Source organism: Guyanagaster necrorhizus (assembly GCF_019112545.1).
Source record: "Guyanagaster necrorhizus MCA 3950 unplaced genomic scaffold BT62scaffold_28, whole genome shotgun sequence".
NCBI lineage: Eukaryota > Fungi > Basidiomycota > Agaricomycetes > Agaricales > Physalacriaceae > Guyanagaster > Guyanagaster necrorhizus.
The window spans coordinates 15,377-150,640 of NW_025064907.1; the positions used below are offsets into that span (position 1 = coordinate 15,377).

Genomic DNA, 135,264 nt, shown 5'->3' on the forward strand with positions numbered 1-135,264 from the left:
TGATTTATCGCAAAATTCCTCTGACGAAGCCAAGGAAAAGGCCTCTAAGGTATTTTCTTCTGTTTTTTTCAATGATACATTCCATGAGCCTGTGTGCTATAGATCATAGTCGAGTATAGCAACGAGCAAGGTAACAATGAAGTCGGCTCGCTTTTGCTGAATGTCATCGATTATACTAAGGATACCACTATGACAATAGATGCAGAGGTGAGATATTTGGTTCTTTCCGTGTGAGACAGCAGATTTATTAGTGCATATCTAGGGAGATAAATGGACCTTGATCATGGACTCCATTGCATTGAAATGTGACAAAGCCTATGGTCAGATCAGGGACTATCAGTTCTCACTCAAGGGCCTTCAAAGTGGGCACATATTGATTGGTTGCAGAGTAACATCGTTTGCTGGGGAACCGTGAGCAGTCAGAGGGAAATGGCCAGAGCTACTAAAGTACAAATACAAGGGTATGATGTTGAACAACGAGCTGTGATGCAATAGGAAGTCTGAGATTCAGCATATAGTTGGCAACAAGAAATATACACTCACTGCTGGGATCAATTTTGGGAAGCAATCGTTGGATGATTCAGAGAAGACCTAGTAAAACATGAGAAAGATCATACATTGGAAACAGCACCTGTAGTTTGGTCTTGTATTATGTTCAAAATCTTCTGTGTACTGCAAGGTGAGGTCTCCTCGAATCAGAGTATCAGAATATAATTGACGGCAAGAAATCCGCATACATTATTACTGGTCCACTTGCAACGAAGGTGGACCAGTATTCGGCGTTTCCAGTGGAGAGCTGCGGAGAAGTCTGTGTCGCGTCATCATCGGTATTGTTTGGAGATTAGCATACTATGGTTCCTTGACATATAGCTCCCGTGTTCATTACTGCCCTCGCTCCTTGATCAGTATATTAAGGAAGGGATGCCTTTTGGATTTTTTACCAAATGAGGTGGGGCCCGTTGGGGAGCCACTGCATAGCCGTATACCAATATGCAGATAATACTCACGATTTGACGAGAAGAGGATAGTTGTGGCATCTGATTATGTCGCCCGCGCTCGACACCCTATGCGTCGTCTCTGTTCGCCCAATTATTTGAATATTCTGTCACTGTCTTTGGTACGCAGGACATTAATATGAAGGTTATTATATGAGATCAAGATCCAAAAAATCGATTCTTCATCTTTTGTCCACCGGGAGGTGTAGGAATGCATCGAGCTAATTGTACAGAGCACAAGATCGTAATATCAATCCAATAGTCGTGACTGCCTTTGGAACGGTCCGAAGAGGGTAAATCTCTCCCCGTTCCGAGAATTCTTCTTCATATGAGGTACCAATACGAAATGTTTCCACAAGAAACAAAAGACAAGTGTTCCGGCTCATATATCTCCCATGACCTGGGTGTATTCAGTCCTGAACGCGATGCTTAATCCCTCCGCTGTGATACGTCCAATGCGGAAAGACCTGCCACTGTGTTCGGTCCGTCACTATTTCGTCCATCTACTGAAAGGAGCCGGCATACGTTGGGAGCGATGGCGTGGTCCGGTTCCTCTGAGATCACGTGTGGCATTGCCGCTTGTTCGTAGCTACAACCAAGACTATCACTAGCCATTCCCGATTCCCTCTCTTGGACCTAGGGATACGGTTCCAGCACGCTTTCCGAATTTGTTGTTATAAACATCGATCTCCGCCATAGCTTTTGATGTGTTGAATCCACAATTCATTTTAGTAGATGGGGAGGAAAGCCCTTACCAGCCTTTTTGTCCCTAGTTCACCCCTTGAATCATACTCCAAAATCAGTGTACATTCTACGTCGTCGAACAGAGGAGTGAGCACCCACATCCGTATTCAAGGCCACTGCGAAGAGAGTACGCGTTTGCCTGACGCTCGCTGCCGCATTTTTGTGTCCATCTGAGCATGCTTGTGGCAGACGGCCATGCGATGAGGAGTTAGTACGATCCCAAGACTAGCGTATCAGGTGATTGGACCAGTGCAAAGAAAGACATTGACGCGAGATGTGCTGTCTCAGAACTGATTTTGAAAGCCCCTGATGGACAGTAAATAGATAGCGTCGCGTCGCTGCTATGGCCCTAGAGCTTGTAAAAATCTGAACATACCTTCGAGTGCGCCCTAAATACAACTACGGCGTCAAAACAATGGTGAGAGATTCCAGAAACCAAAACACAAACCAAGGATCCATGTCCCCGACGGCCATCATGGCGCGCTTTTCGAATTTGTTGTTATAAACATCGACGTCCGCCATCGCTTCATTGGTGTCCTAGCACAGAACTCATTTCGTCGTGCTTATTTGGCCGCTACATTTCCTGACGATAGTGTCTGAGTCTCAGGATTGCGGGCTGTAGTTTCAGATATGAAAGGGGCAGCTTCACTGCCTGGGAAACATGCATCCACTCCCTGACTGAGTGGATCTGTTCAAGTTCCTTGTTTTATCGCTGAAGATGCAGGGTACAGACACTGGCCGATTTCTAAGCTGAGACAGGTGCAGTGTCAAGCACCCCTTGGAGCAAACCAAAGTATGTCATGCTACTATATAAAGATGAGCAGATGCCGAGGACCAAGAATCCAAACTTTCCCAGTGCATTTTCTTCTGTTAGTTGACACTTTGAGCATACCAATATATTGTCTTTCTTTCAATCGATCATACAAGTATGGCTTCCGGCATTTTTATGTCAGCATCTTAACTCTTTCAAGTTATGATACCCTTGTTCTGCCTTTTGTGTCTTTGCTTCGACTTCCAGTGATCAGAGTGACTTTTTGATCTAGCCCAAACAAGAATTCACAACCCTGTTTGACTGCGGAAAGCATGGTCGACAAAAATGTCTCGTTCAGATCTCTCTTTAAGGTTTAAGGTACCATCAGTAATGTAAATTTGCAATATTTTGGACTATATAAGGCCAGTCCCAACAATGTTGTCTTTCAATTCGCTCTCTCCATCAAGACCGTCTACATCTTCTCGTCGCACAATGGTTCCATCGAACGGAAGTACTCGAAATGAAAACAACACAACCCTACGAACAAAACAGCCATTCATGTTTGACTTTGTGGCTTATCGAGACGAGTGGCTCCAATCCCCGAGCTCGAAGTGAGTGATCCATGTTGTATTACTAGTCTTCACATGGCCCCCACCTACTCCCTCCCAGATTACTCATCGGGGGACACTCTATCCTCACGATGAAACAACGTTTATCCTTCCGCTATATCATCCGCGATACATTTGCTCTTGTCACGACCAGCTTCTTCAACTATATGCCAGGAAGGCCGGAAATCGACAGCAATACTGGGCGACGACTGCTCGGGGTCGACGAATGGGTGGACACTATTACTATGCGGCCAAAGTCTGTACGCTGCTTGGGGTGTAACGACCGCATACTGTTTACTCGTAAAGATTTTGATGTTAGGATGTGGCAGACACATCGGGATTCCTGCAAGGGCATTGATGATATGATGAAGAAAGCCATTGTGAAGGAACTCATCATGCTGGCCAATGATGCGGAGTTCTGAGCTCTTCGATACTCGCACCGTCTTTGAGAATTAGCTAGGGTAAAAGTGTTTGCATAGGTGTAAGTCTGTACATTCACTGCATGTCAATAAGAATGAAAAGGATTAAACATACCTAACATGGTGTTCTACCTCGTAAGGTTGATAACTTTTCATGGAAGGGAAACATACTTCAGCCATCACTCACACCAAGTCACTATTACATCTCAAACTTGTGATTATATCACATTACGGCCTTGGAGTCATGGAAACCGCTAGTACTAGCAAGACTGATCCTCCATCCTGTGCAACAGAAAAGAAAGTACAAGTTCATCATCAGTGACTGCTGACTGGAGTTAAATTTGCCAGAACACTGGGAACATGTCGCTGGTTTGGTCTGGTGTGCAGTTGTAAAAGCAGATCATTCCAGAAACCAAGACACAGGAAATGTTGCCAGGCTATCTTTTGGAGATATTCTGAATTTGGAACCAATGGCATGGTGCAAGAAGACTGACTTGATAAACTAAGGAGCTGAAGTAGTGCCTTTCCAGAGAGATGAAAGATTGGCCTAGCCATGATTACAGTGCACAGTATAGTACTTACATCTGTCAAATTTAATATGATGTTCCATAGAGCTATAGAGCAAAGTTTAGATTTGAAATGCCCCAAAACACTAACTCTGCATGGCTCAAATTCTTCATGTTTTTGTGACTCTCATCCTGATGTCCACCAAAGTCACCAATGGCAAATGGGCACCTTGTTTATGATATCAAAATCATGAATATTACAGCTGACTCACCACTCCATTAATGAGAACTGCTCTGGTCTCAGAGGGAGACAATTTTTTTTTAACTTCAACTTTCCTCTTGGTGTTCCTGTGATGAAGATGATGTGGCCATATCCACTCTTAGTTGTTATGCCAAGCTCATATCATGTACCCTATACCGAACTGTGCCTCCACCTGGATTAATCTGCACTGGGGAACCTTTTCCAAAAACACTTATGTCAAGATTGGTATGATATGCCACTTCTATCCAGAGCATCTCAACAGAAACATCATTTGGCCATATATGATCCAAGAGGCTCAGGCCTGTGAGATACTGATGAAGCATCCTCAGTAGAATGCAGCACAGTATTGTGGATATATCAAGAAGGATGGGTTAATTGAGCCACTGCATATAAGAATAAAGGGTAGGAAGATTCCACCATGTCTCCATCATATTGATGAATATTTTCATATCAAACATGATACTTCCACCAAGGTGAGGTGTCTGGAGACAAAGAAGAAGAATTGCTGTTCCATCAATGTTTAGGGTCAACTTGGTGAGGGCTTCATAGAGAGAAATATCAATATAAGTGAACCACATTCAAAGTGAAGGTGTCAGTTTCTTCATATGACATGCTGTCCACTGTCAGAGAAACAAGGGCAGAGAGTGTAAGTTTGGAGAGAATCTGTTTCAGAGTTGTTGGCCACTCATTGCATAGACAAGCCACATGTGACACAAGATTTAATGACTGCAAATGTGTGCATGTCAGAGGATAAGCTCTATTGCTATCATCTTCCAGTTTCATAGTGTTATGTTCACAAAGTAGAGAGCAACTCTCTAGCTGAGCATGAGATGATGAAGCGATATCAGACCTATATTGAAATGACCTGTGTTACTATGGTGGCTTTCATAGGTATTAATCTGGTGCCATGGAAGAATGAAATAACTGACCAGTTCATCAATGTCAATGACTCCCAGGGCTTGAAGCATTGGCACTGAAGGAGACAAGTGGATTGTCTCATTAAGCTTTTCTATGAAAGGCAAAGATAGTCATAAGCATTTCATTCAGCAGAATGTCTTTGAATGCAGGAAAATGTGGAGTTCTTTGATGGAGAGAGAAATATCAAATAGGATTTTAGCCAGCCACTGAGAAGGAACCTTCATGGCATAGTATTTGTTACTACTAGCAGTGGAGACAAATAATGGCCAATTTTCCAACTGAATAAACTGTTCTCCAAGACATTCCACATAGAGAGAGGACTGCTGTTTGCAGGGTCTGTGGAAGAAATATTCATGTATGACTGGAGTTCAGGAAAAGACATCATAACCATCTTCCACTACCTTGACATGGCTTCAATTGTCCACATAAGATTATGAATAGGGTGAAAATCCCATCTGGTGTCACAGGCCTTATTCACATGCATTACTTATGAGATTCTTATAGCTAGCACATCAGTCATATTGAATGCTGTTATGATAGCAAAATATATTTTCTATCCTCAGTTGTCTTTGGATAAATCAATAACACAGACTTGATCAAATTTGATGTTATATAAAAGGTGTGTATGCTGAATTGTCACTCTTCCATGTTTAGTATGTGTTCAGTGCTATATGTAACACTCAATCCCTCTGCCATGTACTTGTCCAATGCAGAAGAGCTGTTATATCATTTACTTCATTATTTGCATCTATTATGATGAGGTGACATAGATTGACTTCCTTCAAGCACTGGATGCAATAATGACCTTGACAAGAAGCAAGATGCCATTGTATGCCCACTATTTCAATGAATGCCTCCATATCAAATGCAATACTTCTGCTGAGGTGAAGTGTCTGCAGATGAGAAACAAGAATTGTTGTTCTGTCAAGCTTCAGGTTCAACTCAGCAAAGACTTTGTGAAGCAGAATGTTGACATGAGTGAGCCATATGTCTACCAAAATAGGTGCCACACAAAGAATATCAAGTAAATCCTCCTCTGAAATGAAGCCATGATCAAAATAGAGGACAGTGATAGGGCATTGAGATATGACAATGAGATCTCAGATAGTGATGAATGTCCCAGATTCTTCATGAGATAGACAGTCTACTTCCAACAAAATGAGTGCAAGCAATATGAGTTGAGTGAGGATCTACTTAAGCACCATGTCAGAGCTGCTTTCTGAGTCAAGTATATGTGAGAAAATCTTCATTGACTGTAAATTTGTGCACATGAGAGGAAAGACTTTGTTATTGAATGCACCCTTAGTAGAAGGTTCTTCAATATGCAAAGTGCATTCTTCTAGCTGTGTAAGTTTCCTGAGAACCTTCAGTTGAGCATATGTGGTGGAGCACATGCCATCTTCAATCATATAGTTATGGTTGCTTCTGTACCTGACAATCTGGTGCTAAGGAAGAATGACAAAATGGCTGGATTCACTGACACCAATGATCTCTACATCTCAGAGCTTTGAGGATGTTTGCAATAAGCATAGTTTTCCATATGCATTAGTGAAGGCATTATTATCAAGGGAACAGAACAAAAATCTTTCCAATGACAGCAATGGTAATTGTAGCTGGGAAAGTTCAATGAATGTTTGTAAACAGAGAGATAAATAGAGCTCTTGGATATCATGAGACACAGTGTATAGAATTCTGGCAAGTTGTTCCGGAAATCCAGAAGGATTGTTGACATTTATATGTGTTATAGAGACCAATAATGGGCAATTTCATGAATGCCTGAATTGTTCACCCAGACACTGTGTGTACAATGGAATGTGTCCATCATCTAGGATGATGTCAACATATGTCCACAGCTCAGGATATGACAATGCCACCACCCTCCAGTCCTTGGAAACACATTCTATGGACCACAAAGGGTTATCAGTGGGATAAGAGGTCCACATAGGGTCATTAGTGTTACAAGAGGTCCACAGATAACTGTTGTCAGGATGTGTGTGATGAATGGGGAATTCAATGGTATGATGGAATATTTGAAGCAGAATTTCTGCTGGAAGGCATCATATAGAGCTGAGAACATGTTTTCTGTGATCTATAGCAGCCAAAAGTCACTCTTTCTCTCTACCCAAGATCCTAGCTTTCTCTTTGACAGATTTTTGCATCTTTGCTAGCATTTGGTCCAACTTTGCTTTCTCAGTGACCACACTCTGAACCTGCTGCTTGTATGATAATATGGCCAATTTTAGTTCATCTGCTTTGGTTGGTGACAGTTTGTTGTTGCAGTACATCAACTGGTCCAGATATTGGAGATCAATAATTTCTGTAGAGAAGTCATAGGATGGCAGCTTATGATTGGGGCAGGAGCAGCCAGAGCAAGGTTTTCAGCTCCACTGATTTTACTGTGACATTGTCAAAGATTTGAAGTCTGCCACCACCAATGAGACATGAGTTTTAGAGGAGTGAAAGTACTCTCACCCAGGTAGAGTAATTTATAGAGGTAGATAATTCTTGGGCATGGGCAGTTGTGGGAGCAGTTTGAAGGTTGAATGTCACCTTTTGTCAAGCAGTGGTTGGATGCAGGTGGCAAGGTGTTTTGGAGTTTGGCAAAGTTCCTGATCAACATGCATGTGGACTGAACTTTTTGTTTTAGAACCGGTTTCTTGTGATTTTGTGGCAATTATAGGTCTTACAAGTTTGAAATATCCTCCTCAGGTCTAATGACCTGTACTTAGCTTGTTGTTTGAAATGACACACATGGCGGGTTGATTGACACGTTTGTGTCACAGTCAGCGAGGTAACGCACATGTGAATTCCATTTCAAATTAACATCCCCGGACCCCCGAATATCCGAATTTTGGCATTCTGGATCCGTACCCCGATTATGAAACCGGGACCCGTACATGTTCTCAGACTGTAGGAGCGGGCAACAGCTGAATTTCTCTGTTTATGTGTCTAGAACTGCTCCACCTTTTTCACATTGCTCGTCTGACCAACGACCTTGGCGCCGCTCTCATGGATAAGGCGTCGGCCACTGTAGAAGGCAACGTGCGGAAATGTTGTTGATTTACCGAGGCCTCCAATGGGTATGTCTGAGCTGGAATGGGTTAGTTTCATCTATGAGACAAAGTGCTAGCTGCATTGTTTTTGCTCCACCAAGTACTGATGTCGCGCTGCAGCACTGTCAAAAATACGTCCGTTTTCCAGATTTCAGCCTTCATGTGCGAATCGACAATGCATGCACCAAGGTTCAGTATGTTTTCTTGATATAGGTTTCAATATGTGCGCATATACCGTGACCTTTACAGCCTGAAAGAGGTCCGAGATATTGACTTTCCCGTACACAGTAAGAGGTCACGATTTCTCGCTCGATCGTTTCCATGATACCTCTGGAATATGCTAGAAAGTGTTGATCTGCTCCTTATCCAAGTATGCTGACGGTATTCCAGAATTACAGGGGGGAGAAAGAGCTGGGACGAATGTACTTCCTGCCGACATGGGCTATGAATACAAACTTATCGGATTTCTGCGTTGCTTCGAGATACCATGTCCACCGCCAACTGGCAGAGTTTGTGATAGGACCGAATCCGACCTCGTCCGTTGATGACAAACTAGTTCACCTGTGACTGGTGTCGACTATTTTCTTTCCAGAACCTGTCATCTCGCCATTCAAAAGCTGGTTTCTCTTGCGTACCCTGATACCATCGCCCATCAATCCCTGATGATCTCACCTCACGGAGACGCCATACCGCCGGATCCCAAGAGACGCCTCAACTCGAAATCGTACACGGTGCGCGGTGTGTGGAATGGTGTGACCCGCTCCATAGGGTTCAATCCCGATACGGCGTCCATAGCACAGCTGGATATACCACCATTGCTTCTTGAGTGCCAGCAATGACCCAGAAACCATAGCGCAGACGGAATTCACCCAAGTGTGGCGTACGGTTGGAGAGATGTGACATGTGTTCATTTCTCATTCATTTTCAAGACAATTTATCGATTGCGTTCTATGTCAGGCACTTTCATGAGAAACATAGACCTGGACCGACGTCCAATGTAAATCCAGCTGTTGTCAATGATGGCTGCCTGGTTGGGTCCGACAACAGTATTAAGTGCCTCAAGGCGGTGCTATTCGATCAGGTATTCTTGAGTGTTCACTGTTCACTGCTGTGACCTTCCCTGCGAAGACTACACGAGGTCGTCTGATGGCTTAGTGAAGCACACTATCGACACGTAAGTTATTTCATGCATCGTCCTCGTTGTTCTTGATCTTTCCCATACTTTTTCAGGCGTAATATTCAGGCGCCGCAGATGGCTATCGATTGGTACGAGGAGTTCGCATGGAGTAAGGAATCGATGCACGGCCGTTTGAAAGTGGACATCTGTATTGCTTGAGAATGGTGTTTCTTCCTGAGTTTCTATTTGCATATATGACTGTGGACTGAATCGCATTGACTGTAGGACGTACGCACTGTATCGAACATGTTGTAGAATGGCATATATCAACAGCCGAGAAGGCACTGTAATTGTATTATTTGTAAACCTTGTGCTCACGGCTCGAGGCGTGTTGCTGTATCCCAGGTACGTACAGCCACAAATGTACTTCTCGGATCTAATGGATGCTTCCAGGAAGTTCGGACTGAGTCATTCCCGTTTTCGGCGGCTCCAAGCTCCCTCCAAGCGAGACTCGAATTGAGTACTGGAGATCCTAAAGTTGACGTTGGTGTCCGACGCGTATAGGACGATTATAACATTCACCGCTGTTTTGTGAACAGCATAAAAAAACTTTTTCGCCAACCACCATAGCCTCATGGTTCCGATGACAGCCCATTTGATCCGTCTCTCCTTCGCCATATAGGAGGAGGCTGTACAGGTGTCACAATAAAAATTCCAAGGGAAGCAGGTTCCGTCACTCCCACATGTACGTTCCTTTCATCTCTCAGCCCCCGCGAAAAATATACCGTCGCAAGGGCGGCGGTAAAAATAGCAGCAGTAGGGGAACTAGGAAGACCAGCACTAGTTCAAGTGGGAGCCGCTCCTCCGGTGCGCCACGATTACTTGTCATTCATCACTGCGCCTCACGAGATATTCAGGTTCGACGCGTACTCAGTCTATAAGTACCAGTGGGACCTCAAAGCAGGCTACTTCGTATGGAAAGGGCGGCGGTGCTGTGTCCACTATTCCTTCTGGGCAGCTCTTTGCTGGACGCACGCAAGGCGGAGGGACCAGGGACCAGGTGGTTGGCACGAGGTACGTCCAAATTCATCCTCAGAAGACACGCGTCGGTTAATGGTCCTCGGTAGAACCTACGGGAGCGGATATCCAGGTATCACAAGCCGCGGTGTCGCTGGGCTGGGGTTCCCATTCTACTACTGGCCAATAGCGTGGGGCGGTATTGGGCTGGGGTCGGCTGCGTACTTACACGACAGCGAGGTGTGATACTTTTTTCCGTCCGTTCCGTGGTCTTTGACTCACCACCATTAAAAGTACGGACGTCCGGATAACTCGAGTCGGCCAGGAGGAGCCATGACCTACGCCACATTCCCTGCAAGTTCGGGGAACGCTACGTTCCATGTTGTGGCTGACAACGATACCGTGGCCTCACTTATTACGGACGTCAACAGCAATTGCTCTTCGGTGATCAATACTACTTCTACATCCAGCACGCCAATAACGTTCAATGACTCGGATGCCAGTACGCCCAAGCCGGAGCAGTCTGTGCAGTATTATCGTGCAAGCACTGTGGCTTTGACGGTAGACGGGTACAACAATACCGGAGCACTAGAGAATGATACCGCGGATACGCCAATACCTTCTTGGGTAGATACCAACACGCTGAATTGCCTAAATTTGACGATCGAAGCCGCTGTTCCTCTTGTGGATGGCGCGGGCCGACAATGGGTCGCGCCGAATGTAGGCTTCGTGACCCTATTATGGATTGTGTATCACCTCTGTTCGTTTTTCTGATGACTCGGCTGACTTTTGATGCCGCTTTTTGTTGTATTTCTTCAAGCGATGATACCCATACATGATGTGCTGTGATATTTGCATTGTATTATATCTACAGTTTTGATTCCTGTATCTCTATGCCTTGCTTCAGATGTATCTCTTTTTCCATTACAATATACCTGTGTTTTTCTTTGGGGCAGTGATGAGCCTCCAGGCTCTGTACACCCTGAATTTATGTATTTCCTATAACCAGACCTCAGTGGTATTTTCTGTTCTACAACAAGTCTAATATTGTCTCAACTATAACTGGACCTACATTCCTACAGTCATTTTATGTAGTGAATGTCACATCATTCTACACCTCTAGGCACTATATTCATTGATCCTTCTAGATTCAGTCATCATAATTACTGAGCACAGACACCAATCAAAGAATATAACATATAACCTTCAGTATATGTCACTCATGTCATAATTGGGTACTCTCTAATTAATCAATGTTATTGGACTCAAAAGACCATTTTACTAAGGCTGTTGAATGCCAAGTCATATCTAAAACTGATACTCTCCTGGCCACTTGCTTCAGGATGAAATATTTCCACACTCTGTAGTCTCACAGCAGTTTTCTTGTGATGTTCAGTGTTGAAGTCTATGACTTAACTACTCTTGAACTGATTATATTGTCTTGCTGCTATGAAAAATGAATAATAATTATCATATATTTCAAGAATTTTACTAAGCTAAAGTTATACAGTCTTACTAAGATATTATTTACAGACTTAGGTGTAAAAACTGAATACCAAGATACAGTAAAGACAGACAATCCTTGTGTATGTTTTCTGGCCAATTCCAAGTATTAACAGATCTAGCACAAGAATAAAAGAACTAATTCCATGCCAGTTTTCTCATTCTACATGCCATTAAAGTTATACATTCTCTTAGAGTATATGTCACTGGATCCTCACTTTTCAGCTCATTTTATCAACCACCTGTGTTATCTTTTTCAACACCCACTGTTCTTAAACCATTTATTATCAACTCCAACTGTGTTTTCATCCTATTGTGCTTCCTAGGTTTCCAAACTGAAAGTCAAAAGTTTAGTATCATTTTTATCTCATTTAACTCACTAGTTTCAGTCCCAGCATGGACTATTTTACTGACATTTGTGTATCTCCAGATATTCCTCCAATAGTTTCTACAGTTCAGATTATACAACCATTACTGGAGTATCTTTCTGCAAGCTATCTCCAGTTTTCTCCATATCTATAGAAGGCTTTAGTAACAGAATGATACTGATTGCCTTCCCATCTTGATGGTTTAGATCTCTTCCACCTCTTCAAGTCCAGATTGTAGTATTTCACCAAGAGTATTAGGTTGCAGATCAAAAAGTCACAGTGTATAAGTTGCATTAAAGATACTGTCAATGTTACGATTTTTCCTATTTTCTTTCTATTTTCTTTCTTTTTCCTCGGAAATGACCCCTATCTTTGCTTAGTCAGGGCGCTTAGGCCAGCGCTTAGGGCCGTGGGAACGCTTAGCTCAGCAACCCAGTCGGTCACTCTCCTATCGCATTGCTGTGTGCTGTGAAGGGAGAGACAATGCTCCTTTTGTTCCACCTTGCACTGCCCAGATAACAAGCATAACAGCAAGACAACAGCTTTTGTGGAGAGCCTGGCAACAGCAGGGGAAACAGCTCTACAGCAGACAATATCTTTTGTAAACAGATATTAATAGCCAGATAACAGAACAGTATTTAAGTAGCTTAGTTCTCACTGTAATACCTCAGTCTCGAACTAAAGTTTATTCTCTACCATTCTATCTCGAGCAACTTGCAATTGCCTTGACTACACAACTCTGTTAACACATCAGTGAACTCAGTCAGACATACCTGAAGTGCGAGGTACCGAACTGTTTATCACGTGTTAATAGTCATGTGAAGCTTGGGCCTAACAGTCAACTGTACAAAAGTACACCATAAGTCCACTGACATCACTAACATCTGATTTTTTTTATTAAAACCAGACTCTTATGAGTTTCTGTGTTTATTATTGCTATTGAAGTACAGGTTTATCATTTCTGAAGCCCACTGCAAGAGAGATATTTTTATCTCAGATGTCTTCATTACATTTATACTATAAATATTACTCTTTAATTCATTCTTTGTATCAGTATCCTACTTGCTGTAGATATGAATTTTTCATAATTTCATCTAAATTTGAGAGAACTGAATCCTACATTCTAGTACAAGGCTGAGGTCTTTAAAACACTGTGTTATGATGACAGTTACAAGCTTCCAATATGCACTTATCTGGACCACCATCTGAAGCATCAGCTTCTACTTCAAGAAACCACACTTCACATGCACTCTCAACAGAATCTTTTATTCCCAGAGAATTTACAGAATCCTCTATCTCATGTGCTTGAGTTAGATGTCTCAACTAGGCATTCTTTCACATTTTCTAACCTAGAAGATAAAGATGAACAGCTTGGCTCTGGAGAACTTTTGAGTACTGTTTATAGAACCACTCCAGGTTTACTGTTTTCATCACAACATAATTCTTTTGGAGAATATCTGCTCGAATACATCTCTTTTCAGCTACACCTCGGCTTTTCTTAACGGTACTTCATTTACCGAGTATTAGACTCTGGACCTTCCATTCATAGTCTTCAAAGACTCGGGCGAAATGAACCCCAGCAAAAAGGCCACTCTCACGTGGAATCCCATTTATGGAGCGCTAACAAGTGGGTCATGGGTAAATGAATGAATAGCCATATGTCTCCGATGTATTACTAACGGCTAGGAAATTATGAAGATGCCACCATTGAAAGGAGACATTTAATAAGCTCAATGGGAGGATACCTCGGAGGATGCCTATAGGCAGGAACCAAGGGCAACAGAGAGTGAACAACGGCATACAGTGTCTGGGTTATAATTTCTGGATGGCGATGCTAGATTTAGTTAGAATCTGAAGGCAAAAAACGAAATCAATGATCTCATTTAGAGCCAACGACCACTGCCGAGAACTTAATAAAGTCGAAAACACCTCTTGTAATCCAGTTTCAACAAGAGATGAAAAGAGCTGGCACAGATACAGTGAGAACGAGATACAGATCCGCAGTTCGATGGGCGCCTGATAGCAAATTTGGATCGATGAAATGAATTTCCCAGTCTCACCGGGACGTCGAGCGCCAGCAGGAAAAAAGAGAACACATGGTGGAGAACCTCGGTCAGCACGAAAAGGGGCAATGTACAATTGCGGCGTGACCCGAGTACGTGGCTGAACGGGTCCAGGTCCAGGTGGAAAGAGGAAGAAACCTCCTATCACGTGGCTTGACACCGCGTCGCGCTGGCTCTTTTTAGTAGCTCCGACGCGGCAACGGTCCGAGTTGCCTGATGATTGACCGCGCATGGGATTTGCGAGTGCCGAACGCTGGTCACGCTCAACATTGCAGTATTATCTACCTACCAACTGGTGCAAGAAATTGGATTGTGAGTATATATCCCAACTATACCTCTCCCGGGAGCGTAACAAGAAGCCTCATCTTCTCGTTCCACTTACCGTCCTCCACCCATTTGATAGACTTATCTTCACATAGAGCAAATACCTCATTATTCGCTCTTGCGGGTTTATCCGCGCGCTCAACGGCTACCCTCTCATCATCAACGCGTCTAATCCATGCTTTGGCAATCTCCGCTTGAGAAGGTTCCAGTGACGGGAGGCGAAGATGCCACAGATACGTGTCCGTACCATGTGTAACGTATCCTTCCAAAAGATAATCAGTACACACAAAATAATCAACTACATGAAATCACACACCGTTCGTCCTATTCTGCTCTGGCGTCCATCGAATCTCGTATCTCAGCACAGGGAAGTCTGCATCGTGCAAATCCCTCGCGAGTATCCTCACCGGCAAGTGCACCTGATAATCAGAAGTCATCCTTCCAAACATCCTCGCGCACTCCTCTGGGGTGGCATCATCTCCCAGTATCTCGTACTGGCCCATAATCTTCTCCGCGATATCGTCCTGGTAATACCTCTCCAGATTGGGAACGATGTCTGCTGGTTTCTCGATGACGGACGAGGTGGAGTAGAAGTACCACTCGTCTGTTAGGTCTCCGAGGATAACACTACGGACGCCTTTGTCCTTGAGCGCCTTGGCGAAGGCTCCTGAGCGCTGCCATGTCATCGTATCGGTTGTTGAGGTTAGCCAGTCGTCGTCCACACATCCGCGGAAGGTGCTATTGTTTGGCCCGGCTGCTTTGCTTTCGATGGTGCGACATATTGTTTCGGCAGGAACTGCGCGAAGGTCGTCGAGGATGGTAGATGAGGTGGGGTCAAGGTGTAGGGCACGGCAGAAGGCTTGGAATTGAGGGCGCATTTCTGCTCGCGTCTTTGGGGTCAGACTGTCAGAACGATGAGATTGTTATTGCAGTTCATATAGGCGTGATTCTTACACCATGGCATTTGACATTAGATGAGCAGATTGGAATGGGGACTGGGCGCCCTCGGGAAGATGGGAAACGTGATGTAGATTCTGATGAACGGCATGGGCGCCTTTAAATCGGTCTGTTAGACCAATGAGCTCCTTTAATAATCAATGCCGTACCTCCCGATAATCCGACGAGCTGGACGTCTTCCGGGTTTCCTGTCCGCGAGTGAGTGATGAGGTTATTATGCGAGCTCAGCTACTCGTACCTCCAAAAACGCTGATATTGTCCCTCACCCACTCTAGCGCGACCCACTGGTCTTTGAAACCAAAATTTCCCTTCACCAAGGGCTCATCACACGCCAGGAATCCAAAGGCGGAGAGGCGGTAACCGACGTTTACCCACACCTCCGAACGGTCTGCAGCCACGAATTGGTTTTGATACGTTATACGATGTGGAGAACTGTATTGCAGGAACCTTTCTTGCCAACTGAGAGGATCAGCTGAATATTGTAGATGAGGCTCTTACCCTCCATGCAAGTATACCTTGACTGGGAATCCTTTCTGAGACGGGAAAGACGACGGAACGAAGATGTTCACGAAGAGACTAGAGATTATTCACTCATCTCATGGAAGGGGTCGAAAAGAACAATGGGACACACGGATTCTCGGAGGGTTTTCCGTAGCCCACTTGATCGACATGGTAACTCCCGGCGGCCGCTTGGCCGTCTCTTCTTGGCTGAAATGCCCCTGTAGAAGTGTCACGTCCGTATCAATGAAGACGTGTATACACTAGCTGCTCACAGGTATCCTCCGTGATGTACTCCTTCTTCTCGTACTTGTAGTCCAATGGAAGTGGTTCCGGATCCATGAATCGTCCAGGTGGTAGCGCATAGGGCACCTCTGAAAGTTCATACACGATAAACTGTACGCCATCGTGAGATGAACGTTGATTCTCACCTAAGAACGTGGCTGTCCCATTCTTCGCTCGACCACCGGTCACACTACCGTATTTGGTGTCTACAACGACACGTTCGGGATTGGCAGCAAGCTCATCGTGTATGTGGGGGACCGATGCCATGAAGGAAAGTGTTCGACGAGGCCACGGACCGATGAATATATATCGATATTCGGGGCACGCTCCCCGGAAATAGATCGGATTTTGGAAAGATAGCTTGATAGGTTATTCAAACGCGATTTCTAGCACTGATTGCTATTTACTGGACCCTGGCGTATATTTCTGTCACTACCATCAGGGTGGAAGAAGGCAGGGATTAGCTTTCCTGAAAACAAAGGTTGGCGGGAACATTGACAAAGCTATTATTCACTCACGTATTCTATGTTTGCCTCGGGCAACTATAGCAGCATGACTCTCGTGATAAGCATGGTATCCGGACCTGGATCTTCTGGGGATAAGATACGAATTCGAAAAAATAGGCAGGCAGTTCCGCGAAGTCGGCAACTGAATGTAGCATCGAGAATTTATTGAACAGGTAATTATGCGAGATCAAGAGTGTAGCCCATCACTGCTGCTAGCTACTTTCTGGACCAAACGCGTCGGGAACCTGGTCACTGGTCAGGTTGAGGTCGGCGATGTCGGTCCGACCGTCCCTCGCGTCACATCGGTAACGTCGTATCACGGTCACAAAAATCCTTTCCTCCTGCTCCCCATTGTCGTCGTTCACGACGGCGGTCGTGCTTGGGATGCTCCACTTTCCTTCTACACGCATGAACGGTGGGACCAATGCCACCAACAGGCGTTTGGATGGCTTGAACGCAACGCAGCAAAAATCCTCTTCGGATCCGTTATTTCTTGCTATCGAGGAAGAACTACATGATACTCGACGCGTGCATGCAGACGGGCAGGAGGACGATTTGCGCCTGGCGCTGAGTATGGTTATTACCCGGGTTACTGAACTGGTGAGTACTCTGGATGTTGACGATGCGCCCAATACTGATCTACAGTAATCTCAGTCAACACTCCTTAGCGAAGCCTACAAGACCCAGGCAGACCTCGAGGTCCAGCTAAACGTCACCAAATCAAATCTGAAGCTCGTCATTGCCAACAACGAGATGCTCGAGGAGGCATTGAAGCAAGGTCATGCGAACGACATTGGGTGGAGAAGGTCGAGCAGTTCGGACCACCGGCAGAAGAGCCAGAGCATTGATATCGTACCGGAGAATGGCGTGGCGATGAAATCTCTGTCGAGCTCGCCTTCGTTGCCGTCCTTAGCAGGCACACCGCCGCCACCACCACCACCACCACAGCAACAGGACAGCAGGTTCTTTTATAAGTTCCGGTTCACCTCCTCCAGTTCCGCGTCGCGCGCGTCCAGTCGACCTGGGACACCGAATCTCGGGCATGGCCCATCATCGCCTAATCCGACGCTCACGTCACCGTCGATGCCCAGTCTACCTGTAATGGCGAGTGTGAATGCCAGCAAAGACAAGGAAATGGAAGAGCTGATGGCGTCGCTAGAGAAGGAACGGGTGGCGCATAAGGTCGTTGTTCGCGAAAAGGCGGCGCTGGAGGCAGAGCTCGAGTCGTTATCTCAGGCCCTATTCGAAGAGGTGAGTTCTCTTTTTTGATCTGCTATAATTATTACTGATGATCATGATGGCAGGCGAACAAGATGGTGGCGACGGAAAGGATCAAGCTGGCTGAGACAGAGGAAGAGCTGAGGGAAGCCAGGCAAGAGAAGGAGGCTCTCAAGAGCGCCTTGAGGGTCGTGGAAGGGGAGAATGTCCATTTGCGGGGCTCTTCATCCAGTTTTAGGACGCCAGATCCATCGATGGAGAACCTCGCACTATCAGAGACTCGCTCGCGATCTTCTTCAGAGGTTGGTGTAAAGTCGCGACCAGCTTCTGCATCGTCGCTATCGTCGCCATCCGTGTCCAGAGAGACGTTCTCGCCGGTCTTAACCGCCGAGATAGGCCCTGCTGCAGCAGGGGATGGAGAGGAGCTGGCGGAAGAGAACCCTACCCCCCAACATCGGAGTACGGTCCCATCGCCGTCACTTATCGAATCGTCGTCGCTTTCGCAATGGGCGGAGGAGAGAATGATCCGATACCCAGACAAGGAGGAAGAAGCTGAAGAAACACTGCGTCAGCGTAAGCCGTCGCCGCCATGGGACGAAGGGTCTTCTCCCTGGGCAGATGTGCCTTCTTCCGATACCCGCACACGATTGTCCACATCTTCCCCGTTACTACCTATCTCGCCGCATTGATACAAGCTTTTTTCAATCAATCTCACTTTGGCATGCCATTCGGGACTATTCATCCCTCTCGTACTGCTCTACCTGCATTTTCGTTGACGTCAATGTATTTATAGCAAGTCTGTTGTACTGCAATCTCTTTTTTATTAGGGGAAATCGGAATACCTATGCACGCTTGTCGTGCAGTTTGGACGACTGTTGAAAGTGGTCCTGATATCCAGACAGTTTGCGACGGTTTCGCTTACTTTTACGACGGACTTCTGCGCTGACGCATGGGATGTAGCTCTACATGGCTGCTACAGCTACAGAAATGAAATGCCTTCGCGCTAGATGGATTCCAGGCAATGGTCAACAGAAACAAGTACCTAGGTTAGGGTTACTTGATGAAGCCCAAGCCAGGCACCGGGCCCTTCATAGGCCTACTGCAGATGTAGAAGCTGCATCTCTTGTCTTAACTGGATTGGATTGTTCGTCAACGTCGCCTTAGTACCAGTGCGGCTATTGGCCCGTCAATCGTCATCATATCTATCTTCATGAAGGACAAGACGCAAAACCACGCAATCCCTTTGATGCCCTACTTGTTGATAGTCCCTGCCGTCACTGCACCAGCATATGTGCAAAGATTTAACAATGGACAGGTGGTTTTAGAACCCGATACGGGCTCGGAGGTATCCCAGTCCGTAAAGGTATAGGTGCGAAAGAATGGCGATACGTTCCACCTCGTCTTCATCTGCCACATCATCTGCATCGATAAATCGACATAGATTGACCTCATTCACGAGCCGAACGGGAGGCGATTGGGCATGAGCAAGCGTCCATCATTCGAAAAGTGGGTAATCTGCGTCCACGGAAGGCAAAAGAAGTGCGACAACACGCGGAACTTCGACAACATGAAGCCGGCGGAGTAGCGGGCAGAGAAACAAAACCAGGTCTTCGTAGTCATCAATGGCTTCTCCATCCGTGGGAAAAAGACACGGGCTTTTCAAAGATGGCAATGAAAAACGCAGTGATGGGATGGCACAGAAAATCTCGGATGCGAGGTATTGGACGACTATAGTCCCGGGAATGACAGCGCTACTGTCCTCCACTGCTTTCATACCATCTCAGGCGACCAAAGAGTGATTTCAGCGGGATGAAAGTCCCAGCGGTCACCTCGTACGGTACGAAATGGGGGAAGTCAATAGTCGAGCGGAAGATACGAAGAAGTATTTCTGCGGGGAACTGTCTAATTGGATGAAGGAGCTGCTTCCATTTGATTTTGGCGTCGGAAATGCGCTGTCTTTCCTGACAGAGAGTGTCCACTTTTTGCTGAGCAAGCGAGATACGGTTTTTCATGTCGGAAATAAACTGTGCCAAACGAGATTTCTCCGTGTCCATATCCTGGATCTTTGTCTCATATGAGGATATCATTCCGCAAATCGGAGCGACCTGGCTCTCCATAGGTTCGTCATTCGAATGGGTAAGACACGCCAAATTTCCGTCATTGAGAGTGTAGTGAGTAGGAGTAAAGTCGTGAGAGGGTAAATTGTGATTGGGGCATGTTCACCTCGTGCAAGGTGTCCAGTTCAAAGGAGGTCCCGTCATACTGGACGTCTTGCTTTCAGTCAGCAGTCAGAAGGGACGAACGCAAAAAGAACTGAGAATGGATCGGGATCGGTAAACAGGCTGATGATGCAGAGTCCCGTCATTCCCTACAACAGTTTTCCTGCGTAGCGTAATTATGGCAGCTTTTGTTGGAGGATATCCGTACGTTTCATCTTATCTTACTTTTGATCACTCGCTCTATTTGCCTTATATATACTTACACCTCCTGTCGTTTCCCGATCACCTATATAGTCCAGCCGTTCCTATCTGTATGCCTCAGTCGCTTCACCCACGTTGTGCCCGACTGAGATACTCACATATATTCTTCTGTCAATAGCTTTGGTATACCTTATGATTGATGAAGAGATAGAGTTGGACTGTGGTAACTGGTTGTTTACAATTTAGATTATTTAGTTTAATATATTAATTACTATCCCCGGCACGTGAATTCTGCGTGACTTCGGAAACACAGATATGAACTTAGCTTGGGCCTTGACTTGACCTTGACTTTACCTCAGAGACAACCAAGTTGCCCCATAACCCCCCTTTGGACGTAATAAATTTATTGTGAGGGATGATTAGACTTCGCATCGTTCGCGTCTACTGACTCGGATCCTTTCTTAGACTGTTTTTTTTGCGCCACGCGGACCGAATCGAAACGACCATTATGACGGAAATTCCACTTAACTGGTCACCTTGCACAGGATGCACATGTCCCAATCACAATTTACCATCCCGCAACTTTTCTCCTAATCGCCACACTCTCGATGACCCGAATTTGTCACGTCTTATGTGTTCGAATGACGAACCTATCGAGAGCGAGGTTGCTACACTTCATGCAATGACAGCCTCCTATGAGGCAGAGATACAGGATATCAATGCAGAGGAATCACGTTTGGCACAATTCATCTCCTACATGAAAAATCGCATCTCACTTGCTGAGCAAAAAGCGAAAGCTCTTTGTCAAGAAAGACAACGCATTTCCGAAGCTATAATCGAAAAGAAGAGACTCTTTCATCCCATTAGACGCCTTTCCGCGGAGATACTTCTTCGTATCTTCCGCTCGACGATTGATTTCCCTATATCGCGGACTTTTTCAGAGGAGAATGACCAATGGGAATTTCATCCCAGTGACAGCATGCTCTGGTCTATTGAGATGGTATGCAGGCGGTGGAGCGTAGTATCACTCTCCTTCCCAGAACTTTGGTCGTTCGTGAATGTGGTGATCACCGACTCAAACTTCGGAGAAGATTACCATGGAATTGCATATGTTCGGCGGCTTGGCATGCAGCTGGCTCGTTCAAAGCTGCATCGTTTATCGCTATCGATTTTGAACGATTACAGTCACTCGTCATTCAACAGTCTGCCCCCAGCCCTGGTGGCCATTCTATTTGCCATTTCCGGCCGTGTGGACTGTCTCCATCTCTATCTCCCTGCCATCATGTTTTCAAAAATCCCATCGCTACATCTGCCTATGCCATCATTGACAAACTTGTGTCTGATTGCTATGGACGGAGAAGCAACCGATGACTATCATGACATGGATTTATTCCATTGTCCACTGCTTCGTGAACTGCATGTCGTTGATATATTCAATGTTTCCGGCTCGTTTGCTCTTCCGTGGGCACAAATCACTACCTTCACACATGATCATGCTCGGTATGAAATCCTGGTGCATGGTCCTGATCCCTCGTCTCTTCTGATTGCAATGGAAAAGCTTATAGCACTGGAGATATGCAAGTTAAGACTGCAACTGCCGACTCCCGATAGTCAGTTTACCGGGGGAATCTATCCATTATCTTGTTCCAACCTTAGCGTGCTGGACCTCTCATCTTGGGGATCCGAGATGCCGATAGAACAGCTTGTGGAGAGGCTGACACTTCCCGCCTTGACAGAGCTTCGAGTTTCTTGTTCTTCAGGCCACCCTTACCATGATTCCGATGTCACGTTCGCCGCCATCCGCGGACTGCTTGAACGCTCTGGACCACCTCCTATCACCGTTTTTCACTTTGATCACGGCAACATACGAGAGGACGACTTGTTGTACATCGTCCGTTCATGCTCAACCCTCGAGGTTGTCCATATCACAGATGTCAATGGAGACGCCATGACGGATCAGACACACCTCCTGTTGACGCTGAAGGTCGATGAAGCTACTCCTTTGCTTCCGCACCTGCATACATTGTATATAAGCGGTACGATGTCGTTTAGTATGCAGACATTCGTCGATATGGTAGAATCCCGATGGACGCTTGCTCATGCCCAATCGCCTCCAGTTCGGCGCTTGGATAAGGTCAATCTATGCCGATTCCTTGATTGGGGGGAGGAGCCGGACGAAGACGAAATCACTGTCCTTTCTGCCCTTGATGTCTACAAGTCGCAAGGATTGGACGTGACATTTGGTACAAAGGCGCACAGGTTTTCATCGCTACACGGTCCGCGAGCACTCGCTCATTAAAGTGTTCATTTCATTATCGCGTAGCACGCTACGGCACCATCGAAGATTATAGAATTAAAAGTCAACGAGATGTTGTTACGATCATATCTACGAATTGTTCTTTAAAAAAAGACAAAAAAAAATCAAGCGCTAGGTCCGATTACGATTGGCTTAACTTTGGAAAGCTGGCTGATGGTCTCATTGTCCAAGTTCAAATGGGCTTGGACCAGTGCGGGAGGTGTCAATGCCAACCACTGGAGACTTCCGTCAGATAGGTTTGACCCCAAGGCAATTTTTTCTCACCTGATTAAGGCTGATGTCCTGGAAACGATCTGAGAGAGCACGAGGTTAGTTTTATCCCTCGAGGCAGAGATGCTCGAAGACACCCACCCGACTTGAAGACCTCTAAATACTTTAAAGTCGTATTTCCAGTGTTTTCGACGTAGTGGCCTGGTTCAGCGAAGTTGAGAATTGAGCAGCAAGTGAACAGGTATCAACTACTCACCGTAGGCTGTCGGAACGTAGCCTGTCCCAGAGGGTTAATGGCCATATAACGGGAATAGCACAAAAGGCAACTAACCGATATCGCCAGGCTGATAATTGAATGTCCCAGCAGTACCTTCCGATGCGAAGATAGTCATTCTTCCCGTACCCTCACTAGAAGGATGTCAGATGGAGTCTACAAAGATGCGAAATAAACACATGCATGAAGAAGCTCCATTCATCCATCGTGGGATGCCAGTGTAGCTCCCTATAATTCCATCAGTGGACAGAAATTCGACGATGCAATAAACCATATCACACCGCATCGCGCCGGGATTAACGGTGACCTCAGCCATGGCGATAGTCGTAGAGACAGTGAATGTCGTAGAATCCACAATCTTAACAGACCCACCCGAAAGCTGAGTTGCATTGATTTGAGAGAGCGGGAAAGAGAAGGGATTAGGGACCGTCCCTTGGGGATCTTCCGGAGCAGTTGCATCGTCGGGAGGGACCTCTGCAGATATATCACTCAGCTTTATTTCAGGGGGCACCGGAAGAGAACGAACCACTCGGGAAGATGTAGAGCTCATGTGCAGGGATGTGCGCGAACGCGTCCGGGTTACTGACCTGAAAGTTCTTTTGGATGACTAGGGATCAAGGTATCTTTTCGTCAGCGAAGGAATGGGTCAGATGACCGAGAAAGTGCACCTTCGTACGGAACGTGTTCCAGCCAGTCAGTCAACTGCATTCCTTCATTATTAACCGGTAACCCTGCTCGGGTGTATGATCCGACTTACCAGGAATGTTCCGTCTTCATTGAAATCTCCGTTATCAAATACCTGCGTTATGTTCAGAGAGATGTTGGCAGGTTACACAATAGAACCTACTAGAAGAAACTCGGATCCTTCTTCATCGTCTCCGGTGGCCTGTAGAGAGTGGGGAACACCTGGAGGGAAGTACCATAAATCACCGGGATGCTAAAGCGTTTTCAGAAAAACTAATAGTACGAATTGAATAGGGCATACCACCGTAGCAAGGTAGTTCCGCCCATCCGCGTCGACTGCCGTGATTTGCGTGGATCCCTTTGAGAGAAGATGTTGGAAGATGACAACTTACGATACAATTGGAGATATCTACCTTCAACACGTACGCCCACTGGTATTGATTATGTCAGACGAGCTCGACATGAGTAGACTAAAAATCGCATACCTCTGATGTCGTGTGCCAATGCAATTCGCTATGAGTCTCGTATAAGCCACAGGTATACCAAATCCAGAGGCACTTGCCGAATTGCTCCCGGTTCGAGTCGCATGTCTACGCTGGCCATTTCTGCGAACAGGATTATGTGAACTTGCGGCATCATAGGTCACCAGTTTACTCACGAGTAGCGACGGGCATGACCTGAACTAGAGTAAATTACGTTAGTCTGTTGTCATTTGACGAGAGGTCAATAAGCAATAGCTTACTGTTCTCTTGACGGGCCCATCCCCCCGTTTGTAAACGAGTATGACTGAGGGCGAACAGCCATTTGGAATTGGGACTGTACAATGGCAAAGGCGGGTCAGGAAAAGGACGGAGAATGAGAAATAGAATTCACTGACATCGTTCCAGCATCAGTGGTCGGTGGGGCAAAGAGGTCGGGATTTTGCAGATCAAGCGGAATGTTATCTGGTCCAATAATGGGGGCACCGAGCGTTCCACGCTCAGGAGTGACTACAGAAGGGTCGCTAGTGTCGTTCCACAAGACATAGTTAGGGTCAGTGGAGATGAATCCGGCAGTGGTCGTTTCTTCGAAGGAAGTATCTGTCGAAGTCGGAACGGCGGTGTTCAACGGAGCCTCAATGGAAGATGTAGTAACACTGGCGTCGGTTGAGGAGGAATTATGGCTTGTAGGAGCGCCACCAACGAATTTCGTAAGGAGAATAATTAATAGAATGGAGGAGACTTTGATCATGATGAACGTCTTAGAGAGTTGGACTTCTGAGACGAATGGAACCAGACATGCTCGATTCCTTTAATACTGTCCATGTAACATCTCTCTCTCCGAGTTACAAATCGCCGAGTCATTCAGTCCTCGGGGATGACCGGGTGTCAGCTACAGCCCTAGAGTACATTTCAGATGAACAAGAAAGGTAAAACGAAGGATCGCTCACGTCACGTCTTCATTTTTCATCCATTGCCGGGGTGACAAGGAACTTATGGTACGGACCTCAATAAAAAATAGCTAAACAGCGTAAGGTCTGATGCATTGATATCCCAACAGTGCCTCTGTTCAGCATGAAAGCCATAGCGCCCTGTCAGGTGCCTGCAAGGGACCTACTGCTCTGCATAATGGTACCCGTAGAGGGCAAGTTGGCTTCTAGAGGTCGTCAGTAGGGCGAAAGAAATTATTTTTCGGCTCAATAAACATCCGCTAGCATGGATATAACCGCCATCAGCGGGAAACTGCCAATAAAGTGGACTTCTAGAGTTAAAGAAATGTATATTTAGCGCAAAATCATCACGAACAAAAATAGATCACGCCACACGTTTAAAAATAGCCATCTCTCGAGGAAAAATCCAGCGTTGAGTACCTTCCTCATAGAATAAGGAGGAATAATGTGCATAAGATTAGAGGTGTTCCGGGCATAAGACTGTAAAATTCTGAATGCATCCTTCAAGGCCATGGACAACTTTGATGTACCGGGGGGTCTCCACAACCTTAACTTCTAAAATGCGACCGGCGACAAAGATAGCTGACTGAACACATGCGATGAGAATCTATTAGAACAATTATCCGTTGTATAGGGAAATCCGACCTCTGCGGAACGCGCTTGTCGTCTGAAGGGCATGTTTCCAGATTGACCCGAGCTTATAACAACTTCAGAGGAGCTGCGGTTGAACCTGCACGATGATACGGTAGTATAAATAGGCGCAGTCGCATTAGCTGTCCGATTCTGCACGATAGACCTTATCATTAGTAAGGCTACGTCCGTGCGAGATACTTCAATGACGTACGAATGATATCTGAAAGTAAGATATCAAAATTCACATTTGGAGTTAAGTCCTGTAATGGCGGAGAATTCGGTGAGCTTCGAAAAGAGGTGGAAGAACCCACGCTTCCCCAAGTGATCACATGGATCGCTAGGTGGGCAAAGAACGCCTATGATACTGCGCAGTGAATAGTAATTCGCAGAGATACTGGCCCCCTTGTTCACGAGTCGGTACAACTGTTAAATATCGCTCCATCGTTAACCGCGGAAATAGGACACGCATTTAGTGTCTACCTGTAAAAATGGGCCCAGGAAATGCTGAGTAAGAATGACCTATGTGATCTTTTGCAGCCGGCATGGAATCACTTACTAGGTGTCGATTCTCGAATTGGATTCGCATTTATAGTATATACATTGGCATTACATGAGTCACTTTCTGGATGAAATCTGGACATTTACTACGATGAAGGGCTATGAAAACAGTTTCCGGTGATCATGGAGCACTCGGACCGGTCTGCTGAAGTCTATCTCAAGGCTCAGGCTCTTAGTGAACTAAGATGCGAAGTTGCTGATTCGATGTCATTCCACTAGTACATGTATGTATTTGGTAACGATGCATGTTCAGAGTCATCCAATCTACTTATAAAACTAAAGTCTTTCAAATTTTTACTTGAAATCCCAGATATGTCTTAAGACTAAAGAGATCAGGCGCCGGGTCCGATTACGACTGGCTTGACTTTGGATAGCTGGCTGATCGTCGCATCGTCTATGTTTAAATGCGCCTTCACGATTGCGGGAGGAGTCAAGGCCAACCACTAGAAGCGTTTGTCAGATTTTGGAGACAATGTTCGAACGATTATTCCTCACCTGATTGAGACTAATGTCTTCAAACCGATCTAAGAAGACACGCAGTTAGGTTGAAGACCTAGTCCTCAGTGCAACTATTTGTGAAGATACTCACCGGACTTGAAAATTTCCAGGAACTTCATCGTCGTATTACCAGTGTTCTCGACGTAGTGTCCTGACCAAATGTAGTAAGAAACGACGAGCAAGCAACAAAGGGCAATTTACCGTAGGCAGCAGGGACATACCCTATTTTCCGGGCGTTCAGTCAGACAATGAAGTATTCGAAAGAATGGAAGGCTAACCGATATCACCGGGCTGGTAGTTGAATGTCCTAGCAGTACCTTGAGATGCAAAAATGGTCACTCTTGCTGTGCCCTCGCTAAACGAAAATCAGAACAGAAATGCATCAATACACACCACACACATGAAGAAGCTCCATTCGTCCATGGTCGGATGCCAGTGCAGTTCCCTGAGAGACCACGTTTCAGTTAAAATAGTTCTATATTGGAGGAAAGACAGAAATACCGCATCGCTCCGGGCTCGACCGTAACTTCCGCCACGGCAATAGTAGTCGAGACTGTAAAGGACGTAGAATCCACAATTTTGACCGAACCTCCGGAAGATTGAGTAGCGTTGGCCTTGGACAGAGCGAACGAATAAGGGTTAGGGACGGTTCCTTGGGGGCTTTCCGGGGCTGAGGCGTCGTCCTCCGGGACCGCTGCATTGGACTAATCCAGAGTACACTCGAGAGCAATATAGATGATTACGTACTGCTCGGGAAAATGTAGAGCTCCTCCTTGGGGATGTGTGCAAACGCGTCCGAGTTGTCGATCTGGAAGTTCTTCTGGATGACTACGAAATGAAGGAATCGGTTAGCCAAAACGAGGTCACGAGGAAACGCACGCTTACCTTCATAGGGAACGTGGCTTAGCCAATCAGTCAACTAGAATTACAGAGTTAGCTCTGAACACGCTGATGTGAACAATTTACCAGGAACGTTGAGTCTTCGCTGAAATCTCCGTCATCAAATACCTGCGGTGTGATTAGAAAAGGCCGGGAACAACTGATCCAGAACGGATATATACCAAAAGAAACTCAGAGCCTTCTTCATCATCTCCAGTCGCTTGAAGAGAGTGGGGAATACCAGCAGGGAAGTACCACAAGTCACCAGGTCCCTGAGAGGCTCAATGAGATGGATAACGGGCGTTTATAAGGGACCCGTACCACAGTGGCGAGGTAGTTTCGTCCTTCCGTATCGACTGCGGTAATTTGCGTGGATCCCTTGGACAGAAGATGTCAGGCTTGCTAGTGATCCCCATTACATTTATGTTACTTACCTTCAGAACATACGCCCACTGTTTTTTGGCCATCAGATGCCGATGAATGTATCCTAATCAGACATCACTTGCCTCTGCGGTCTTGTGCCAGTGCAATTCGCTGGAAGATACATGTCAGCCCGATTTACGTATCAATGGGGTAAACGTACCGAATTGCGCCTGCTTCGAGTCGCATGTTGACGCCGGCCATTTCTACGAACTAGTGAATTTCATGCAAGACGATGATGGGCCACCACTCTGCTCACCCGTTGCGATGGGCATAACACCGACTACGATAAAGTATGTTGGTATCACAGAATCAACCGATGGATTTCGGGCGATGGCTTACTATTCTCTTGACGGGCCCATCCTCCCGTCTGCAAACGGTTATGACTGAGGGCGAAGGGCCACTTGGCGTTAGAACTATTATTAAAGATTCAGAAAGTCCTCTAAAAAGTAAAACTAAAACACAACGGACACAGTACCGGAGTCCGTGGTCGGTGGGGCAAGAAAGTCGGGATTTTGTAGGTCAGTCGGTATGTTATCCGGTCCAATGACCGAAGCTCCAAGTTTACCGCGTTCGGCGGTGACTATTGAAGGGTTGCTCTCCTCATTCCATAGAACGCCATTGGGGTCAGTAGAGATGAACTCGACAGTCGCTGTTGCTTCCAAGGCACTATCTGTGTTGCTCGCGATGGTCGTACCAGAGGTGGACGGAGTGGCGGCGGTGGCATCAGATACTGACATGTCGACGGGTGCTGGTGCGGACGCAACAATCTTCGCGAGGAGAAGGATCCACAGAAAAGAAGCGACTTTAGACATGGTGAACGCGTCTGAGGAAGGCTGGGGCTTCGAGATGGATATCTCTCAACAAGAGACCTTTTATACCGTCAGCGGTAGCTTTGCGGGGCGTCAGGCATCTGCCTTCTGAATCGCGCCTTCGGGGATTAACGGGCTGTAACCGAACTTCGCACTGTTAGGAAGGCTGTTGGAAGTAATCACGTCAAAGATTCATTCCTTACCCAGCAGCATGGTGGAATAGTGCTCATCCATAAAGCAAGCGAGAAATCATGATGATCACTGGGCAACTGCGCACCCAGTTACTTACGAAACATAAAGGCCAGGCGACTACGGACATCAGCAATGAACGAAATTTCTCAGACTCGCCTGAAAACCGTCGGTCATATTAGATGAATAATAGCCGTCAGTGAGCGCCATTGGAATCGAGACCCGAGATGTTTTTGTCCAGGTGCTTAAAATGGATCATGGGAGAAGGAAAGAGCTTTGAACAAGCCATTGTTATCCTACTCATAAAAGACTTTGGAGCCAAAACATACTGTAAAAGCCGGCGTGATTCATGTGATGAGTAGCTTTAGGCGGGGCGGATGCACAAAGAGTATGGGCCAATGGAAGGGAAGCCTGCACCCGCGAAGCACCCGCGGAAGTACGGCAGTCAGCCAGGGTCCACATTGGGAGAGAGCGGCATAAATGAGTTCTAAGAGAACATGTAGTATGGGCTGTTTGCATGACTTGCTGAATTATTATTCCAGCAGAAATGTATAGCCGCCCCGCCTGGAAGGCATAAGGGAGGCTCTGTGTGTGTGATTGCAGCGCAGATGATCCTAGACTTATCCGGAACAATTGAGAAGTCAACCTCTGGCGAATCCATCCATGCCCACCTGCTTACTGCCGATGACAGAGGGCACATTGCCGCCATCCTTACCCAGAAGCGATCTATTTTTAGGTCGAAGTGCCGGTCTGCCCTATGAAACAGCATCAGGAATTGATCACATACGCTAGTGACTCATAGTGAATCAGGTACCTTCATCAAGTATCAGCATGGTCTTACCCTAGACTTACATGCTGCAAGGAAATGGCGCAGTCTCTGAAATAAGAAATATTTGCAAGAGAAGCGGCAGAAACGCGCCTTCAAACAACAGTAGTCAGCCCAAAGAATCTAGCGCTTGGAAAATATCTCATCTACAATATCAAGAGCTGAGTTGATCGAAATGACTCATCATTTCGTAGCCAACGGTGCTGTTTTTCCCGATGGCTCGCATATTCGGATAGATGAGTAACGAATATCTAGGAAGCTATTGTTTAGTTTCCAAATGGCGAATCCCATCTCCCTGTGTAGTATCCTCTTTCCATGTTGGAACGTTGGCGGCCCTGTGCCAACTGCCGTCGCCGTCGACTCCACTAGCCTGCCGCAGCGTAAGTTGACGAAGATAATTGGACAACACCATCAGAATGCGAAGCCTCAGGCATATAGTCACTTAAAGAATCTTGGTATTCTGAGCCAAGTTCATTTGATTCACAGTGGAAAAGAGACGCGCGGTATTTATCCATGTTTATCGCAGTTCCCCTGTTCGGACCGAAGAAGCCGTGGACACAGTCCACCGACGCGAGTGCACACCGTTGGTCGTAAACTCCGGGAGACGATGGGGGAAAGGTTAGAACTGGGAAATCCTCTGTCAACTGCCCTAAACATTCACGTGACCGTCCTCAATCTTCTTTGGAGCTGTATTCCGGGTATGTTTGCAGTCTTTCGAAGTGACGGTGATACATTGAGATTTATTCGTTTGTGGTTACTCTGTAAGTACATTTGTTGCTGTTTGGGCTCTGGTGTGAAGATAGCCCGACGGAAAGGCCTTGGCAAGGCCTTGGCAGTGCCCTGCAGGACGAGAACAGGGGTTCGAATCCCCGCGCGTCCTTCTGGAAGTTTTCGGATTTTTTTGCCCCAGCCCTACCCATCGTGCTGATAAAATGAATGCTTATGCGTCTTGACCCTGATGGAGCGATAATAGAAGGGAACAAATGGAAAAGTCAGACTTTCTAGGACTATCTTAAAACTTGACAATGTGAAGGCTGCGGCGATTTTACTATATCCGTTCTCCTTGACTTCGAAGCTTCGACAGGTTCTATTTTCTGACTCATTGACGCATGCAGGGGATGACCAGAAGATGGGAAGCACATCTGGGAGCATCTTAGGAATAGTATAATTTCTTCGCCTTCCATCGCTGATATTATCTTCGCCATCGGGATTTACAAACAAGTAACTGAGATAATACATGTCCTTAGTTTTACTTTCCTTGGATTCTGAAGCTCTTTATCAATCGGACTCGGAACGAGTATAAAAATGATGTTCCGATTTGGAGATGTCAAGAATCGATTCATCGCATGTTTGAGCGCCACTGATAATGGACAGCGGTACAGTGCCGGTCATCTGCAGGAACAGTCGAGCTGATGTCACTCAAAGTGATGAGAAGACACATACGTTTTCTTCGCCTTGGACCCTGAACGTAGGTAAGGAGACAGAACCAAAAGGTTCCTGTCGACGGCTTCGTTCTCGTGTGTTGAACCTATAAGACAGTTTGGCATACCAGCCATTCCCAGGAATCCAAGGATCCTTACATAGCCAATAAAGAATTAATGTATACTGCGCTAAATTTCAGACGAAAAGACCTTTCTTTGTAAGAAAAGAGACTGACGTTTGGGTACAACGATTCCGATTGACATGAAAATGAGCGTTCTGGGAAAGGCAAGAAACTGCGAAGGAATCTGATCTCAACGTCTGTTAGCCATTCAATTAGATTGGGACAGTACCGTGATTAGAGAAGCCAAGACCAGTGCACTGGAATAGCATAAGTTCTCCAGAGGGTTCGTTCTCTGACATGAAAGTAGAGTCTTTACCTTGTACCGAGTCCAGAAATTAGGATAAACCACATCAAGGCAACGAGTTTGAGGTTCATACTAGAGTATTCTTAGTTCCTCCTCGTTATCTGAGGCATTACGACTAAACTTGCCTGGAGACGCCCACAAATGTTCGTGCCTTGAGAATGTAGTAGCACAGTGCGAAAGAAATGATCATGTCCACGGTTGCTGTTATGATAAGTCCTCCCTCGATCGTTGCCTAATGGTAGCTAGAATTAGTACATGTACATGGCAGTGTAATTCCCACATACAGAAATTTTGTCAATTTCAATGATATACGATATCGTATACCTGGCCAAAAAGGAAGGAGTTCAATCGACATCCTCCACCAGTTTCCGATCCCTTACACGTCATGGCAGAAAACTGAAACATATCGTTAGCGCGGGGAGGAGTACATAGCTGGGATACGGACCAATCGAAGCGGCTGAGAGCGACAGGGTGTCAGAGCTTTTACCACCGAACGATCCGAGGAAGCGTACCGCAGATACAAGCTACAATGAATGTCTAGGTGAAATTGGGATGGTTATTGACACTAATTATTCGAGATAAAATATACATACGATAAACCATGGTACCGCACGATGGAAATAACGCCCTACTGAATCATTGTTAGCTGATCATATCAAAGAGAAATAGAGAAATGGACATTACTTACGCATCCATAACCGTACACAGTATATGCTGGAGTATGCATTGAGTATAGCTGATCAATCTCCAGGCGTTCGACATACATATGGACACAGAAGACAATCATGTTCTGTGCGAGGTGAGTAAGAAGACTTGAATGTAATGGAGGCCAATCACTCACGTAGAGCACCAAGCTTAACTGATTTGAAACAATGGTCTGTAACATTCGAAAGGCACCTCGATGCGCTTACCTTGAAGCTCCTAACCGCCAGCCGGAGGTTAGATCCTCGAACCACAGAGAGATAATACGTACCACACGAAATTTAAGAGCGCGAGGTAATCTCCGAACGAATTGATTGTATAATAGTATAAGGCGTGCGTGCTGAAGGCAACATGCAAAGTATCGAGCACCCTTGATATGATGCAATTAACTCGTGAGCGGACATTGTCTGGGAGATTTAATTACCAGATCGTCGCAACCTATTGAGAAAACTCAGTTCAAGTTGTATCTGCGGTGAAAGTGGTTGCCTACTCACTGAAAGGCGATAGAACCACCAGTCGTTCGGATATTCTTTGAAATATATAATTGTTTGGAGATTCGCCGTTCCATATAATCTAGAGCTGATGAGGAAAGTTTATTTAACCACGAGCCGTTATAACGACTTACATTAAAGCTATGGTTACACCAACGGACATTACGCCCAGAGTTGAACCTAATGATGGTAGAGCTAGGGCTGCTTCCGCAGCGAACGAAGACGGCATGCCTGACACGATGGAATAAGGGGTGGCCCTAGGTCACTTATAACGGGTCTCATGGGCTTCCCACAAACTGTCAAGAATGGAGAAGACTACGACCGGAACCAGTCATGGACAATTATCATAATTATGGGCAAGAACCCGCTTATCATTTGCCATCAGAAGATCAACCGAGCACAGCTTACCGACATTATCGGAATGCGAAACATTGACGAGAAACTATGCGTGGGCCGGTCCATCCCTGCGGTTTAGGAGCATCATCATGATACTCTGGCTTCATGAGAGATATTATTTCGACTCCAATTTGAGCGCTGCTCTGGTGAAGACACCAGAGCCATGACGCTGGTATGCAGGCATATCTGTTATTTGGCTCTAGCTTCTGTCCGAGAAGACCAAAGAGAAGATCAGCGTCTCATAGAGATTGTCCCAGGTATCATTTTTTACCTAGGTCTTACTGACACAGGTCCACGGAAGTATTAATAGCTGAATTCTGCCTGAGATTATCTTCGCAGAGAAGGAAGGCAAGAATCACTTAAAGCAATTCAAAGCGCTGTCGGTGAAAGATCGAGTAATTCAAGTAGTTATAATATCTATGGTCTCAGCGGACTAGAGTAGAATTAGGACGTTGATAGCCTCGCAGGATGTAGATAGATATGTATAGACGTTGATATTGAAAGCCGATTTGTCGGGATCATGTGTATGTTCGGTTGGTTGCACTTTTGTAGTACTAGTCCACTACAGATCACATCTGTCTCACGCTTCACATAGAAATATGTACTTCTTATCAGAATCCCTTAACGCCACAGCGCTTGGGCATCTATTGTTATCCGCATCAATGAAGGTTTGTCTATGCATCATGTAAGCGCCCTATGGCCGGACATGCTTATTGTATTATTTGCATCAAAGTCGTGCGAAGCCAACAGCCCTGAAGAAACAATCCATAGGGCGCCATGTGCTATTAAAATATTCATACTGTGTGGAGAAAGAAAAAAATAGAGACGACACTCAAAAGGAAGAATTACGAGATTACGGGAGTCCAAAACAGCATGCTACGAGCGGCAACGTTTCTTCCCTGAAAACGCCAAGCTTTGCTGTGTATAACTTGGTATTCATATTCACAAATCAACTCAATTCGGTCTAGGAACGACGTCAGACCAGGTTCGACATTTGTTCAATGAAAACTGACATGCGAACAAAATGCTTCGACTCGAGATGGCGCCGGATGTTTCCCTGGGATTGCATTTATCGTGTCGAACGGAACACCGTATGAGTGCGGGGAAAGACGAGTCGGTCGGCTAACTGTGGTATCGACTGGTGAATGCCGTAACGTCGCGATGACCTGTCTGACGTCGGTAAATCCTCGAGGTTCAGCCCAACAGGCCAAGTGCACGGAGTACAAAGATCACCAAAGGAAGCAAAGACCAATATTTGATGGCGGGTTACGACGTTGATAACCCTCGGAATACCGGAGGTCTGTCTATTGCTCTGTACCATCCTGTTGAAACCGTATCGCTAGGTCCGAGAGAGGGAATGGGTATTCGGTACTGGTAGTCGTGGTTGTAAGCTACAAGCAGGCGGAGAACTACGGAAACGCTGCCCGAATGTGCACGTGATCGTGGAGGAACCGACTATCTTTGCCCAGTTCAGGAGACAGTTCGCTAAAGAGGTTCTTCCCAGTGCCTAAAGAAGTTCAAGGCGGAGGTCGTTGACGCGTCCTCGGCTATTTATTCAGGTTCCAGGAAGGGAGCATAGCCTCGAAGAGAAAAGCTTTGCCCCTCATCTCTCAGCGACCATTGGTCATTACCTTGAATATGAAACGGAACGGAAGGGTCCGACCCCATCCATTCAGCCTGAGGGCGGGTTTGTCTGTCCGCCACTTTGGGGTGAAAACAAGTGTAAATTTGAATGTGGTCTGTTTACGGTCTAGGCCGACCGTTCTTTTACTAGCGCGCTAATTATAGAAATGCGATCTGCTGGCCCATTCTTACCTTGGCGGCAGTCGTAGGTTGTCTTTACCCTCGAACCCATTGACGGATCTCATTAGGGTTCGTCAATCTTCGTCTGGACAGCTTTCATTGGCGATAAATAGCCTGCTTTTTCATGTCTTACCTCGGTGGCGATACCTTTCTGTACTTGTAACCTCGACTCGATGCGACACCCTACTTCAATTCAAACAGGTATACCCTCGAAGAACACGACTACCTCTTTTCGAGATAGATAGCCCTTCGTGTCACGTTTCTTGCAGGAATGGCAGACCCTTCCCGCATTCGTGCTTCGGGGAGCAATATGGGGGATGAAGTACATCAACATCAACTTCGCGCTGATGCCGATTGGGGCCTCGTGATTCTTCCACCGGGGCCCCGGCGCGCCTTCATACGGTAGGGTGATGGAAGACGTGGAGGGTACCGACGATCAAGCTCGCAGCTTTCCAACAAAAAATATGATGGGTAAGGGGGGGGAGAAGATGTCCAGCGCCTCATGATTGGCAGATTTTTCTACCATGATGGATGGCCGAGATGATCTGCAAACTTGGGGACAAATATTTTTTTTTCCTGCCTTGGAGAGCACTTCTTCGTCCTTGGCGATGTGTCGTCCCTTTTCTCCAACCCTGTCGGAAGACTCGCCGACTTCACGTTGGATCGCAGAGGCGAACGGTGCCGAGTCCAAATCACGTTAAAAGGGGGGGGAGGGGACGACGGGTACATTAGGTATGGGCTCCGAGAGGATACAGGGACAGGGACCGCTACGTAGTCTCTTCCATTGTGGGGTATGCGTCCGATGGAAAGGACCCTGCTGCGCCGATCATTCTATCAATTCAAGATCTGTTTATGTCGTCGTCGTCAGGTGTATTTCATAGAGCGTGGTGAAAACCTCCATCGGTGGCGCTTTTTTCCAGTCATGCGTTGCTCATGAGGATCTGGAGCGCGAATCTTTGTAGTGCGCACGACAAGTCTGGGCTCATCATGCAGTTTGTTTGAAAGCATCATATTATAATCTATGGAGATGTGACATTGTCTTTAATGGGATACGTTGTCGTGAAAGGAGCGAAGCGACAATTAATGTGTTTTATTTGACTCTGGTTTCGGTCAGAAGGCCTGTCAATGCGGGAGGTATCTGTCTGGAATTGGAGCCCGATGATTGATGGTTGTCATGCTAGGGAGATCAGCATTACCGTTGAATGTATGCATGAAGACCGTCCGTTGCGAAAATTGGTGTCGTTTATGATGATGTTGCAGAGCTCTGGGAATGACAACCATGTCTCCTTCTAATGGAGCGAAGAACATTTTCGTATCGCCTCTGAAATATGTTTTACGTTGCTGGTGCAGTGTGTCCAGTGTTGTCTGGAAATTGTTGGATATACGGTGATGTGTAGGGGAGGATAAATGCTTTGATTGTATAGACCTCTTCAGAATCCAAGCTCTGCATGTCGAGCCGACTTGTGCGATCCCGAGAGGAAGGGTCATTCGAGCGCCTCGGCCACATCAACGTAGCGTACGCCGGTCAGTAGAATGGCAGATGCTGACTTTTGCAGCAGGGACGTCCTTGGCAAGGCGACCATGGCCATCCGTCCGTGGTGCAAGGTCAAATCAGCCCAAAGCGTCGCTATTTTTTTTTTCTCCCACAGCTTGAGCGAGCCTGCACTTGTACTGAGTACTTGAGCTAGTCGCGGGGTCGTTCACGATGCAAAAAAAGCAATTTTAACCTGGAACTTTGCAGCGCAAACCGGATCGAGGACAAAATTAGTACAAAATTTGTTGAAAATGCCAAATTGGAGCATATATGGGAAATTTTTATTCCGAATGTAACTTATTGGTGTTTTTGCCCGGATGATGCTTTCTCCTTCTTTCCACTATGGTGCGCGTCTAGGCGTAGATTCTGTACCTCTCCACGAACAGTTGTCTGTGTTTACTTTCTCTTGGACAGAGTCGGTGGATTCAATGCTTGCTCATATGGGTTGCTCTGAAGCAGAGATGATTCATACCGGTGCGTCGTTCCGCTCGTCCCTGGCTCACGAGTCTTGTCATAGCATTTCGACGTGCAGGGTTTTCGTCCTCGTATTTGAGAGTCCCTTTGGCTATTGGTCCGTACGGCACGACAGGGAGCAATGTTCTTCGGGATCCAGTGGGTTTCATTAAAAACACTGAGTTTCTATGCTTGACGTAACAGTTCTAGAATGATACTCTGTACGATGTGTCGTCCTTTGTCGCATACGGCTGTAGTTGACGTTAATGAACGTTTAGTTATTAACCTCCGAATTGCCGGACATATGCTCACATTGGTAGGTTCGTCTAGGTCTCTCGGTATCTTCGACATTAAAATACATCATTAGGGCCGTTTCCGAGATGAGGATTCTGCCTTCATGGAAGGTATATGCACAGACTCTGGGTCCCAAATGCCTACTCGGCTATGTCGGACCGTACGCCTTCGAGACTTCCATCCATTCATGTCAGTCATCTATGACAGGTGTTGACTCTCAATGTGATATAATTACATGGCTGCACGTGGCTATCATTGCACTGGAGTGTCCTCATCTGCTGACGACTTTTGGTAAGAAATGAAGGTTGGAACTATAATGACTGGCAAATTAACCCTCATCATGGCATTATAGATTTTGCGAGCATAGCGTCAGCGGACATCTGCGCTTGCTCTTTGGCGGCTACGTTGGTCTGACAGAAACTGATAAGGAACGTTCAAGGTATGTTCTGCGTGGCTGATGCCGATAACGACGTAGCCGCGTGGATGGAACGAAACTTCCTTTTTCGGGACCTCATTTAGGCCGATCGTAGTACCCGGTCCCTGCGAACAGTCTTTACCATTGTCTTCATCCTGCCGTCAGAACGTGTCTGTGAGGGTGGCCCAAGAGGTCACCGCCGCTGCCACTTTGTGCCAGCTGGACGTTTATGTAAGGTTTTCATGCCCCTCTTCGTAGGTATCGACGGCTGACGGATGAGAACTTGTAGCGAGTGGCGTATATGCTCGCAGAAAGTTACTCAGAATTCATCGATGGGATTACGTATGCTCCCCCTCTTCGCTGTTTTCATCAGTCATTGATGGCAGTATTCTCTCCCAGGCTTAAGCTGTGTGGATTCTCTTGTCCTTCGGGCTGTTTCGGGATCGCTCAGTCAACTCAAAAAGCGGGGTCACGCGTCCGTCGATCTACGGCGACGTCGCATCAGACAAAGGGAACTGAGACAATGATCATCGGAGGCGGCCATATGGGCGAAAACCTGACAGGATATGCCCGGGCTACTCTGCCAAGTCTCCATTCGGGGGGTCTTCTGAATTCGATTCCCAGACGTTTCATTGCTTTGTACTTCTACCACCACCATCTCTTTCAAGCTTCTCGTCGGTTTCTGACCGGATTTCGGCTGCAACAGACTTATATACTCCTCTCATTTTTGCATTGACCTGTGAAGATGATGTGGGATTTCCCTTCCGCGTACAGTCCTCCCTGCAACCCACCTTTTGGTCACCACCAACAGCTTCCGCCTTTTGACACGCCATGGTCACCGTAAGTACCTTAACAACCATACGTAAAGCATTACCGACTCACCAAACCCCCCAGACTCCCGCCAACGTAAGGAAACATTCTAAAATTGCAGGTTCAGCATCGATGACTCACTCTACGTATGGACAGAAGTCAACCGTTCTACGTCGAATCGGGAGCGTTTCCCGGCCCTTCAATAGGTCATGCCTCCGGACATTCTCCTTATAGCTCACTTCCTTTGTCTGCCGGATCATACCATCAGTGAGTGTTTCACGCCATCCGCTGTATATAGCGTGCTGATTCCGAGCTCAAGATCTATACTCGAGTACGTGCATACACCCATTTATTGAGTACGGAGGTTCATTTTCGTAGCATGGATATACCCCCAGACGCGCCGAGGGCCTTCTTCGTTGAACGACACTATCACCATCACTACCACTACCACCACAGCAGCCGTGGCCACATTCTCCCCCGTTCCCAATCTAAGCCTCCTCCGGCAATTCACGGCAATGGCGGCTCTCAGCCTCCTGTGAATATCAAACACAGCAACAAACACAAGCACCAGCCCGTCCAAGCGGTAGCGGTACAGCCCAAGCCTCCGGTACAGCGTTTCCGGTATTCCAAGTGCACTGGACGCAAGAAGGCACTCTGCGTGAGTGTGTACCTTTTAGCCCCGTGTCATCCCTTACTCTAGACACTTCCCTTAGATCGGTATCAATTACCGCGGACAGAAAGACGAATTGCGAGGATGCATCAATGATGCAAAACATATTCGGGACTTCTTGATTCGTACGTGTTTCTCGTGTTTGTCTTGTCCTTCTGCGAGTGTACTGACTGTGTGTGTCTGTTTGAAGGCTATTGGGGGTACAAGGGAGAGGATATCGTGATGCTTACAGACGACAGTACAGATCCTCGGCGGCGTCCTACGAGAAAAAACATGATTGACGCTATGTATTGGCTTGTCAAGAATGCTCAACCCCACGATTCGCTATTCTTTCATTGTATGATGATTCTCCGGCATACTCGGACTTACATCTCCCTCTCCTAATCAATCCCCTTTTTCAGATTCGGGACATGGCGGCCAGACTCGTGACAAGGACGGTGATGAAGTTGACGGATACGATGAAGGTCCGTTCTGTTCTACAGTGCATTGTATTGCCTCACAAGCAATCTATTGACGGTTCTATGGGCTTCTCTAGTCATATTCCCTATTGATTTCAAGCAATATGGACATATTGTTGATGACGTGCGTTCCTTCCCTTCTCTTGTGCTTCTGTCTCATTTGTTCGATCTTCTTTGACTAGGAGATGCATGCAATTATGGTCAAGCCCCTACCGACAGGGTGCCGGCTCACGGTATGTGTCCCCCTTTTTCCGATCGTTTGGTCTCGATCGCGTGCGGGGCCTGACTCAAGAGCCCTGATTCTTCTTCTGCTAGGCCCTCTTCGATGTAAGTTCTCCTTCCATAGGCGCCTAGTTCCGTTCTTTTTTCCTAACTCGTGATTCGACACACAGTGCTGCCATTCCGGTACAGCCCTCGGTGAGTTAACGCCGCTAATTGAAAAACATTCCTTCAATTCCGTCTCTATCTTTTTTGGTTAGATCTACCGTATGTCGTGAGTATTGTATTTCGCGGATCCCCCACCTTTCTTCGTTTACCTGATCGGGAGCCGTGCTTTTTTTAGTATGACTGTCATGGTCGACTTAAAGGTCCCTACGTTACGAGACAATGGAGAGCATTCAAGTCGACCTCGGCCGACGTGGTAGGCATCTATTGTTTTGTTTTCCGAGTTCCCTATGGTTTACGAGCCTCGGCAGATCTCGTGGTCCGCGAGTAAGGATGAGCAGACTAGCGCCGATACGTTCCAGGGGGGCGTAGCTGTTGGTGCTATGAGCTACGTGAGCGTCTCCCGTCGTTTCTCGCATCATTGCATAGGTACCGACCATGTATGTATAGGCGTTTATCTCGTCTCTTATGCGGAACAAGGAGCAGTCGTACCAAGGGCTTCTTCAGTCTATCAGGTAGGCAGGCATTTCGGCCACGTTCTCACTGTTCGTCCCTTATAGTTCCTTTTTTTTTTCCCACCCCCCCGCCTCTAGGAAGATCCTGCAGCCCAAGTATAGCCAAAAGCCGCAATTGGGAAGTTCCCATCATCTCGTGAGTTTTTTTTCCGGATTGGGGTTCCATTCATCTTGGATGGGCTTATTGTTGCGGCAGGACACGAATTTACGATTTATCTTATGATTTGAATGAATGACTTTTTATGATAGTGTTATGACTTGACTTGACTTGACGGGATACTTTTATTCATCACATCATCATATCGTATCATTTAATTTAGATGTATGTACCAACCAATCTTGTAGTCGGAGCATGTACTAGTATCACGGTGATCAATTTCTTCCCTTTATTTACATGGTCGGTGTTCGCGGAACAGGAAGATTCGGGATCACATGGTACGGAATACGGCGGGCAAACGCAAAGGGTTGGCCCGAGTGAGTGAGTGAGTGCACTGGGGGGGGTTGGTCTGTGTCCCAAGGAACGCTGGACAGACTCAGCGGCATGACGCGCTTCTGCTTCGTCTCGAAGAAGTTCCCCCCCCAGTCGAACGTTCTCCTTTGCAAGACGAGCGCTGTAGATTCGAAGCGAATTGCTCGGGGCCATCACTATGATTCTCCAGATCAGCGGAGCGATGCCTCCAGATGCTGCCCGACTTGTTTTTGAGACTACCATTTGAATCTCTAGAATTTTGCACTTGCTGCTTGAGCTTGAGGGCATTGAGCATTGATTGACCTGCCGGGTCTGTGATGGAAGAATGTGTAATGTGTGCGCTCCCATCAGGACGTGATTTCTTTTTCGAGGGACGGTGAGCAGCACCCTTGCGAGGGTACGAGGGGTGGGGTAACATTGGCCCATGCCGTGTACATCAATCACTGCCTGAGTTGGAGTTGGAGGAGGATACATGCTGTGAACGAAGCGACATCTCCAGGTCAGGTCTGGATTCATCATCAACGGCTTTGAGAGCTCTTGAAGTAGACGAGATTGGCAAGACGGATGAATCATCATCAACCCGGCCCACTGTTGTTCATCACAAGTCGCCGAAGACGCTCGACACGATCTCGGATTTTTCGCTTTGGAAGAACTCGGTCGGTCGTCCTCATTTAGCTGATCCTTGAGCTGGGGGTGATTTGGGGATTCGTACTACCTCTGTCTGTACTTTGGCCACGGAAGGTGGGTTGGTGGCTTGTGTTTCGTGGTTCGTTGGCCCAAGCGGCTCGAACTCGAACTTCACAGCCCCGATGTTCGACATTTTGAAGCTCCCCTTTGGAGACGTCGTCGAGTCTCTGCTTCTCGACCTCTGCCTGTGCGTTTGCTGTACGTTTCCTCCCTCAGCCCTGAGTGCTTTTTTCCTTGCCACGCAACCCAAGCTCTGTCTGTCTGCCAGACCAGATCTTCCCGCCTCCCTGGTCCTGGTTAGGCGCGCCTTGCTTGGACTTTTCAAGCGAAAGGGATACACAACCGCCGGCTCTTCCATTCGATCTGAGCAATCTTCCAGTTGTTGATCCGTTACTTTCTTTCTTCGCTTCGTTCCTCCAGGACATGAACCCGCTCCACGATGGGTTTTGTTATCCTGCTTTGCTTTCCAGCTGCATGACTTCTTCCCATTCACGATCCTTCACCGCCTTGTTGTTGTAGTCTCTGTCGAGTTTGATGTTTACGATCCTTCCCTTACGATGGAAAAGTCCGGGATTTCTGAGTGGAAGCTGTCTGCTCCAATTGTGGTGCGTATGAACAACTTCAGCTTCGAGCTTAGTCGTCTTTTCACGTTCCGACTCGAGCATGAGGTTCCTCAATATCGTGATTACTTACTTAGCCTGAGCAAGTGACTAATTGACGTTCGAAACTCTGTACAGCTGTCAATCTTCCCAGTTGGCTATGAGGGCACCTCCTTCGCTTTCCGTGATTCCATAAGGTGGCTTTCCGTCTCGTATATAACGAGCCTTAAGAGATTTCAGTTCAGATTCCAGTCTCCAGCTCAGAGACATTGGATTGAAGTTAAGCTAGATGAGTCTGTGCTTCCTCCTCCCGCTTGGCCAACGGGTCACGTGATCCTCTCAAAGAAGATACGAACGACTGTCCAGAGCTCGGACGAAAGTCATCTATGGAGGTGGGTGGATGGATGAGTGAGTATTAATTTTATTTTATTTGTATGGGGGGGGGGGGGAATTGACAACGTGTGCCTGTCGAGGATTCAGCCCATACGCCCGTTGATCGGGTTATCGGTCCGTTTGTTCTAAATTTACCAACAAGTTCATATATTTCTTGATCTCGATCGTTTCCAATACTTACTTTCGTCCGTTTTTCCTTTCGTTCACACCTCAGTCTTTTTTACCACCATTACGAGTGAAGACTGAGATTGTTGGTCATTGACAGGTGCCTTTGTTGAATTCTGAGAATGGAGGGGAGTGGGAGGGGGATTAATACTATGTGCAAAACTGGACGAACCCATTTATCTGGTCTAAAGGAGCACGTGGGTAGGCTTATCAGACGACTTTTGAGCTCGGAGCTGGGACGTACTAAATTATTTCCATTTTTCCATGAGTGTGGAGGGCGGGGCTGTCGAGCGCGGCCTTCTAGCTGTCGCTCTTATGACACAGAATTTCTCTCCCACGCGCTGAGTTCCGGATCCCTCCACAACACATCATAATAGTTCCAAATGTTTTCCGCAATTCACTGCTGCTTCTTGGAAAAAAAAATAGGGAAGGGAAAAGAATGCCATCGCAGCGTGCCCCCCCGCGCCCGCGTCATAATGACTCATAACCCTAGGTAAGGTGATCGCGGCGCTGGCTTCTGGGCACATAATCGCCCTGGCGCTGCTGTTCTTCTTCGTCTCGGTCTCGGAAGAAAAATGGTCCCGGGAAAGAAGATCTTCACTGACTTCTTGGAAACTTGAAAACATACGAATTGAACGGACGATCACTCCGGAAATGAAAAACTATATAGAGAATTCTCGTTCGACATGCACCGTTTAGTTGTTTCTATGTATCCTGGTATTCATCTTAAAAACGGGGGCAACGTCGTAGATCTGGACCGTTATAATTGGTTTCAGTACTTCCAGATTTGACTCCTTGGCACAGTGGAAATAGTAACGCCAAGATTCATAAAGAGCGCTCAAGCACTCAATCACAAATTGCTAGTAAGCGGATATCAGTCATCGATACATGCAGGAACGCGATTACCTAACGTACCTTCAAGGCAGCAGCAGCAGCACATGCCAGCAAGGCAGGCCATACAACAATTCGAGTCGTCGCTCTGCTGGGGTTGCTGTTGGCTAGAAAGACCATCAATGTGGCGAGATCAGGTACAATGAAAACTGTGCAAACGTACACAATGATTGTTTGCGGCTGCTGCTGAGGCATGTATCCGGGGCCTCCCCCGTACGCCTGCGGAGGTGGCTGCGCATTCAAACGGTGAGTGTACGTTTACACATGTTCTTTTCGAAGGAAGCTCGCACCTGTGGATAGTAGCCGCCTTGGCCAGGTGCACCTGCACAGAAAAGTAAGTCCGAAGATGAATCGTAAAAGAACCGAGGAGGGAAACACGAACCTTGAGGAGGGTAGTAGGACATGAGGCGAGACGGAAACCCTCATGCAAGCCAAGCCATTTTTTTATGTGATTTCTGGGATCACGTGATGCCGTCGGCAAAACGGTGTTCCCACGCACCCCGTACCGCAGTTCCGGGAAGGAATTTTCAATTTACGTTAATGAAACGCTGGGCTTTGAAGGCGCTCATGAGCAAAGTAAGGTCTGTAAAACAAGGTGGGAGCTTACTAGTTTGTTCACTTAGTACAAAAAATCCCGACTCGGAATAGAGGTTGTCCGACCAATGTAATATGGCCGCGAAGATTGTACTATGAGGGATATGAATCCACCCAAGACACCAGTCGATGAGAGTGTCATGCCAGCAAAGTAAGGTACAATACCAAACAAGTTGAATTGCCATCGAGCACGGGACGATTAGGGCCTCAGGGTAGGAAATATTGATAAGCCAAGGAAAATGCAACGAAAGAGTTTGGTACTAGTCCTGAGTCTGCGATGGGAGTTATACGCGCGTACGCATATATCCAGTCAGAATGATCAATCAGGGCGGTCGAAGCAGGCAGTTGCGAATTACTGCATTTCGTTCTCGAGACAGGCGCCGGCGCATCAAGACAGGAGCTGTCGGTGTTGTGCGAGTCGGGTTGCGCGACAATTGCTGAAGTCACGAAGTCATCCACTGTCAGACTTTACCCACGTCACGGCGATCTTGCCTACAACATGGTGGCAAAGCAGTCGGGATTTGGTCAGGATAAAAGACAAACAAAACAAGTCAAAAACCGCGTCACATGTGTCCTCACAGCCACAGAGTCAAGGTCATTTGCACGCGAGTTCCGCAACCGGCAACCATGATTTCGGCTCAAGGTCCGGGTGACCGTACAACCACTGGGAAGCCGTCCTTAGAGGAACCGTAAAGCGAATGTCTGTCGCAAAGATATAGTTACTGGGCCTCGATGACAAATGCTTCATCGGCGGCGGCCACCGCGACTACGTTGTATATATATCGCGACCCCGGAGAGAGTGCTGCAGCGGGAGAAACTTGATTTCCCAGCGCTGGTCAGGATCCATCAATAGAAAATGATTTCAGCGCCAGACCCCCATCCTGCAGCGGCGCCCATTGCCTGGCATCATGCTCTGTAATAGGTAGATGATGCATGAGGTGGGCGGCTACACTGGTATGGTTAGAAAGAGAACCCCTCAAGAAACCAGGAGAAACACACGAAGCTCCTTCGCAGGCTCGATTCATAGGTTCTGTCCTTCCTGGCGACAGGCCCTAGGAGTGCAAATGAGCCATCTTCGAACCACAGACTGAGATGAAAGCTTCAAGGAAGGAGCAATGAGATGACGGACAGACAGACGTTCTCAAGGGATATCGCAGAGTGAAGTGAGAGGATGAGAAGAAAGTTGAGATGCGTAATTTTAGACTGGAATTTGAATTTGTTATATTTTTGCATCAATTTTTTTAAAAAAAATTTCCGAATACTTGAAAGTTGACGGTGTCACATAGACTTTTTGTCCTCTCGGCGCTTTGGATAAATATTGAGTGCCTACATAGAAAGTGGTTGTGTTGTTAACGCGGCCTTGTAGCATCCTTCGATAATTATCGCCATCTAAAAGCATGCTCTTGGTTAGAGAGTATGACACTCAATGAAAGACAGACACAGCAGAGGCCAATGCATTTAGCTGGTAAAGGTTTTGTTTTGACGATGCCCTTTTTGGTCCTGAAAAGGGCGTCGGTAAAACTATGAAAATTATTCCCCCTATGGAACAATAGAATTGACGAATTGACGTATACAGCGCTCAAGACAAGGGCGTGAAAACTATGTAGTGATAGAGGTCATGTTTAAGTAAAGAAGAAGACGGGTAGGTATCCGCGGAGATCGTGCTGCGGTGGAATTAGTAACACGTACGTAGTAAACAGCAGGCTTACACCACCTTCAGTGACAGTACCTTTGCAGCCTCTACCTACGATCACCAATCTTTTCTACTTTCTAATCTCAACTGGGATCATCACGATCCACTGGCAGAACAGAACAGCGGCCAATGGCCACTACAAACTTCTCCCCGACGACGATGTCTTCGGAGACATCCGTGGAGCTGTGTATGTGGTTGTTCACCTGAAAATCTTATCTTGTGTTGATGGCATTACTCACTGGGAACTGTATTGCATTTTGCCGTTTGCGGTCATATAGGTAGGAAGGAGCTACTAAATAGTATCTGATGCTGCAGGCGCCGACAGAGAAGTGATTCAAGCGAAACCACCTCAGTTGCGTGTCAATAGATAGTAGTGTCACCGAAGCCTTGGACTCACGTTGGCTTTTGAAGTCAAGTAGGAAAATAGATCATTTTGAGTATATAAACGTGGACCAAAACAATATGAGACGATTACTTGCAAATTCTGCAATACGGTTAAAAATCCTAGCTAGTTAATATGAAAACATGCTACCAGCGATCCGAGACGCAACTTTACTTGAATGTATTCTAAGAGCGTCTGGGATCAGTTACTCGACGTCGCCGACTCGGGGGTGGGGGTTAGCGCTGATTATTGATCATAACGGTTCGTGGATCCCAGTTGTGTTTCGATGGGAAGTAATAATGGACAAAATCATGTACTTGTCCCTGGTCTATATCAATAATATTTCTCTGTGTCCTCTTTAGAAGAAGAACTCATAAAAGATTCAATGATAATCAGCATAATTTCTTTGACACGTACCGCACGTAATAAGCAATATAGAGTTTCATCAGAGGACTATGATATCCATTGATAGCAAGTAGTGCGAATACAGCCTAGAGCTGTTCTAGAATCCGACTGGAGAGTTGCAGACCAGGTGCTCACTGCTTTGCTCGAAATCAGAAGGCCAGCGAAGGCTCGAGGACAATCATGCGCAACCTTGGGAACAAATAAATTCATCTGTTGATGATCGGATAACTACCCACCAAAGATGTGTGAAAACCTCCTGAATCATGATGGCCGTCATTGACGCCGACAAGCCGCTGTACTGTCTAATAAAGACGCTACGAAGTAGCAAGGCTTTTAGGCGCGCGAGAATACCCTTGATGAAGCTAAGATAAGCATGGAAAAGACCTCGTAGCGTCTGGTCGTCGAGCGGCCCAAACATATAATAGAAAGATGCGCAAGGCCACAAAGATTTCAACAAAACATTGCTCATGTGTTCTCATCAGCTTCGGAGATAGATACGAAATTGCCGGTGTACTGATATTACCCGGGATCTACAGAATGGTATAACCACCGCCTCAGGGAGAGATTGGCGCCCAGCCACTAGCACCACAACATGACCGCCGTCTCCCTGCCCAGTCTCGAAGAGATGTTTCCAGGTAAGATCCTTCGACAAATGTTGGATCAAACTTTCAGTAAACGTTTGTGCCTCAGAGCACCTTTTTCGTTTATCACCAGAGATGCGCGTAAGAGGCAGCGCGCCTCCCAAGCACATCCCATATTTCCCACCGCCGCCCCCCAACCGAAAACGCAAGGCGTCTTCATCCATCCACGTCCCAGGCTCGCATACAAGTTCATCCTCTGTCTCGTTCAGACATGGCGTGAAAGATGGTCCTAGTACCCCACAGCACCATTCACCGCATGCCAGCGACTCGACTACTGTATCGAGCTCTGGGGAGGGTGATGACGAGGCGGACGGAGAATCGGAAAATACTCGTCTGGCCCATTTTCCGAGCAGCAGAAAGCACGTTTGTACACTCTGCGACAAACGATTCAATCGCCCTAGTAGCCTGAACATACATGTCAATTCGCATACAGGTGCGAAACGTGAGTGCTATCGCTATATACCGACCATAGAGCCAGGCTTACAAGGACATGTAGCATTCCCATGTCCGTTCCCGGCCTGTGGACGGGCTTTTAACGTCAATTCCAATATGAGGAGGCACTACAGAGGTCACCTGGATACCAATAAAGGGGGATCATCCCAGTCGAGGTTTTGAGCGTCACGCCAAAAGTCAGTTTTGTCAGAACCGGGGGTCCGGAGTCCTTCCAGAGATAATTGGAGCAGCTAATAGGTCAGATAATAGGGCAACGGGAGAGGGGTGGGGGGGAGAATGTTGATTCGGAGCGGGCTGTTGAGTTCGCGGTGGTTGGAACGCCTGTCAAACCGTGTTCGTTAAAGTATTTATGCTTGATATGTAACATCGTCGGGTACAAAAGCAAGCAAAGGCACGATGTATTGCCGAGTCGAATAGCGACGGACAAAAATAGCTTCAGTAGATCGGTCCGGGCATCCACTCAACACAGGCGTGGGAACCGGCACGACAAGCGATCACTGTTCCCCCTCTCCACCTTTGTTCCGTTGAATCTTAAGCATCAGCAATGCGTGTACAGACATGTATACTGTTCCATTTAGGCTCGGTACTATGGCAAGGATAAGGACGCTTCCCTTTCGATCCAGTGATCTGCTTTAATTTTTTTCCGCCAGGATAGCGCGGTATATGCATGATAATTTAAGGAAGAATAGATGTTAACATACACTATGATGAGTGGCGTACTCTTATCAAGTGTGTCATCGGCGGCTTCTGTCCCTGATCTGATTCGGGGCTTAGCCAAGAGCATTCTCCGTGCTTCTTATGTGCTGATTTTTTACACTGGGCTTGCAAGCTTGGGGCTTTCCAGATGCAAGCAGGGGAACAGACCCCTGATTTTCATCACGATTTCCGCGTCTCCTGTAAGTCCTTCGAGTTTTCAACTCTGGCCTTTTTTTTCAAACCACCACGACAAATGTAACGGCCCTCTGCAGCCGCCCAAAATGTGACGTATAAATGCAGCGGGCGGTAATCATCTAGTGATTCCGAGACACCAGGTAGCTGGGAAACGGCTACAATCTCATTTCGGTGTCAATCTAAGTTTGTCTATTTCTGGCCACTCTCGGTGGTGAGCCCTCGTTCAGCAACTAGGATCGGCGATGCATGGCGAGATTATCATTCGTGGGGTTTTCGGAGGACACTCGGGGGATTATGGTTTGAAATTTCTGCCGTCATCAAGCTCCGCCAACTCCAAGCGACGCTCCATAGATGTCTTTTCTTCCTTGCTATCATCATGATCACTGGTATGGTTGCTTTATTCTTGCTGGCAGCATCTATGACTGCTGTAGCATCCGGAAATGAGTCGGACCTCGCTGTTGTTACACCGTGAGCCCATTTCTACCTTTCACGGCATTGTGGCTCGGCTCATGATTCCTTCAGTCGCACCTTGGTTCAATGCAATAATACCCTTCTCAAGTGGAGTGGAGGTTTCGGTGCGTATTCGTATGTCTGGTTACATACATGGATAACAATATGCCTGACTATTGCAGCGCCTTATTACGTCGTAATTCCTATCTCTCTGTTAAATCTACCAACCAACATGGCTTACTCCTTTCTGCAGTTGTATTTTCACCACCTTCTAATGCTATAATTCAATCCTCACCACCCCACAGCATCGTCCCAGGCAGCGACCCTGATGGACCCATACTTGAGGACCTCGGTGAACAGGACGATACGAATGTAACATGGAGAGTCAATCTTTCCGCAGGTGCGCCCAATGACTCTGTTCTCCTTCCGTCAGTATTTATCTCACCTTAGGAACGTCAGTCGTCCTAGCAATTCGTGACAGCGAAGCCGTAAGTATCCAGAGCGACGCTGTCCAAATTCGAAATAGCAGTATGTGTCAGTGGCCACTGTTTCTCTGAATATTTCTCAAGAACTATAGCGGACAGCAGCTGCTTGAACGAATGATTCGCATGAACTATGTATGCATTAAAAGACTGGTCTGTCCGATATTATCAGAATACGTGTATATGAAAAATGTCCTTCAAAGAATCAGACCCAAAAGCCCGCCCAGCAATCCCACAACAATCGTCACAAGCAGACCAACGACAGGGAGGAGCCTATATCCATGTCATAATCAACTCATGATCAGAAAGAAAAACAAAACGCGCACAGAGGAAGCAACAGCGCCAGAATACCGCCCACTACCCCAACGAGAGCAACAACTAATCCGGCAAGAACACCACCGACATCCAGAAGGATCGAACCCAAATCCAAGGAAGATGAGTCGATGTTAGCGGTGGCTAGGCCGTCCATCGTGTTCGAGATATCCTAGATCACAGATGAGGGGAGGGAAGAAGGGAAGAGAACAGATCCAAGCTTACGGTGATGATCCCGGCTACGAGAGTGGCAATATCTTCGTCGGTGCTCCTCTTAGTAACCGAAGTCCCAACCAAACTTCCCAACTCGGACGTCGCGTTCTTGATTGCCCCCGTGAGGTCGTTGATAAGGGGCATGACCAAGTCCTGGGTGAGGGTATTGTTTTTGATGAGGCCCTCTAATAACACGATGTCAGCGGGAGCTGATGATATACTGATTATTCAACACGTACCGATTTCTGGTAGGATCTCATCGACCACGCCCTTGAGGTCCGTGAAGACGTCGAGGACGTCTACATCTGAACGAGCAACCAACTCGGTGTCGCATTTGACGAGGTCGGCTTGGATGGGTGCTGGAGAAGCGAGGGCTGGGCTGGCGGCAAGGAAGAACGCCGAGGCTGCGGTGAGTGCGCGGAAGAAGAACATAATTGCCAGAGAAGGACTATAAGCGAAAGAAGGAAATTACTTGAAGACTCGATGAGTGAGTATTCTTTGCTATAGTCCATGTTTCTTTTATACGAGAGAATCCATCTAGGCACCACCCGTACTACTAGCAAGCCAGAGACCATCATTGTCGGAAACGCGAACAAGAAAAGAAATTGCCTTGATGGTCCGAATAGAATCGTCACATGAAGGTGTTTCGAAAAGATTGAGCGGCACTTTCTCTGAGGATCCGGGGAGGCGTGAGAAGGATCCGCATGCTTTTTTGATGAAGAGACCAATTCCCAGATTTTGGGAAATGCAGAGCCTGGAATTCCGTTGCGGACTTGTGCATTTTGTGAGTCGTAAATAGAGAGTACCCCTTTGATATATGAACCTATGAAGCTGCAGCCCTGAGACACTACCACCAGGTTAGCAACTACATCAGAGAGCCTTCAAATGTGGCGCTGAGGCCGAATGCCAAGTACGACGAGGACAAAGTTTAGAGCATGCGTTCTGTGCTAGTACCCCAGCAAGGCGATGGCGGGCGTCGATGCTTATAACAACAAATTCGGGATGCACGTCATGATGTCAGTCGGGGACAAGTTTAATTTCAAGTTACAAATTCATTGTCGAGACACGTGGGAGCGGCGGCCGTTTCCCTTCCTTCGTCCATCCTGCTAGTTTCAGGCTTGGATGCTTGGTCTGTGTTTTTGTTCTGGAATCTCTCACAATTATTTTGATGCCGCCGTAGTTGTATTTAGGGCGCACTCGAAGGTATGTTCAGATTTTTACAAACTCTAGGACCATAGCAGCGACGCGACGCTATCTATTTACTGTCCATAAGGGGCTTTCAAAATCAGTTCTGAGACAGAACATCTCGCGTCAATGTCTTTCTCTGCACTGGTCCAATTACCTGATACGCTAATCCTGGGATCGTACCAACTCCTCATCGCATGGCCGTCTGCCACAAGCATGCTCAGATGGACACAAAAATGCAGCAGCGAGCGTCAGGCAAACGCATACTCTCTTCACGGTGGCCTTGAATACGGATGCGGGTGCTTACTCCTCTGTTCGACGACGTAGAATGTACACTGATTTTGGAATATGATTCAAGGGGTGAACTAGGGACAAAAAGGCTGGTAAAGGCATTCCTCTCCATCTATTAAAATGAATTGTGGAATCAACACATCAAATTTCCTCACTTGAATTTTCATACCCAATTGGGACAACTCGTGTATTCGCGCCTTCTCCGCCTGGCCTAACCATTCACCCTCTTGCCGGGTCCCGTCCAAATGTAAAGCGATAGAGACATTCTTGAGATGACTCCGGCGCGCTGCCATCATCTCGACCATTTCGCTCACGCCTTCGAAGGAACAAGTTGCCTGATATAGATTTAAGACTTCGAGCGAAGGTAGAATGGATGATGTTTGAGCCATTGTGTTGAAGAAGAGTTGCGCAATGACAAGTTCTTTAATGCGTAGCAACTTGAGAGATAAACACAAGCGAAGAAGGTGCATGAGGTCGGCGGTGTCTTTCGCGGAAGACAGGGAAAGGTGTGTTAAGGTACAATTGGATCGCCTGATCATTGAGGACAAGCTCGGTATGGCACTATTGTATATTCCGGTGATGGACTTGAGCTCGGGAAGAGTGGCAGAGTCAAGAAAATTGCTCGGTACACACCCGCTTTCCACAACACGTAGACGTGGGAGTGTTACTGCCGGATATGAAAAGGACGTGTCTGTGTCATCCTCTCGGCTTGCAGTGCACATACATAGCGTCTCTAAGTTTGACCCATTCTGCAGAAGTGCCTGATGGTGCTCCCATGACGGGGATACCTCTGCTATAAATTGCCTGAGTTGATTCCATGGAAGGATGAGAGAAGGAACTGCAGAGACTTTCACGTAGCGCAAACACGGCGCAGACCTAAAAACGTCCAAAGCGAGGGAGGGATATACAGTGTCCCAGTCGGAGAAATCAGGGAAGAGCATGAGATTCAGATTATCAAGGATAGATTAGCGACCTTGTACAAGAGGGAGCCTCTCGCAGAAAGGATATCCAAGAGATAGCTCGACATTCTTCCATCGTGGAGCGTGGTCAATAAATGTGTCCAACTACTCTAACCCACAATCTGATTTGTATTGTGAGGAACGCGCGGTGAAGGAGAGTGTAAGGGGAACATTCTTGGAGAAGTCAAGGGCCTTGTTGATTATGTTTTTTGTAATCGATAGTAAATGAAACTTTTTCTTCTCGATTATCTGTCTGCGGTCAAGACTGTCCAACGGAAACTCATCAGCATGTCTCCGATTTGTATCAAAGACAGAGAAGCGATGATCGTCCGTGGATAGGCGGAATGTAGCCCAGAGAATGGGATGGGATCGTGCGACAGCCCTCCACTGGTTGCACACCCTGGTTGCGACCCAAGGGAATTGGTCTGTGGACGCCGCGTTTGGACCAGCGAGCTCGAAAATGACTGCCAGGAGATCATCCGGCAAGGAACGAATGGGTGAAGAAAAGGCATATTTATGTTGATCCATGATTTCCTGGACACGAAGGTGCTCAGAGAGTGTTTTCGCATATACTGCTTCGTACTGTTTCAGAATGAGTGTAATATGAGATATAGCGTTCTGCTGATGCGCCAAAATCTCCTCGAAACACCTGGCATTCATTTCTAGCCTTTCGAGGGATTGATCGATTTCAATTCGGTCGGATGGGGAGGGAAGCAAGTTGCCGGCGATGAAGGGTACGATATTCACGGGGATGGAAAAGTCCATGGCAGATACGACGCGATAATAGTGACCGAGATTTAGGTCCATCGCACAGGCAGAACAAGCCTATAATAATGTTAGGACAATGACACAAAATTACAGGAAATCGTACCTCTAGGACCGCAGTTGGCATCGTGATTGATAGAAAGAAAATACGTCCTGTATTCTGAAGAGATTTTGAAGCAGAATGGTTTCGGTGATCTTTCCCAGATATGTAACTATAACTGATCTCTCTGAGGCAAGAAACAGCGCTCACAAAATCACAGGTGATCCTGATCGGCTGAGAGTAGAATTGGCCCAAATGGATTGAGAAATATCAGTACCGTCTTGGCCTGGGCACGAGACAAAAATACAAGAGCAGGTGAAAGAATTAGTTGTCGTCTCGTGGCGGTCGTCGTGGTGTGAAGGCAAGTCAACTGCAAGTCCCGAAAAGGAAGCACCACCACCGTATCAAATTCCTCATGATTTCCTTCGCGTCCGATTAAGATGTATGTACACGACAGTCTTACCAGGGGTGACACGTTCTCATGTGGCTTGAAAAAAGAGAAACAAGTGGTGCTGGCAATGGTGCAGTGGTTTGAATATGTACATGAAAAAGGTCATCAATTTCCGCATAAGTGTCGATGAAGCGACAACACTTGCAATGAAATTTAGAAGTAGATACTTCTCAGCAGAATCTCTGCTAACAATTAGGCATCAATATTGTCCAGTGAGTCACCACTACTGCAGCGCTCACCTCTCACGAGGCGGTGAGTCGTGGGTCAGAGACGTGGAGAGTGATAAGAATTGAAGCCTGTCACACCGACAAGTTGCAAATGATTGCGAAGGACTTTGCTTCATAGGCATTCAATGGCACGTAGAGCGAGGCAGTCGATAGCTCAAGAACCACCATAACACGTAAAAATACAGCAGGAAGACGTCATTTTGAAACACAAAAACGGCATGGTCAGAACAACGGTTGTCGTGCGCTAGGAAGCTTTGAAAGGATGCTCATATAGTCGGTTTGAATCAATATCCGATAATTGCATAACTTGCATCCAGAAGCACCTTTAGAGACATGGCTACAGTTGCGATGCATCCTGCAGTGGGGGCAGAACCGGACGTAGAGGACAAGGAGAGACAGCCATGCACTTGCATTCACTGGCAGAGTTCTGGAAAGACGAAAAAACACCGCTTAATTACAAGCCAAGGGCCTTGAAGAAAACTGTACCAGTTCATCCTAATCATGTGCGTTCGAAACTACCATTTTTCAAAACTGATAATCGTCAAGTGTCCTTTTGAAGTTTGACCTACAGGAGAGCAGGATTAGATAGATAGAATGATAGAACGCGCATTTTCCTAGCTTCGGTCCGAATGAACCGGGAATCACTTTTTCACTTTCGTCCTTCCACTGTTGACAGAACGATGAGGTTCGAAATCGATAATCTCGTTCGTATGTTTCCAGAACGAAAAACCTATCAAGACGTCCACCTTCTTCACACCTACCTCTAACACAGACTAGAACTTCAGATATTCAAGCAGCTTCGAAATGAAGATTTCTCTGTTGTTAATACACAGTTCGTGCGAAGGTGTGAAGGCTCATTTCTATGTTTCTTTTTTCGACGCATAGAAATGCTGCCGCTTCTCCAAATCTACAAAGGAACCTTCAGCGGAATATGCAAATTGCAGCAAAAGTAGATTACCATGAGCCCACATCGCCGCCCCGACCCTATTTGAGATGGTAAAGACAAGGCCGATAATAGGCAGACCCTCAAGTATGGCTGCAGTAAACCCAAAGACTGAAAATGGTCGCATTAGATCGTGAATTCCGAGCTGAGTCTAGATTCTCACTTCTGTAGTCCCACTTTCTTTCCTCCATGAAAATAGCGATCTCTTCGGGAGTCATTTTTTTGGCTTCGAAGTACCGCCTGTGGAGAATTCGAGCAGTCCTTAGACCTTTGAACCACGCAGCGATGACGATTCCGACGGGCGGAACCAGGTCAAAGGGTAGGAGCATGACTAGAAGTGAGATAAGCGGTCGACCTTGAGAAATAGTAAATGAAAATGTACGCTTAACAACCATAGCGCCGAGCCCTCCATTGAGCCTGCGCTGTATGAAGGATGTTTTCTTGACCACAGGAGGATTCGTCCATTCTTCAACATACGGCCGCCAGAAGTCAGGACCCTTCCCTCGAGAAGCGACAGTTTGTTCCCAGGCACGGTCTCGAGCAATATGCATGTTACGAGAAAGGAAGAAGCGTATGATAAACGTCACTTGTGACACCATCAGGACTGCAGTTGCATCTGGACATAATCATTAGCTTAGGAGAGGGTGGAATGAGAATAGCGAACAAGTGTAAAGACTGAAAGGTATTTGATATCCGAATAGCGTGTCTCCCGACAATCCGGTTACACGAGGTGAGCTACGTCGACGACTAAGCATCGCAGACATTTCTTCGACGAGAGACCTTACTTAGCCATGAAATATCGAACAAATTTTCTTTGGATGCCAAAAGTCAAGGCACTCTACGGCGGAATAAAGATTACTTTTGCCCGTTCATGTGAAAAAAAATGAAAGTTACCCATATTAGGCTTGCAATGACTCCTCTCTGCGTACCATGCTTGCACTTTGCCCATACGGGCTGATAGAGCGCCTTATCCGTAAAAAGACGATAGACGCCCACAATCACGTAGGAAGGCGGGAAGCCCAGGCGAAATGTTGCTCGTTCCAGCTCAGCTGGAACACTGGATTTTGCCTCCGAGTCAGGAACAGAGAATAAAGCGTCCTGGGCCTCAGGATCGTCACCTACAGCAGACATATCGGTTTTCCGTTGTTCCTTGGAAAAGTCGGGATGATGGTGGTTGGTAGTCAAGGTGTTTAGGCGCGTGTCGTCATCGTTGTTGTTGTTGGATTATGTAATTATTCAGGTACTGTCAGACGGGCGGGCCGAATGCTTTAGGTACTTGCCGTCAATTCTTAGCAGTGAAGGATACGAGTACATCAAGAGCACTGAATTTTATTTCTCTAATTCAAGCGCTCTAAACTGATAAAAAATAATTTCTAGATGATTTTCCTGTAAAGGGACCGTGCGTGGGCGAATCGTGTTGGACTCACTATAGGCGAACCGCCTCCACCGATGCATATTGCAATAGTGCATGTGTTCCTTCATGGATGAATAATCGTAACCATACTATCCACTGTTATGACAGTCATGTTCACGCTGACTTTCGGTAGTCCATTTGCCATCTATGAATTCCAATTCCGGTGCGTACATGCGTTCCTTTCACCGTTTTAATTTACACGACCTAGGATCATCGGTGCCATATTCGTCTAGCCGCCAACCCGGAGGCACGAGATCTGGTGTACTAATTGATGACAATGGCTATTTACGCTGGTATCAGGCGCCCATGGATTTCTTGATGTTAACATCATCCGTGAACCACGGACAAAAGATTCTTTAAAGGCGATGAACACGCCATCTTATCAGTCTCTTTCCTTCAGCCATGGAAGCCCTTTTAGAATCAGTGATACTGACTCTGCTGCCACAGATGTCGCCGCAGCAGCTGCAAGACTACAGAGGGGTTTTGGTGAGCTTTCATGATATTTCCTATTATTCGACCTTGCGTAACAGGAAGACTAGACGTGCTCTGGAGTACATCTGTTGGACACGTACGAATAGTATCTGCCACTGTACCTGTCTGTTCCCGATGTCCAGGAAATAAAGACGCCGGTTTTCGATTCTCCATATTTGATCATGGATATTGCGAAAGATTGTGACAGCGATTACGTTTCCTCCACATAGCAGTCGATAGGAATGTAACAGGCTCAGGTCAAGTCATTTCCTCTTCCAACAGCATTCTTCTGGGAGTGGAGGCTTCTATTCCGTTTAAAGCTAAGATTTTACCACGAACGTTCCTTGGATCAACTCGCACGCTTACCACGAACGCCACCGGGACGCTGAATGGCACTCTCAAAAGCAGATATCGAAGTAAGCACCTCTTTATCTACCCATTTCTCGTAACAGGATCCTTCTAGGACTTATCCATTCTCCGTCGGTTACCCCCGTGACGAACGAACGGTCACTTATGGACGGGGCCGGCGGTGATGGGCTGATAATCTAGCGTGCGGTGCTAGACGTCTGAGGTAAGTGAAAACATGTTGACACTTAATTTCCGGTGCGATGAACATCGAGTGGTGTCAGAATCGCCTTCACTGGCGTTTTCTTCGTTGCGGGGAGTTCTATGAGTCGGATGAACCTCGAAGCTGACGGATATCTACCCGCTCGACTGCTGGTTCTCGACACTCGCTTCCTGCGGTTCACATTCCAGATTGAGGTCCCTCTATACATCTTTGTGAGTGTCCGCCTTATGTCCTGTAACCCCCGGAGTATGCGACCAACCGTACCAGATCATACAGCCACTGATCGGCGAGCTGCAGATACTTAGTCCTTATGCGGTGGCGCCAAAATCTAATCCTGGATTAAGTGTTATCTCTTCCCAATTGGGTCTCCTTGCCCAGGAAATTGAATTTTATTAACCTCGTTTATTTATACAGTTATACCCTGCCCAGGAGTAGCAACTTTCTCCAATCCTGGAAATCGCCGCCGTATGGAAGGCTCAGCCGACGTCTACTTATTGTAGCCGTCGCTATCTTTGCGATTCAGGGAGCATCTTCTTTCACAACGCTTAAAATTACACCAGGCTGCAGCGTTGCGGCCCAAGATACATCCTTGTTGAAGACATGCGTACTTAATTATTTCTTGCGGTACACGTTTTCCATTCACAAACGATCGTGGCGCCGCACCATAGTCACTCAATATCGAACAGAGTAGCCCTTCCATACTGTTGGCATCCAGAGTGGCAACCCGCTGATAGCGCTTGTTAATGCTGATGCTATTGATGAATGCAATGGATCCACGGGATGTTGTAATATTTCTTCCCTGTCTCCACTTCTCTTTTCATAGCTCACGCAGGCGACTTTTCTAGTGCTGATTTATCTCTGCTCCCTGCGTCGTAGTACGGACCAGATTCGCTCGCTACGATTGCATTGACTACGCTTAACTATGTCCCCGCCTTGTCTGTGCTGCACTGCGGTCGTATTCAGCAACCTGGGCCCTTCTTTGCACGTGTCTCTTATAGTCGCAAGTTATTAATTTCATCGCCACTCTGAAACTGGTTTCAATTTCGGAGCTTCCTTCATTCTGACACTGGCGGTTTTGAAGTTGATGTCCTTACTGCGCAGCTGAACACGATCACGTGCAATATTACCACCAAGAAGCTCAGGATAGCTACCTCTCTTATCGAACTTGGAAACTCAAAATAACGGATGAGGCCATCGTATGTGTTCCTTTTCTTTCGGTCTCCGTCATGCTGGCTTGTCTCCGGGCTCTCCGCGAAGTGCGCCTGTGCATTGGCATTAACCGGAATAGGGTCTTCTGAGAAACCTTCGGCGGGCCCTCACGTAAATGTACACATGTCAATCGAGTCTGGCCAATAGATGTCCCTGGCTACCGGAAGTAATACATCCACAACCTGAGTTTGAATTAGGACTTCTGGCTATTACACCCGCATGGATAATTCTATCCGACAATTTCTCATATTTACATTCGGTTTCTCGTCTTTTCCTTGTTCACGAGGTCTCCATTACGAGATGGATGACCACCCATATCTTCTTTGATTAATGCCGGTGTCAGAGGCAAGGGTATTATCGACCTTTTTCGCGGTACCTCGAGTATGATTCCGCTTCTTTACATGGTTCTCTTTACGATTTTCAGCCTAAACTGGATGGTTTTCTCCATCCTTGGGGATGATCTTCTCCGTTGGGCATTAGCCGTCAGATTATCGATGGCTTTTTCCTAGAGCGTGTGACTGACACGCATGATACCCCGTGTACACTATCGCAAAATCTTGGATCCTCATTGAATAGGGATGGGAATGTGGCCATTTACAATACTATGTCCTAGATTCTAACGTGTACCCGGCGGGAATTTACACCTGTTGCGGAACGGATATTTGCGTGGCGCGAAGTTCGCCTTCAATCTGCTCCCTGAGATTCCTGAAATCTCTCTTGATACGAAGGTTGGGATAACTTTCCCATGCGCCTGCGTGGATATTTCGATTCAAAGCGTTGCTTACACCGGAGCCGTGCTTTCGTTTCTACTAGTTGTACGCCCCGCATTCAGGAATCGGCTTCGACATAAGGCAGCACATTTTGCCTCAAGAACTAAGTACTATCGACTTGTAAGCCATTATCTGAACCGGAAATTTAGTGCTATTGACTCTATTCCGCTTGACAGAGAGCTCAGCCTCCATGACGAGCAGGCTGCATCTGGCTCCCATTAGCATATCGTAGCAGATGCGTTCCTTGGGACGGATCATTGCGATTCGCAATGTCCCACACTTAATACTGGCTTCTTTGATAGTAATTGATACCGCTGTCCAAGTACTTATGTCCTTGGTAACTTTCTCTAGGGATACGCTGATCTGGTATGATTTTGCCTCTTTGCATGGACAGTGATGTATCAAGATTGAACCGGCGGCATCAACAAATTTGTTTTACACAGGTAACTTCGTTACCCACTCCAACACTTACCATCTGCAAACTGATTGGTCCCAACGTTCACATGTCGATTTGGGTTCTGGGTTGTCCCGACCGGGTTGTTCCTTCAATATTAGAGATCGGAAGTTAAAACACTCGTGGCTCACGAGTCGCTATCATTTCCGCAATCACAGCTCCTTCGATCGGCCTGCCACACCTAACGTCATGAAGTAATTTCTCGGCAGCACGAACGGAGCTCTATTAATGAACTCTGTTCTCATATTTAGGACAGCCATTGTGAGAATCGTTCGTTTTAAGGGCGCTCCAGGGTCGTTACGGCAGATATTCTCCACCGTCGATACCATAAGCGCTGTGGTAGTGCTGTCATCATGTGAGTGCGTATATCCGAGTGCTCCTTCGAACGCCGCGATGCCTGACACCATCAGATACAATAGTGAACTTGACCTGATTTAATCATGGCTTCTCTCAGGCTGCAATGTCGAGTAACATAAATACGACGTACCTCTTCTTCTCATCCAAACACTCTAATGTCCCTCATCAAAGTGCCCCTTTTATTCTCCGACGCCATTGGTATGCGCATCACAGGGAAACCTCCCAACGAGCCTCTTCCTCTCATCGAGCACGTCGTTCCCGATTGGAGAGAGAAGTTCCTCAAGAGTCTAGCATGGCCCTGCGTATTTCTGAGAGTAAGTCGACGATGACGATCGCTTTATCCTCCATCTCAACAATCATTCATTAACAGGCGATTTACTGGTCTGTCGGCATCATCGAAATGACCGTTATCGTAGCCAACCATACACCGTCATTGGCTGTCTCACGGTTCATTACGTCCACCATCGTTTTCAACAGCAGGAATCACGGAATCGCCATAACTCCTCTATTCCTCTTCGGAAACTTCCTCACGATTGTGGGAACCGCGATCCGTTTGCAATGCTACCGCACGCTTGGGCGCCTATTCACGTTTGAGCTGAGCATTCGTCAGGACCATCGTCTGATATCCGAGGGTCCGTATGCGGTGGTTAGACATCCCAGTTATACCGGAATGATCATAACAATTGCTGGAGCCATCTGTAGCCAGTCTAGTGGTTCGTGGGTGACGGAATGTGGCCTGTTGGACATGTGGTTCGGGAAGGTGTTGGCGATATATTGGCTGTTGGTGGCTGGAGCAGTTGTGACCAGTCTTATCCTGAGGGTCTCCGTTGAGGATCGATTGCTCGAGAGGAACTTCGGTAACGAATGGGTCGAGTGGAACCGAAAAGTGCCATACGGTTTGATCCCTTGGGTATACTGAAAAATGGAAGGCGATGCGAGCGACGGGTCCTCGGTGAGATCCCTCATGTCATATTCACCTCTACTCCTAGGAACTGAAGTTCGTTCCTTCTTTACCATAACGGAGAAATTGAATACCTCATAGTAGCTTATCATGAGATCCTATGGAGCATACCGATCTGTATCTTTTATATATATATGCTTGGACCAGAAGGTGTTATCGCAATTTTCTTGACTCCATTTGTCTATTGTTCTAGAGTGAGCCGACGAGGACTAGCTTGGAGGAATGCTCTCTCCGACAATGAAAGGCCAAGCTTGGCGACGCCACATACATGATAAAGAACGTGTGCCAATCGTCGAGGCCAGAATTGGTAGTGTAGCCAGCTACGCCCGTGCCTTCGATCTCTGGAAATGGGTGTGGTGTCCATGCGCTCAGGTGGCTTTATTTCCCTCGACTCCGCAAGCCCCAGCCTAGGCATATGGGATTCCAGTGACATTAAGTCTGGTCAAGGTCCCCGTATCTAAGTGGATCTGTCGCGGAATGAGAGTGAGAGAGAGTTACGTGAACTGCATTTAAAGTAGCATGGACTCAGGTAAGCGAGGGGAACATTTGACTGAACGGGGAGGAGAAACCTGCGGGAGCCAACGAACTGGGAGGAATGCACGAGGGACGCGAGGGACATTTTTGACCAAGAATTTCTTTAATCCGCTCCAGAACAATGTATTATGCATGGAGTGAGAAGGTAGAGACCAGTGGTATTGATATGAATAACGAGAGTGACGATGGATCTTCCTCATGAACGAAAAATGAGATTTATCGACGGGTAAGGAGGACTCTGTGTGAACACATGTTGTCAATTGCGACGTGATAGTTTTTGTTCTCCCTGGGCCGTCGGCTCTGGTTGGCGGCGATCATCCGCAGGGATTTTGGTCAAAGAGTGCTTCTGAAATGACAGTTTGAGTCTGACCGGTAGAAATCACTTCATTGACTCCATGCTCGAAAGGGCTGGTTGAGAGGTAATATTACACTTCGAATTTGGACAAGAGCCAGAAAGTATGCTTGCATCGGTCACCTAGGGAGTGTTAATCACGAAAATTAATTGAACGCTGGTTGGTGTAAGCATGATGTCTACTCGCCTCAGGACTTGATAGTTACCACGCTCGTGGAGTACTCTATGTCGTGACCGAGTCGGGAACATGCTGTCCGATCACTCCTAGCAGAGAAATGATGAGGTCGAAAAAAGGAAGCCAATATCTGCGTACAGTATATGCTCACATGGGAGACAGCCATCAGCTATGGAGATTTCGGGCTCGTCGGTACGTATGTGTGCCTACAGTCACCGTCGCGCAACATCTAAAATGGAAAAAAAAAAAAATTCATTAGCATCAAGTTGGACTCACAGCAGCTCAACTTACAGATAAGTTCTGTTTGAAGGATCTGTATAGGTCTGGATGGTCCAAATTATCTGGACCCTCCAATGGCACCAATCAACCATATTAAACATGATCGACACAAAGCCAAATCATATATTGACAAAATGATTTGGATTAGATTAGTGCCAACAGACCCAGAGAGTTTTTTAGGCACCACATTCCAGCTTGTAATATGCCTTAAAGTGCACTTCAATCACTATTCATCTTGATATATGTTCTTAGGTGATGAGCTTCAGGGACTCCTGCTTGAAGGTAAAATGAACACAATGGAGTTGTTGTCAAGGTTGACTAATACTCAGAGAGGGACAAAGAATCAGGTAAGCCCTTTGTGATGAGGACCTTGAAATGCTGAGAAGCAGCAATAAATGAATCAACAATGTGCATCCTGCACACTACTAAAACACCAACACCAAATCACAATGTGGTTTGAGGGAGGAATAGTAATACCTGGACTCTAAGTATGTAGAGAATGTAATGTGGATGGGGTGCAATAAAGTGTAATTTAAAGATATATATTGTGCTTTGCTTGGACAAAGCTGTCTGTGTCACTGAATACAACAGAACTTATCTCAAACAGTCTGCCTGGTGCAGGTTCTGAACTTGTATGGACTGCCTGATGCAGTTTCTGGACTGATACAATGCATCTGGTTGTGACTTATACACAAAAGTGACTGTTGTCTCAGGTCTGTTCTGACTGTCTGATATAAACTTTTGGTTGCTTTCTGGGGGTTCTTGCACAAAACAAAGTGACCTAGTCACCACAATACTATTCAGGTTGAGTCTATAACTTGAAGCTCTTAGCCAAACACAACCCATACTATTTGCTTAGTAGTGTTTCAGGGGGGGAGGGCAGAAACCTGCCCACCCTCTATACATGACTGGTATTCATACTATCTAGCTACCTATGTCTGACTAACATAATGGTCTACTGACTAATCTACTTGCTGAGCCAACCTGGTAGGCTGAACTTATTCTCTGGCAGATATGAGTTCATATGCAGCTACCTGGGTGATTGATCAGGCCAGGCCATGGATCAAGCTTTGGGATTTGTCATTATGCTGAGACCTGATACCTGGCTCACTTAGTGAGAATGCGGGTCAGACCTTTCAGTACTTGTTGAAGTACTGGAAGCAGTCTGCTCCATACCAGGTACTAGCACTAGCATTCTTGTTATTCATTTCCTGTACTGGCTACAATGTGACTTATCCAGCAAATAAGCTGGTTTTCTACATTGTAAAGTTACCTGGCATATCAACCTTCAAAGTGAATAGTGATATTTAGTGAGCAGATCTCCACTAGAAGAGTTGTGGATGAGCATATATTTTGCCAGGGAAGCCAGAGACAACATATTGTCGAGATGAAACCTCTATATATGCGTGAACATTTCGTCCGTCGGATACCTCTTACATTCCACCTGTCGTGAATCGTGATGAGAATGAATCGGAGAGAAAGAACCTATGCCGAAATGCCGAATCAATGGGCCGGTCTGGACGTCCGGTACTGAACTTAGCACTCATCAAACCGTTTTTTTTGTTTTTTCTATAGACTTGTTGTTATCGATTGGTAGTATGAAGGGAAAATAATCCTGAACGTGTGCGGAAGTGGTTCACAGGGGAGGACGCGAAGGTAATGTTGCAATCTATAATTGAGAAGGGGGATACTGAATTGGTTTTTTCATGATTCTGATACACCACGGGTTATCATTATCCAGCATTTCGCTTTTTCCTCTGTCAGCGTGTCACTGACCTTGATCATTGAGTTCTTTTCGCTATTCAAGTTCGCTTAGTCCCCATCTTTGCTTTTGCCGATGACACTTATTTTCTGACCTTCTTCCATACAGTTTCAGGAACGATTCAATGGCATACCTGGCCCTAACATCGTGGATCAACAGGGCGAACAATTTCATTGTTCCAGTGGATGATCACCCACTGTTGCTATTCATCTTCTTACAACCGGTAGGAGCGGAGTCGTGATGTTAGTTTGCTATCTCCGTTCTCATGAGTCTTCATCATCTTTCAACCATTTTGATATACCACGGCTCATTTAAGCGGAGGCTTTTCTCTAATCGAGACAAGTCGGAATCATGTCAGCTTCGATGCTCCAGGGATGCCCTCACATCTTGGGTTCGTCTTTCTTTTTTTGGTAAATCCTTGATTTTGAATCCTTGATCGCGTTTTAACTGGTATTGCATAAAACTTCGCCTGAGGAGTCCGCGTTTTTAAGTTTTTTCCAGACTCTCTGATTCGTTTCACGCATACCCCATCCACGAGAATTCCCACTTAACTCGTGGCTTCAGAGGCGCAGGTTCCCGAACTTCCCGATGAAGAGGTCGCAGTCATATTTAGCGTTAACGACGTTGAATTCAACCGATGCATCGTTTTAGCAATGATGTATGGTAAGAAGAGATTAATGAAGGCCCATCTACAGTTGCTGATCATGCTAAACAGGCATATATACATGCATTTTCCTGACGACAGTGTGGAGCATCGGTTAGTAACCATCGGCATGTTTACAGTATCTTTCCTGATGTCATCGCCCAGTTTCACATCAGCAGAAATACCAGAATAAGATTGGAAGAAAAATCATGTTAGCCTTCATCGTCGCCTTATACTTTCTAGGGACGATCGCTGTTGCTGTCAACTGGGCATTTACACGCTACTGTTTCATCACACATGGGCAAAATTTTTGGACAGTTTTTTCGACGTTCAATAACATATCAACGGTGAAACAAAAGGCCTCAACATTTTTCCTGGTTGAGAGTGTGGCAACTGGGGTCACTGGTGGCCTTCAAAACGTCATAGCAGATCTCTGTGTGGTGTGTATCTCGCCGTTCGTTTTGTATCTGCCGTAATGACCTGATTATTCATTTAGATATGGCGCTGCTGGACAGTCTGGGGTTACCGTTGGCCCGTCGTCTTTGTCCCAATTCTTTGTACCATTGGTGCAGCTAGTAAGACCGCTCTTCTTCACCTTCGAAGACCCATTCCTAATCTCCTCTAGTCTCCAAAGGATTTCAGGAATATATTGAAATCACCGAGTTATTAAATGTCCACAACCCTGAAAACTTTAAACCGTCTTCTGTTGATTGGACCATGGCTTATATTTCATTAAGCTTAGCGGTGACTTTGATGTGTACGATTCTTATCGTATTACGAATTATCACTGTTGGGAGGGCGAATCGTAAAACGATATTCGGTAGTTACCGGGCAATCGTAGAGATTGTCATCGAATCAGCAGCTCTTCTCTCTATCATTCTGATCATCTACATGGTGACTTATGCACGAGGAGCATACGCGGCGATTTATGTAGATTCTATCGCGGCGAACATCAGAGTGAGGTTCAGGCATTTTTTAGTTATCTCGTTCTCATTACTATATGCAGGGAATTGCCCCGACTCTCATTGTCGGTCGTGTCGCTTCCGGGCATTCACGTCCTGATGAAACCTGGGAAGGAAGTGCAATCTCTTCCCTGCACTTTGGAACTCGCAACCACACACGAACACATATTAACACGCTATACAATGACCAGCGCAACACGACGGTTGCTCTTGAAGACAACTCTCCAGACGTAGATCCTCAGATTGACTCAGCGGAGGACCCTAAACCTGGAACGGAGATAGCATGATTCTGGAATAACGCCCCCCAATCCCTCTCGAATAGAAACAAAATATACACTAGACATCCACCGCGGTTCATAAATCATCTACTTCATAAATAACGTCATAGAATATCAGATCATGATCGAATGCCCAATCAACTCCACAGGATATTGAGCCGCCTCCATCCCTTAACAGGTTTTGGTGGAGGCTCAGGGTTCTCCTTCGCGATATCAATATACTTCCGGATCGGCATCTCATCCAACGACACCATCTTAGTCTTGGCCAAGAACTTGTAACCGAAGAAGAGTGTGAAGATGAGAGGGATGTTGAAGTATGCGGAGAAGAACGTTTCCGTGTCCCAATGGCCGTGAATAAAGACCTTGTATCCTCCCGTGAGGAGAATGATGGTGAAGGAGATGAGACCTGTCCAGGCAGCATACGGTTGGAACGGAGATTTCCACGGCAGCTCGTCGCGTGAGATATTCTGTTTCCTCATGCCATAATGGAACCTCAAATAGACTGCGCAGATGATCGACCCTGAATTGTAAATCAGATACGTCCGAGACCGGGTACAACATATCACTTACAATGCACCAAGATAGCGGAGGAACATAGATCCTGGTGAACGGACTAAGTTCGCCTAGTCCAAAGCGCTTTGAAAGAGCACATACCTGGAACCAAGAAAACACAGTCGAAGCATTGTCTGAAAGCGTCATGTACGCTAGACCCAGGAACGCCGACAAGAACAGAACCGCAACATATGGGACCCCAAATCGGTTAACCTGGAGGAAAATCTTGGGCGCGTGCCTCTCGCGCGCCATACCATAAAGATTCCTCGAGCCACCGAGCAACCCCGAATTGCCAGAAGACCATGCCGAGGTGAGAACGACAGCATTGATTATATGCGGCACCACCGAAATGCCCGCATTTGTCGCAGCAATGACGAATGGAGATTGAGAGGCAGTGCCAGAGCTGCGGAGGAGGTTGGAGTCGTTGGATGGGACGATAAGTGTGACGATAAAAATGGCAAGGACGTAGAAAATGAGGACACGCCAAAAGATGCGCTTGGCTGCAATGGGGATGTTCCGACGCGGGTTTTGGGTCTCAGCAGCAGCATTGGCGATGCCTTCGACTCCACCGTAGGCGTATGCAGCGTTGGAGAAGGTGGTCCAGAAACCGAGGAACCGGCCGAGGGAGCCTTCAATGTTGAGGTATTGAACGAAGGGACCCTAACCGAGGATAATGTTAGTATAGAATCAAGGAAGGGTACAAATGGAAGACATACAGGATTTCTCCAGTACTGGAACCCATATCTATGATGATTGGGACCTCCACCTTGAAAGCAAAGGATGATTAATTCAGAGAAAACATGGAAGGTGGCCCTGACATACCGAGATCAATGACCAGGCCCTAAAGCGCGTTTTAGTCGACGTTATCACCGCCTATGATGTTTGTACTCACCATGATAATTAAGCCTATGATAAGCATAACCTTGAGCATGGCAAACCCAAACTCGAGCTCTCCATACACCCTGACGAACATGAGATTGCTCACGACGAGCAGCAAACCCAAAATCGTGATCCACAATCCATTGCTGATGGTAGTCCAGTACTGTATAAGGACTGCACCGGCAGTGATTTCCGCCGGCAAACTAACACAGGACGAATAGACGCTGTTCCAACCTTGGGCGAAGGACAGAGCAGGATCGAAGAAATATTCAGCATGGCGGACGATGGAACCGGAAAGGGGAACCAAGGAGGCTAGTTCGGCTTGGGATATTATGACACATGAGACAAGGAAGCCGACAAAGGTGTACCCTGGGTTTGCGGTTGATAAGCCATTGCAGGACGAAGAATCATGGTTCTTACCCAGAAGTGCACCGACAGGACCACCGTTGTGGATAGCACGCCCCGAACCGAGGAAGAGACCCGTTCCTATCGTTCCGGCTAGGGCGATCATCCTGGTGCGTGGACACAGTAAGTACTTGAAACTTCAAACGAGACGCAGAGACACTGCTTACTGGATATGTCTCTGACCCAACCCGCGTCTACGGTGTCATTAGACGTCAAGCATCCACAGGGAAAAGAGGATAGCTCTCACCTGAGCTCCTTCTTTTCCTCAAAATCGATGATATCGGCATTGGAGTCGACGACATTGACGGAGACAACTTCGACGTCCTTCTCGTCGAAGGATTTCTCATGGTGTAGTGGAGAATGGGTCGACATAATTGTAGGGAACACAATGAGTCGAGAAAGAAAAGGACAAGCTTCTTAAAGCCCGCGATAAGTGCCGTCAATACATGTGGAACCATTAGAAATTTGATGCGACCAACCAAAGCTGGAGATCCGCATGTTGATACAGTTATCTTCTTTCGGAATGGAACCCATCCAGGAACCTATCTAATAGTACCGTAGATAGGCTATCAAAGAGCCGAATATGGCTTGGACCCCCATAGCACAAAGAGTATCTGCACCGAGATCGTTGTTAACAGTGGATGAGACTAAGAATATATCACAGCTGAACGTACCGAAGACGTGGAGACGCCATTCGTGCACTTGTTGCACACCAACAAAAACCATCGGATAGATAAGAACGGGCTATTAGGAGATGCTACAGCTGGGCATCAAATGCTACGGCTGGCATCAAATGCTCCAGGCGTGTCGATATCTAGTAAAGGCCAATGATGAAATCGTCGAACGGATACTTGGACTTAGTTAAACATTCTTTCCAAAAAAAAGGGTAGTCGTCTCACCTCCTCTTTTGACAGTTGGACTTAGTAAGGACAAAATAAATCATCGAACTGAATACTTGGACTTCGTAAGGACCAAATGAATCTGATGATGATAATGACAAAATCATCGAAATGATAGTAATGCTTGGTGACCGTGCGATAGACGGACTGCCGTCCGGCAAACTGGTTGTAGATAACAATCAACTTGGACCGCCAAGGCCAAACAACAGATAGGAGTTGTGCGTGTCAGGACTGAGCCTACGCAGACACACCGAAGGTGCAACGAACTGAGAGCACCCAGCTTGGCCCCCAAATATAGCTTCGAGGCCTGATATTCCATCGACATTCAACACCGATTTATCCCCTCCGCAGCTGACAGAGAATCATTCTGTAATAGGAGCGTGAACAACTAGCATGTCATCCTTCATATAGATACGCACCATCGCACGAATTGGTGATATCGGTCTGGTACGCTCTAGGGGTCACCGGCTTTCGGAGATTACCAGATCATGGCCCGCCATAAAATTGCCGTCTCGGATGCCGGTTAACCTTCACATATACTTCAGCATGGCGATGATAAGAGCACGAACGTTATCATACCGATGTTAGCAAAAGACACTCATTGTCCACTGATACCCGCGTCCCTTCGAGTGACCAGGAATAGACATACCACCGCCCCGACCACAGACAAGATGCTGGTGATGATGAGACAGAGGCTACCCCACTTCTTTTCCTTGGAGTGTGTTTCTATGTTGTGGTCGGAGATGAAGAGGAAGGGTAGGACATATCGGAGAGGATGAACAAGGACGAGGACGCCCAGAAGCCACAGCGGAGGACAGACTGAAGTAAGGATAGAACGAGATTGGATAAAAAGGGACGGGGAGAAAGGAAAGAGGGGCGAACCAAACCCGTAGAAAAAGAAATAACGCGCCGGAATTGGATCACTTTGATTTTGAACGACGACACGTTTGAGTCTAAAAGGAGGGGGGAACTGTGGCTCGCTGTTGGAAAAAGGAAGACTCGGAGTCGTCTAGATAAATTGTTTCAGCGGGCATACCATGGGTGTGATGGGACGTACTGTGGTCTGGCTACCGTTATACGTCGACGGTGGCGGTAATATCTGCAACGCTGCCTTAAGAACGCAATTCAGAGCTCATGGCGATTGACGCCTACCACGGCGCTCCCAGAAGGTATGTTTTCGCGGACTGAATAATCTTGTCTTTGGGTTTTTAGCTGGTAGTCTTCCCGAATAATCAACAGAGGGGGATGAGGGATCTATGGTTTGATCAATGTGCGTTTTTGCCTCAAGATAAAGTGAAGGCTCACCGTTTTGCTTTGGCTTCCGTAGCCTTTCCATTGGTCCTTATACCTGGGAGCTGGATACTCCATTGAAGAGAGTAAAAGGAAAGCGCCATTGGTAGTATTATAAAAGTCCTGTCTCACGGTGTCTGACATGACTACGCCAGGGAAGGAGGCTACTGAATTTGTAGTGCTGCGCGATCGACTGATTGCTTCGAATGGGACGGAAAGCTCGCCGAGCGATTGCGAGTACCACCTGATTTTCTACAGAGTGCTGTGTGCCCTTCAAAGTTTCGGTATGAGTAAATGTAAATACCTGAGGAGACTGAAGACGAGTGCCACTGACTGTGGATGGGAAGAGCGCGCTGTCGCCAAGGGTATGTGACAGAACTGTCGTAAGACCACGTGGAAACATGATGCGAGTCATGGTCCGTCAAGGTGAAGGAAAGATGATCCGGAGTACGTTACTAGGACGACAAATATCGCCAAGTGAATGGTAAAGCTGCTGCTAATTCAACAAGAATGACAGCCATGTGTCGCGTTGAGTGTTCCTTATGGTTGGCCAGACTCAGAAGAAATCATACCGAGGATAGTCATTCTAAGGTTGGCACTTTTGATATTCCCAGTGATTGTGATACCCATTTTCTATAGTAATAAGTACATTTGAGTAAATTAGGATGGGCATATGAGCAGTATATGCATGGATAATGACTGTCTCTGTTGGAATCTGCAAGAGAGTTCGAGCAATCCAGCATTCCAGCATGATGAGTAAGGAAGAAATCCAAGGGAAATTGAAGGAATTAGGTAGAAACTGCTAGAAAAGGAGTAGTCTAGTATAAATATGAGAAGTTAATGGGGAACTCCTCAGGAATTTGTAACCCAAAGACTAAAGGTCTTACAAGCATGTACTCTGGATACAGTCCAAATCTCAACAGTCTTCTCTATTCCTGATGACCCTCCTCTTCAAGATTTGGCAGAGACTCACTATGACCACCTTGAGGTGACTTCAGTATGCTGGCCATTGCCACTAGAAAAAATGGGAACCTTGGTGTTGGTGAGAGGCAAGGAGACAATGACATGGCAGTAATAAGAAAAGACAACTTTGTCCATATTTGTTCATCACCTCTTCACTCATCATTGATTTGATCATCCTCTATCTGTTAAGCCCAAGCATCATGTGGTCAGGAACACATGATAAACAGATGTTGCCTTGCACTTTGGGTGATTGTCTGAGTTCACTTAATGTGGATTCTGACTGGTGTGTCACAAGGCCATAGGATTAGCTTGAGGGTAAAATGGTATAGAGATAAAATTTAGGTCAAAGCTGGGGATTACCAGTGAGAGCAAGCTGTCTTAAATACTGTACAGTTCCTGCTAATAATACAACTGCCTATTGTATGTTTCTGAGCTCATTGTACTCATAGTCCTGGAGTGTTGTTATCATACACAAAAGGATGCTTGTGCATTGTCAGGCAACACTGTTGTGTCAAGGGACAATGACAGACTTGGCTAGTTGTAATGACCTAAGCCTTGTCTCATGGTCCTAAGCACTTGTCCTTAGCACTCTGACTAAGAATAAATAGGGGTTAATCATAGGGAATGAGGAAAAATCATAACACTATCAAGCTTGACTTGTATTCAGTTCATTGCAACTGCTTATTTCTGCAGAATGATTCCTCTACAATCCCAGTTTCATTTTCTGATTCAAGCCAGCTGACTGTCACCACTATGAATGCATTCAGAGAGGTAAAGTTTCCTGTAATTCTGCACCCTCAACCACTTAATATTATTTGAATAGGCTTGTCCTATCTGCCAGCACACACTGACTATGAATCTTGACAAATACAAATGCATTTTATGTGCCAATGACTTTTCAGTCCCTGATAATCTAGACTCATATATAAATGACAATCTCTATCCCCTGTCAGCTGTCTGTATTGAAATCAAGCAGTCTCTTGGATGCTCAACCAAAAATTCTCATGCTTTGAAGAATTGTTTGCTCATCAGCAGAATGCTATCTCACAGATTGCATTCATTCTAAAAAAATACAAAGAAGCATATGTGAAAACATGCTCTGAACAGCTCTGTATAAGAAATCATAGACCAACACAAATATGTGCTTTTATCTCCCATTTGTTCCTTGCCAGATGATCTCCTGGTACTATGCTCTGAAGGTCACTGAGACTCTGGTGAAGCTCAGGGTGCTGGTGGAGTCTCAGGTTGCACACTGCAAGAGTTTATGTGCTATTGGAGTGCATGCTTATCTATTCTTTTGTTTTTAAATTTTCTTGACTAGCTGCTTACCAAGCAGTCAGATATTCTTGGAATGGGTGAGTAAGCAGGTGAGCTGTTTGAATCTGCTTGAAGTCCTATCTGATGAGGAAGATCAGATTCTCAAGTGAATAGTTGCCCAGCACTTCACCTGAAGGTTGAGTTGACTCAGCTCACAAACAAAGTGCTGGGCAACCATTCACTTGAGAACCTGATCTTCCTCATCAGACAGGACTTTGAGTGGATCCAAACAGCTCACCTGCTTACTCACCCATTCCAAGAATATCTGACTGTTCATTCTTTTATTGGGGTTATTCACAGCAATCAGAAGCATCATGCTGCTCAAGCAGCTGCTGCCACATCTGTGCAGGCTCCTGCTGTTCCATTGCAAGCTCCTGGTATCCAGGTTATAGTGCTAGCCCTGGTTGTTGCTCTTCCAGCCCCTGCTCCAGCTGTTCTCAGTGTTGAGATTCCAATGGTCAAGGCAAATAGTCTCAGGCCCAAAACATCAAATGTTAGACCTAACTGGCATATGACTTGAACATGTGATAAACTAGCACTGTATCATGTTCATACAGTCATGCTAGAGTCCACTTAGTGTGTTCTAATAGGTGAAGTACTGTCAAGGCCAAAGACAGGCAAAGCTCAAGAGAAAATAGTATAAGATAAACTTATAGCTCAAAGCTGGACTACTATAGTAAGAGCTATCCTACTTATATACTGTCTAGCCATGATAAATATAACTACTTTTCTATTGTACTGTTCTGTACTATGCTGCTTATTCTGTCTGGTTGATGGGAAGTAGACAATGGAGAATTGTTCAGGGATGAAGCAACCAAGTACAATAGTGTGCATTGTTGTGATTATTTAATCTTCTCCATACTTGCAGGTAGATGCCCATGATAAGATAGACACCCTAATAAGATAAGAAAGAGATGATAAAATAAGGGAAAAAATCATAACATCACTCTCCCCTTAAGACCATCATTCTGATAGCTCAATTAAGAGTCAATTCATAGTTCCAGATGGTATTGTCTGTGTGCATGTCCCACTCATAGATCCACTGGTTTGATTCTGGTCTGTAACCCCTCTATTTCACTAAATAATAGGCAACTGTTTGGATACTCCCTCCTCATGCACAGATCTTTCAGAGCTTATAGTCCAGAATTTGTTCCACTTTTAAATAGTGTTTCTCTTCCTCAATTAAGTCAGGCTCAGATGGTGGTGACAGTTGTTGATTTGGGAATGCAGGCATGATATATGGTGTTAGGAGTATCTTATTGAAAACTGGGTGGATGCACTAGGAGGTCAGCAATTGTAGATGGCATGCAGAGGCCTCAACTTTTGCTACAATTAGAAAAGGGCCAGTGTGTTTGTCTGCCAGCTTATGTTTCAGGTGAGGAAGGTGAAGGTTGGTTGTGTCCAACCAAACTTTGTCATTGATAGAGTATTCATGTATGGAACAGCAATGTTTATCATATTGTGTTTTCATTGCAGTGGCAGCTCTTTTGAGGGTGGCACTTATTTTGGCATGAATAGAAGTCATGAGATTGGCAAAGTCAGAAGACACTGGAGTCATGACTTTGCATCAGGTCATGATTGTAACATGTGGGTGTCAGCTATGATTAATGAAGAAGGGAGTTTTGTTGGTTGCTGAGTGCATGCAGTTATTATGTTAAAATGCCACAAGAGCAAGCCATTCCATCCAGTCATCCTGCCTATGATTGATGAACATTTAGAGATATTTCTTGATCTCTTGATTAATGCATTCAGTTTGCCTATCTGTTTGTGGGTGATAGGTAGTTGATGTATTGCTTCAGATATTGAGTAAGTGGTAGAGATCATTAAGGAATTTGAACACAAATTATAGACTCCAGTCCAAGATGGCAACTTGAGGCATGCTGTGTTTTGCATAGACTTTATTGCATAAGATTTTGGCTCATTCCTTAGAGGATAATTCTATTAAGCATGCAATGGAAATGATTGCTTTTGAGAATTGATCAATAATGATGATAATGACATCATAATCATTACAGTCTGAGAGTCCAGTGATCATGTTGACTAAGATATGAGTCCATGATTCCATGAGGACTTCATTTGGGTGAAGTGGAGCAGCTTATGTCTGTGTGCTCATCTTGGTTCACTGGCAGGTTTCACATCACTTTATGCACTTCTTAACATCCTGCCTCATTTTTGGCTACTAGTACTCCTGTAGTACTAGTTTCTTTGTTTTCACTATTCCAGAGTGTCTGGCAGTGGCATGATCATGGAACATGGCAATGAGCTCCCCTTATAGTGTATAGTCTCAGGAAATGTAGATTTGATTGTTATAGTATATCAAATCTCCTAATTTAGTCATACCCTGCTTGTGATTGATAAAGAGAGCAATTCATTGGTCTCATAATTCTGTTTTTCATGTTGTGCTCTTAATTCATTCATGGATCTCTTCTTCTGTCAGCATGATCATGGTGTGAAAGTGTTTGGGTTTCAGGAGGGTTACTCTTTTGTTGTCCTTCTCTCTAGTCATGATTGGACCTGCAACTCAGCAAGTCCACTTTTTTGTTCACTGTCCCTACCTTATGATGTAGTGTGTATTGATATTGTGCAAGCTCAGTGACCCAGCAGACTTGTCAGCAATTGAGCTTCTGCAGTGATCAGAAATAGTGTAGGTTTTGATGATCAGTTCAGACTTCAAAGATGTGAATGGCACCAATCAGATAATACCTCTACTTGGTGAGTGTCAACATGATAGCCAAGAGTTTCTTATCATAGATCTTATAATTGTGTTTGGTGATGGTTAATGCCCTTGAGAGAAATGCAACACATCATCATTTTCCATCCTGTCCTCATGAGAGGACTGCACCTATCACTCCTTCACTCAAGTCAGTCTCAACTTGAAATTTCTCCTTGTTAAGCCCAAATCACACATGACTAGAACACATGATAAACTGATGCTGCTTCACATTTGGGCAGTCATGTCAGAGTCCACTGTATGTGTTTGTTTGTCAATGTGTTTCAAGGCCTTTGCAGTCAGCTCAAGAGAAGATGGTGAAGAATAAACTTTAGCTCAAAGCTGGAGATACTACAGTGAGAGCTATGCTACTTATATACCAGTTGTCATCTGTTCTATAGATACAACTATCTAATTGTGCATCCTGACATTATAGAGCATTTTGTCCAGTGTTGTTAAGCTACCTACAAAAGGGTATTGTCTGTTGTTGAGCAGTTACCATCACATTGAAGGACAATGACCAACTGGGCATGTTGTGATGACTAAGCCCTGGTCCCATGGTTCTAAGCCCTGGTCTAAGTGCCCTGACTAAGCAGAAATAGGGGTCAATCCCTCAAATAAAAGGTGAAAATAAGGAAAAATCATAATATTACCCCCTTCTTAAGACCATCATTCTGATGGCTTAAATTAGAGATAAGTCTCAGTGTCCCAGAGCAGATAACCTGTCCTTCTTCTCATAAGATTCATGAAGACATTGGCCATTATGTTGATCAATATCCCTATTTGTTGTCTAGTAACCTGATTTATAAGATTTATAAAGATATTGACTATTAAATTGGTCAATGCCTTTGGTTGTATTCCTGAATAGCATTGTCAGCATCCATATGTCATTCATTGACCCATTGGTTTGACTCTGGTCTATAGCCTTTCCAGCTGGTCAGGTAGTCAACCATTGTTGTCATGCCACCATCTTTGGCTTTAATTTTTTATAATTTGTGATTTAATATCTGATTAATTTCATAATGTTTTTTATCATCAATGAGATTGAGCAGTGGTGGAGATGGTCATTCCTGGTTAGGAAATGCTGAGGTGACATAGGGTGTCAACAATGTCTCATTAAAGACATCATGAATTTTCCACATATGTGAGAGTTGTAATTTGTAGGCTGAAATGCCAATCTTTGCCAAAATTGAGAATGAGCCAGTATGCTTGTTGGCAAGTTTGCATTTTGGGCATGGGAGATGAAGGTTGGTGGTATCCAGCCAAACTTTATCATTGACCAAATATTCATAGGCAGTATGACAGTGTCTGTTGTACTGCTTCTTCATTGCATTTGCAGCCTTCTCAAGGGCTGCTTTGGTTTTGGTATGAATTTTCACCATAGTTGTGGTGAAATCTGTGGAGGCAGGTGTCATGGTGTGAAGTTGTTTGGTGTGAGTGACATTAGGATGTCACCTATAGTTGATGAAAAACAGGGTTTTACCAGTAGCAGAGTGAATTTGATTGTTATGTTGGAAGGCTGCAAGTGCCAGCCATTCCACCCAGTCATCCTATCAGTAATTGATGAAGAGGCAGAGATACTTCTCCACCTCTTGGTTTGCCTGTTTGGTCTGCCCATTCATCTGAGGGTGGTAGGCAGTTGATGCATTTCATTTGATATTAAGAAGATGATATGGATCATCTAAGAATTTGGATATGAACTGTGGTCTTCAGTCTGAAATTATGGTTTGAGGCATGCCATATTTAGCATAGACCTCATCTTGTAGAATCTTCACCCATCCTTCTGATATTAATTCCATTGAGCATGTGATCAGAATGATCACTTTAGAGAATTGATTAACTATAATAGTGATAGCATCATAGTTATTGCAGTCTGATAATTCAGTGATCATATCCACTAAAATGTGGATCCATGGCAACAATAGAACCTTATTTGGGTGGAGTGGTGCCACTTGTGGCTGTGTTGAAGACTTGTCTCATTGATAAGTTTTGCATGCCTTGATATAGCATTTGATGTCTTGGCCTATCTTAGGCCACCAGTACTCTCATAGGACAAGTTCCTTGGTCTTGGCAATGTCTGAATGGCTGGCAGTTGCATGATCATGGCATGTGGCAATAATCTCACTTCAGAGAGCTTGGTCCCTTGGGATATAGATTCACTCATTGTAGTAGATCATCTCATCCTCCTTCTTCATGTCTCATTCATGATTAAAGGATGGAGCTACCTGCTGGTCCCACTTGTGGGTGTCCCATGTGGTGCTCTTGATGCACTTGTGGATTTCCTCTTCCATCTGCATGATCATGGCATGAAAGTGCTCTGGTTTCAGGATCATGACTCCCTCATTATCATCTTCTCTCTGGTCATGATCTGCTCTCCTACTGAGCAGATCTGTCTTTTTGTTAGCCACACCAGCTTTGTGGTGCAGTGTATAGTGATACTCAGATAATTCTATTACCCATCAAGCTTGTTGGTGATTCAGCTTTTGAGGCACTCAGAAATATCAGAGATTTTGGTGTTCAGTCCAGATTTCGAATGTCTGGACCAATCTGATGAGGTAATGCCACCATTTGGCCAGGGTGAGCATTATTGTGAGTAACTCATTATTGTATATTTCATAGTTTCATTCTGTGACTGTCAAAGCTTTGACAAGGAATGCTACCAGTCACTATTTTCCATCTTGTTCCTGAGATAGAATAGCACCAATTGCTCCTTCACTTGAGTCTGCCTCAACTTGAAACTTGCTATCCTGTGTTGAGATGGTGAGGACTATGTCCTCAGCTAACTAGTGCTTGAGATCATAAAATGCTGGTTGTTGGGCCAAGCCCCAGGTCTACAGCACATTGCTGGTTAACTGGGTCATGGGACAGACTATTTTGCTATAGTCTCAGATAAAGTGTCAATAGAAATTGGTGAAGCCCAAAAAGGATTGTAGCTTCTTTTTCTTGATGAGCTCCAGCCACTCCATGACCCCTACTACTTTGACAGGGTCTATTCAAATGCTTCCTTTGCTGATAATGACATTAAGATACTCAGTTTCAAGTACCTCAAATTCACATTTCTCTGCTTTGAGAAATAACTGATGCTTTCTCATGAGGGCTAGCACTTGTCATACTAGTTGCTGATGTTTCTCCTTTATTTTGGACATAATGAGAATATCATCCAGATAGATTGTGATCTTTCCAGTGGTGATGAGATCCTTGAATATATTGTTTATCATCCACTGAAAGGTTGCCAGTGAGTTGATAAGTCTAAAGAATATGACTGTGGGCTTGAACAGCCTCTGGTTGGTGCAGAAGGCAGCCTTCCACTCATTGCCTTCTTTAATGTGCATGTTGTTGTAGCCCCAACAGACATTCAGTTTGGTGTAGTATCAGATGCCTCAGACCTTGTCCATCAATTCAGAAATTAGCAGAAGCAGATAATGGTTCTTGATCATCATCTTGTTTAGCTTCCAATAATCCTGTACTAGTCAGAGTTTGCCATCCTTCTTCTTGACAAAGAAAAAAGAGGAGGCCATCAGGGACTTTGATGGCCAGATTCAACCACTGGAGAGATTCTCCTCTAGGAACTGGTTGAGCTCTTGTTGCTTATTGTTGCTGAGTGGATACACCTTGCAGTCTAGATTTGTGTTAGCATTCAGGATTAGCTCAATAGTGTGATTTCAAGGTTTCAGGTCAGGGAGTTCATCAAAGCTCTCTTTGTTGAATAGATCTCAGTAGTCATATGTCCATTCAGGTATCATCTCCTCAAATGTCATCTCCTTCTTCCCTGCATTAGCCTTTGCTGCCAGATCATTGGTGTGGTGCATGGTGCAGATGTGCATGGCTTTCTGCATGTCTATGGTGAGAATCATTTTGCCATCTTCCATCTTCTCATCCCATCAGTCCTCAGAATCTTCATCAGGTAATTCAAACAGTATTTTCTGGCATTGGCACCTTGTGAAAGTGATGCATCTGGTCTTCTAGTTGATCAGTGGGTTGTGGCAGATCAACCAGTCATGGCCAAGGAAAATCTCCTTGGTTCCTAAATCCATTACAGCCAGGTCAATTCTTTCAGAATGATCTCTGATTGTGAGCCTAAGCTTAATGAACTTGGTGATTGAACCAGCTTGGTTCTTTGTCCCATCCACATTGTAGACTGGGATCAGGGCTGCTGTAGCCTGGGTTGAGAGATTGTGCTTGGTGACAAAAGCACAGTTGATGGAGCTTCCAGTGCATCCTCTATTGATGAGTATATTGACTGTGTAGATGCTATGAGATATGAGTGTCTCAATTTGAGCTTTGGCCAGGAGGTCATGGCTCAGAGTTTTGGACTGTTGGATGAACTTTCATGGTCTCTGAAGTTTGTCAAGCCATTCCAGGGTTTGGTAGCATTCAGTCTTTCTCATCCCTTCAATCATGCTGTCAATAACTTCTTTGGCTTGGGTCTTGTGGACTCAGTTTCTGAGTATGGCTTTTGCCATGGCCTTATCCTTCACATCCTTGACAGCTCACCAAGTCCATTCAGTGTTGAATGGCTTGAGCCAACCAGTGGGGCCCTCTGCCTCTGTTTGGCCTATAGGCAGTTGAGTTGTTTTCTTAGGTGATTCCAATGATTGAGCAGTAGTGTTGGGTATATTCAAATGCACACATAATTTAGACATGGGTAATACTACAGAGATAGGATCAGTCTGTCCAGTATCTGCTTGTGACACACCACTCTTTGTTCTGGCTGAGTCAGTAGAATTGCTCACTGCTCAGCCTAGCCTTTTACCTTCTCAACCTTTGTCTCAGGTCCAAGGTCTTCTTCCTTCTTCTGTAATTCTGTAATCAGCACCTGTAAGTCTTCTTGGATGTGCTTATTCTTCTTCTGTGAGCAATTCCATGCTATGTGGTCTTTCTGGCCACAGTTAAAGCACTTACCCTCCTTCTTAAGCTGGTCCACATCTATAGGCTTGCCTGTTCCAGTAAATGTTATGCCTGTACTGGTTTTTTTCTCACTGTATGAGAAAGTTGGGGTCAAGCTGCTGGGCTTGGAAGATATGGCCATATTGGAAGTGGATTTTGTGCCCTGTCCTTGCTGTTTCTGTCTGGATGAGGACAGCATTGTTGACTCAGCCTTCTGCTGTTGTCATTTCCAGTACATAGTTATGATCCACTTCTTCCACATGTCATATCCCTTCAGGATACCATGTCTGATGTCCAAAATGATCTTTAGATAGAAGGGCAGGGCTCCCATCTTCATGTACTTGACCATTTGGCTGGTGTCTGCAATGTCATCACAGACCCCAGCAAGCTTGCTGAGTTGTTCTAGCTCATTGAAGTATTCAGTTGCTAGCTTGTTGCCTATTTTGTATTTCTTCATCTTCTGCTTGTAGACTTCTTGGACCATGGGACTGATAAATTTGTCAATCACCATCTGCTTAAACACCAGCCATAAGAGGTATTGGTGACACTGCCACATGGTTAACCAGAATGTGAGAGTGAGAAGCATCCACTATGTCTTGGCCTTGTCTTCAAGGTATGTGGTGGTGAACCTGACTTTATACATATCAAGCATAAAGAATGGGGCATAGACTTGGAAGTATTGATCACAGTTGACAAGAAACTGATCTATATCATCAGAAGCCCCTTTGAAGGGATGGGGTTTTTACAGAAGGTTGGGTTGACAATTGATGACTGCCACATCAGCAGTGAGGGTGGTCATGGGGTTTGGGATCCCATCAAAGGGTAGAATGTTCCAGGTCATTGGTGGTCATGGGAATGAATAGAGGGAGCTATCATCAGTGACAGGACTTTCTGGTGGCTGAGCTTTTTTATGCATGATGTGCCCATTCTCAATAGTGAATCTGAGTTCTACTGCCTCAGGGTCATCTCCAGTCATTTCTGATGCTTTGCCACCACTGCTGCCTTCAGCCTTGTCTGGTGGAGATTGGCCAGCAAAGGGTCAGCACATCAGCTGTGCCCAGAGATTCTGGTAGAGGTCCCTCAGCCTTGATCAGCTTTGCATGAGCCAGGATGCCATACTGTGGATGACTGAGGTAGCGAACATGTATCAGGAGGATTCCAACCAGATTGAAGATGCCATGTATATGGCATGGCTGGATGCAATGCTTGGCATCTACAGCATTGGCCCAATGTCATACTTAGACTTATATACTGGTAGCAGCATGAGCTGGTGTCCTAAATATCTTTTATTGTAAATAAAAATGGCTCATTCAGTGGCCACATATTGAAGAATGTCCACATGCTTGACTCTATCAGTGGCAGAATACCTTTGTCTCATGGGCAACACTAATCAGGTGTTATCTGTCCATAATGTGGCCATACCATCCTGATACAGCTATAAAAAGTCCTTCTGGCATGCTTCCTGCACCCTTCTTGCTAACTCCACCTCCATTGGATGTTGTAAAAATATACTCCCCCACTCAGCAAGGGGATCTCCTTCTCTCAGCTCACCCTTCTTTTTTCTGTCATCCATTTCACTCTTATCTCCTTCAAGGAGAGAACTGTTGCATGGATCATAAATATCCAGATCAATTTGGCTGCTGCTGCTGGGTACTGGATCCAGCATCACTAGGTCTGGAGTGAGGAGAAGGCTCCCTTTTCCTTTGCTGTTGCTCCTCAGCCTCAGTTCTTACTGCTTCTGCTGCCACTGTTCTGCAATATTGACAGAAGTTTCAGTAGAAATGGAGTCAGAGGAAGAGAGACATGATGCATCTGTCTAGAACTTGCTTGAGGTCTCCAGTGGGGTCAGTGTGCTCCTCATCACTCCTGAGATCCCTGCTGTGACTTTGTAGGTCTCTGTCTCAGCCTGGAATATCATCAGTGTCAGTGATTGAGTCAGTCCCATAAGATAGTGAGCAGTCATCATTGAGGTTGAGTGATGCTCATCAGTGGATATCATCCATGTGGATAATGCCTTCTGGGGGTTTTGCCCATGGGTCATATTCAGAATTGATGGAAGTGCTAGGTTCTCAGAACAGAGTGTCAGGTATGCTATTAGTGATGGTGCCAATGAGAGTGTTAGTTCCAGGGCTCTCAGAGCCTCTTTGCCAATCTACTCTTTTTCATGCTCAGAGGTAGTGTTCAAAGAGGGCATCCTCTCAAGTGGTCTTGTACTTGATATGCATCTGCTCCTGAAGGTGCTTGGCAAGAGAGTCAGCACATTGAACTTCATCCTCTGGGAGGAGGACCAGGTCAATAGGGTCAGCTGATTGTGATATGCCTAGTGGTGTTCATATACAGCCAGCTCAGTGAGCTGTGTGGTGCTCCAGTCAGTCTGCTTCTCTGGTGGCCATTTGCTAGTATCATTCTTCTTTAGTGTCATTATAGGTGAAGTATAGGTCATCAGTTCTGATGATCCTGATTCTTCCTCCCTCACTGTCACTGCTCTGATTCCCAATGTATAGCTCAGTGGGAAAGTTCTCTCCACTTCCTGTTGGTGTAGTGTATAAGGACTCATGTTCATTGTTGAGGAAGGTGCTTCTGTCTCTTGTAGCCACTCAAATGGCATCAAGGGAGTCTCTAGCATAGCATCCAATGCTGGGCTCAGAGATGGTGGTTGGAGTTGCCCTTGCTGTAGAGATGCAGCTAGAGACATTCAAATGCTCAATGCACAGGATTGGCATGTCAGGCCTTGGCCTTTGGAATCTGGTGGCCCAGGGGTTGCTATCATTTCTGATGATAGCCATCAGGAGTCATGGGGGGTATTTATGCTGCACCTCTTCTCTAAGATGCTCTTTAGACATATTTCCAGAGATGGCTTCAGGTATAGTTCCTTCTGTGGGCTGAAAGGACTGTTGGGCAGAGGGAGGGATATCATGGAGGGGGTGACATTGTATAGTATGATTCAAATGCATTGAAATTCCTGATAATAATGGATTGCCCAGATAGTGATTGATTGGCATCCATGGCACAGCTGTATGATCACCAATAATCCTATCAATGTTCTGATGATGGAAGCAAGGAGTTCAAAGAACTCATGGGTAAAGTTCAGATCAGAAGAGTTGAGTGCAAGGGGTATTTGGTTTCTTAATTCAATTGAGTTTAAGAAAGAGAAGCTAGAAGCTTCAAGCTAATTGTTAAGCCCAAATCACATGTGACTAGAACACATGATAAACTGATGCTGCTTCATATTCAGGCAGTCATGTCAGAGTCCACTGTATGTATTTGTTTATCAATATGTTTCAAAGCCTTTGCAGTCAGCTCAAGAGAAGATGGTGAAGAATAAACTTTAGCTTGAAGCTGGGGATACTACAGCCAGAGCTATGCTACTTATATACCAGTCATCATCCATTCTATAGATATAACTACCTAATTGTGTGTCCTGGCATTATAGAGCATTTTGTCCAGTGTTGTTAAGCTACCTACAAAAGGGTATTGTCTGTTTTTGAGCAGTTACCATTGTGTCAAAGGACAATGACTGACTGAGCATGTTGTGATGACTAAGCTCTGATCCCATGATCCTAAGTGCTGGTCTAAGCACTCTGACTAAGCAGAAATAGGGGTCAATCCCTCAAATAAAAGGTGAAAATGAGGAAAAATTGTAACACTCCTCCTCCATTGATACTGTCAGTAACATGTCATCAGCCAATCACCTCTTCAGATTGTCAAATGCAGATTGCTGGACTATTCTCCAGATCCAGAGAGCATTCCCTGTGAGTTGAGTCATGAGATGAATGATCTTGCTGTAATCTTGGATAAATCAGCAGTAAAAGTTTGTAAATCTGAGAAAGAATTGTAGCTTCTTCTTCTTGATTGGCTTCAGCCATTCCATTACTCCTGCCATCTTGATGAGATCCATTTGAATGCTTTCTTTGGTGATAATCACTCTAAGGTACTTGGTTTCCAGTATCTCAAACTTGCACTTCTCAGCTTTGAAAAATAGTTTGTGTTTTCTCATCAGTTCCAGTATCTGGCAGACTAGATGCTGGTGTTCCTCCCAATCTTTTTGACATGATTAGGATATCATCCAGATAGATTGTGACCTTTCCCATGGTGATGAGATCTTTGAAAATATCATTCATCACCCATTGGAATGTTGCAGAAGAATTGGTCAGTCCAAAGAATATGACCTGTTATGATTTTCTTCTTTATCCTCATATTAACCTCTATTTATGCTTAGTCAGAGCATCTACACCAGCACTTAAAACCATGAGACTGGATTAGTCAGCACAACAAGCCCAGTCAGTCATTGTCTTTCAATGCAACAACACAGTCTGACAATGCACAATGACACTATTGTAGACAGTAGCAATACTTCAGGACAAATGAGCATAATAGCCATAAAGGACATAATTAATAGTAGCATTTATAGTAGTAATGGACAATTGTATATAAGTAGAACAGCCATCACTGGTATAACCTCAGCTTTGAGCTAAAGTTTATCTTCACACTATTACACTCTGGAGCCAATCACAAAGACCTTGAAGCATATTGATCAGTAATAACATCTGTGGACTCTGCTGTTTTACTCAAAGTGTGAAGTGACATCAGTTTATCATGTGTTTATGATCATGTGTGACTTGGGTCTAACATGACCATTGGCTCAAAAAGTCCTCAATTGGTTCAGAAGGCCATCTTCCACTCATCTTCCTCTTTAATCTGCATGTTATTATATCTCCACCAAACATTGAGCTTGGTGTAGTATTAGGCACTATGCAATTTGTCTATTAATTCAGAGATCAGCAGGAGAGGATAGCAATTCTTGATCATCATCTCATTGAGCTTTTAGTAATCCTGGACTGGTCAGAGTTTGCTATTTTTCTTTTTGACAAAAAAGAAAGGTGATGCCATAGGGGACTTTGATAGTCTTATTTGTCCACTAGACAAATTTTCTTCTAAGAATTTGTTTAACTCAACCTGTTCTGAGGTGCTGAGATTATACACCTTGCAATCAAGATTGGTGCTGGCATTAGGGATGAGCTTGATCATATGATCCTAAGGCTTTGGCTCTAGTAGTTCATCAAAGCTCTCTTTGGCAAATAGATCATGGAAGTCATGAGCCCACTCAGATACCAGTTCTTCAAAAGTCTTGGCCTCTTTTTTTTCATTGGCTCTCACTGCTAGATTATTGGCATGGTGTACTGCTTGGACATGGATCACACAGTCCATGTCTACAGCCAGTATTGTTTCTCCCTCTTCCATCTCCTTATCCCATCAATTCTCTGGATCTTCATCAGGTAGTTCAAAAGGAATTTTTTGGCAATGGCATCATGCAAAAGTGATCTTGTTATGATTTATCTATTTTCTTTTTCTTTAATCCCTATGCTTAGTCAGAACATCCTCTTTCAAACTGTGGGAAGGGCTTAATCATCACAACTAACCCATCATTGCAACCTAAACAACAGACAGCCCCAACCACACAATTGACCTATTATATACAGCTATGATGCTCAAGGACAATGGGCACCATGGACACAGAAAGACACAATAAGTAGGAATATTATTAGCATGTACGAAACAATATTTAAAGACTTGTAGCTCTCGCTGGTATACTCCAGCTTTGAGCTAAAGTTTATACACACTCATTCTCCTCTCGAGCTACTCTATATGCCTTGATAACACCTTGCGACTGATCAAATGGGAACTCCAACAGAAGGCTCAAATGCGAAGCCATGTTGGTTTATCATGTGTCAGTCTGTCACATGTTGCTTGAGCCTAACAATTAGCTTGAAGCTTCTAGCTTCCCTTTCTCAAGCCCAATTGTGCTGAGAAACTGAATGCCCCCTGCAACCTCTACCAACCCAAATTTTGACCACAAGTTCTTTGAACTCCTCTCCTCCATCATCAGAACATTGATAGGATTATTGGTGATCATCCAGCTGTGCTGGGGACACCATTCAATCACCACCTGGGCCTTCAGACATTATCAGGAATTTCAGCATATTCAAACTATCCTATGAAATGTAACCTCCAACCTACCACTTCATGACATCCCCAAATCCCAATGAACGACCTATCAGCCCCCAGAAGCCAGGCCTAGCAGCCCTCATCTGAGGAATAGTCAGGAAGAAGTGAGAGGGCAACAACTCTCTCAATCCAGAAGTCAGCATGCTAGCATCACAAGACGACAAGGGATCTTCATACTGGACATGGTCCTCCACAGCAAGGACCAGGATCTCTCTGAAGATTTCTTTGAGCAGTCCCTCTCCTCTGACCCCTCTTCTGCCTCCTGTACCCATGGGATTGCCGACTATGCCTGGGACTCTCTCGATGCTCCTAGGATGACTCAAAGATCCCAATCCATCACATCTGCTGGCAAACCTTGTGGCACCTCCTCTACCAGTCAGCATAGCAACCGGATGGGGGGTGACTGAACCAGTGAAGAACAACAGCGAGTATGGGGGGAAACCATTTACCGGTACTTCCCCAATTGGGACCTCACCATCCCTTTCAACTATGATGATGCCATCTGGCAAGAAGAGCACTGGTCTTGAAATGAGCTGCAGCCAGTATGTGGTGAGTGTGGCTCACAGACGATGGAGGACCAGCAGAGGAGGGAAGCCACAGAGTATGATGAGTGGAACCGAGACCAGCAGTGAGAAATTGAGAGGGGACATTTGGCCCATGCCAACATCTTCAACTGGTACAGATTATGACCTGAGAGCATTAGCACCCTCACCCTAGTCTAGGCTGACCCCTCCCTCTCAACCCCCATCTTCCGAGAACCCAGCTCTGAAACTAGTATCTGGAGTGAGCAATGATATCAAGAGGAGACCTAAGCAGCAGAAGGAAGTGCAGCAGGATCCCCTCTTTGACCCCCTACCCTCCAATATCCCCCTTCCTGAAGAACTTCTAGTGCTGACACTAGATTCGACAGCGACAAGTCCATTCTTGGACACTATGGACTTTGAGTCCCTGAGAACACCCATATCCCCATCTGTGCCCTCTGGGGATTCCTTAGAAGTAGGGTGGTCAGACAACTTATTGACAACAATGACTACCAGTGAAACGTCTGCCTCTATCATGAGTGAGTGGAGATGGCGAGAGCACCAGGCAGGAATTGCTATGATTCTGACATTGGAAGCCAGCTGGCCTCCACCTACAACTATCCACCAGGTCCTTCAGCTGCTGGACCAAGCTCCCAGCCAAGGCAGCATGATGACGATACAACAAGAAGGGACTAAGAGTTTCTATGACCAGCCCATCGGTTCCCTCCTAGAGGAGGATGACGAGGATGAGGAAGAAGGAATGGAGAGCAGTGAACCCCCGAGGGGACCACTATATGACTCTTCAGAGGAGACAGACAAAGAAGAAGTGAAAAGATTGGCTCATGAGGAACGAGAGCGGGAATACCAGGAGTATTACCTGTGAGGGGTAAATTTCTTATGGTGCGATGCTACTTGGATAGCATCATATATAGGACAATTATATCTGCATTCAAACACTGATGAGCAAACAGAAATTCTGAAACAGACCACAATGGATTATGCTGCCCAGCAATATAATAGCCGACACCCTGAATACCTGATCAGCTGACCACTGGCATACCAGGTGGAAACTATCATACGACCAATGCCGCAAACCCCTCCAGTTGCCCTGAAACCAGTGGTGTACTGGGCCCTCTCAGCCCAAAGCATTTTATCGACCTCTGACGATTCCGTCCAAGCAATGGCAACTCAGCTAACCCGATTCTGAGCACAGCCGACTATGCCCCCAAATCCCTGGACCAGCAAAGGGAGTTGGCTTCTCAGAGGGCAACTGCCCTCAGACCAGGCTGGACCAAGTGGAAAAGAGAAGGAACCAATACAAGACGATCCTGAAGCCATCCACCTCGGGTTCACCATATGGGATGGAGTAATTGTTCAGGCCAAAGAACCCAAAGAAAGTCCAGTCGCCGATGATCATTCTCTGCACTTGTTCCCAGGGCCACCAACGGAATGGAACCAGCCACCATTCGACAGGTGGCCTAACCCGATGGGTGCTTTATCAAACAACACCAATGTTCTTCAGTGCTATCCTGACCTCCTCTGGAAGCCTTGCCCCTTTAAGGGGGTTTCCGATGACATCGACCAATTTTTGGTAGACTGTGAGCAATACTTCAAGGTCTATATCAAGTATCTAGGAACTAATATGAACAAAGTCACCTTTGCCACTTTCTATCTAGAAGACAAGGCTAAAATGTGGTGGATCCTTATCTCGCTGAACTTCTGATCCACCATGAGGGGACACTACCAATATCTCTCCTGGCCAGTCTTCAAATGCATGCTAAATGACAAATTCATTGATCCAGCAGTACAAGAAGTACACAAGCAGAAGATCAAGGAGTACAAGATGAGAGATAAGGTGGTGACAGATTACTTTGATGAGCTAGAAAGGCTCGCCAAGCTGGCTGAAATACAGGAAGATGTCACAAATGATGGAAGGATGGTGGAGGCACTCAAGCGAGAGGTCCCCTCCTCATACCTCACAATGATCTCCACAATGGGTGTCAAAATGTTGATGCTGGTCAGATACGATGAGTGGAAGGAGAGGATCATCGAGATGTACAAGGAGCAACAAAGGCAGAAAGTGGAATCGTTGACACTGCAAGAATACACCAAGAAGCTGACCCTGTCAACCCCAAACAAGTCGAGGCAAACTGCTGGGAAATCATTGGGATCCCCTCAGCCTCTGACCTATGGAAGTCAGAAGACCAGAACCAGGACAACATACACCAGTGCTGGGAAGCCAATGGACATTGACCAAATGAAGAAGGAAGGGAAATGCTTTAACTGTAGACAGAAGGGCCACATGGCCAAGGACTGTTCAAAGAAGAAGTGCACCTGTGAAGACATCCAAGCCCAGATCACTGAGTTACAGAAGGAAGAAGAAGAACTGGGACTGGAGATGAAGGTCAAGGAAGTAAAAGATGCAGCCAGTCAGTGAGCAGTTCCACTAGACTGGCCAAGGAAACAATAGGTGTGCCTCTCACAACCACTAGTCAGACTTATAATATTCCTGTAGCTACAAATATGTCATCTTTACATGTACATTCGAATATATCCAGGTCAACTAACAAATACACCAATGAACTGCCAAACAAAACTCAAACACCCCCAGGCTGAACAAGGGCAAAGAGCCTAAATACTTGGCTCCAGCCATTCAATACCAAATGGACCTGGTGAGCCCTCAAAGATGCAGGAACCGAGGAAGCAGCCAAAGCAGTGCTCACCAACTGGGTCTATAAAATCTGGGTTGAGGAAGCTACCAGCAAAAATGTAGAAGGGATACAGAAGGCAGAATGACAGAAGGCTCTTGAGTGGCTTGACGAGCTGCATGGACCCCAAAAATTCATTCATTGCTCCAAAACCCCTGGGTGAGACCTAACAACCAAGGCCCAAATTGAGACCCTGACATCATGAAGCCTATACTCGGTCACCATGCTGATAGACAGCAGATGTACCAGTAGTTCAATCAATCAAACCTTTGTCGATAAACATAAACTCCTAACCTGAGCAACGGTGGCACCGATTCCAGTATATAACGCCGATGGAACAAAAAACCAGACTGGATCTATCACCGAGTTTGTCAAAATCCAACTCACTATTGGAGATCACTCGGAGTGAATAGACTTGGCCATAACCGACCTCGGAACAAAGGAAATCTTCCTAAAACACAATTGGCTGATCCAGCATAACTCCTTGATAAACTGGAAAACCAGATGGATCACTTTCACCCGGTGTCGATGCTGAAAGATCCCATTCGAGTTACCTGATGAGGATCCGGAGGACAGATGGGATGAGGAGATGGAGGACAGAGAAACGATTCTCACTGTTGACCTGCAAAGGGAAATACATCTCCAGGTGGTCCACCATGCCAATGACCTGGCCACAAAGGCCCATAAGGAGAGGGAAGAGAAGACATTTGAGGAAATGGTACCAGAGTGGGCATGAGATTATCAAGACCTCTTCGAGAAAGAGAGCTTCGATGAGCTACTGAATCCAAAACTCTGGGACCATGTGATCGAATTAATCCCAAATGCCAGCACCAATCTAGATTGCAAGACATATCCACTTAGCAATCTGAAACAACAAGAACTTGACAGGTTCCTCAATGAAAATCTGTCTAGTGGGTGTATTCGACCCTCCAAATCCCCTATGGCATCACCATTTTTCTTTGTGAAAAAGAAGGACAGCAAGCTTTGTCCCATTCAGGACTACCGGAAGCTGAACGAGATGATGATCAAAAACCAATACCCACTGCCTCTCATCTCGGAACTAATGGATAAACTCTGAGGTGCCAAATACTACACAAAATTGGATGTCTGGTGGGGATATAATAATATTTGGATCAAGGAAGGAGATGAATGGAAGGCTGCCTTTAGGACAAACCAAGGACTATTTGAATCCACAGTCATGTTCTTTGGACTCACCAATTCCCCCACAACATTCCAATAGATGATGAATGACATATTCAAGAAACTGATCACCACAGGGAAGGTCACCATCTACCTGGATGATATTCTAATCATGTCCCAGATGAGAGCAGAACATGGAGAACTAGTATGGTGAGTACTAGCTCTTATGAGGAAACACCGATTGTTCCTCAAGGTGGAGAAGTGAGAATTCAAGGTACTGGAGACAGAATATCTCAGAGTTATCATCAGTGAGGGAAGTATCCGAATGGATCTGATCAAGGTGAAGAGAGTGACAGAATGGCTGGAACCCAACAAAAAGAAGGAGCTACAATCCTTCCTCAGATTCACCAACTTCTACCAATGGTTCATCTGAGATTACAGCAAGGTAGTACGGCCGATGACACAACTCACTGGTAATGCACCATGGGTCTAGAGACCCACATAGCAATCTGCATTCAATGACTTGAAGTGCTGCCTCCTGGAGGACATCATACTTGCCATCCCTATACAGGATGGAAAGTTCCGAGTGGAAGCAGACTCTAATCAAGGGGCAATTGGTGCTGTACTCTCCCAGGAGCAAGCAGGGAAGTGGCACCCAGTTGCTTTTCTCTCAAAAGCCCTTGCAGTCACTAAGAGAAACTATGAAATCTATGATAAGGAGTTGCTGGCGATCATGCTTGCTCTGGAAGAATGGCAACATTATCTGATCAGAGCCACAGAGATCTTTGAGATCTGAACAGATCATCAAAATCTCCAGTACTTCCGACAACCTCAAAAACTAAATTGCTGACAAGCCCAGTGGGTAACAGAGCTCAGCCAATACCAATACACCCTCCACCACAAGGCTGGGGCAGCCAACAAAAAGGTGGACCTTCTGAGTCACTGAGCAGATCATGACCAGAGGGGAGATGACAACAAAGGAGTCATTCTCCTCTGACCAGAGCACTTTCAGGCTATGACAATGCTGACAGAAGAGGAAATACATGAATGCATTAAAAGTGCCATCCGAGACAGTCATAAATGGGATCAATGCATCATGCCATCCCTCAATCATGAATGGAGACTGACCAAAAAGGATGGATTAATCCTTTATGACGGCTGCATCTATATACCATGAGATAAGAAACTCTGTAGAGACCTCATTGCCATGTGTCATGACCATGTGAGTGCTGGACATCCTGGGATCACCAAAACCAAGGAATTGGTCTTGTGGGAATATTGGTGGCCAAAAATAAGAAACAACATCACCAATTATATCCAAGCATGCAAAGTCTGTCAATAAGATAAAACATCAACACAGCCTTGTGCTGCACTGCTTCATCTGAATGAAATCCCAACATTGCCATGGACCCACATCTCCATGGACATGATCACAGGACTACCTGAGTCCAATGGCTACAATGCCATTTTAATCATCATTGACCGATTTTCCAAGGCCATCATTTCGATCACCTGCTCCACTGAACTAAACTCCAAAGGATGGGCTAAAATCCTCTGAGACAAAGTATATGCCAAATATGGTATGCCACAGGTCATCATTTCAGATCACAGACCACAATTCATGTCAAAATTCATCACCGACCTATACCAGCTGTTATCCATAAAACAAAATGCATCGATGGCATACCATCCTCAAACTGATGGGCAAACCGAATGAGTTAACCAAGAAATTGAGAAGTACCTTCAACTTTTCATCAACTATCGACAAGATGATTGGACCGAATGGCTTGCACTTGCAGTCTTTCAGCATAATAACTGAGTACTTTCTGCCACTAGCAAAACCCCATTCTTTGTAAACTATGGCTGACACCCTCCAGTCTCCCAGACCACCCGACTGCATACTTCAACTCCCACCTCAACCGATTTTGCTAGTACCATGGCAAAGATACATACTGAAACAAAGGCAGCTCTGGAAAAGACTGCATCCTCAATGAAAACACAATATGACAAACATCGACATGATGCCTACGTCTACATGCCAAATGACAAGGTATGGCTGGACACTACAAACCTCCACCTACCCCACCCAAAACAAAAATTGGCCGATAAACGGACAGGACCATTTCCCATTCTCACCAAAGTCAGACTCAGTGCCTATAAGCTGCACCTTCTCCTCTCCTGGAAAATCCATGATGTCTTTAATGAATCCCTACTTTCCCTATATGTCATGCCCATGTTCCCAAATCAGGAATGCCCACCTCCACCCCTGCCAGACTTAATTGATGATGAGGAACACTATGAGATCAACCAAATCTTACATCATAAACTATAGAAGGTTAAAGCAAAAGGAGGGGGAATGACAACCACAGTTGACTACCTCGTCAGCTGGAAGGGTTATGGTCCTGAATCCAACCAGTGGGTTAATGAAAAACAGATGACAGCCAATGATGCTATCCATGAGTATGAACTCTCCCTTAATTAAAGCCATCAGGACAATGGTCTTAAGGAGAGGGTAATGTTATGATTTATCTATTTTCTTTTCCTTTAACCCCTATGCTTAGTCAGAACATCCTCTTTCAAACTGTGGGAAGGGCTTAATCATCACAACTAACCCATCATTGCAACCTAAACAACAGACAGCCCCAACCACACAATCAACCTATTATATACAGCTATGACACTCAAGGACAATGGGCACCATGGACACAGAAAGATACAATAAGTAGGAATATTATTAGCATGTATGAAACAGTATTTAAAGACTCATAGCTCTCGCTAGTATATCTCAGCTTTGAGCTAAAGTTTATACACACTCATTCTCCTCTCGAGCTACTCTGTATGCCTTGATAACATCTTGTGACTGATCAAACAGAAACTCCAATGGAAGGCTCAAATGTGAAGCCATGTTGGTTTATTATGTGTCAGTCTGTCATGTGTTGCTTGAGCCTAACAGATCTGCTCTGTCTTCCAGTTGATTAATGGGTTATGCCATATGAACCAGTTATGACCAAAGAAGATCTCTTTGGATCCCAACTTGGTCACAGCTAAATTGATCTGTTCCAAGTGATCTCTGATCATTAACCATAGCTTGACAAACTCCATGATTGAGCTGGCCTGATTCTTGGTTCTATCAGCATTGTAGACTGAGATTGGACTGGCAGTGGCTCAGGTTGATAAACCATGCTTGGTGATAAAAGCACAATTGATGGAGCTCTCAGTGCAGCTGCTGTCAATTAGGGTGATGACTGTATATATGGATTGGTTGGTGAGAGTCTTAATCTGCACTTTGATAGTTAGATCTCTCCCTATGGCCTTCTGTTGTCAAATATATTTTCTTGGTCTCTTTAGCTCATCTAGCCACTCCAGAGCCTGATTTCTTTCTGCCCTTCTCATTCCTTCAATTATTTCATCAATTACCTTCTTGGTCTGAGCCTTATGTACCCAGTTCTTAAGCACAGCTTTGGCTTCAGCCTCATTTCTGGCATCCTGAATGGCTCACCAAGTCCACTCAGTCTTGAATGGTCTTAGCCAGCCATTGGAGGTCTCTCTCTCTGTTCAGCCTATGAGAAACTGAGTTTTGGGTGTTTGCAATTTCTTTGGTGTGTTTTAGGAAGCAGAGTCAGGTATATTTAAATGCATGTGTATATAAGTACCTACAGAGCTAGCATAAGTCTGACCAGCAGGATTCCAAAATACACCATTAAGTTCTTTGGCCAACCAAGTGGAATTGCTCACTCATCAGCTCTGTCTTTTACCTCTTCAACCTTCATATCTTTCCTGAGCTCTTTGAGCACATTGGCTTTCTTCTGTAATTCAGTGATCTGTGCCCATATGTCTTCTTAGATGCACTTCTTTTTTGGACAATTTCAAGACAGGTGTGTTAGACTCAAATTGCATGTGATCAAAACACATGATAAACTAGCATGGTTTCATGTTTGAACCTTTGCACTAGAGTCCACTATTGTGCTTTATTGACTAAATGCCTCAAGACCTTTGCAAGATAGCTTGAGAATGAAATGAGATAGAACAAACTTTAGCTCAAAGCTAGGGTTATACCAGTGAGAGCTGTCCTATTTATATACTACAAGTCTTAGTTGATATAAATAATGCTACCTATTGTGTCTGTCCTAGTCATTATGCCCTTTGTCCTTGGACATTGACATGCTCTCTCTATGTTCAGGCATGTAAAATTGCAAAAATTGAGAATACATGGACTGCATTCCAGTCCAGTAAGCATGTAACTGAGAATAGAACTAGAGTGCACAGAAATCTAGCCATCATAAGGCTAAACTGAAGTAACCATGAGCAGAGTGCATGGCCTAGTAGCAGACTAATACCAGAGGGGTTAGACTGCATGTGAGGTCTCAGTGCTTGGCTCTAAATATGCCAATACCATTACAAGGAGATATGCTAAAAATAAAAAGAATATGATCAAAATATAATTGGCAATCCTGATCATATTGATCAAGGATGCACAGCCATTGATGCACTGATGGGATATGCTTTAGAACAGAGAACTGAGACCCAAAGAAAGGTATCTGAATAATAGAGTGTTGAACAGAGAAATAAAATGATGGCAACAAAGGAATAGATAGAGAAGTACTACCCTCAGGGATGAATAGCACACATACTGCTCAGAGACTTGCATGCATATCTATAGTGCCTTAGCACATGTAACACAGTGAGAGACTCTGCATCATACCTATTGGGTTGGTTAATTGATGCATGTCAGGCCAAAAGCAGTGCATTTTGTGAGCCAGATGGAATGTTGAGATACTGGAAAAGAGAATATAACCATTGTGGCTGACTCCAGACATGGGAGATAACCCTGGGGGTCTGAAACAGTTTACTACTATCAGGGATGTGTCACTGGAGAAATAAAAAAGTGAGCAGACCTGGCTAGGCCAGCTAGCAAGGAAACAGCAGGCAGTCCTGGCTCAGAAGAGAATAAGCATGGCAACTGCAATATGCACATGAATAATACTGATGGGATTTGGCACAGAGTCCTGTGCTTTGAAGATACTATAATAGAATCATATTAGTAAGTATCACAGTAGAGTATTTAAATACCATATTATATGAGTAGGATACAAGTTTTCAACCTCCACAGTTGTAGTGTATTGGGCATAGAAAGCTTTGCACTCTAGCTCTGAGTTTGTGTTTGTAACTTTGGGCAAGAGAATAAACTCATTATTGAATATCATTGAGAGAGCCTTGAGAACTGAATGAGGCATCAAAGCTCACAAATGTTATGATTTTTCACCTCTTTCTTCATTTTTACCCCTATTTATGCTTGGTCAGAGCACAAGACTATGGGAAAAGAGGGGGCTTAGTTATCACAACTAACCCATCCATTATCTAATACCGACAATATGCTCGACAACAACAAGCAACCTTTTATGTATGGTAGTGATGCTCAAAGACAATGGGCACCATAGACACAGGCAAACACAATTAGTAGAAGTATTATTAGCACAAGCAGTATAGTATTTAAAACCCACAGCTCTTGCTGGTATACCCCAGCTTCAAGCTAAAGTTTATAACTACACCATTCTACTCTTGAGCTACCATCATAGCCTTGTGACACATCGATCCAAAGACATACTCAGTGAACTCAGGTGATCCCTCGAAGTGCAAAGAGACAGCTGTTTATCATGTGTTTAGGTTCACATGACACTTGGGTCTAACAATTAGCTTGAAGCTTTCACCTTCTCTTTCTCAAGCCCAATCATGCTGAAAAAACAAATGCCCCTAGCAACAACCGCCAACTTGAATCATGACTTCTTTGAGCTTATTGCTTCCATCATCAGAACATTGCTCGGTCTTCTCACCATCATTACTCTCTGCCATAGATGACAATCAGTAACAGCTTGGATAGTCAGGCACTATCAGGTGTTCCAGCAGATTCAGCACATACTATGAAATATAACCTCAGATCTCCCATTCCATGACATCCCCACCTCTGCCAGAACATCCTTCCAGCCACAAGGGCAACCCCTATCAGAAACCAGGAATAATGACTCACATTCGGGGAGCCTTCATGAGGAAGAAGGACCCCAGTACTCCCCTCAACGAAACAGCAGAGACTGCCACCCTGCTCTCACAGGGTTCCGGAACCTGTGGACAATGAACCTCAATCAGGAGCCCAAGGAGATCCCTAATGATGTCACTCCAGCAGTCCCAGCCTCCAAATCTTCCCCCTTCCCAGTCCCCTCAGGGATTGGAAACTGTGCTCGGGACTCTCTTGATGCCACTCAGATGGCTCCAAGATCCCATGAAGCCCCCAATGCTCTCCATGACTCCTCTAACATCCTCACTGAGCCAAATTCTGGCTCCAGCCAGTCCATCAGCAGGTTGGAGATCGATGACCCACATGAAAGGACAATACACCCTGATTACGCCAATGTTGAGATTGCCATCTCCACAGCCAGGGACCCCCATCGACATCTCCATGTGGGAAGTGAGCCAGAAATTGGAACCACCAGTGCTAGGGGGAGGGCTGCTCAAGACAGGATCATATGGTGAGTATTCTCAGATTGGAACCTCATGGTCCCTTTTAACTACAATGATGCAGTACAGCAGCAGCAGCAGAATCAGGCCAGACAGGCTGAGATCAGGTGAGCCCAAGAAGAGCTTGCTGAGTACATATGAAACAAAGCCCAGGAGCGATATGAAGCCGCAGAATATGACTGGCAGGGGAGAGAGCAAAGAAGGCAGGAAGAAGGTGAAAGAATGGAATCAGCCTCTCCAGGTTGGTATGGGCTCTGCACTGACTCGGGATCCCCATTCAGGGAGCCCAACTCAGACATGGACCCATGGACAGGACCCACCAGCATTGTCAGCTGGAGTGAGGCCATCAGACAAGGCCAGGCCAACAGCAACCGACCTCCCACCCCCCAGTACCCTGCACAAACCAACACAATTTTCTCAGATACCAAGTCCGTACTTGGAGCCTATGGGCTCTGAGTTCCAGACAATGCTCATGTCTCCGACTGGGCCCTCCAGTGATTCCTGGGGAGCAGGGTCACCCACCAGTTTCTCAATCCTGAGTTCCAACATTACTTCAGCCTCTATAGCCGAGAACTGGAGGAGATGAGAGTGCACAGAGGAACTTGGTACAGCTGACTCAACAGCCCTATCATCCATCAGACCAGCCCAGGGGCTGACCCTAGCAATACTGGGCCCAGCACCTGAAACAGTGCAAGGGTCTCCAATGACCCTGCGACCAATGGTGCCATCCATCTATGACCTGTCTGCTGATTCCCTCCTTGAGGAAGAGGACAGTGGGAATGAGGGTGACAAGGAGGATAGTGAAGGGCCATACACATACCAGCAAATTCTTGAAAGGGCAGGAGAGGATACAGATGAAGAAGCACTGAGAGAAGAAATGGAGTGAGCAAGGAACAAGGAATATCAGAAGCTGTATGAGCAGAGAAGAAATTTCTTATGGCAAGATGTGCGCTGGCAAGTGATGTCTTTAGGACTCGAATATCGGTATGCAGAGAATGCTGAAAAAGAAAGGATTTTACAGTATGCCGTGATGGAATATGCATGGAAAGAGTATGGCCAACAGCATCCAGAAGATCCACTCATGCCGATACCCTCATATCAACCCAGCAAAAAGACAACAATGCTGGGACCAATGCCATGAATCCCATCTGTCCCACTGAAACAGGCAGTATACATAGCACCATCAATCTGTAGTCAGGCTGAGGCCAGCCCCTCAGTCTAAAGTACAGCTTCTCAGCTCAGTCAGACCCAGAACCGACCAAGCCAAACAGCGCAGTGGCTAAAAGGATTCTAGAACCCCTGGACTGGCAAGGGAAGCCGACTTCTGGAAGCACAGCCACCACCAGACTAAGCAGGAGGAAGTGGAACAGGCAAGGAACCAGTACAGGATGATTCCAAAGTGGTGCAACTCAGATTCACCATATGAGATAGAGTAATAGTATAGGCTGAAGAACCCAAAGGGAGTCCAGTCGCTGATGATCACTCTCTTCATTTGTTCCTGGGACCACCAACAGAATGGAATCAGCCACCATTCGACAGGTGGCTCAACTTGATAGGCACCTTGCCAAACAATGCCAACATCCTCTAGTGCCATCCTGACCTCCTCCAGAAGCCTTGCCCCTTTAAGGGGGTTTCCGATGACATCGACCGATTTTTGGTGGACTGTGAGCAATACTTCGAGGTCTATATTGGGTATCTAGGAACTGATATGAACAAAGTTGCCTTCACCACTTTCTATCTAGAAGACAAGACTAAAACATGGTGGATCCTTATCTCGCCGAACTTCCAATCCACCATGAGGGGACACTACCGATATCCCTTCTGGCCGATCTTCAAACGCATGCTGAATGACAAATTCATTGATCCAGCAGTATAAAAAGTACACAAGCAGAAGATCAAGGAGTATAAAATGGGAGATAAGGCGGCGACAGACTATTTCAATGAGCTAGAAAGGCTCACCAAGTTGGCTGAGATATGGGAGGATGTTGCAAATGATGGAAGAATGGTCAAAGCACTCAAATGAGGGGTCCCCTCCTCATACCTCATGATGATCTCTACAATAGGTGTCAAGATGTTGATGCCAGTTGGATATGATAAATGAAAGGAGAGGATCATCAAGATGTACAAGGAGTGACAAAGGCAGAAAGCGGAATTGTTGACACTGCAAGAATACACCAAGAAGCTGACCCTGTCAACCTCAAACAAGTCAGGGTAAACTGCCGGGAAATCATTGGGATCCCCTCAGCCTCTGACCTATGGGAGCCAGAAGACCAGAACTGGGACAACATACACTGGTGCTGGGAAGCCAATGGACATTGACTGAATGAAGAAGGAAGGGAAATGCTTTAACTGTGGACAGAAGGGCCACATGGCCAAAGACTGTCCAAAGAAGAAGTGCACCTGCGAAGACATTCAAGCTCAGATCGCCAAGTTGCAGAAAGAAGAAGAAGAATTGGGGTCAGAAACAAAGGTTGAGGAGGTAAAAGACAGGGCCAGCCAGTGAGCAATTCCACTGGGCTGGCCAACAAACTTCTTGGTGTGCAAACTGTGACTGCTGGTTGGACTGATAAGACGTCTGTAGTTACTTCTATGCCTACATGTAACAAGCATCTGAATATACCCCATGTTACCCTGCACACCAAAGAATCACAAAAGACTCAAATGCCTGAAGGCCGAAACAGGGCAGAGAGCCCCTCACACTGGCTCAAACCATTCAACATGGAGTAGACTTGGAGAGCCATCAAAGAAGCAGTCAATGACAATACGGCAAGAGCCATGCTTAAGGGGTGGATACACCAAACCTGAATGGGGGAAGTCACCAACGAAGTCATAGGGGAATTAAAAACCACCTCATGCAGCAAAGCCCTTGAATGGTTAGACAAACTATGAGGGTCACGCAAATTCATCTGACATGCCAAGACTCCTGGGAGAGACCTAACCACCAAGGCACAGATCAAAACCCTGACCACTTGATCTGTCTATTTGGTAACCACCCTAATTGACAGTGGGTGTACTGGAAGCTCAATCAACTGGGCCTTCGTCCTTCATAACAAACTCCCAACCCGATCCACCACTGCCCCCATTCCAGTGTACAATGCCAATGGAACCAAAAACCAGGCAGGATCAATCACAGAGTTCATCGAACTCCATTTAACAATTGAGGATCATTCCGAGTAGATCAACCTAGCAGTCGTGGACCTTGGGATGAAGGAACTGTTCCTGGGACATGACTGGCTAATACGGCACAACCCGCTTATAAACTGGAAGACCAGACAAATCATGTTCACTTGATGTCGTTGCCAAAAGATCCCGTTCAAGTTGCCAGATGAAGACCCTGAAGATAGATGGGATGAGGAGATGGAAGATGGCGAGACCATATTGGCAGTGGATTTACAGAAGGAGATTCATCTCCGGGCTGTCCATCATGCCAATAACCTGGTGGTGAAGGCCAATGAGGGGAAGATGGATAAAACATTTGAAGAAATAGTATCAGAATGGGTGTAAGACTATTGAGACCTCTTTGAGAAAGAGAGCTTCAATGAACTCCCATCGACAAAGCCATGGGACCATGCTATAGAGCTCATCCCCAATGCTAATGCTAATCTGGACTGCAAGACTTATCTCCTCAGGAACTATGAGCAACAGGAACTCGACAAGTTTCTTGACAAGAACTTGTCCAGTGGACAAATCCAACCATCAAAATCGCCAATGGCCTCCTCTTTCTTCTTTGTCAAAAAGAAGGATGGCAAACTTCGACTGGTCTAGGATTATTGAAAATTGAACGAAATGACGATCAAAAACTGATACCCATTGCCCCTAATTTCAGAATTAATGGACAAGCTATGGGGTGCCAAATACTACATCAAGCTTGATGTCCATTGGGGATATAATAACATCCAAATCAAGGAGGGAGACAAGTGGAAGGCTGCCTTCAGAACTAATCGAGGTCTTTTCGAACCCACCATGATGTTCTTCAGGTTGACCAACTCCCCAGCCACGTTCCAGTGGATGATGAATGATATCTTTAAAGATTTCATCACTACAGGGAAGGTCACTATTTACTTGGATGATATCTTAATCATATTGCAAACAAAGGAAGAGCACCGACACCTAGTTTGGCAAGTTCTCACCCTGATGCAGAAGCACAAACTATTCCTCAAGGTGGAGAAATGTGAATTTGAAGTGTTGGAAACCGAATATCTAGGAGTGATTATTAGTGAAGAGAGCATTCGAGTGGACCCGATCAAGGTTGCCAGGGTGGTCGACTGGCCAGAACCCACAAAAAAGAAGGAATTACAATCATTCCTCGGGTTCACCAATTTCTACTGACGATTTATCTGGGACTATAGCAAGGTCATTTGACCAATGACCCAGCTCACCAGCAATGCCCCATGGGGGTGGAGAACCTCTCAGCGGCTTGCGTTCACTGACCTGAAGAGATGTTTAGCAGAGGATGTCATACTCACCATTCCATCCCAAATGGGGAAATTTTGGGTCAAGGCCAACTCAAGTGAAGGTGCAATTGAGGCTGTACTATCTCAGGAGCAGGAGGGAAAATGGTGACCAGTTGCATTCCTTTCAAAAGCCCTAACCATGACTGAAAGAAACTACAAGATCTATGACAAGGAGTTGTTAGCGATAATGCTCACTCTGGAGGAGTGGTGACATTACCTGATTGGAGCTTCTCAGACCTTCAAAATCTGGACCGACCACCAGAACCTCCGATACTTCTGACAACCTCAGAAGCTGAACCAATGACAAGTCTGGTGGGTCACTGAACTCACCCAATACCAGTATACTCTCCCTCATAAAGCAGGAGTGGCAAATAAAAAGGCCAATCTCTTATTTCAACATGCTGATCACAATCAAGGAGGAAATGATAACATGGGGGTAACGATCCTCCAGCCCAAACATTTCCGAGCCATGATAATGCCAACAGAGGAAGAGATCCATGAATGGATCAAAAGCACAACCCACGACAGCCATAAATGGGACCAGCAGGTAGCACCCTCCTTGAATCACGAGCGGGGAATGATGAAGGAAGATGGGATGATCCGATACGATAGAAGGATCTATATTCCAAAAGATCAAAACTTATGAGGGAAAATAATTGCCACCTGCCATGACCACACAACTGTGGGACATCCAGGCATCGCCAAGACAAAGGAGCTAGTCCTGTGCAAGTATTGGTGGCCCAAACTGGGGAATGATATTACCACATACGTTAAGGCATGTGAAACTTGCCAGAGAGGGAAGGCCTCAACACAACCATGAGCTCCCTCCCTTCACCCAAATGAAATACCATCACTACTCTGGACACACATTTTGGTCGACATGATCACTGGGCTTCCTGATTGTAACAGATATGATGCAATCCTTATCATCATTGATCGATTCTCCAAGGTGATCATTCCCATCGCTTGCTCAATGGAATTAACCTCAGAAGGGTGGGCAAAGATCCTCAGGGATGAAGTCTATGCCAAATATGGAATGCCTCAGATCATCATTTCTGACAGGGGGTCACAGTTCATCTCTAAATTCCTGGATGACCTGTACAAACTCCTAAACATCAAGCGGAATGCCTCTACAGCATATTATCCACAAACCAACAGACAAACAGAATGGGCAAATCAAGAAGTGGAAAAGTATCTCCAGCTATTCATTAATTACCAGCAAGACGATTGGGTAGAATGGCTGGCACTCACAGCCTTTCAACACAACAATTGCGTCCACTCCATGACAGGCCATACTCCATTCTTTATTAACTATGGGCATCATCCAAGTGTCATCCAACCTGGAACTCATCAAATGACAACCCCAGCCTCAACAGACTTTGCCACTGATATGGCCAAAATTCATGCAGAAACAAAAACTGCCCTTGAAAAAGCCACAATCACAATGAAAAGACAATACGACAAACACTGGCGACCATCACATGAGTATGCTCCCAACGATAAGGTTTGGCTTGACATGACAAACCTGCACCTTCTCTGTCCAAAACAGAAGCTATCAGATAAACAGACAGGCCTCTTCTCCATCGTTACGAAAGTAGGAAACAGCACCTACAAGCTCAAACTTCTGACCTGTTGGAAGATACATAACATCTTCAACAAGAGTCTGCTATCACCATACATCGCACCAGCATTCCCAAACCAGAAACACCCACCACCGCTCCCACCAGATTTGATCGATGACGAAGAACACTATGAGATCAACCAAGTTCTCAATCATAAACTCCAAAAGGTCAAGGCACACAGTGGTGGAACAACTATGACAGTGGACTACCTCATCAGTTGGAAGGGCTACAGGCCCGAATCAAACCAATGGGTAAATGAAAAGTATATGAATGCCGATAACACAATACATGACTATAAATTATCCCTAAATTAAGCCATCGAGACAATGGTCTTAAGGAGGGGGTAATGTTATGATTTTTCATCTCTTTCTTCATTTTTACCCCTATTTATGCTTGGTCAGAGCACAAGACTATGGGAAAAGAGGGGGCTTAGTTATCACAACTAACCTATCTATCATCTAATACCGACAATATGCTCAACAACAACAAGCAACCTTTTATGTATGGTAGTGATGCTCAAAGACAATAGGCACTATGGACATAGGCAAATGCAATTAGTAGGAGTATTATTAGCACAAGCAGTATAGTATTTAAAACCCACAGCTCTTGCTGGTATACCCCAGCTTCAAGCTAAAGTTTATAACTACACCATTCTACTCTCAAGCTACCATCATAGCCTTGTGACACATCGATCTGAAGACACACTCAGTGAACTCAGGTGATCCCTCGAAGTGCAAAGAGACAGCTGTTTATCATGTGTTTAAGCTCATGTGATGCTTGGGTCTAACAACAAAGAACTTGAACCCAGTTTGATAAGAGGTTTTGGATTGTGCTCTAACCTGAGAATAAGAAAGTTGTGTCTGAAGGATATCATCTTGAGTTTTTGAGGTATTTGTGATGCACAGCACTACAGGTGGCAGAGGTCTAAACTCTTTGGCTTCTGGATTGCATAGATTTGAATCCTGTGGGTTTATGATCAGTTTAAAAACTCATAAACAGAGATCTGTGTTCTTTAGCACTTGTGGACATGTTTGTGATTGGTTTCTGCTTAGAGTGTGAAGTTTTGAGTCATATATTGTGTGTGTTAGGGATTTTGAGTTGATCTGAGCTGTGCTTAGAACCCTTTTGAGAGTTTTGTGGGAGTGTTTTGATGTATTGTATTGAGCTGCAGTACCCTTTGCCTTGAGGCCCAGCAACATCTGTTGCCACCTCTTGTTTTGATAAAACAAAAAGCTTTGAGACTTAGAGAGATCTAGGACTGTTGTACATGCACTATCACTGTTCATGTGCTGTGGATTCATAGAAGAAGACAATTATATTTGTTGATTACTACTTTTATCACATTATAATTCTCTCACAAACTAAGAGTTTTGTGTGTGTGTTGGTATGAGTGTGGTCAGTGGATAGCACTCTGCTGTTTCTATTTTCACCTTGCACACACTCAGATCCTCTTCAGCATCATTACTGTCTACAAAAGAGCAATTGTGCATCATTGAGTGTTATTGTTGTGTCAAAAGACAATGACTGATCTGGCTTGTTGTGGTGACTAAGCTAGTTCCATGGCTTTAAACACTAGGTTAGGCACTCTGACTAAACATAAATAGGGGTTAAGATAAAAAGAAATAAGAAAAATCATAATATTACCCCCTCCTTAAGACCATCATCCCAATGGCTTAATGAAGGGATAGTTCATAGTCACTAATAGCATTGGCAGCATTCATGCATTTCTTGTTGACCCATTGATTTGATTTCAGTCCATAATCCTTTCAACTGATTAAGTAGTTGACTGTTGTAGTCATATCACCCCTGCAGGCTTGTATTTTGCAGAGACAGTGATTGAGCACTTAGTTGATTTCATAGTGTTTCTCATCACCAATAAGGTCCAGTGGCAGTAGAGGTGGTTGTTCTTGATTTGGAAAGGCAGAAGCCATAAAAGATGTTAAGAGTGATTTATTAAAAACATCATGCACCTTCCAGTTTACTAGAAGGCATAATTTGTAGGCAGAGGCACCAACTTTTATGATAATAGTGAAGAGGCCAGTGTGCTTGTCTGCAAGTTTCTGCTTCAGATAAGGAAGATGGAGGCTGGTGGTGTCCAACCAGACTTTATCATTGATGTTATACATGTGGGCAGGTTGGTGATATTTATCATATTATTTTTTCATAAAGGTCATCACCTTTTTGAGAGTGGTGTGGGTTTCATAATGAATTTTTGCCATTTCATGAGCAAAGTTGGAGAAAGCAGGGGTTGTAGTGTGGATGTGTTCAGTATGAGAAATGTTCAGATGTTGGCCATAGTTTATGAAGAAGGGGGTTTTTCCCATAGTGAAGTGTATATGGTTATTATGTTGGAATGCTGCCAGTGTGAGCCATTCCACCCAATCATCTTGTCAGTAGTTAATGAAGAGTCAAAGGTATTTTTCAACTTCTTGATTAACTTGTTCCATCTAGCCATCAGTTTGTGGATGGTATGCTGTTGATGCATTTTGTTGAATATTAAGAAGACAGTAAAGGTCATTGAGAAATTTGGAGGTGAATTGTGGTTCTTGATCTGAGATGACCACCTGAGGCATTTCATGTTTAGTGTATACTTTATCACATAATATCTTCATCCATCCTTCCAATATCAACTCCATGAGACATGCAATAGGAATAATCACCTTAGAGAAGTGATCAACAATGATGATGATTATATCATATCTGTTGCAATCTGATAATCCAGTTATCATGTCCATCAAGATGTGGGTCTATGGTGAGTTAGTAACCTCATTGGGATGGAGTGGGGCCACTTAGGGTTGTGTCAAAGCCTTACTCTGCTGGCATGTTTTGCATCCCTTTATATATTGTTCAACATTATGACCCATCTTTGGCCACTAGTACTCCCATAGTATCAACTCTTTAGTCTTGGCTATTCTGGGATATTCTATAGTCATATGATCATAGCAGATGGCAATGATCTTGCCACAAAGTTGCTGATCATGTGGGATTTAAATCTGTCCATCATAACAGATCAATCCTCTATCCTTTATTAGTCCTCATTCATGATTAAGGGATAGAGTGATCCACTGATCTCACTTGGCTGTGTCTCACATCATGCTCCTGATCTGTTCATGGATCTCTTCTTCAGTCAGCATGATCATTGCTCTGAGGTGCTCAGGTCTTAGCATGACTACCCTCTTGTTATCTCCTCTCTCTTGATTATGGTCAGCATGGCAGCTGAGGAGATCCACCTTCTTATTAGTGATCCTGGCTTTGTGGTGTAGAGTATATTTGTACTGGGAGAGTTCTGTCACCCAGCAAGCTTGTCAGCAGTTCAGTTTTTGTGGCATGCAGAAGTATTGACAGTTTTAGTGATCAGTCCACACTTTGACAGTTTAGGCTGCCCTGATAAGATAGTGCCACCACTCTTCCAAGGCAAGCATGATTGTGAGCAGCTCCTTGTTGTAGATTTCATAGTTTCTTTCAGTTACTGTAAGGGCCTTAGAGAGAAATGCAATGGGTCACTATTTTCCCTCTTGTTCTTGAGATAGCATGGCCTTGACTGCTCCTTCACTGGAATCAGCCTCTAACCAGAACTTTCTGTCTTGGGTAGGAATTGTGAGGATAATGTCCTCTGCTAGTTGCCTTTTAAAGTCATCAAAGGTAACTTGCTGTAGGTGCTCCCATGATCAGAGTGTGTTTCTGGTTAACTGCATTATAGGGCATACAACCTTGCTATAGTCCTGGATAAATTGCCAATAGAAATTTGTGAATCCTAAAAAGAACTGTAATTCCTTTTTCTTAGTTGGTTCTGGCCATTCTGTTATCCCAGCAACTTTGATTGGATTCATATGAATGCTCCCTTCACTGATAATGATGCTGAGGTATTCTATTTTCAGCACTTCAAATTCACATTTTTTGGCTTTGAGGAATAGTTTATGTTTCCTTATGAGTTCAAGTACTCTTTGTATGAGTTGTCAATGTTCTGTCTGATCTTTAGATATGATTAGAATGTCATCCAAGTAGATTGTAACCTTCCTGGTGGTGATGAGATCTTTAAAGATATCATTCATCATCTATTGGAAGGTTGTGGGTGAGTTTGTGAGTCGGAAAAACATCACTATAGGTTCAAAGAGCCCACAGTTAGTTCTAAATGCCATCTTCCATTTATCTCCTTCCTTGATCTGCATATTGTTATATCTCCAATGAACATTTAGCTTCATATAGTACTTGGCACCTCATAGTTTGTTCATTAGTTCAGATATTAGGAGGAGCAGATATCAGTTTTTGATTGTTATTTCATTCAATTTTCAATAATCCTGCACTGGTCAGAGTTTGCCATCCTTCTTTTTGATGAAGAAAAATAGTGATGCCATTGGAGATTTCGATGGCCAGATCCTCCTGCTGGACAGGTTTTCATTGAGGAATTTGTCTAACTCTTGTTGTTCCAGATTGCTAAGAGGGTAGGTTTTGCAATCAAGATTAGCATTGACATTGGGGGTTAATTTGATTGCATAGTCCCATAGTTTGAGCTTAGGAAGCTCATCAAAGCTTTTTTTGTTAAATAAGTCCTGATAGTCTTGGGCCTATTCAGAGACCATCTCCTCAAAGGTTTTTTCTTCCTTTGTGGCATTGACCTTGGCAGCCAGATCATTGGCATGATGTATTGCATGGATGTGTATTTCCCATTCTAGGTCCATGACAAGAATAGTTTCCCTATCTTTCATCTTCTCATTCCACCAATCTTCTGGATTCTCATCTGGCAGCTTAAAGGGAATCTTTTGGCATTTGCATTGTGCAAAAGTGATCTGACTCATTTTCCAGTTGACCAACAGGTTGTGTTGAATAAGCCAATCATGGCCCAAAAATATTTCCTTTGTTCCTAAATCTGTCACAGCCAGATTGATCTATTCTGAGTGGTTGCCAATCATCAGTCAAAGTTCAACAAACTCAGTTATCAACCCAGCCTTGTTCTTTGTTCCATTGGCATTGTATACTGGAATCAGAGCAGCAGTGGTCCATGTAGGGAGTTGGTGCTTGTTGATAAAGACATGATTAATTGAGCTTCCAGTGCAGCCACTGTCAATGAAGGCAACTACTGCATGGACTGCTCAATTGATCAAAGTTTTGATTTGGGTCTTGGTTGTTAAGTCCCATCCTGGGGTTTTGGTTTGTTGGATAAATCTTTTTGGTCCTCAGAGTTCATTGAGCCACTCCAAGGCTCAGCATCACTTAGTCTTTCTCATTCCTTTCACTATTTCATCAATGACTTCTTTGGCTCTGGTTTGATATATTCAATTCTTGAGTACAGCCTTCACCACTTCTTCCATTGTTGCCTCTCTGATAGCTCATCATGTCTATTTGGTCTCAAATGGCTTGAGCCATTCAGTGGGGGTCTCTCCCCCTGTTCAGCCTATAGGCATTTGAGTTTTGGGTTTTGGCAATTCTTCAGCAGTAGCAATAGTAGTTGATGCAGGTATATTTGAATGCACACATAATTTAGACATAGTTATACCTACAGAGGAGCTATTAGTCCATCCTGTGGCTACCATTGATGCTCTGCCAAGTCCTTTGGCTGATCCAGTAGAATCACTCACTGGTTGGCCCTGTCTTTTACCTTTTCCACCTTCGTTTCTGCATCAAGCTCTTCTGCTTCCTTCTGCAACTCAGCAATCTGAGCCTGAATATCTTCCCAGGTTTATTTTCTTTTTAAGCAGTCCTTTGGTATGTGGCCCTTTTGGCCACAATTGAAATATTTACCCTCCTTCTTAAGGCAATCAATGTCTATTGGCTTTCTCATTCTGGTGTACATGGTATCTGTCTCTGTCTTCTGCATGCCATACATAGGGGTGCTGGCTGTTGTTGATCCTGATTTAGAGGTCCTAGTCTGACTACCAGTCTTTAAATTTGAAGCTGGTTGGTTTGGTTTCTGATACTCTTGCAGATTCACTTGTTCTGCCTTCTGCCACTGCTTTTCTTTGTACATCTCAATGACATGCTCCTTCCATTCATCATATCCTTTCAGAATAAAATTTCCAATATTGGAGATCATCTTAATATAAGATGATGGAGCTCCCTGTTTGAGCACTTCTACTATTCTCCCATCATCAGCAATATTGTCCTGTATGCTGGCAAGCTTGGTGAGCTGTTCCAGCTCATCAAAGTACTCTGTGGCCATCTTGTTGCCTATTTTGAATTCTTTGATCTTTGACTTGTGGATCTCCTGTACTGCTGGGTTGATGAATTTGCCATTTAGCATCTGTTTAAAGACAGGCTGGAATGAGAATCAGTGATGCTGACATGTGATGGAATAGAAGTTTGGTGAGATTAGGATCCATCATGTCTTTGTCTTGTCTTTGAGATACAAAGCCATGAATAGGATCTTGTTTATGTTGGTCTCTAAGTATGTGACATATACTTCAAAGTATTGTTTGCAGTCAATTAGAAATTGATTGATGTTGTCTGATGCCCTCTTGAAGAGTCAGAGCTTTCATAATAAATTGAGTTTGCACTGGAGAACAGTGGTGTTCTTTGGTAAAGGCCCCATAGAGTTGGGCCACTGATCAAAAAGCAGCTGCCACCAGTCAGTAGGTAGGCTGGAGAAGGAATGGAGGGATCTGTTGTTGGCAATGGGACTTCCTATTGGAGTGGCTTCCTTATGTACAATTACTTCATTTTGTATGGTGAATCCTAATTTGACCACTTCAGGATCATCCTTGACAAGCTCCTTGCCACTGCCTTTGACTTCATCTGATGGCAGTTGTCTGCCAAGAAGGTGACTTTCTCTGCTGGTCTAAGGATTTTGGAAGCCAGCAGGCCAAGGAGTTGGCTGGGGTCAGAAGTGAGAGAGCTGAGTAGCCAAGGTCTGGATTGATGGCATTGTGTAGGAGTATTGACTCTGATTGGTCCAGATAGATGAGGCTGTGTAAATGGCTTGCTTCAGGGTGGCAGACAGAGTCTATAGTATTGGTTCAATGTTGAACTTGGACTTATACTTTGGTAAGTTGCCAAGTCAGTCTTCAGAGTGTCTCCTGTTATAAATAGAAATTGCATGTTCAGTAGCAGAATGTTGTAAAATGTCCTGCCATTCCATGGCATCTGCATAAATGTACTTCTGTCCCATGAGTGAGGCTGGCCATTCAGTATCTCACCATAGGAATGTGACTCCTTCCTCATACAGTTTCTGATACTCTCTTTCTCTGTTCCTTTGTATTTCTTCTCCCAGCACTTTATCATCAGTGCTTTCTGTGGCAAATTCCCATTTCCACCTAGAGGGCACATCCTGAGCCCATTTCTGTTTGTCTTTCTTGTCCTCACTCTCATCACTCTCTCTATCCTCACTGTTCTTGATGAGGAAGCTCTCAGGCTGGTTATAGATAGACTGGGTGGGGGCTTTGATGATTGCTGGCAAACTGGTTGTTGACTTGGATACTAGGTCCAGCTTTGTTGCTGGTGGGCTGAAGAGAAGACTGGTTGACAAGTTGGCTAACACCAACCTCAATATCTCCACAATGGTCACCATGCACTCAGTGCTCCTTTGGTTCTCAGCAATAGATGTGGAAGTTTCAGTAGTATTGGAGGTTAAGAAAGAGTGCTGCAACTCTTCCACCCAGGAATTGCCTGAGGCTGTGGTCAAAGATATGAGCATTTCTGAAGACTCAAAGCCCATAGGTATCAAGTACAGATTCAGCATGAGAGAGAATGGTATTAGTGTCAGCAATACTGTCAGTTTGAGGATGAGAGAGATATGAGGTGTGTCTTTGAGCCTCACTAGCAGTGACAGCTTCTGCCAATCCAGCCCATGGGTTGGTTTTGCTTCTTGCTAGTGCTGAGCTCCCTGAAAGTGTTAGACTTAAGCTGCATGTGATATTATTCATATGATAAACTGATGTCACTTCATATTTGAGTGTTCCATCAGAGTTCACATATGTGAATTATTATCAGAGTGTGATCAAGACCTTAGAGATTGGCTTGAGAGTATAATGGTGTGAAGATAAACTTTAGCTCAAAGCTGGTGTTACCAGCAAGAGTGAGCCATCTTATATACTGTACATGTCTGGGCTAATTATACTACTACCTATTGTATGTTGTTGAGTCTTTGGTGCCCATTGTCTTTAGACATCACTACTATACACAAAAGGTCTGTTATGCATCATTGAGTACACTATTGCATTGAAAGACAATCAAATAGATTAGTTGTGCTGACTAAGCTCATCTCACAGTCTCAAGCACTTGGTTAAGTGCTCTGACTAAGCATAGATAGAGGTTAATCTATAAAGAAAAAGAGAAAAAAAAGATTAAAAATAGAAAAAATCATAACAGAAAGGTGAGTCCAGCATTCTAAGACTATATCAGATTGAGAAAGCAGATCCCCAGATAGCAGCTTTATGGAGCCACTGCTCCCATCACTATTATCAATTGTATTGTTCTTTTTATGTTGGGCTTCATCTTTAGTGGCCTCCTGGTTGGCAGTGCTACTGTTGTTAAGTCTTTCTGAGCTATAATATTGAGGGCTCACCCCAGTGTAGGGCTGGGTGTGAATCCTTCCACTCTCATCAAGCCTAGCTGTGAGAGTTGGGGCCTATGGCTCATGCAGCTCTTTATCATTGCTCCAGAGGTTGGTAGCTCCATAACTACTATAGTTGGTGTAGACTGATGAGGCAGGGCTTCTGGCAGGCATGGCATAGAGTGAGTTGTGTCCTGAGTTCAACAAAATGCTTCAGGGTCTTGAAGCCACCCAAGAGGTATCAAGGGAGTCTCTAGCATGATCTCTAACATCAGGCTCTCTTGAAACAGTGGAAGGGTCAGAGGATGACAAGTCATTAAAGAAGTCCAAGAGAAGATTCTCATCTTTATAGTTAGAGATGGGGGTGAGATCCATATGTTCCTGAATCCTATGAGGTGAGATTTGCTGTTTTGGCTGTTGGATCATCAGGATTGAGAGAGGTATCTATGTTCTTCCTCCTCCTAAATGTTCTCTGAATTCAAGCTGCTAGGCTTGGCTTAGGGTATGGGTCTGACCAGAAGCTGGAAGCAGACTCAGGCAGAGGCAGGAATGTTATGAAAGGGGAGGTTGGAGGTTGCATTTTATAGAATTTGTTGAACTTATTGAAAGGCTTGATAGTGCCTGACTATCTAAGCTGTTACTGATTGTCATCTGTAGCAGAGTTGAATAATGACCAGTAAGCCTAAAAGCATTCTGATGATGGAAGCTAGTAGCTTAAAAAAGTTGTCAGTGAGATCAGAGGTAGTAGTCAGTGCTGATGGCATTCAGTTTCCTTTGTGCTATTGTGCATAAGAAAAGGAAAGCTAAAAGCTAAAAGCTAATTGTTAGACTCAAGTTGCACATGATCAAAACACATGATAAACTAACATGGTTTTATATTCAAACCTTTGTGCTAGAGTCCACTATTGTGCTTTATTGACCAAATGCCTCAAGGCCTTTGCAAGGTAGCTTAAGAATAAAATGAGATAGAATAAACTTTAGCTCAAAGCTGGAGTTATACCAGCAAGAGCTGTCCTACTTATATACTACAAGTCCTGGTCAATATAAATAATGCTATCTATTGTGTCTGTCATAGACATTATGCCCTTTGTCCTTAGGCATTATTACTGTCTATAAAAAAGCAATTGTGCATTATCAAGTGTCATTGTTGTGTCAAAAGACAATGACTGATCTGGCTTGTTGTGCTGACTAAGCTGGTCCCACAGCCTTAAGTGCTAGGTTAGGTGCTCTGACTAAGCATAAATAGAGATTAAGATGAAAAGAAATAAAAAAAATTATAACAAAATGGCCCTTCTTCTCACAGTTGAAGCATTTCTCCTCCTTTCTTAATTGACCAATGTCTATGGGTTTTCCTTGCCAAGTATAGGTAGTTCTGGTATCAGTCTTCTGGATGAAATAGGAGAGTGTAGAAGTCAAGGTGGATGTGTTGAACTTGGCAGGAGTTGACATAGTAGTCTTTCTCTGATTGCTGAATCTCTGGTCATCCTGCTGATGGGCATCTTCTGCCTTCTGTCAATGTTGCTCTTTGTTTATCAACATGATCTGTGCCTTCCATTCTTTATATCCCTTCAGAATGTTAAAACTGATGTCAGAGATCATTGTGATATAAGAGTGGAAAATTTCTTTCTTCAGGTATTCAACCAGACATCCATCATCCTTAATATTGTCAATAAGCTCAGCCAACTTGGTGAGTTGCTCATACTCATTGAAGTATCCAGTGGCCATATTTTTGCCCATTCAGAGGTCTTTCATCTTTTGCTTGTAGACTTCTTGGATGGCTGGATCAATAAACTTGTCATGTACCATCTGTTTAAATATCAGCCAGGACAGCAGTTGATGGTATCCTCTGGTTATGAAATAAAGGTTCCAACTCTTCAGTGTCCACCAAATCTTGACCTTGTCTTCAAAATAGGATGTGGCAAAGGTGACCCAATAAATGTCAGCAGATAGGTAGGCAGAATATACTTAAAAATATTGCTTGCAATCAATTAGAAAGCAATTGACATTATCAGATTGCCTCTTGAAGTGTCAAAGCTTTCATATGAGATCTGGTTTGCATTGTACTTGAACCAAGTCAGAGGTGAGTGGCTCCATTGGATTCAGATAGTTGTCAAAGGGTGGTACTTTCTGGTATGACATGGAGAAAGAATGGAGGGAATCATTGTAAGCAACTGGGCTTCTAGAGACTTGTTCTTCTGGCTTTTGGATAATTACTCCATTGACAATAGTGAACTCTTGTTTGGTGACTTCAGGATCATCTCCCTTGGGTTGGCCACTGGGTCCAGCTTCATCAGCAGAGAGCTGTCCCCCCATTAATCAGCTTCCTCTTGGCTTCCAAGGATATCTAGTCAGATTCTCATCTTGTACAGCCTGTGGTTCCCAGCAATAAGTGGAGGCCATGCTGGTGGTTCAGATTGTTGGTGCTAAATATACAGCTCTTCATGGGAGAATGGGTGACATGTTCAGCATTGGTCAGATTTTGAACTGAGACCAATATTCTGGGAGTTTGGCCAGAGGGTCTTCAGGGTGTTATTGATTATATAGGTAAATGGCCTGTTTCATTGTGGCATACTGTAAAATGTCAATTTGTTCCTCTGAGCTAGCTACTGTATACTCCTTTCTGAGTGGGATCATCTGCCACTCCAAATCTTAAACAACCTCATAAACCCTCTTCTGATATAGTCATTTGAGTTCTTTTTCTCATTCCTATTGTATTTCTGCTTCCAATAATTCCTCATCCTAGATCTCAGCAGAATCCCTGGAATACTCAAAGATTCTTGGGATAAGATCATCCTCCTCACTGTCCTCACTGTCTCTTTCAGGAAAGTCATTGTGCAGATCAAAGATAGATGGCATCCAGAGTTTCACCATTGCAGGTGAACTGTCCTAAGGTGCTGGATCCAGAGTCAGCAGAAGTGAGAGATCAGGGAAGGAGTTCTTTGGTGGACCCCTCCTGATTCTCTACTGCCTCCACTGCTGCATGATACTCTTGGAATTGGTTAGTATTCCACTCATTGAGAAGTACTCCAGCAACTCAGCTCAGATAAGTCACTGAATGGTTGATTTGAAGATGTGGACTGACAGCAGAGGATGGGCTCTGTAAGTAGAGAGAGGAGTTTGAGGAGTTTGAGGAAGAGGAACTTCTCATAGTGAAGAGGGAGGTTCTGTTTCAGGCCAGCTTGGCTCTTGAAATAGGCTTGCAGTGTCATTTTGGTTTCTATACCTCTCATAGTTCCTTCTTCCATAATTCTGCCTTTGAGCTTCTTCTTCATATTAGTTTCTATAATAAACTTCTTCTGCACCATTGACATGCCCTCTCCATGTTCAGGCATGTAAAATTGCGAAAATTGCGAATACAGGGACCACATTCCAGTCCAGTAAGCATGTAACAGAAAATAGGACTAGAGTGCACAGAAACCTAGCTATCATAATGATAAACTGAAGTAACAATAAGCAGAGTGCATGGTCTAGTAACAGACTAATACCAGAGGGGTTAGGCTGCATGTGAGGTCCCAGCACTTGGCCCTAAATGTGCCAATACTATTACAAGAGGACATGCTAAAAATAAAAAGACTATGATCAAAATATGATCAGCAAGTCTGATCACATTGATCAAGGATGCACAGCCATTGATGTCCTGATGGGACATGCCTTAGAACAGAGAACTGAGACCCAAAGAAAGGTATCTGAGTAATGGGTATTGAATGGAGGAATAGACTGATGACAACAAGCTAACAAGTAGAGGAATATTACTCCAGGAATGAATAGCATGGATACCACCCTGAGCCTTGCATGCATACATATGATGGCTTAGCATGCATAACACAGTGAGGGACTCCACATCATACCAAGAAATGGCACCTTTGGTGAGTCAGATGGAATGACTGGTTGGACACAGGAAAGCAGAACATAGCCATTGTGGCTGGCTCCTGGCATGAGAAATAACTCCAGGGGTCTGGAACAGTTTACTGCTGTCAGAGATGTCACCAGAGGAATAAGAAAGTGAGCAGACCTGGTGAGGCCAGCTAGCCGATGTCAGCTAGTGAAGGAACAGCAGGCACAGTCATCGTCTGAAAGAGAATAAGCATGGTAACTGCGATATGCATGTGAATAATACCTATGGGATCTGGCATGGAGTCTCATGCTTTGAGGATACCATAGTAGGATTGTATTAGTAAGTACCATAGTAGAGTATTTAAATATGGTATTATATGACTGGAGGGGAGGTTTTTCCAACCCCTCACAGTTGCAGTGTATTGGGCACAGAAAGTCTTGCACTCTAGCTCTGGATTTGTGTTAGTAACTCTGGGTGAGAGAATAAACTTATTATTGAATATCATTGAGAGAGCTGTGAGAACTAAGTGAGGCATCAAAGCTCGTGAAGGACTTAGGCCCAGTTTGATAAGAGGTTTTGGATTGCACTATAACCTGAGAATAAGAGAGCGGTGTCTAAAGGGTGTCATCTTGAGTTTTTGAGGTATTTGTGATGCACAGTGCTACAGGTGGCAGAGGTTCAAACCCTTTGGTCTGTCAGATGGGGTTTCATTGTGTTTGTGTCTCTGGATCACATAGGTTTGAATCCTGTGGGTCTATGATCGGTTTGGAAACTTGTGAACAGAGATCTGTGCTCTTTGGCACTTGTGGACATGTTTGTGATTGGTTTCTGCTTAGAGCACAAAGCTTTGAGTTGGGTATTGTGTGTGTTAGGGATTTGAGTTGATCTGAGCTGTGCTTGGGACCATTTGAGAGTTTTAAAGGAGTGTTTTGATGTATCATATTGAACTGCAGTACCCTTTGCCTTGAGGCCCAGCAACACCAGTTGCCACCTCTTGTTTTGATAAAACAAAAAGCTTTGAGACTTAGAAAGGCCTCGGACTGTTGTAAGCATACTATTACTGTTTGCATGCTGTGATCTCATTGAAGAAGACAATTATATTTGTTGATTGCTACTTTTATCACATTATAATCCTCTCATGAACTAAGAGTTTTGTGTGTGTGTGAGTGTGATACAGTGGATAATGCTCTGCTGTATCTGTTTTCATCTTGTGCACACTCAGATTCTCTTTACCATGTTATACCTCAGACTTGGATTGAGTCCTGGCTGGCTGAGTTTTATGTCCTCAGCTGATAATATGTTTTTCCTCTTCAATGTCAGCTCAGCTTTCCAGTGGTCCAGCTTTTCAAGTGAACTTCTCTATTTGCTCAATGATCCAGTCAGATACTGGAATTCTGAATAGGCTTTTTGCAGACTTGGACAGGTTGGTATCTTCAATTTCTGAGTGCTCAGAGATTGCATAGAGGGAGTTGTGGCCTGCAGCTAATTGAGTGGCATCAAGAGAGTCTCAAGCAACTCTGTCAATTCCATAGGTAGAAGAGGCAGTAGAAGGGTTGGGGGATAGCCTCCCTCAAAGAAGTCACTATAGAGATCCTTGTCTTTATGGTCCAGGACTCTAGGAAGGTTTGACAGATCATGACAGATGACATGTTGGTTGTATCTTCAAAGACTCCTGAGAGGATGGCTTCTTTCTGATCCCATCAGAAGAGATTCTGAATTCAGAACATCAGGAGCAGTTTTGGGTATAGTTTTCTGTATGGGCTTATTGGTGATTCTGGCAGATTCTGGAGGAAGGTTATGGAGGGAGAGGATGGGCATAATGTTTTTGGTTCAGCAGTAGATTGTTTGGAGCTCATAGTAATATCTGATTATCCAAGCAGCAATAGATTGGTTTCTTCAGCAGAGATAGACAATAACAAGGTGCCTGAGCAAGATGCTACTAATGGCACTCAAAAGCTTAGTGAAGTCAGAGGTAATATTGTGGGCTGATAGCATTTGGTTTTCTTTGCCACAGATATGCATAAGAAAAGGGAAGCAGGAAGCTTTGAGCTAACTGTTAGATCTAACTGGCATGTGACCTAAATACATGATAAACTAGTGCTGTATTATGTTCATACAGTCATGCTAGAGTCCACTTAGTGTGTTCTAATAGATGAAGTGCTGTCAAGGCCAAAGACAGATAAGGCTCAAGAAAAGATAGTATAAGATAAACTTATAGCTCAAAGCTGGACTACTACAGTGAGCACTATCCTACTTATATACTGTCTAGCCATGATAAATATAACTACTTTTCTATTGTACTGTTCTGTACTATGCTGCTTATTCTGTCTGGTTGTTGGGAAGTAAACAATGGAAAATTGTTTGGAGATGAAGCAACCAAGTACAATAGTATGCATTGTTGTGATTATCTAATCTTTCTCATACTTGCAGATAGATGCTCATGATAAGATAGATGCTCTGATAAAATAAGAAAAAGATGATAAAATAAGAGAAAAATCATAATAGAGATCTGCTGCTCTTGAGTGTCATTCTCACACTTTCTAGATCTAACAAAAGAACTTGAAGAGTAACTAGATGACACTAACAATTTCTCTAGGCCTCATTGGAACCACATATAGGACTCCAACATTAAAAGTTCACACCACATATGGGTTGTACCATCTAGTATCCATATTCTTATATGATATTCCTGTTATAAGAAAATTCACATATATACTGTGAGTCACTGTAAACAATTCAGAGCCTCATATCTCTGTAGCTACCCCTTGCTACACCTCTTTGGAGATTAGTCACCATATGGAGGTATATGACTAGACTCACTTAAACTAGCCTTCAGATTCTATGCCTTGGTTTCACTTTCTATAAGAGATTTTGTGTTTCCTGCCCACAGAGAGTCTAATCAAACAATTTCTGGTTCATCAACAGATTTATGTGCTATAAGATCATGCTCTCCAAGGTGAAATTATTGCATGATCTTATGACCATATCATAGTGGGACATCCAGGTATTGCAAAAACAGTGGAGCTAGTTCTGTGGGAGTATTGGTGGCTGAAATTGAAGAGTGATGTGAAGAAGTATATCAAGGCAAGTGAGATGTGTCAGCATACCAAATCAAGTATGCAAGCAAAGGCCACACCATTATACCCAAATAAGGTCCTGATAGCACCATAGACCCACATCTTGGTGGACATGATAACCAGTCTATCAGAATGCTATGACTATGATGCCATCATTATTATAGTTGATTATTTCTCTAAGGCAATCATTTCAGTCATATGTTCAATGGAACTATCTTCAGAAGAATAGGCAAAAATCCTACAGAACAAAGTCTATGCCAAATACAGTATGCTACAAGTAGTGATCTTGGACTATAGACCACAGTTCATCTCTAAATTTATGATGGACTGATATCATCTGCTCTAAATTCAGAGCAACACATCAATAGCTTATCACCCACAGACTGATAAGCAAACAGAGTGCATTAATCAAGAGGTTGAAAAGTATCTTCAGATGTTCATCAATTATCAATAGGATGATTGAGCCCACTGGCTGCCATTGGTAGCCTTCCAACACAATAATCAAGTCCACCCAGCTATCAGTAAAACTCCTTTCTTTATCAACTATGGACAGCACTCTTATATCACTATCTCATCCCATTAAATAAGCCTAACTTCTGCTTCCACTATATTGGCAGAACAAATGATGAAAATCCATGATAAAACAAAGATTGCTCTTGAAAAGACTGCCAATGCCATGAAATGATAATACAACAAATCCTGCTTCCCACAATCCAGTATCATGTAGGCAACTGCATCTGGCTCAATGCCTCCAACCTTCATCTCTCTTGACCCAAAAAGAAGCTTGCCAATAAACATACCAGTCTCTTTCCTATCACCAAGAAGGTTGGTGCTTCTGTATATCAATTAACATTGCCTGCAATGTGGAGGGTACTCTCTGTTTTTAATAAGTTCCTCCTATCCTCATATATACCATCTGCTGTTCTCAATCAAGAAACTCCTTCTTCTCTCTCTGATCTGATTGAAGATGAAGAATATTATAAAATTGAGCAGATGCTCAATCATCACCTTTGAAAAACCCATAGATACTGTGATACCAGTTCTAGCTTTCACATTGAATACCTGGTCAAGTGGAAGGAGTATGGTCTGAAATTAAATCAGTGGATACATAAATGAGATATGAATGCTGACAGTGCTATTTATGACTATAAACTATCTTTTAATTAAGCCATCAGGACAATAGTCTTAAGGAGGAGATAATATTATGATTTTTCTCTTTTTTTATCTTATTTTATCTTATCAGATGTTTATCTTATCACAGGATGCTTAGGACTATGGGACAGTTGCCACATGACAGGAGAGAGTACAATAGGTAAACCATGACAATGAGCTAACAATGCCTTGACAACAGACAATACTCATTTGTCATATCATAGACAATCAGACATCATAGCATCACCATGCAGAAGACCATAACAGTGTAGGATTATATTTATCTTCATGAACAGGTATATAAGTAGGATAGCTCTCACTGTAGATATCCAACTTCAAGCTAAAGTTTATCCATATTATTTCTCTCCTCAAGCCTAGCTTGTTTTGCCTTAGATGCACAGTCTAAATAACATAGAAAAGTGGACTCTGATGTGACTATATGAACACAATACAGTGCTCATTTATCACTTGTTTAAGCCATATGCAGTTTGAGTCTAACAGAGAGCTGCTTGGAGTTCATCAATGGTAGTTTGTTCAGCTTTAAGCATTATCAGTCTTAATGCATATCTGGGCTTGTCAGAGAAATGATCATATTCCTGTATTTCTATGTCAATTGCTTGGAGATCATAATTTTCATAATGTTCTATTCTAAATGCTGTCAACAAAATGTTAGAGGATTCCTCTGTTTGGGGATTAGTGACTATGGGATGTATGTTATATTTCTTCTACAATTGTTCTATGACTGTTTTGCCATTCTCTCCTACTACTACTGTTTCATCCCCTAGTTAAATGTGATCAGCAGGGTCCATATTAAGAGAATAATAGATTATGTATTGTTAAAGGTCAGTTCAATTTGTATCTGCTAGTTTCTAATGTGTCCACCACTGTATAGCAGAATGACTATTCAAAAGCTTCAAGTTTAACTGGATCCTAGTGAACTGTTATTGATAGTTAGATATGTGGATGCACAAACATTGGTGGTGGAGCCAGTGATGGAGCACATATAGATATAGACTACAACCAATAATTAGTCCTCTTTTATCCTCAACTCCAAGGTTATGATACTCTTTGGTCTGACTCAAGTCCAATAGTAAGAGTTCACACTTGAGGAGTTTTGAAAGTAAAAAGCTGTTGCTGACAGGTTATTTTCACACAATGAATAATGGCCAGACTGAGTATGATGGTCAATTGCTTAAAGGCAGTTGACTGTTGACTCAGGACAAAACTGTCTATGCTTATATAAGATTGACATCAGATACTTGTATCATCCTGCAACACACTCTCTCAACACAATACTTCTCAGAGTTCAAGATCCAACAGCCTGATCATGTGAGTCATCTTCTCCTTCTCCAAGGCTTTTGTGAAAATGTCAGCAGGCATATCTTCTGTGTGAAGATGTTCAATATGTATGTGCCCCCACTCAACCTTGTCTTATAACCAGTAGAAGTGGAGGTCAAGATGTTTGACATGACCATGATGGTTAGGATTGTGAGCAACAGAGAGAGCAGACTGGTTGTCAATCAGCAGTGGAAATGGCAACAGATGATGGAAACCAAATTCTGTGAACAGATTTTACAGCCACAGAATTTCCTGTCCAGCAGAGATGGCAGCCACATATTCAGCTTCTGTGGTCAATAAGGTTACTATAGATTGTAGCTGGCTCATCCAGCTGACTGCACCTGCACCCATCTTGACAACATATCCTGAGGTTGAGTGTCCATTGTCTGGATTTTCACTATGATCTGCATCTGTGTACATTTTGAACAGCTCTGTGTTTGTATTGTCAGATGAATATGTCAATTTTAGGTCAATTGTCCCTCTTATGTATCTGAGGAGGCATTTCAGGGCCTTTCAATATCTCAATCCAGGGTTTTTACTGAACCATGATAGGATGCTGACTGTAAAAGCTATGTCAGAATGAGTGGCAATAGCCAAGTATGCTACAGAGCCAAGGATCTGGAGATATGGGATGTGTCACATGGTTTTCCATTCATCTGGAGTAGCAGAGGCCATTGAGCTAGATAGCTTAGTGTGTGGATCAAGAGAAGTACTAATACTGTTACAGTCAGACATTCCAGTATGTTTTAGGATTTTTTGGATGTACTGTAGTTGAGAGAGTGTGAGTGTTCAGTTTAGATGGTCTCTGTGTATTTTGACACCAAGGAGGAATGAAGTTTGACCCAGATTGTGAAGTTTGAAGTGCTTCTTGAGGTCATCAACAACATATTATGCAGACTCTATGGACTTTGCAGCAATTGTTACATCATCAACAAACACAGGGATGATAATCTGAGCATCATCTCTCTTGTACACTCATATGCTGTGTTCACAGCATACTCTGTCAAAGCCCATCTTGGTCATAGTGCTGTGGAGCTTTTTGTGCCATTCATGTCCAGTCTGCTTCAGTCTATAGATGGACTTGAAGAGATGAAGCATCCAGCTCTTGTTCTTTGTCTCAAATCCCTCTGGTTGTTGAAGGTATACCTTCTCTTTCAGATTACCATTCAGAAACACTGATGAGATGTCCACACTTCAGAGCTTCAGATCCTCAGGTGCAGTAAGAGTGAAGACTGTTTGGATGGCTGCCTATTTTGAAGTAGAAGAGAAGATTTCAGTGTAGTCAAAACCTGGCCACTGTGAGTACCCTTTTGCAACATAGCATGCCTTGTAGCATTCAAAGGATCCATCAAGATTATGCTTCACTTTGAAGATCTATTTTCCATCTATAGCCTTTCACTCTGAAAAGAGCTTCACAAGCTCAAAGGTGTCACTTTCCTGCAGTGCATTCAATTTCTGCTGAGCTGTCTCATACCATTTTTCACTTTCCTCTCCTGGCTAAGTCATCACCTCTGTAAGTGTCTTTGGCTCATCATTGGATATAGATGCTTAGTTTGCCATCTTCACTGCTATCTGAAATGCAAGCTTAAGAGCTTCTGTATATGTGATATAGTCATCATCATGCAATACAAAAGTCATTCCTGTGACAATGTCTGTCTCAGTAAGCTCTGGCTCAGCAGTGGTTTCATTAATGGGATCAAAAACAGGTTCATCTGAGTCTGGTAAGTTCATCACATTGGTGCCAGAATGTTTATGGCAAAAACCACATCCAGTGTTTAGAGATAGAATTATAAGGCCTTTGGAGTCATATTGTGGCTCAAAGCATGCCTGAAAACATGAGAGTGGTGAAGAGAATGTAGGAGATGTCAAAAGACTTAATAGTGGAGTAAGAGATGATTCTGGAGATGTTTGCATATCTGGTAGAGTGGATGGAGCTGACTTATATGGCAAGAATGGTGATGATGAGAGTTGCTCAGATGGCAGAGATAGCTTATCAGTAAGTATGTCCTCTCTCTCTTAATAAGACATCATTGCATCAGATATAGCAGTATCTGTGCTGTTATGTCTGTTTGTGGGAGGTGTATCATCACCAAGAAGATTTATAATATTTCTGTAGTTTCCAGGAAATACACTCTTATCAAATATAGCATGGCTGGAGGTGATGAAGCACTGCATAGAAGAGTTCCAGAATAGCCAGCCTTTTACTCCCTCTGGATACCCAACAAAGATACATTTTTGAGTATGTGACTCTAATGCTTGACATCTTTTTCTTCATATTAGCACATATGCAAGGCATCCAAACATATGAAAGTGGAATATATCTGGTTTTCAATGATTTGGGTCCCATTCTGTGAAGGGTGTGGTGTTTGAAAGAGGATCTGTGGAAATGCAATTTTGGATATAGATGAATACTTGAAGAGCAAGATTCCAAAATGATGGTGGGAGATATGACTCATTTAGCATGGCAGTGATGGCCTCTGCAATCATGCAGTTGGCTCATTCTGCTGTACTATTCTGGTATAGTTCATCAGGTTCAGTGTGTCACCTTTTGATCCTATGCTCAGCACAGAAGTTGATAAACTTCTTTCCCATATATTCACCATCTTTGTCTTTCTGAAACTCAATGATTTTGAGTTCTGGATGGGTATTCTCTGCATATGCTTTGAATTGCTTGAAGGCATTAAAGACATCACTTTTATACTTCAGAGATGTGATGGCCCAAGTGTCAGATGCACTGCAGATGAATGTTGTCTAGTAGCAATAGCTCTCTGGAGTTGTGACAGGCATTGGACCTTTGATATCACTGTATACTCACTTAAGAAGATGTTTCTTCTACTCTGAGGGGCCATGAGAAACATTGTGGCAATGCTGTTTGCCAGTGAGATATGGTGTGCAGATAGGATCAGTTAGGAGACCTGACTCTCACTTCATTCCAGTTACTAGCTGCTTTATGTGCATGTGCTATATAGTGTCCATGTTTTGATGACAGCAATATCTATGCCAAAGTGTATTGTCCATTCAGCAGGTACTTGTGGAGCTTGAGTTTGCAATAATAGTGGCTGATTTTGAGAATAAATATGTGGTAGCATTGACATAGCTGATATTGCTCTCATTTACAGTTGCAGTAAATTGAATCTTTTCACCCTGGCTGAAAGTGACATCTGACCCAGTGATTGAGATCTTAAATCTCTTTTCCTGTGTGAGATGATAGAGTGATAAGAGATTACTTTTCAATGCTGATACATATAGTGTGTCAAGAAGTCCCACCACTGAGCCTTTCTCCCTCAGAATCTCTGGCTCCAGTACTACTGATCCAATCCCTGCTGAATAGATGACTGAATTGTCTGCAAGACAAATGGGAACAACATATGGAGCATAGAGTCAGAACCATTGTCAGTGAGGGGTTATATGATGAGAAGCATCTGTATCAGTATTCTAATAAGATATGGCAGGTGATGATAAATCAGTACTTGCTTGGCTAGCAGTCTCCTCCTTTGTCTTGGCAGAGTTAGCAGCTCCCAAATCCTTCTTTTCAGCCCCCTTGTGATGATGCTTTTCAGCAGTATGGTCAGCAGCACATTTACAGTCCTGTTTAAGTGAGAGCTTCTTAGTTATACACTCTTCCTCTGCATGATTCTCACAAAGGCACCATCCACATTTTGCAGTGGCATTGATAGCTGGATTTGTGGCTGAATGGAAAGGTGTGGCTTTAAGAGCAACAGAGACTGCTAGGTCACTGGCACACAGCTTTTGATTGTTTTCTTCATTGTGAAATGCAGTGCAGAGTCCTTCAAGAGTGAGCTTATTGGAGAGAAGGAATAGTGATGTGACAAAGTTTCCAAATTCAGGCTGAGAGTGTGCACAAATCAGGGTTATAATGAGAAGCTCTTCTTCTAACTGCAGGAGACCAAAATGAACAAGGTGCAGAGCATGGATATGACTTATGATTTGAGTGCTCTGACTGGCAAGGTCTGGAAGTGACTCTTCTGTCTCCCTCTTGAGATTGAAGAAGCTGTCATAGGCTACAAATCAAGTTGCTGGTTTTCTTTGCTGATAGTGTGCCTTTAATGTGTCCCACATCCTCTCTGGATTGTCAAGGCAGCTCTTGACATGAGCCTTCTGGAATTCATCAAGGCAGAGGTAGATCATGCCAGCAGCTGATACCTGAGTCTCCTTCCAGTTCTTCCAGTTCTTCTTCTTCTGGTATGTTGGCTTCTTAGGGTCTGCAAACTCTGGTTCAGGATCATGGTGATAAGATACTCACAGTGAGTTTTGAGTAGGGCTGACATGTTTTCTTTCCACTCACCATAATTAGAGGCATTTAGGTTGTTGAAGCCTTTTTTGATTATGTCAAAGGATGGCATGATGTATGTGGTGATATTGTTTCAGTAGTGAAGTGACTGATGGAGAGATAGCAGGGCACAAGCAAGATGCAAAGATGAAAAAAAAACTCAAAATAGGCCTTAAAACACAGGGCTCATAACCTGCTGCAGGCAAGTTATTTTCATGCAGTGAATAATGGCCAGGCTGAGTACAATGGTCAATTGCTTAAAGGCAGAGGTACATATGACTACTACTCACCTGAGTACAACAGTCAATTGCTTAAAGGCAGTTGACCATTGACTCAGGACAAAACTGTCTATGCTTATATAAGATTGACATCAGGTACTTGTGTTGTCCTGCAACAAAAGCAGATATCATTTCTCTGCAAAGTAGCTACTTATATACTATTCTTATGAGCTAACTATAGTCATTTGGAGTCATCTTATTCTTGTGACTCATTCTGACTAGAAAGGGACTATTCTTCACATCCTATCACACACTCCACATGAGCTGATGGATGTTTCTTTAAGATGTTTACAACAGAAAACACTCATATAATCATGGAAAGACTGGATGTTTACTATCATAAACACCAAAAGAAACAGACCATGTGTTTTCTGAGATATTGTGGGAACAAAGACACCATCAGAAAAACTGGTATGAAATACCAAATATCATATATGACAAAGCACCAGCAAGTAATCATGGTATGAATGATATTATGTACTTCTTTAGGTAGTTCATGACAAAATTTCAGGCTGAAAGACTGATGCAAACATGAGAAAGAAAACATATAGTATTTAACTATATTTGTACTGTACAGTTTCTACACCTGAAACATTGATATAAAAAACATGCCGGTGTTTATGAACAGTGGTTCCAGCATAAAGTGCTTTGGTCATGCTGGCGTTGCGGCAACCATACCATAGACAAGCGTTCCGGATCACCGAACATTATACGCACATTCAGTTGCACGTATCAAGCGATGACCTTCCGATTATAACAAGAGAACAATTCCGCCGCATGCCATAATCCAGACGGTTTGACGTGATAGTAGAAGAATATTCTAATAGTCTGCAGATATTCTAATGTTCCATAGGCTAGTATAGGAGGCTATCATGGCAATACGCAACAGATTCCAAAAGAGAATCCTTCCATAACACACCCCTCAAATTCTTCTAACATGAAGCTTTCGATGGCCTCAGCGTACCATCTTTCACGGAAGTACAATTTCAGAGTTTGTAGACGTTCAACTCGGTGAGATTGGCCGATATTCCAACGAGACCAAACCATCCCCATGAGCTCTGTCCCTGTAAAGCTTCTACCTCCAATAAAGAGATGGCGCAGACGCGGTAAAATCACGTCCTTCGAAGATGTATGGTCCACTGTGAGTTCCTCCAAGACTTCCGGAGTAAACACGTCGCTGCTCGTAATGCGAACGTCTTCGAGGGTGGGTGTAGAGCGAAAGAGGTTCAAAAGGTCCGCAGTGAGAACGACACCATAATCGAATTGCAGTACGGTGATTGACGGTTGTGAACGATGAATGAGACGACATGTCGATGCAAAAGTGCCCGCCGCCTGGCTATCCTGCCAAGAACAAACCTTCAGAGTGGAAAAAGTACAGGTAGTGTAAGTCTATTGAGGACTTGTTGGAAAATCGACACAAAATTAAATACATCATAGTCGGAAATCCATGATGAAAGTTCCAGGACTCGGACTCGAGAACAAACGAGAGGGAAGTTTTGGCGAAATTCAATGTCTGCGGAAGCACGACCTATGCGTAGAACGCACTCCTCGACCTCTTTGAGCTCCCTGAGAAGATTTAAATGATGATGTGGCTGAGAGACATTGGCCCAATAACGCCCACGAGAGTGCTCGCTCTTACACTGCTTTAACAAATTCCAAGGGAAGTCGAAGTTCTGCTGAGGGTTCTTGATATCGATCATTTCGACAGATCTGAGGTTCGGGGTAAACAAGAACAGGCGCATACGAGGATACCCGACAAGATCTCCGTCCGACGAGCCAAGGAGAGTCAGGATCTCTAGCAATGGTAAAGATAGTTGCAGGGCGGGTAGCTTGGACAAGAGGATCACGGGAAGGTCAAGAGAAAGCTCTCGGATGCGGGCAGAAGATGAGGATAGGATGGTAATCAACTGTATAGGCAGATTCTCTGCGGTAGACTTGGTCCTATCAACGCAGATGGACATGGATAGTGGGTATGTTTGCGAGCGGTTCAATTGTAGACATAGACATAAAGAATAAGTATCGTCGCGAAAGTTGTCATCTGTGATAGAAATATTCACAGAAGACCACAATTGCTGGAAGGACAGAGCTACACTTCTCCACCTGGCTGAGACACCCGACACAGACCACGGCGAATTTCCCACTGAGGCCACATTCCGAATGACAGGGTTCGTATCGGAGTGTGTTTGCTCGAGAGTAGCAAGAAATATTTTGCAAAGCAGCTCGGATGGGAGGCGCTGAATCGGACTGATAATGCTCCGTCTTTCACGCAACGCCTCCGAGATGCGGGCATGCTGCTGGTCCAACACATCCATCTTTTCTTTCAATTGTTTCTCCAACTCATGAAGGCTCGATCTCTCCAAGTAGAGACAGTGGAGGTCTTGGTCGTACGAGGATATCATTGCCAATAGTGCGTTCTCTTGGAGGGGCAGTCAGAGATTTTTGTCATGATTTCGTGTGACTGAAAAGAGATGAGTGCACTGCGTCATGGAAAAGGGAGGTGATTATACCGAAAAAAAAAAAAAGAAAGGCGATATAGCTATGGCTTGTTGAGCTCTATGGAATAGCTAGTTCGAGTACAGTGTCAGCGCAGCGACTACGCAACAACTTTGGAAGCTCGTGGTCACGATTTGTCACAGACAAAACTCCCACGCCTCCTGACTTCAGTTTCGACTGCAGCGGCACTGGTAGCTTTCCGACTTCGATTCAAGGAATATCGGTTTATCTTTGCCTCAATAACCATCCTATCCAACTTTAACTGTTCTGTAGTACCAGTCCAGTAATCAAAGACACTGGGCCCCCTTGATCTCTGGTTTCGAAGCACATCCATCGAGGCTTAGCCAAAATATATCCAAATAAAACACATGGAAGGTGACATAGAAAGAACTCCTACAAAATCTATGGAAGGCGGGCGTCATCTTTTTCACCTTTGTTCCAAACAAACATACTTCGTAAGAGCTCCACACACCTGCGGGTTTCTGAAGGTAATAGGATGTCAGGAATGGAGTGAACAACGTTTTTTCTGTTTTAGACACCGTCATGTTCCAGTATGATGTATAAACGTGAGGTGACTATCGACATCGCACAAGCTTGACTTACTTTTTCTGGTCCGTAAGAGGTGAAAACCACGGCCCAAGCTGGACCTGAAAAAAGAAGCGGACTACTTCTAGCAGCAAAATAGACAGTATACTTCCACTTGTATTTAGTGATGTCCGGCTGGTTCGGCTGGTTCTTTTGGGCTGGGGCTGGGGCTGGGGCTGGGGCTGGGCTTTGAAGGGTCAGATAGTGACAAAGTGTGAGCCCGAGCCTTGAGTCCGCCAAAGCCCACCTCGGGCTGGGCTCAGATCGGGCCGGGCTGGGTAGTTGGTCAGGCTTTTAGTGTCTATAAGCATGAGATGAGGTATAGAAGTCATATCTATACTATGTTTTGCTGTAAATCACCGTATTGATGTTTTAACAGGACAAAGAAATTTTACTCAACTGCTACAAGACTGGTATTACAATGCTACCATAAATGAACAAGGTTTGGGCTTTCCATAGCTTGAGCCTGCCAAAGCCTGCTACCAGTGTCGGGCTTTTCATTCAGGGTCGGGTCGAGCTGGGTCAGGCCGGGTCACAGGCTTTAAGCCTGACCCCGACACCACTACTTGTATTATTCTCTGAGAAGCGGTAAAACTGAACGACCTTATCGATCTTCGGTTCATGCAACTACTATAGAAGCATATAAGATTGCATTATCCAGTAGAGTAGCAGAAGGTACATCTGGAAGAGGGGAGGGAAGATGCGGTATGCCTAATGCATTCGCGCGCTCCATCTCCTGAGTAGTAGGCTCATAATTTGCGGTGCATGGTATTCACACAGAAAATTATGGTTTCTTTCGTCTTGTCATATCCTTATGGAATACTGAGAAATTGGAGGAAGCAGAGCGACACATGATGAATGACAAACCGATGTCATCCAGAAACCGCGAGTATTAGCTCTATGCGCATGGTATACTCCGAAGAAACCAATGCATTTAGCGAAATGATTGTCTATCAGAGCCGAGGCTACGAGGATCAAGAGAAGACGCGCTCCTAATGCAAACAGAGATGAAACTCGGTTCTATCTCAGTGCACGTCCTGATAAGCGGCGTGAATATATGCTGAAAAGTACGATCGCTGAGAACATACATCATCTCGGGCACGAAAACGAAAAATGTCCGGTTACGAGAAGCTTCCGTGGCGGTACTATCGACTACCTAGACTTTCGAGTGGAAGATAAACGTCTGACCATCGTCCTTGGTTCTTTGATGCCGCGAAGGTCTTACTGTTAGTCACACAGGCCAAGAATTAAAGTCTGGACCAGTGCCCTCTGACAGGAAATTCGTCGAACATGATTTCCCCAGATTCATCCGTCCGTATAGCCAGCCTCTAGATAATTAGGTGATATGCAGTTCATCATACCGGTGGTCCTTATTGCCTTGTTACTATGAAATCGGCAGCGCCCTAATTCCTGATAGGAAGTGCATCAGTGGCGATTCTTGCCTCTTTTCTCTCCGGTGTTCTTCATTGATATGACCGAACTTTCCTAAAGCCGAAATTTAAGGGACTTCGTGCAGGTGTTCATCCGGCTAAATGAACATTTTGGTTGATATTATTACTTGGAACACAGTCCAAGAGCTGAAGTGCTGAAGAGCGACGACTCATAGAGGACGGTGAGCAACCTTGCTAAAACTTTAACCAAGCATCAAGTCAGTGCGGTGGCCATGTATCACACAAAATAACGCACGATTACTTATTATAATGTACATATATTCAGCTGAGATATTTTGACTCGACGCGACGAAGAGGTTGGCGCAAAACAAGCGAGCCACGTGGGCATTCGTCTTCCATTGCAAATTAGACGCCTCCTTGCCTTCTGACCACCACCATGATTTCCTCTTATCGATATATCCTCCCTGTATAGCAGGTACCCGCCGTCGAAGGCTCCTTACCGTCAATTTAAGAATGGATGTCAGGTTAGGGTATCTTCGACCACGAGGCTCTCGAATATCTCCTTCAGGCACCTCGTGCTTTACTGGCGACGCGTGGTACTGGACTTCGCGAAACATTGGCAGGGGCTGGAAATTTGCAATGTGTAACTTTCATCTCAACGTTCATTACAGATTCCGACGCGAAATGCATTTTCGTGCAGGTTCTTATTGTGCATCATCTGGGGTCTCCTCGCTCTAACACGCTGTGGAAAGCGAGGCCCAGCGCGTAGTGAGTAACCTTTTACGTCCAATACAATTCCTTTCTTGTCGACATACAGAGTGCCATAGTGGAGGGAAATTTGCCACCACTATCATTCATCACTGCAAAGGCGAAGGAACTTTTTCATTGCTGTGCCACAGTCGGGGCCACCTTGCCTCCGAAGACAATAACAAACCTGGTTTTGTTTCAGCCGCTGTAGCTTCGCTTCGTCTACAGTATAAATTCCTTTGTCGACAACTACCGCGCTTTGATATCTTTACCCCGACCCGCCCGTTTGCACATCAATCAAAATGAGCACGAATACGTCATTTTCACGTCCAGCCTTCAGTGATTGGTGGTCCGTTGGAAAGCAGTGGGACGCGTCCACTTCCTGCTGTGTTACCTGGGAGATCGATGAATACGACAGGAGAAAGAGAATGCATACATGGAGATGCCTAACAACTCGTACGTTTCCATTCCCGTCGGGGTCTTGATCTAAGCCAACTCGTTTCCCCGATAGATGTTAGCACGAATAAGACCATCGTGAGTGTGCCACGTACAGTGTTTCTCATGCACCACTAACTTTTTATCTACAGCCTTATGTGGGTTCGGCTTATTGGCATCTAATAGACACCTCCCAATGGACTTCCTATAATCCACACCCAGTATACCGACATGCAAGTCGGGTGAGTTCATTTTCCGATTCCTTGCTACCGACTTGTGCGCTAATACAGATCCTATCATTAGTATGGCTGATAGGCATTCCTGGCATTGCCGCCGTCAATTGAGTTTCTTTCTTCGGGTTTAGATGAGATACTTATCAGGGTTTTTTTTTAATTTTACGATGACTCGTTCCGCAGTAATATCCATTCCGTTGTCGCGATGGCAACTACCTGTTATCCAAACAAATCCGTGCGTGTGTCCATTAGATAGAACTGCTTTCCCTTGGCTACTGCTGTTCAATGTGCGGTATTCGACTACAAGAATATACCCCGACTATGTTTCTCCGACACTAGGCCTCCACAGTTACAGCAGTGGAAACAGCAGAGAATGCTGATATAACATCGTTCATCATCGCTGGCCGTTCTGATCCACCGCCATTTTTTTTGAAGCGCCCGACTGGGAGCCCAGACTGCCCAGTACCTCCGTCATATTATATCGGGATTTCCGAGCAACCCGCCATTGGCTCGATATTCCGATGGATGAGATGAATGGGCAATGCGGTAACAACTTTCCGCCTGACTCGACCTGCTGTGAAGGATGTACCCTCCCGCATAGACTGCTTAAGTTCACCTTGAGGAATGAAAGTTATAAACTCGCTCCTCGCAACTCACTCATCGATTCGTCGTCTAAAGAATGACTCGCCACTTAGCAAATCACGGAAGACAATGGTCCCCACAAGTTTCTTGGACAGTCAACGAAACCTGTTGGTGCACATTCCTCCAGAACGGACAGCCGGTGCTCATGCGATACCAATGCTTCGTCGCTCGTACGTATATCATCCTTAACCAAATCTTAGTCATAGTTGACTCGGTACCGCAGACACCAGCGCCACCGATAGTCCGGTAAGTCTGCGCTCCCGACTGCGGGGTTAATGCCCCGCTCATCGGTCCCACAGCCTTGGGGCAGCCCGCAACTGTGGCGCTTGCTTTAGTACGGTTACTACCTGCCTGCGTACGCGCATCATACCCACGCTGAATAGCAACTCACCGTGTCCCCTTATAGCTCACGGCGTCGCTAAGCCGATTCTTTTGCTTCCGGGGTTTTGACCGCCTCACTCTTATTGTAATTTTATCCACTTTTAATATTGCATCAGTCTGGATCACCTTTTCTTTTGTTTATCTTCATTTCACGGTTCATATTCCGATATTCACCGTGTTGGCTTCTCTCCACGGACCCTGCATTAGACACTGTAGCATAGATAAATATGTAGCCTACGTGCCGCCATTACAATGAGGACTGATTTAAAACTTCCAGGCAGGCAACCACCGGAGACTAGGCGACAAACCTCCAGGTAGTAGAGTCTTTCTGTGTGTAGTACAACGACGGATGATTAAAGACATAAATATTCCTTAGTATGAAGAGCATCTGAGGATGTGGACCCAGATTTTCCCGCCTGCAACAGCAAATTCTACAGCAGACAGGCAGATACCATCAGAAAAAAAAGTATGTACGGGTATCCCGTTCAATGGTCTCTTGGCATATGGTTCGAGGAGATAGAGTCTCTGCTAAGGACAAATTTAGGGCCAGAATGCCGGGTTCCAATGTCTGATCATCAAGCGAGCCCATCCCCCCATCTACCAGCTTTCCTTTCCAGGGATATTTTTTGTGATCAAAGCATGTTCTGTAGGCTATCGGCCTCCAAAGCCCCTCGTTCTGATCTTCTCTGAGTCTGCTCCTTTACTCCCTTTCCCCTTCACACCTCTACCATGCCGTATACAGTGAATGTGGGGTATACTGAGATGGAGTGGTATAATTCGCTGCAGGTAGCGAGAAAATATGAACGAGGTAGGAGCCAGGATAGACAGCAAGTGCTGAAGACTTCAAGAGCAGTCTTGGACAGTTAACGTTCGACCATGACAGCGCCTTTTCCAAGAAGGGGGAGAGAGGGGGGAGGGAAATTTACATGATGTTGAATCGTGATCATTTCCATCTCTTTTTCCAAGAGGCCTGATAGACTGCATTACTTAAGAGAATGCACTAATTTCACATGGAGTTGTTCAAGGGCCAACCAGCACTGAGCATAATTGTTTCCCCCAGGCTTGTTCGCGCTCCGCCTTTATGCTTTTTCTGTTACCTGTTCTACTAAATAGATGGCCCATTTCAACAAACATAGATACACTCAATCTAGATTGTTGCCCTATGGAGAACTTTACCAAAGCTCTACTTTATCAAAGCAGTGGAAATCTATTCTCTCAAATCTTTGTTCTTGCACTAGAATTCCAGGATTGTCTCTGCCCCGCATTTTTCTGTACTGCGTCGTCTCTCTACTACCTCAACACACAATGATTCTGTCGACCCTTATATACACGATGAGAATACTCTCTTGACGCAATAGGCAGGGCCTCAGCAATTTCATGTCGACAACTTTGTTGCGGTGCGTTTTCACCACGCAGAACTTTCATAGAACTAAAATGTTGGTGAGAGACTATTGTTCTACGTCGGTCAAAAAAGCACGTTTGTTATGAGCTAAGTGATACTCTTTACCGCCGGTGATAAAGCATCGATGAATAGAACTGGTTGCTGTGATCCAGCGCCAACTTCGTATTCCAGCATCTACTGAGCACGGAACACGGACGCCTCATTGAGGCACTGCCGTTCACCCTTCGTCATACCGCTCCGATCGAGGACCATTCCGAGCAAACCGCTATCGGTTCAACTTTCCGATGGGTAATATGGGAGGGAAACACGGTAACAACTTTCCACTTGACTCGAGCCTGCTGTGAAGGATGAGTCATGGCCGTGTTACGACTACTTAAGCCCACCTTGAAGAATAGCGAAAAATCATCATTTTCCGAGTCGTGTTTTACTTCTCCACTGCCTACCTCTGCTGAGAAAAAATGCCTATTCCTAGAGGACGTCAAGAAAGAATGTGGGCCCCTCAATCTTCATGGGCACTCGGTGAAATATGCTACCACACGTACGTTCAGAACAGGCGACAGATGGTCATACGCTACCAATGTCTCGTTCCGCGTACGTATGTTCCCCCTTCTCGATTGACCCAACGGCTGAACTGGTCTTGCAGACGTCAGCACTCCTAACAGCCCGGTATGTTCATGCTCTCAACTGCGGGACCAATGAGCGGCTCACTGGCCCTGCAGCCGTGGAGCAGCCCGCACCTCTGGCGCTCAATTTAATGCGGCCCACGATTAGCCCGAATATATATGTACGTGCATTGTTCCCACAATACACAGCTGCTGATCATATCCATTGAC

General features: G+C 44.9%; 28 protein-coding genes across 28 annotated transcripts in view; 14 read left to right on the forward strand and 14 right to left on the reverse strand.

Moving 5' to 3' along the window:
• Window positions 1–415, forward strand: part of BT62DRAFT_1010126 (uncharacterized protein) — a gene marked incomplete at both ends in the record, with an annotated part of 1,482 nt that extends 1,067 nt beyond the window's left edge. The window contains 3 exons of the mRNA XM_043177615.1: window positions 1–49; window positions 103–207; window positions 263–415. The exon at window positions 1–49 is cut by the window's left edge and continues 116 nt beyond it. Coding sequence (XP_043036039.1) covers window positions 1–49; window positions 103–207; window positions 263–415 — 307 coding nt within the window. The remainder of the gene's footprint in view (window positions 50–102; window positions 208–262) is intronic.
• A 2,649-nt stretch (window positions 416–3,064) lies between these two features.
• On the forward strand, window positions 3,065–3,528 carry BT62DRAFT_935841 (uncharacterized protein). Its single transcript, XM_043187021.1, has 2 exons — window positions 3,065–3,101; window positions 3,160–3,528. Exon 2 carries the CDS (start codon window positions 3,191–3,193, stop codon window positions 3,518–3,520), a length of 330 nt encoding a protein of 109 aa, XP_043036040.1. The 5' UTR covers window positions 3,065–3,101; window positions 3,160–3,190; the 3' UTR covers window positions 3,521–3,528.
• Window positions 3,529–8,279: 4,751 nt separating this feature from the next.
• On the forward strand, window positions 8,280–9,937 carry BT62DRAFT_922489 (uncharacterized protein; the record flags this gene model as incomplete). Its single annotated transcript, XM_043184405.1, has 13 exons — window positions 8,280–8,303; window positions 8,377–8,450; window positions 8,506–8,543; window positions 8,601–8,626; window positions 8,647–8,792; window positions 8,849–8,987; window positions 9,052–9,152; window positions 9,214–9,302; window positions 9,385–9,430; window positions 9,487–9,542; window positions 9,659–9,719; window positions 9,760–9,778; window positions 9,827–9,937. The coding sequence occupies 13 exons, from the start codon at window positions 8,280–8,282 to the stop codon at window positions 9,935–9,937; spliced, it is 930 nt and encodes a 309-aa protein (XP_043036041.1).
• Window positions 9,938–10,116: 179 nt separating this feature from the next.
• Window positions 10,117–11,164, forward strand: BT62DRAFT_982442 (uncharacterized protein; the record flags this gene model as incomplete). Its single annotated transcript, XM_043189683.1, has 4 exons — window positions 10,117–10,240; window positions 10,291–10,447; window positions 10,501–10,630; window positions 10,685–11,164. 4 exons carry the CDS (start codon window positions 10,117–10,119, stop codon window positions 11,162–11,164), a joined length of 891 nt encoding a protein of 296 aa, XP_043036042.1.
• Window positions 11,165–14,653: 3,489 nt separating this feature from the next.
• Window positions 14,654–16,846, reverse strand: BT62DRAFT_973486 (alpha/beta-hydrolase; the record flags this gene model as incomplete). Its single annotated transcript, XM_043189116.1, has 9 exons — window positions 16,535–16,846; window positions 16,379–16,477; window positions 16,237–16,324; window positions 16,104–16,181; window positions 15,844–16,052; window positions 15,755–15,793; window positions 15,603–15,702; window positions 14,965–15,551; window positions 14,654–14,910 (listed from the first exon to the last, which is right to left on the reverse strand). Exons 1-9 carry the CDS (start codon window positions 16,653–16,655, stop codon window positions 14,654–14,656), a joined length of 1,578 nt encoding a protein of 525 aa, XP_043036043.1. The 5' UTR covers window positions 16,656–16,846.
• Window positions 16,847–17,302: 456 nt separating this feature from the next.
• On the forward strand, window positions 17,303–18,801 carry BT62DRAFT_1010131 (uncharacterized protein; the record flags this gene model as incomplete). The annotated part of the gene is made up of 3 exons (XM_043177616.1): window positions 17,303–17,494; window positions 17,549–18,145; window positions 18,199–18,801. The coding sequence occupies 3 exons, from the start codon at window positions 17,303–17,305 to the stop codon at window positions 18,799–18,801; spliced, it is 1,392 nt and encodes a 463-aa protein (XP_043036044.1).
• Window positions 18,802–19,433: 632 nt separating this feature from the next.
• Window positions 19,434–20,229, reverse strand: BT62DRAFT_1010132 (uncharacterized protein; the record flags this gene model as incomplete). Its single annotated transcript, XM_043177617.1, has 3 exons — window positions 19,434–19,559; window positions 19,638–19,840; window positions 19,902–20,229. The coding sequence occupies 3 exons, from the start codon at window positions 20,227–20,229 to the stop codon at window positions 19,434–19,436; spliced, it is 657 nt and encodes a 218-aa protein (XP_043036045.1).
• Window positions 20,230–20,867: 638 nt separating this feature from the next.
• BT62DRAFT_374728 (uncharacterized protein) lies at window positions 20,868–22,266 on the forward strand. Its single transcript, XM_043180685.1, has 3 exons — window positions 20,868–20,940; window positions 20,998–22,032; window positions 22,091–22,266. The coding sequence occupies exons 2-3, from the start codon at window positions 21,041–21,043 to the stop codon at window positions 22,095–22,097; spliced, it is 999 nt and encodes a 332-aa protein (XP_043036046.1). The 5' UTR covers window positions 20,868–20,940; window positions 20,998–21,040; the 3' UTR covers window positions 22,098–22,266.
• A 687-nt stretch (window positions 22,267–22,953) lies between these two features.
• Window positions 22,954–25,247, reverse strand: BT62DRAFT_1079156 (oxalate decarboxylase; the record flags this gene model as incomplete). The annotated part of the gene is made up of 18 exons (XM_043179456.1): window positions 22,954–23,064; window positions 23,114–23,142; window positions 23,201–23,260; window positions 23,316–23,336; window positions 23,391–23,467; window positions 23,511–23,561; window positions 23,615–23,807; window positions 23,860–23,940; window positions 24,002–24,035; window positions 24,091–24,132; window positions 24,181–24,270; window positions 24,319–24,375; window positions 24,431–24,448; window positions 24,503–24,530; window positions 24,580–24,622; window positions 24,676–24,699; window positions 24,760–24,833; window positions 24,895–25,247. 18 exons carry the CDS (start codon window positions 25,245–25,247, stop codon window positions 22,954–22,956), a joined length of 1,386 nt encoding a protein of 461 aa, XP_043036047.1.
• A 1,592-nt stretch (window positions 25,248–26,839) lies between these two features.
• On the reverse strand, window positions 26,840–29,489 carry BT62DRAFT_374740 (Bicupin oxalate decarboxylase oxidase). Its single transcript, XM_043180686.1, has 19 exons — window positions 29,450–29,489; window positions 28,906–29,400; window positions 28,777–28,850; window positions 28,694–28,717; window positions 28,598–28,640; window positions 28,521–28,548; window positions 28,449–28,466; window positions 28,336–28,392; window positions 28,197–28,286; window positions 28,102–28,143; window positions 28,021–28,054; window positions 27,883–27,963; window positions 27,637–27,829; window positions 27,536–27,580; window positions 27,414–27,490; window positions 27,337–27,357; window positions 27,227–27,286; window positions 27,133–27,161; window positions 26,840–27,080 (listed from the first exon to the last, which is right to left on the reverse strand). The coding sequence occupies exons 2-19, from the start codon at window positions 29,247–29,249 to the stop codon at window positions 26,970–26,972; spliced, it is 1,371 nt and encodes a 456-aa protein (XP_043036048.1). The 5' UTR covers window positions 29,250–29,400; window positions 29,450–29,489; the 3' UTR covers window positions 26,840–26,969.
• Window positions 29,469–30,370, reverse strand: BT62DRAFT_374766 (uncharacterized protein). The gene is made up of 5 exons (XM_043180687.1): window positions 30,250–30,370; window positions 30,107–30,190; window positions 29,765–30,054; window positions 29,564–29,709; window positions 29,469–29,515 (listed from the first exon to the last, which is right to left on the reverse strand). The coding sequence occupies exons 2-4, from the start codon at window positions 30,142–30,144 to the stop codon at window positions 29,681–29,683; spliced, it is 357 nt and encodes a 118-aa protein (XP_043036049.1). The 5' UTR covers window positions 30,145–30,190; window positions 30,250–30,370; the 3' UTR covers window positions 29,469–29,515; window positions 29,564–29,680.
• A 1,090-nt stretch (window positions 30,371–31,460) lies between these two features.
• Window positions 31,461–33,632, reverse strand: BT62DRAFT_1079158 (uncharacterized protein). Its single transcript, XM_043179457.1, has 20 exons — window positions 33,436–33,632; window positions 33,305–33,383; window positions 33,235–33,248; window positions 33,082–33,180; window positions 33,020–33,029; window positions 32,950–32,967; window positions 32,873–32,898; window positions 32,797–32,822; window positions 32,702–32,739; window positions 32,621–32,645; window positions 32,554–32,565; window positions 32,489–32,504; window positions 32,393–32,432; window positions 32,234–32,340; window positions 32,121–32,180; window positions 32,034–32,061; window positions 31,919–31,976; window positions 31,842–31,866; window positions 31,705–31,789; window positions 31,461–31,653 (listed from the first exon to the last, which is right to left on the reverse strand). Exons 1-20 carry the CDS (start codon window positions 33,528–33,530, stop codon window positions 31,540–31,542), a joined length of 975 nt encoding a protein of 324 aa, XP_043036050.1. The 5' UTR covers window positions 33,531–33,632; the 3' UTR covers window positions 31,461–31,539.
• Window positions 33,633–34,721: 1,089 nt separating this feature from the next.
• BT62DRAFT_1079159 (uncharacterized protein) lies at window positions 34,722–36,491 on the forward strand (the record flags this gene model as incomplete). The annotated part of the gene is made up of 8 exons (XM_043179458.1): window positions 34,722–34,814; window positions 35,041–35,190; window positions 35,257–35,388; window positions 35,452–35,525; window positions 35,569–35,701; window positions 35,770–35,864; window positions 35,907–35,971; window positions 36,014–36,491. The coding sequence occupies 8 exons, from the start codon at window positions 34,722–34,724 to the stop codon at window positions 36,199–36,201; spliced, it is 930 nt and encodes a 309-aa protein (XP_043036051.1). The 3' UTR covers window positions 36,202–36,491.
• A 2,180-nt stretch (window positions 36,492–38,671) lies between these two features.
• On the forward strand, window positions 38,672–41,428 carry BT62DRAFT_374925 (uncharacterized protein). Its single transcript, XM_043180688.1, has 17 exons — window positions 38,672–39,036; window positions 39,091–39,102; window positions 39,163–39,273; window positions 39,326–39,337; window positions 39,385–39,664; window positions 39,720–39,801; window positions 39,867–40,013; window positions 40,078–40,140; window positions 40,212–40,258; window positions 40,317–40,373; window positions 40,450–40,461; window positions 40,527–40,551; window positions 40,614–40,627; window positions 40,697–40,774; window positions 40,830–40,910; window positions 40,969–41,033; window positions 41,112–41,428. The coding sequence occupies exons 1-17, from the start codon at window positions 38,942–38,944 to the stop codon at window positions 41,254–41,256; spliced, it is 1,326 nt and encodes a 441-aa protein (XP_043036052.1). The 5' UTR covers window positions 38,672–38,941; the 3' UTR covers window positions 41,257–41,428.
• Window positions 41,429–43,977: 2,549 nt separating this feature from the next.
• BT62DRAFT_375158 (uncharacterized protein) lies at window positions 43,978–44,754 on the reverse strand. Its single transcript, XM_043180689.1, has 3 exons — window positions 44,620–44,754; window positions 44,262–44,559; window positions 43,978–44,206 (listed from the first exon to the last, which is right to left on the reverse strand). Exons 2-3 carry the CDS (start codon window positions 44,430–44,432, stop codon window positions 44,042–44,044), a joined length of 336 nt encoding a protein of 111 aa, XP_043036053.1. The 5' UTR covers window positions 44,433–44,559; window positions 44,620–44,754; the 3' UTR covers window positions 43,978–44,041.
• Window positions 44,755–48,027: 3,273 nt separating this feature from the next.
• On the forward strand, window positions 48,028–48,567 carry BT62DRAFT_905534 (uncharacterized protein; the record flags this gene model as incomplete). The annotated part of the gene is made up of 2 exons (XM_043183603.1): window positions 48,028–48,394; window positions 48,449–48,567. 2 exons carry the CDS (start codon window positions 48,028–48,030, stop codon window positions 48,565–48,567), a joined length of 486 nt encoding a protein of 161 aa, XP_043036054.1.
• Window positions 48,568–49,649: 1,082 nt separating this feature from the next.
• BT62DRAFT_935851 (uncharacterized protein) lies at window positions 49,650–50,400 on the forward strand. The gene is made up of 6 exons (XM_043187022.1): window positions 49,650–49,682; window positions 49,728–49,764; window positions 49,819–49,881; window positions 50,052–50,146; window positions 50,197–50,274; window positions 50,324–50,400. The coding sequence occupies exons 1-6, from the start codon at window positions 49,673–49,675 to the stop codon at window positions 50,347–50,349; spliced, it is 309 nt and encodes a 102-aa protein (XP_043036055.1). The 5' UTR covers window positions 49,650–49,672; the 3' UTR covers window positions 50,350–50,400.
• BT62DRAFT_935852 (uncharacterized protein) lies at window positions 50,287–51,255 on the reverse strand. Its single transcript, XM_043187023.1, has 4 exons — window positions 50,993–51,255; window positions 50,766–50,938; window positions 50,555–50,712; window positions 50,287–50,501 (listed from the first exon to the last, which is right to left on the reverse strand). The coding sequence occupies exons 1-4, from the start codon at window positions 51,183–51,185 to the stop codon at window positions 50,426–50,428; spliced, it is 600 nt and encodes a 199-aa protein (XP_043036056.1). The 5' UTR covers window positions 51,186–51,255; the 3' UTR covers window positions 50,287–50,425.
• Window positions 51,256–51,290: 35 nt separating this feature from the next.
• BT62DRAFT_1010144 (uncharacterized protein) lies at window positions 51,291–53,170 on the reverse strand (the record flags this gene model as incomplete). The annotated part of the gene is made up of 4 exons (XM_043177618.1): window positions 51,291–51,424; window positions 52,096–52,143; window positions 52,200–52,341; window positions 52,385–53,170. 4 exons carry the CDS (start codon window positions 53,168–53,170, stop codon window positions 51,291–51,293), a joined length of 1,110 nt encoding a protein of 369 aa, XP_043036057.1.
• Window positions 53,171–54,332, reverse strand: BT62DRAFT_375342 (uncharacterized protein). The gene is made up of 3 exons (XM_043180691.1): window positions 54,204–54,332; window positions 54,060–54,148; window positions 53,171–54,013 (listed from the first exon to the last, which is right to left on the reverse strand). The coding sequence occupies exons 2-3, from the start codon at window positions 54,078–54,080 to the stop codon at window positions 53,294–53,296; spliced, it is 741 nt and encodes a 246-aa protein (XP_043036058.1). The 5' UTR covers window positions 54,081–54,148; window positions 54,204–54,332; the 3' UTR covers window positions 53,171–53,293.
• Window positions 54,333–55,379: 1,047 nt separating this feature from the next.
• On the reverse strand, window positions 55,380–56,818 carry BT62DRAFT_375250 (uncharacterized protein). The gene is made up of 7 exons (XM_043180690.1): window positions 56,509–56,818; window positions 56,400–56,452; window positions 56,279–56,349; window positions 55,997–56,230; window positions 55,778–55,945; window positions 55,630–55,725; window positions 55,380–55,578 (listed from the first exon to the last, which is right to left on the reverse strand). Exons 1-7 carry the CDS (start codon window positions 56,743–56,745, stop codon window positions 55,532–55,534), a joined length of 906 nt encoding a protein of 301 aa, XP_043036059.1. The 5' UTR covers window positions 56,746–56,818; the 3' UTR covers window positions 55,380–55,531.
• A 611-nt stretch (window positions 56,819–57,429) lies between these two features.
• BT62DRAFT_935855 (uncharacterized protein) lies at window positions 57,430–57,656 on the forward strand (the record flags this gene model as incomplete). Its single annotated transcript, XM_043187024.1, has 1 exon — window positions 57,430–57,656. A coding segment is annotated over one exon (220 nt), but the record flags the coding sequence as incomplete, so codon positions are not given.
• Window positions 57,657–60,522: 2,866 nt separating this feature from the next.
• BT62DRAFT_973506 (uncharacterized protein) lies at window positions 60,523–61,879 on the forward strand. The gene is made up of 3 exons (XM_043189117.1): window positions 60,523–60,929; window positions 60,988–61,171; window positions 61,228–61,879. The coding sequence occupies exons 2-3, from the start codon at window positions 61,013–61,015 to the stop codon at window positions 61,774–61,776; spliced, it is 708 nt and encodes a 235-aa protein (XP_043036061.1). The 5' UTR covers window positions 60,523–60,929; window positions 60,988–61,012; the 3' UTR covers window positions 61,777–61,879.
• Window positions 61,880–65,373: 3,494 nt separating this feature from the next.
• On the forward strand, window positions 65,374–66,846 carry BT62DRAFT_375447 (uncharacterized protein). Its single transcript, XM_043180693.1, has 6 exons — window positions 65,374–65,583; window positions 65,636–65,677; window positions 65,729–66,003; window positions 66,060–66,138; window positions 66,189–66,520; window positions 66,570–66,846. Exons 1-6 carry the CDS (start codon window positions 65,574–65,576, stop codon window positions 66,810–66,812), a joined length of 981 nt encoding a protein of 326 aa, XP_043036062.1. The 5' UTR covers window positions 65,374–65,573; the 3' UTR covers window positions 66,813–66,846.
• A 94-nt stretch (window positions 66,847–66,940) lies between these two features.
• On the reverse strand, window positions 66,941–69,011 carry BT62DRAFT_982449 (uncharacterized protein; the record flags this gene model as incomplete). The annotated part of the gene is made up of 8 exons (XM_043189684.1): window positions 66,941–67,323; window positions 67,374–67,404; window positions 67,458–68,015; window positions 68,072–68,121; window positions 68,244–68,603; window positions 68,655–68,746; window positions 68,807–68,833; window positions 68,887–69,011. The coding sequence occupies 8 exons, from the start codon at window positions 69,009–69,011 to the stop codon at window positions 66,941–66,943; spliced, it is 1,626 nt and encodes a 541-aa protein (XP_043036063.1).
• Window positions 69,012–70,000: 989 nt separating this feature from the next.
• Window positions 70,001–71,204, reverse strand: BT62DRAFT_375368 (uncharacterized protein). Its single transcript, XM_043180692.1, has 6 exons — window positions 71,133–71,204; window positions 70,844–71,080; window positions 70,691–70,792; window positions 70,596–70,637; window positions 70,118–70,547; window positions 70,001–70,066 (listed from the first exon to the last, which is right to left on the reverse strand). Exons 2-5 carry the CDS (start codon window positions 70,970–70,972, stop codon window positions 70,137–70,139), a joined length of 684 nt encoding a protein of 227 aa, XP_043036064.1. The 5' UTR covers window positions 70,973–71,080; window positions 71,133–71,204; the 3' UTR covers window positions 70,001–70,066; window positions 70,118–70,136.
• A 55,788-nt stretch (window positions 71,205–126,992) lies between these two features.
• BT62DRAFT_1079171 (uncharacterized protein) lies at window positions 126,993–128,665 on the reverse strand (the record flags this gene model as incomplete). The annotated part of the gene is made up of 3 exons (XM_043179459.1): window positions 128,632–128,665; window positions 127,523–128,581; window positions 126,993–127,463 (listed from the first exon to the last, which is right to left on the reverse strand). Exons 2-3 carry the CDS (start codon window positions 128,519–128,521, stop codon window positions 126,993–126,995), a joined length of 1,470 nt encoding a protein of 489 aa, XP_043036065.1. The 5' UTR covers window positions 128,522–128,581; window positions 128,632–128,665.
• A 5,741-nt stretch (window positions 128,666–134,406) lies between these two features.
• The window catches only part of BT62DRAFT_1010163 (uncharacterized protein), a gene marked incomplete at both ends in the record, with an annotated part of 926 nt that continues 68 nt past the window's right edge, over window positions 134,407–135,264 (forward strand). The window contains 4 exons of the mRNA XM_043177619.1: window positions 134,407–134,426; window positions 134,584–134,740; window positions 134,810–135,022; window positions 135,075–135,215. Coding sequence (XP_043036066.1) covers window positions 134,407–134,426; window positions 134,584–134,740; window positions 134,810–135,022; window positions 135,075–135,215 — 531 coding nt within the window. The remainder of the gene's footprint in view (window positions 134,427–134,583; window positions 134,741–134,809; window positions 135,023–135,074; window positions 135,216–135,264) is intronic.

Coding starts and splice junctions, on each gene's coding strand:
- BT62DRAFT_375342 (XM_043180691.1), bottom strand. CDS start 54,080: ATGCCAACTGCGGTCCTAGAG. Junction 54,014..54,059: donor TGCCAACTGCGGTCCTAGAG/GTACGATTTCCT, acceptor ACATTATTATAG/GCTTGTTCTGCCTGTGCGAT.
- BT62DRAFT_374766 (XM_043180687.1), bottom strand. CDS start 30,144: ATGGCGGCAATGTGCCCTCTGTCATCGGCAGTAAGCAG. Junction 30,055..30,106: donor CTGTCATCGGCAGTAAGCAG/GTGGGCATGGAT, acceptor GTTCCGGATAAG/TCTAGGATCATCTGCGCTGC. Junction 29,710..29,764: donor GAATCACGCCGGCTTTTACA/GTATGTTTTGGC, acceptor GCTTGTTCAAAG/CTCTTTCCTTCTCCCATGAT.
- BT62DRAFT_1079158 (XM_043179457.1), bottom strand. CDS start 33,530: ATGCCGTCTTCGTTCGCTGCGGAAGCAGCCCTAGCTCTACCATCATTA. Junction 32,062..32,120: donor ATTTCTGGACTCGGTACAAG/GTAAAGACTCTA, acceptor ATGCTATTCCAG/TGCACTGGTCTTGGCTTCTC. Junction 31,867..31,918: donor CGGAATCGTTGTACCCAAAC/GTCAGTCTCTTT, acceptor AATTTAGCGCAG/TATACATTAATTCTTTATTG.
- BT62DRAFT_375368 (XM_043180692.1), bottom strand. CDS start 70,972: ATGTCAGACACCGTGAGACAGGACTTTTATAATACTACCAATGGCGCT. Junction 70,638..70,690: donor TACCTTCTGGGAGCGCCGTG/GTAGGCGTCAAT, acceptor GCAGCGTTGCAG/ATATTACCGCCACCGTCGAC. Junction 70,548..70,595: donor ATAACGGTAGCCAGACCACA/GTACGTCCCATC, acceptor CAATTTATCTAG/ACGACTCCGAGTCTTCCTTT.
- BT62DRAFT_935851 (XM_043187022.1), top strand. Junction 50,147..50,196: donor GAGAGTCAATCTTTCCGCAG/GTGCGCCCAATG, acceptor ATCTCACCTTAG/GAACGTCAGTCGTCCTAGCA. Junction 50,275..50,323: donor TGTCCAAATTCGAAATAGCA/GTATGTGTCAGT, acceptor CAAGAACTATAG/CGGACAGCAGCTGCTTGAAC.
- BT62DRAFT_973506 (XM_043189117.1), top strand. CDS start 61,013: ATGTCCCTCATCAAAGTGCCCCTTTTATTCTCCGACGCCATTGGTATG. Junction 61,172..61,227: donor GGCCCTGCGTATTTCTGAGA/GTAAGTCGACGA, acceptor ATTCATTAACAG/GCGATTTACTGGTCTGTCGG.
- BT62DRAFT_374728 (XM_043180685.1), top strand. CDS start 21,041: ATGACGGAAATTCCACTTAACTGGTCACCTTGCACAGGATGCACATGT.
- BT62DRAFT_375250 (XM_043180690.1), bottom strand. CDS start 56,745: ATGTCTGCTGTAGGTGACGATCCTGAGGCCCAGGACGCTTTATTCTCT. Junction 56,453..56,508: donor TCATTGCAAGCCTAATATGG/GTAACTTTCATT, acceptor ATTCCGCCGTAG/AGTGCCTTGACTTTTGGCAT. Junction 56,350..56,399: donor GTTCGATATTTCATGGCTAA/GTAAGGTCTCTC, acceptor TCGTCGACGTAG/CTCACCTCGTGTAACCGGAT.
- BT62DRAFT_374740 (XM_043180686.1), bottom strand. CDS start 29,249: ATGTCTAAAGTCGCTTCTTTTCTGTGGATCCTTCTCCTCGCGAAGATT. Junction 28,287..28,335: donor GAAACTACCTCGCCACTGTG/GTACGGGTCCCT, acceptor TGAGCCTCTCAG/GGACCTGGTGACTTGTGGTA. Junction 28,055..28,101: donor GCGAAGACTCAACGTTCCTG/GTAAATTGTTCA, acceptor CTGTAATTCTAG/TTGACTGATTGGCTAAGCCA.
- BT62DRAFT_935841 (XM_043187021.1), top strand. CDS start 3,191: ATGAAACAACGTTTATCCTTCCGCTATATCATCCGCGATACATTTGCT.
- BT62DRAFT_935852 (XM_043187023.1), bottom strand. CDS start 51,185: ATGTTCTTCTTCCGCGCACTCACCGCAGCCTCGGCGTTCTTCCTTGCC. Junction 50,939..50,992: donor TGAGATCCTACCAGAAATCG/GTACGTGTTGAA, acceptor TCGTGTTATTAG/AGGGCCTCATCAAAAACAAT. Junction 50,713..50,765: donor TCGTAGCCGGGATCATCACC/GTAAGCTTGGAT, acceptor TCTGTGATCTAG/GATATCTCGAACACGATGGA.
- BT62DRAFT_375447 (XM_043180693.1), top strand. Junction 65,678..65,728: donor GACGACAGTGTGGAGCATCG/GTTAGTAACCAT, acceptor GTCATCGCCCAG/TTTCACATCAGCAGAAATAC. Junction 66,139..66,188: donor TTGTACCATTGGTGCAGCTA/GTAAGACCGCTC, acceptor AATCTCCTCTAG/TCTCCAAAGGATTTCAGGAA.
- BT62DRAFT_375158 (XM_043180689.1), bottom strand. CDS start 44,432: ATGCCTCAGCAGCAGCCGCAAACAATCATTGTGTACGTTTGCACAGTT. Junction 44,207..44,261: donor CTGCTGCTGCTGCCTTGAAG/GTACGTTAGGTA, acceptor TCCGCTTACTAG/CAATTTGTGATTGAGTGCTT.
- BT62DRAFT_374925 (XM_043180688.1), top strand. CDS start 38,942: ATGATGTGGGATTTCCCTTCCGCGTACAGTCCTCCCTGCAACCCACCT. Junction 40,014..40,077: donor CGATTCGCTATTCTTTCATT/GTATGATGATTC, acceptor CCCCTTTTTCAG/ATTCGGGACATGGCGGCCAG. Junction 40,775..40,829: donor AGTCGACCTCGGCCGACGTG/GTAGGCATCTAT, acceptor GAGCCTCGGCAG/ATCTCGTGGTCCGCGAGTAA.